Raw genomic sequence first — 144,179 nt, forward strand, 5'->3', positions numbered from 1 at the left:
AGTGGTCAAACCAATACCCTGATCACCCAGTGCCTGGATCAAGGCTCCCACATGCTGTCCCTTTTTAAAATCCCAGTTGCTCAGCAAAAAGTTTCAGAAAACAATTCATGAACGCCTTAATTATTCCTGCCATTTTTTGCACTGTAAATATTTCTCTTACATCAGCTGAGGAGCAAATTTACATTTTCAGAAGGATCTGCCACACAAAATCTGTTGAAATCTCTTTCTACTTCTCCTTTATCTCCCTTCTTCTTAGCAAACTTTTAATCTTGGGAAGGCTTCAACAATCTAACTCAGAATCCAGGGAGACAATAATAAAGGGTTACCACAAGCCACTCTTCAAATACAAGAGACTTTATTTAAAAATAGAGCCTCCCTACAATATTCTGCCTTTGTCCCTGCAAAGTGCCTGCCTGGAAGCTCATGCAGCTCCCTGGGGCTTGCCTTTCTGAGCAGGCATCCCCACAGGACCAATCCCAGGGCATCTTTGCTGACAGCCCAGGCCAAGAAGTACGAGCAGCCTGTGAATCCTGGCCATGCACTGCTCTCACTCAGCAGGAGTGGCCTGAAAAGAACCATGGCTTTGCTACAACTGCTTTGTAGCCCCAACAAGCAAGTGCTTGGCTTGCTGTGAACCTCTTCCCGTGCACCCTTTTGCTGCCTCCTCCCTCAGCCGCAGAAATGCTCCCCCAGCCCAGACACTTTCAGAGTTTCTTTCTTACACAGCCTCTCTAAGCCAAGAAAACTGCTCAGCTCTATTCAGGAGATTTCTGACAGCCTTCAAAGGATTGCTAATTCCAGTCTGCTTTAAAAACACAGAGCATTCTCTCCCTTGCAGCTTTTGTTTTTTGCCCTCCCTGCTTTAGGTCAGCACTTGTTGGGCCCATAAAGCACCCCAGTAGAAACTCAGCACACCTGGAATTACCTGGAGCTCCTGCACAGCTGAGGGCAGGGAGATCACACACTCCTTGGGAGGGCCATCACATTGCTAACACCAAAGCAGGTCTCTGGAGGAGACTGGTGCACCCCTGGCTGGCTTGGATTAAGGGCTGACAAGGGTTAACAGTGTTTGCTCCTCTCTGCATCACCCCCCCTGCTCACAGAGCTGCTCCCCGGGCAGGCAGGGCTGGATTAGGCTGCAGGAGCAGCCTGGCTGACACTCGGTGCAGGAGCAGCTCCTGGGCTCTGCAGGCAGCACAGCCCAGGGGCTGAGTGGACAGCAACCAGCACCTGGGAGATTGCACAGCTGGGCAAGTTTAAAACAACCTCTGAAAACACCCCACTGAAGGAAGCACCAAAATCCCTTTGTGGCTTTGGTCTTTTTTTTTTTTTTTTTTTTTACTTTTTGTGAAGGACTGCAAGCATTTCAGTTGCTATGTCTGTTCAGGAGCCATATGGAAAAATCAGTTCTGTCCTGTTAAACTGGTTGCACAGTTTTGGTTTTCATCTGCCTACAGAGATCTGAAAAGTCTGTGTTCTTTTCTGCTTTTTTGGCAAAGAAAGCAAGTGGTCTGAGGAACATCTAGCCAGGAACAAAATAGGTATGTACAGTATTTTTTGTGTAACATATTTCCAATAGTCTGAGAATATATTGTTAGTGTAATTGAGTGAAAATAGCCTTTGGGATGATGCTCTCTTTGGGATAAGCTGATTATAGGTTTGCTGATCACTTGGTTTGTTTGTTTTCCTGGACAAGAAAAGCTGAGCTGCTGTGGTATCAGTGTGGTTTGCAAGATCCTGTCATTTAAGCAGCAGAAAGACTTTTTTAAAATCCTCTCCAAAGCACAGAGCAACTCAGATTCACTGTCAAAGGTGAAGCAAAATATTTGGGGTTTTATTTTAAATCTGTAAGCTATAATTAGACTAGAGGAATAACCAAGTGGCAAAGTGACTCAGAGTCATAAGGAAAAGCTCTATTATACGAGCATTAAAATGGAATTGATATGGAAATCTTATCTATTCTTTCAACTTGTTCAGATGGTTGTTTAAGCCTGCATTCAACCAAGTGCTAAAATAGTACAAGCAGGCAGAGAATAAACCAACTGTTTCTGGCTGTTGAGAGGGACATTCAGATGACTTGGTAACCATAATTTCCATAATCATCTCACTGATTCTAAAGATGTGCTTGACAATGGGAATCACAGATTTTGTACATAAAGACCTACAGATGGCTTCAATGCTGTATTTAAATGTATGTTTGAAATGGATTTAAAAAGGAAGGGGTCCTTTTATAAAGTCTGTTTAACTGCAATGGACAGCGGGTGTGCTGAACTGGAGATCTGACTGCCTAAAATCTTCCACACTTTTACAGGCACTATGGGGAAAGAGCTGATCTCAGAAAGAACTGAAAATTACAAAGAACTGAGCCTTTGTCTTGCATGTTTTCTCCCCTCACCAGCCACTAATCAGATTTAACCAGGATCTTTACTCCTTGCTGCTTGTAAGATGCAGCTACTTTTCCTCAAAAAAGGGATCTTGCACACAGAGCTCCCTCTGCTTTCCAAATCCCTGAGCTACAGCTGGTACCTGCACTGAAGGTCTCTGCCCCTTCCACTTTCATACTTTCTGAAACTGACCGTGGCAGACAAAGGAGCTGTAAGTTATAATCAATAAATGCACTGCCAAAGTTTCCTGTGCTAACTGGAGCCTCCTCCTCTGTGCAGCTCTGGGCAATGCACACAGCAGTTTAAATAATGTCAGTATTTGCTGGGGACTGGTTTTGTACTTTTCTTTCATAGATTCCAAGCTGATAATAAAGCCTGTTGAAAAATGGGACATAAGTGATTTTTTAAAATATCTCTTGCCAGGGTGAATACAAGACAGTTGTTACAGATCCAGTGAGCAGCAAATGCTGAGACAGGCTGGAAGTGATGCAGGTATGAGAATGATAAGCAACACAAAAATCTAAAAACAAGATTATTGCCCTACAGTGATAAAGCCTTCTTCCAAATGAGATCCACAGAGCTTAAAGTCTAATTACCAGTTCAGGGATTCTTATCCAAGATTCTCCACCTTTGACCAAACAGTATCTTACACAGCTCTGGATAAGTTAGTGATCCTCTTATCTACACATGCCTACTGTCCTAGTGGGCAAAACAAAAATTCAGTGATCTCTGATAGAACAGCCAAAGCAGGGTTTGGGACATAGGGACCTCCTGAGAGTTTTAAAGGGAGTTCCATTACAAATAGCTCAGCCTTGAAATTTACTAAGTGAACATCAAAAACTAGAAAAAGTCTTTTAAATGTAATTTTCCACTCATTCTGATAGCAGTAAAACTAATTTTTAAAATAATTGTCATGTTGCACTTGTGCTGCATTGGCTACATTTTTTTTTCCTCTAATTAAAGACTTCATAGCAGTTTCTGCAATTAAATCTTTGCAGAGAGATCCTCAGAGGAACATTTCCATGAACTTTAAACAACTCAGCAAAATGGAGACTTGCACTATTTGAATTCCTGGCTTGCTGGGATTATAACAAATACCAGGAAAGGCACATAAAGAGAGGGTCACATTACTTTCTCTCCTATGACAGCCATTTCTGTTCACTTTTGTCACCCCACTTTGCAGTACTGAAGATGTCCTGGCTCTGGCTTTATCTTCCCCTCCATCTTCTCATGGCGACTTGTTTGTGCCATTCTATAAAAGCACCCACCACCAGCTCCCAACAGAGCTTCAAGAGCAACCTCTTCAATTTCTACCACTCCCTGTTACTTGCAGATGGTAAGGAAACCACAATCCACCTGCTGAAGGATATACCCAAAAGGTAAGAGCAAATCAGCCACTCCTATTCTCAGAGACATCCCCATGTCACTGGGAATTGCACACTACCAGGATAAGCCAAGAATCCCTGTGTACCTGCAGGGCTCTAGCAGTGCACACTGAAATGCCAGAAAAAATGCCCCACTCCTCAAGGGTCATTACACTTCCCACAATCTGGGATGAACCTCTGAGATGAAATTTAGATTCCTGAGCACATTTCAGCAGCTTTCTCTGCTGTCAGAGCAGCAGCAGAACGGATACAGGATGGGTGCTCCAGCAGCAAACAGCTGTGTCACAAACAGCCCAGCTTCAGCTCTGCAGACAGCAGCCATCTTCCATTCATGGTGAGATACAAACATTTTACCTAGCAAATCCACTACCCCAAAAATCAATAGAATAGCTGCACAGACATTTTATCAGGAAATCTGCCCCTGCCCTGCACACTAAAAGTGGTTTTGCTGAATGGCACTACAACTTGCTAAGATCAAAAGTGCTTCGCATGTGGAAATTCCACATTCTTCACCTTCCCAAAATATCTGAAAAAGTCTTCTGCCATACCCAGATGTGTAGGTGATCTAGATATTACAACTGGCACTGCATCTGGGTAGCAAAGATCAATCTGCTTGTTTGGGAAGATATGCACTTTGGACAGAGCCCAGCAAATACAGATTTTGACACACACGCGAGCGGCCATGGAGCAGAGGGTGAGCCAGATTGCTCAGCCTCGATGTGCACTGCACAGAAAAACTGGCACATGTTACATAATGTGACCATGCTCACAGGAACAGAACTAGGGGCTCTCCTACTTAAAGAACAGGGGCATTGAAACAATGAAAAGGAGTTTTTCTATGCTCTTGTGGCATAACACTAAGACTGCAATTAGGAAGTAGTTTAGCATGATCAGGAAGGTTCTTCTGAACCCCAGTCATCCAAACAGGAAGACAAGCAAGGACAAGTTTTGGCTGAGAGTAAAAGACTCAAGAATGTGGAACCGATTCCAGGGAAGCTTCACTCTGGCCTAGGAGCCATGCCCTGAAAGCAAGCCACACCTCCAGGCTGACAGGGTCTGTCCACAGGGGCTGTGGTTGTCTCACTGGTGAACAACAAAAAAACCCTTGGATTGCCAATTGCTTTCGTTAAAGTGCAGAGTGAGGCACCCAAATCCAAGCATTTATATGGCCAAGTCCATACATTATAGACCCTGTATAAAAACCAACATAAATAAAACAGAGCAAGACAGGAGGTTGGGCTTTTTCAAGGCAGGAATCAAAACCTGACCAAAGAGACTGATGGCACTTTGTGTTGCTCATGCATAGCAGCCTCTGACACAAAGGCAATCAAGGCAGAACTGGCAACAGATGATTAGGGAGAAGGCAGCCAGCTAAATCACATCCATCATCCAAAATAACCAGCTAAGGACAAGATAGAATGCTCACCCAAATCTTGAAAAAAAAAAAACTCAGAGGGAAAAATATTGCCTTCAGTGGATCAATCTTTCAGCAAACACATGTGGATTAAAAATAAATACCCCACAGCCTGTTTTCTTCCCACAGCTGAAGACTGCAGACACTCATCATCCCTTTGTGTGGATGCACCTCAGAGAACAGTCATTCCTACCCAAAACAAAGTGACCCATGTCAGAATGGCTGATTACAAGGAGTTTTGGGCAAACCTGAATTCCCTGATGCATTGCCTCTATTTCTGTTCACATTTACAGGTACTACTTTGTTTTGGAAGAGGGCAGGGCCCTTGCCCCTTTCTCGATAACAGTGACTCCCTGTGATGTTCCCATTGAGTGGAGCATACTTGTGTACAAGCCTCCACCAGGAAAAGCAGCACCAGGTGAGGCCTTCAGGCTGCCCAAGCAGAGGCAAAGAAAGCTCAAGTTACTCATGGATAACTGTGTTACAGGGAATTTCCCACAATCCTAAACATTTTGTGGTTCCCTCCTTTAAATTGCATGGACTGACCCAGTTTCTATGGGTAAAACATGGAAACCCATCAGATCTTGCCCTCAACACAAATAAATTAAGGATTAGATATTAAAATGTCTACATCTAAGGTTAATATTTGTGAACAACTGCAGGTCTTCCAGGCTGCACAAACAGACCAACTTCATAAGCTCTTGGTACTGGGCTGAACTTCCCTCTGCTGCCTCAGTTATTTTTCTGTGGCTTAGGTCACTTGAGACAACTATTTGCTCCCCACATGAGGCAGAGAAGATTTAGCCATTTATTCTTGCCACATCTGCCATGGCAGTGGGTTCTATACTGCCTTTACCCTTAAAGGCAATTCCTTTCCCTTGCATGATTTTTTAAATTAATTTTTCAAACTAAAAATCTAAAAGCTGCCATTAACAAGTTCTGACCTGTCAAGCAGGTATATGGCCAAGTATACACCTGACATAGGAGTTCAAATTACACGCCTTTGAATTGATAAGTTTTCCCTCTTCACAAGATAATGGCCTAAAACTAATCCAAAGAAAAAAACCTAGCACAGAAATAATGAGTCTCCTTAAAGTACCCTAAGAGATAGCAAATAGAAGAAGAAAATTGTAGGGGCATCAGGCATGATACAAGCCCAAGCTTTTCCAAGTTGTGGTTTCATAATTACAGTATTTTTGAAAACATAATTCTACAGCTGCACTGCTAAAATGAAAGCTTCTCAAATTTTAATTTAATAAACTGCCAGTCGCAACATATTTTTACTAAAACATATTTTTAGTTATAATTGCTGCTTTCAAGAAGAAAATACAATGTTCCCTAACAGTAAAACTTGCATTATGTGCTTTATTTCACATCTTTTAAAGCAGAAGTTACAAGTCTGCCTTTTGCCTGCAGGTGACCATGATACACAAGAGGTCTCCAAATCTCACAAGGCTTCAAGCATGGTGTCCACTCTCTTCAACTACAAGGGAAATTCTGTAGAGACCTACATGGGAATGTCTTCCCATTCTGCCCTGTACCTGCTGGAGTTCCTGTCCACAGAGAGGGACACACACATCACCGTGTACCTGACAACTGACACCACGTCTGGGCACCTGTACCCAGAGCTCCCAGGGGATCCACGCATCGATGTCATTGGCATCGGCCACACAACGGTGACCCTGGCCTGGAAACACAGCCCTTCTGTCCTGCAGCACAGCGAGGGCATCCAGTACTGCCTCCTGGTTAATGAAAAGCACAACTACAAGAGCTTGTGTGCTGCTGAGACAGCCATCAGATCCTCTGGAATGAAGCTGCCACCCACAGTAGCTCTGTCCCTCTCTCCATACCTTCTGGAGCCACAGCAGGTGATGATACTGTCCAACAGTGAACTGAGCATCATCAACAAAGTGAGCAGTGGGGAAGTCAGGCAGGTGTGCATGGGCACCAAGAACACCTACACAGTGCCCAACCTCAGCCCCAGCACTCAGTATTACTTTGATGTTTTTATTGTCAACCTCCTCACAAACGCCAGCGCCGCGTACACCGGGACATTCGCCCGGACCCTGGAAGAACCTGAGCCCAAGGTGACAGAGCTGAAAGATGGCAAAGTGATTCATGTGGTCCTGGATGGGAAAAAGCAGAAATTCTACAGTCTGCAGTACCAGGCAAGGCACAAGAAAATCCACTTCACCTTTCAGTTGTGTCGGGGCCAAATACGGGTTCACATAACAAGGAACGGCAAAACAGTGGCATCAGAAAACCTCTCTGGGCTGAGGTATTTCTCCCTGAAGGGAAAGCTGCTGGACACCTATTCAGTGCAGCTGAGGTCCACAGAGGAATCTAACTCTTCTGTGAAGGTACTGGCATCCCCCCATTTCCACAAGCCCTTATTCCCACTTCTTCCAGAGAGCTTAAAGATCAAATCCTTCAGTAAACTGAGAACATGCAGGTCTGTGACCATTGCCTGGCTGGGAACACAAGAGGAGAGCAAGTACTGTGTGTACAGGAAAAGGATTGAGGAGGATCAGATCTGGAGGGAGCTGCAGAGTGCAGACAGGTGCTCTGGGCCTGAATCTCGGCACAAATCAGAGAAAGTACTGTGCAAGTACTTCTATGACCTAAACCTCCAGCGAGCCGTCACCACAGAGACCATCAAAGGGCTGGAGGCAGGGACACTCTACTTGTTTGATGTTTATCTCTTTGGGCCATCTGGCATCCCTGTCAGATATCACAGCAAAGTTGTGAAGACCAGGAAAAAATGTTGAAGGTTTTGAATGAAAGCTCGAAGTGAGTGAATGCAGGTAGTATGGAAATCTACTCCAACCCAAGTCAGAGCCCCTGCAGTTTGAACTATGCTGATAAATAAAAAAAATTAAAGCTATAAGATTCTACAGCAAAACACATCTTAGGTGATTATACATCTTCTCTCCTGTGCAAGGTGGGGTGCATTTTTTCTTTCCCTGTCTCATTCAAACATTAAAAACAGAGTTGTGAAACACTCATACACATGGAAATAAAATAGCCCAAGAGTACTCATGAGAAATAGACTGGTTACCTAAAATGTTTCTGAAATCCAGCACAGAAGTGATGGGGAAACGCCTCACATGAAGCACACGCCATTGCTCAAGTCCCAGAAATTTTTCCACTATCTGTAACTCATGCAGCTAATGAGGAACCGAGAGATCCCACAAATCAGACTGCTCTTGAGAAAGAGATTCCTCACTGCTTGAGCAAGAAAGGAAACAGAAATTGAAAAAGCAGTGGAACTGATGTATAGCTCAATGCATTGAGTAAAGCAGGCTGAACTACATCTTCCCCTATTAACCTGCATGCTTGCTTTCATTCCTACAGAGAAACTGTGCTTGGTTAGAAACAGACAAAATTGCAGCCAGGAACTGGCTCTGGATCTGGCTTTTCTCAGGAGTGTACAAATACACTGCTGTGTTACTGCCCACAGAGGAAAGCAGCAATTGAGGAATCTTGCCATGGAAAGATTTGTCATCTATAGCCTCTGAAATCAAGCCCATGTCAATGACTCTGCGATTCCTGACTGTAATATATTCATTCTTTGCATCCTTAAGCCAGCCTATATCAATGAATGCATTGCTTTGAGAAAAATTAAATGTGGTTTTCCTACTAAATTTCATGGAAGGAAAATATTTGTAATAAAAATTCTGACACACTTTGGTTGTCTTGTGTCCTTGATTACCTTCCATATATGACATGAGACAGGGTTAAAAAAGACAATTAAGTCTTCATGAACTCCCTTAGGTTCATTTTCAATTATCAGTAGAAAGTATTTTGTGTGTAGGTTCTTGGCAGGCCTGGAATTTACATATAAAGAGATACAATAGCTTCACTAACCAAGAGGTTGCCAGAGAAATTTTGCCTGTAGTAATTCTTTTTCTTCTACAATTACACTAAACACATTACATAAATGATTAAATCCATTGTTGTGTATTTGTCTTGCAGTTCAGGGTCATCAAAGTCCCAGTTTACTCTGAACAATTATTCCATCCAAATGTGTTTGGAGGCCCTTGGTAAGGACAGAACCAGTCCTGTGTGCAGGACCAGGGTTGTGTTTCCTGCTCCAAGGACTCTGAGCCCTGTGCACCCTGTCCAGGGCACTCTGTGCCTGCTCAGCCCCAGATGAGGGGCCAGGCCTCCCCAGGGATCAGCTGCAGGGTCTGGGCTTGGCTGGGCTTTGCATTCCTGCAGGCACTGCCCCGGACTGAGCAGGGCCACAGCAGGAGCCACGTGCTCTGCAGCCTCCTGTCCACACTCCGCAGCCTTTTGGCTAATTACAGGGGCTGGCAGCTGCTCTGCCTTCATTCCAAGGCAGGCCCTCGCTTCATTTGCCTCCTGCCAAAAATAGTCTGAGCTCAGAGAGCAACAGAGGTCATCTCTACTTGGAAATCTCAATGTTTTCTGCCTTCCTTCTCAATTTCAGGCACTTATATTGTGGATGAATTTCACTTAGATGCCCTACAACTGACCGTAATAACAACCATAACTATAACAGAGGAACAGGAAGATCTGTCTAACTGCAGATACAATATATTCTTAATCCCCTGCCCTCAGTCTGGCAGAGCATTAACCCTTGCTATACAGAAATGCCACAAAAAAAGTCTTTTGGAAGAAGATACATTGGCACCCTGACCAGTACCAGTGTTTCTACTAAAACAGGTTGTTTACAATGGGACTAGCCTTGGGCTTCTCAGTAACATCCTGGATGAGGGCTGTAGTCAAGAGATGTGAGGAAGGGATAGAAGGAGAGCCTGAAATAGGGCAGAGAGCTGAGGAGTCAGAGGTGGCACAGAAGCAAAGGCTCAGTGTTACACCAAGTTAAGCACAACAGTTAAGAACCTGCAAGGAAGGAGTTCAGGTTTGGAGGACAGCAGCTATTTCAGAGGGACTTGGAAAAGAGCCAGGAGAGTCTCTTCTGCCCAGATTGACCATTTGCTCTTCACTCCTCCTCCCCTGGCCACTGCCCCATGCAGAGGACTGGCTGAGGCAGAGCACAACTTACTGGTCCTGTGGCCCCGGCAGGGAGCCGAGCAGGGCAGGGAGCACTGGTGCTGCTGGGAGGGCTGATGCCTGTCCCTCACTCACAGGAGGAGCTTTCTCCCACACACACCAGCCCCTCCATCAGCCAAGGCCCCTGCACTCAGCAGAGAGCTTGGCTGTAGAGAGGAACACACTGTTCTGCCACAGCCCATCACCCCTGACACAGCAGAGCAGGTACCTGCCCTCCAGGCAGCAGCCCACCTTGCTCATGTGGGCAGCCAGCCATGCTCTGTAACAGAGCCCAGGAGCAGCAGGGATGGAGAGCAATGTTCCTCTCCACTAATCTTTCCACTGTGATTGCAGCAGGCTGCAAACCTGTGCTCAACTCACTCCTGCCCACACCCTGCTCCTGAGGTGGCCTCTGGGTGCACTGGTTTGAGCTGGGGCTCAGTGCTGTCCTCAAAGTTTCAAAGGCTTATCCACAGCAAAACCAGAGGTGCTGCATTAACCCTTGGTGCTCTTCCCTCCCCTACACAGGCAGCTGTTTGTGTGCACAGCTACCCATCTTCAGCACCCACAAGTCCTTTTCTTTCAAAGCTCTTTGGCATCTTTCCTTTCCCCCTCCTTCCATTTTGACTAGTCTTGGCCTACTAGGCCACATCTAACCAAAACATTTCCCAAGCCTTTTCTCCTTGCTTGTCTTCATGCTTTCTGCAGTCCTTCCTGCTCCATTTTTAGAGGCTCAATGTCTTCAGCTCAGCCTGTCCTAAGCTGCCATCAGCTCTTCCCACCCCTGCTCAATCTGAGTCACACCAGAAGCACAGACAGATCTCTTCATGGAGAACATTGCAGAGCAACGTCTTGTTCTTGTGGATCATTTAAAGTAAGCCATCAGCATTATTATCAGGCGAAAGTATTTTCCCTGGCTAATGTATGTCAAGTCCTGTCACAGCTGAGATCAAAGGCCATGCTTCTCCTCCCAGCCTTTTTACAGAATTGCTCCCACTGCCATGACACCCCCTGCACATGGGAAGTGAGGGTCAGGGTACCAAAAGCACAGCAGGCAAGTAAGAGAGAACAGGTCTAACTCCACACCCATTTTCCCTGTGGGCTCAGCCTCACAAATGAAAACTAGAATTGGCAAAATCAAGTGCTGGTATGGGAAACAGTGCAATAACAGAGCATGGGCCTAAGTTTACCATTGTGTGTTGCTGCTGGGCACAAACCAGAACAATGAGGGCCTCTTCAGCATCACCTTTCAGTGCTTCATAGAACTGCTCCTGACAGGGACTTTGAAATGTGACCCAAGTCAGTAACAATTGCTTGTTTAATTTATACACTTTGAAAGATATTGCTGTCCAAAACCAGTGAGAGGTTTCTGACACTGGGTTCATGTACTAATGGCATTTATGAGTTAATATTTAGCTGACAGCAAAAATAATCTATATTGTTCATTCCTTTCTTATTTCCTGTATGTAACAACCCATTTATCCATTCCCTGTTACTTTGAGTTTGCCAATAAATTTAAATACCCTTCCAAGTGGACCTGGTAGTTTAATAAATTGTTCCCTATCTGCCCACATTCAGGGATGCATTCACAGCTTTAAAAGAAAAAAAAAAAGCTTAATTTCAACTTAGTATCTTGCAATTTCTTTTTCTGGCTGATGCTTTCCCATTTGGAATACTCCCTTCTAGCTTAAACAACATGTTAAAATATTCTTCCTGCTTTGGCCTGTGGTGCAGAGGCAAAATCCTGCTCATTATTTGCTTTGTAAGACACAGAGCTCAAGTGTTGGTTTATATGCACACACACCACCCTCATTTTGGGCTTCCTTACTATTCCCTGTTGGGTTTTGTGGGTTAAGAATTTATGAGCCATGGACACTGCAGTTAAACATCCTGGCCACATGCAGCTTTGCACAAGGCATAAAATCTAATATTGAAAATCAAACAGCATTAGCACTGACAGCAAGTACAGACCAGTGACCCCAAAATGCCAAAGGCTTTCAGGTGCTGTTAGAGCAGCTGAAGCTCTCTGGCATTTAGACAAAAATGGATGACTGAGTAATCATTCAGCACAACAAAATAGAGGGTGGCTGTGGGGGCAGAAGGGGAACAAATGATGTGTGGCTGCTCATCAGTATTCCCTCTTCTGCACATGCAGGACTGAGACACCAACAGTGTAACAAAGCCAGTGCAGTGTGCTTCTCTTGCACAGCAACAGGGATTCCATGGACAAGCCTGCCAGGGAGTATTAAACAACAGCAGTGTAAAAAGGGAGATCACTCTACTAGAAGAGGCAAACGACGAGTGCGTCCCGCAGCTGCAATGCATTCCTCCTCCCAGAAACGCGATCTAAGTCAAGGATGGGCCGCGGCATCCTGGGCTGCCGGGAGAGCATCCTGGGCAGCACCCGCTGCCACCAGAACTGCAAACACCAGAGGGCACTCCCCGGCTGCAGAAGGAGCACAGAGTGTGCTCGATAAGGCTTATCAGCAAGAAATATCTCAGCAAATTTAACAAGTCCAGCATCCTTCTGGTAAGATTATTAAGAGTAGCAGGTAGAAGAAAAAAATCCAAAGAGCTCACATATTATTTTCTTTTAGTCTTTTACATCTTCCAAGCTTGAGGGATTTTTGTTAAAATTAAGTGTGTAAAACCTAACAGCCAAGGAATAGTGAGAGACAAGCACTTGCTAAAAGGATCCAAACAGTAGTGGTCCCACTGCCTCTGAGATGTCAAATCAACCACTAATGGGCTAAAGCTCAAATAAAACAAACACTGTGGTACTGAGGGCAGTCACAGATTTCATCATGCTCAGGTGGGGAGTCAGGCACAATCTGCTCAGCAAGCTCCTATCCCAGGCACCTCATCTCTCCTCCTGCAGTGCCCTTGTACTGAGGGACATTCTCTGGGGTATTACTTCCCTGACTCACCAACATTTAGACACTGACCTCCCACTGGAGCTGGATGTCCCACCTATACTCTGGGACACAGCAAACAGATTGCAGTTTGTCAGGGCCCTTTTCGGGGGAGAATTTGGTCACTGGCCTTTTAGCCTCTATAAGAGATTAAGGATTTGCTTACAGGGGCCAGGAGCCATCCCCAAAAAACTGCAGACCCTGACCTATACTGCTTTTGCATTGAGGAAAGCTCTCTGAAATTCTACTTCTCCCCATCAAGTTTACAAAAGCATGTGAACAAGGACAGGGCTGACAGCAGAAGGGACCAAGTCAAAGAGCCAGAGATGCTGTTTCTTTTTACAGACATTGGTATCAGGGACACAAGGGGGGCTTTGAGAAGGTGGCCCAGAAGCTCAGGTTCAAAAAGACTCAGACTCCCATGGTAATTGGCTCTGAAAGCAGAACTCAATAGGAAGGGAGACCTCCAGGAGCCAGGGTGAAAGCAGAAGGAAACCATGAAGAATCTGAAAGTAATGAGGTAAAATTCAAATTTGTTAGAAGCTTCTAAGGAAGCAAAGGGCCAAACCTGGATCCACATTGTGGATCCAGCTCACATTTTTATAAGTTGCCTACTATGGACAGGAAGCCTATTTATCTAGACAGACATTCATTTTCAGAAGGGCTCTGCAGGAGCCTTGATAAGGGCTGCCAGTGAGATACATCAGTCCTGGCCCTTCCCACAGCATTTTCCAGGCACCAGCACCATGGTGGTAACTGATACCAGCAATTTTTTCATTCTCCTTCCAGCAGCAAGAAGATTACATTCGATTGAGCTTCACTACTGATTAATTTCTGTCTCCAGGGTTCTCTGCCAGCATACAAACCCACTAAGCCCCTAGTATTCCTTTAGCCTGTGACTCATAGGAGAACCCAGCATGCAGTGTGTTTTCTGGTCCAAGACCATGATCCTAAGGAAATGCTCAATCTGATTCTCCTTTAGAGGCCTCTGAAAATAACCACACACAGTCCACTGTCAAGGTAATGTGCTGTTAGACCTGGATCTCACATCTGACATATCTGCTACATGAAAAACACCACAAAGACCAAACAGGGCCTCAAAGCAAATAGTCAAAATCTAGCTGCCCTACTTTTCATTTTCCTCTGGGACATAGAGTTCAAAAATCAGCCCAGCAACACCCAAAGTGGTACTAGCCAGCACAGCTGAGGTGGTACTAGTGTTCAGAAAAACTTCAGTTTTAAAGATGGGAAATGCCAGTGCTGGGTCCCACACGTTTTGTCAGGGCAGGTGATGGTTTTAAAGAGATTAAATGCAGCTCCACTCTGAGCTTAGGGCATGATGGGTCTCACCCAAGGCTGCAAACACAACCAGAGAGTCAGAGCAGAACTGTTGCTATTGACTGCAGTGCTGACAAGTGCTCATCTCCTGAGGCTTTACCCACTGAACTCCCACAATCAGGGAGTTAATTCCTTCTTTCCTTTCTCCATTCCTGACACACAGAAAGTGATCCTAAGCATGAGCTACTCAGCTTAACAGTACCTCAGTGTCATGACTTGGGGCCAGGTTCATGACTTTTAAGCATTTGGAGTTGACACCCATGACTGGGGCTTATGAGCTGCAGATCATGAAAGCAAGAGCAGTTTGCTTACAATGGCAAACAGGAAAGATTAAGATGTTTTCTGTACATGGTGGAAAGCTTGAACTTGAATTCTTTGGCCTTTTTTCCTCTAGAAGAATCCCAGCCAAAGAGGGAGCCAATATTAAGCACTACAGTCAGTGACAAGTGCCTTTGAGGACAAGAGCCATCATCCACCCACAGAAAAGGATTCTTTTCTTTATCTACAACTCAAGGAAGGAAACACAATTTTATTGTTGGGTTGGCCTAAAAAACAAAAAGAAAGTACTTCTATTCAGGCAGTTAGTTTCATATGTGGGCCAAACCCTCTGCTTTCATAACATGGTAGAGTCCTCAAAGCCAGATGTTCAAAAACAGAGTGCCAGTTTCTCAGCTCAGACTGAGAACCCACAAATTGGCCAGACCATCAGCAGTGTTTTGCACATATTATCTCCTATTGGGACAAAATCTTTTCAAATCTGCCTGTAACTCAATGAAACCACAACAGTTACATCTGCAAACAATTTGGCCCACAATATTTTCCTCTCTAGTCATGCCTATGCAAAGGGAAAAAAATGCCACTTTCATAGTGACTACTTTATCCACATTATTCACATGTACTAATGCCCAATAACAATGTTTTCTAGAATACCCAGGAGAAAGCAGAAAGGTGTTTTATTTTAATTCTCCCAAGAGGAAATTTCCACAAAGAAGCAGTCAATTCTAACTCCAAAATACAACTGTTCTATAGCTAAGCAGCAGAACAACTCAGAAATGAAACTTCTCCAAAAGCAATATCACAACTCCCACTCATGCAAATGGTTTTTATTTGCAAGGGTGGTTGTTCTTCAAGAAAGGACTCCACAATGGAATGGAAAGGTGATTCAGAACTGTAAGTCTGGTGCTAGAAAGGACATTAGAGTAGAAATCTGCAGCTCACATTGTGTTGGGCACAGACAGTTCTGACTAGAATAACTGACAATTATGTTATTCAATAGCCTTTTGAGTCTCAGAAATTGGCAGCAAACCTAACATTTCAGCTATTTGGATAAAACTGTTCCTTGTCTCTAGGGTATTGCTGTTTATTTGCCTCAGCTCTATTAATTCCATCTTAACCAGGTATTCAGAAAATGTGTGATAGCAGAATTGATCAGTCAAAACATACCGAACATTCTTTTCCAGAGGATTGTGAAATAGCTCATTTAAGTACTTCTTTTGCAACGTCTTTTGGCTACACTGTCCCTCCCACTAGCTTCTTATAAGAATCATTGAATTACATCTATTAGTGCCTCACTACAGTTTCTTTCCCTATTAACTTGAGATAAATTATCACAGAGTATTCTCAAAACACCCACAAGGATCATTGAGTCCAACCCTTAAGTGAATGGCCCATACAGAGATGGAACACACAGCCTTGGCATCATTAGCACCAGGCTCAAACCAACTGAGCTAAGTATTCAAGTGCATTTCTACTTCATTTAGAGCAGGAACTGTTCCCTAACAGAGCAGTTCCCCACCCACTCCAAGAAAAGAAAGCTAACTGTCATAGCAAGGCCCCAGGTAAAACTGTAAACATGCTCACTTCCCACTGCTAGAGCATGTTTCAAGGTAGGCAAACGGAAATAAAAGATAATGGAAAGACCAAATTTTAAAAGGGAAACTAGAAAACTCCCTACAGCCTGCAGACATGAAGGAGGCAGATCCACATGCCTTAAAGGTTACTTTGGGCAGGTAAAGAGACTGGCCTTCTGCACCCTGTCTGTCCTGTGCTCCCTCCAGCCATCCACAACACCCAGGGGCTATGGAAAAGGTCAAAATGAGGGGTTCTGTTCACTTCTATCCTCACTGCCTATCCCACAGCCAGAGAGGCATCTCTCCATTTCCTGGAAACTGCAGCATTGTGGCAAGAATACAGAAAAGAAATAAACACAAAGCTATATCACAAATCTGAATGTTGGATTCCCAGTAGAATAAGGGTGAACAGCATTTCGCTTTTAGGAAATTATGGGTTACTGTCAGAACACAGCTTTGATTTAAGCTCTAGTTTGGTTTGGTTCAGGCTTGTGTCCAAACCTTTTAAAAAACAGTTCAGTTAGAACAGTTAAAGGAAGTACTATAGGGTTTACTGCACTTTTTCCTTCAGCAGTGAAATGTTTTGACTGGAAGCAATTAGGGTCAGGAGCCTTTTTTTTTTATTACATGCATATTCAGGCCACAGCACTGATCCAATGGGCCTAAGTGCAGCAATAAATGTGGTGGGCACCCGTTGTTTATTCTCACACCAGAGTAACTGGACGATTTTACCATTAGGTGGCACCAGAGAATATTTGAACATACCAGGAAGGACTATTGGGACTGGGATCGTCTTAATTATAGTCCTCTTTGCTATGCATATGAGCTCTTTAATTACTTACTAGAAATGTTACACAGTTCATCAGAACACAAGTTGCAGCTACAGCCATGATTTATTAACAAGTGGTTTTTAATCATACATGAGAAGTATTTAACATGAAATTGCCATACAGTTGGATTTAACTGAGATGAACAGCTTTGTGGGGTTTTATTTGTCTTACTGAAAAGAAAAATATATTTCTGCCCAGACAATTCCAAATGTGGGCTGTTAAAAGAGACCCTTTGAAGAATCCCTGTGCGTATCTGGTACAATTCCAACAAGGTCTATGAATAATTTACTAGCTAATGAGCTCTTTTTCTGTTTATGAAATAATACTCTTAAGAATAATAAGGCAGGACATAAGCAGTAGCCATATGTTTCTTCTCAAGTTCTAGCCAGACAAATGACCTGAAAATTGCTGTTGCAAGAACTTCTAAAGCATATGGCTAAGTACAGGGAATTTGTTAACTTCTTGTGTCAGATCCAAGAGTTTCTAATTATCAACAAAAGATGGAATACCAACCCAATTACTCCTGATATATTCCAGCCAAAGACAGATTCCAAGTAACCATAGCTGTGTGGGTGTATGTGGTTTGAAATAACAGGAATCACTGCAAATTTAGTGTAAATAAAAAAGTAGACCCAGAGAACACATCCAGACAAATGTGTCCCAGTGTGCTGAATGTACTTTCAACAGGAAGCAGGAATTTTTAGGCATTCTACCAACACTGATTTCGAGCCACCATAAACTATTAGAGGTACATTTACTTTCCAGCTCTACAGAAAACTCCAGTAACAGCTTATTTCATTTGTCAGAGAGGAAAAGAAAGGTGTATTTCTTACATAACAAAACAAAAATATACCAAATAGTTGACAATTTTTTTTAACTATTAAATGCAGATTTCTTTTTAAGACAAGATCCTCATCCAGCTGGATAAACACCAGGACATTGGTACATTATGCATATTGCTGATACATCTGACTAAGCAACTGAGTCCAGTGCCATTTTCTCACTGACAGGAATCCTTACTCCAAAGCCCTGGACACAATGTGTTTTCATACCATGCCTGAATCATAGAATCTCCAGCCATTCTGCTTAACAGCAAGATGGAAAAGCAATGATATATTCACAACAATGGACCAGAACTCATAAAACCTCTAGGGAAAAAACACGAGGAACCCATTTGTACATTAAACAATATTTCATATTCACATTAACATTTATTACATCATCTTAAGAGCCATATAAACTGTCAGGGATTATTCCCACTGTACTGGGTCAGTGTGTCAATCCAGGTCAACAACAGCATATTCTTCACTAAATTAAGAATGTTTCTGGGTTAATTTTTGTTTTAATCACACATCTTGCAAGGAAGGTGAAGGTCCACAGGTCATTTCATGCTGTGTTTATGTTTGAATTCAACATGTTGAAAGTCACTGCTTAGGTCCTTTTTTACTTAACTTCCAGTGATTGGCTCTCCAAGGTTTATGGCAATAAACACACAAAATGCCAATTATCCATAGACAGGCCAATGGCTGGGATGCTTTCCTCTCCACAGCCCTGCAGGCACTTCTCAGACCTGGGTTCTCTTGGGTTGAGTTGCTCAGTCCAGAGCAGATTCCACTTACTACACTGCAGAGCTCTGGAGAGTAAAGCTCTAGGGGGAGTAAAGCCTGAGTAGAGGCTGCTGGAGAATCCCTAACAGGCCACGGGCTGAGCAAAAAACCTGAAAGAAACCATGACACTGGTGAAGAGAGGAAAAATCCTACAAATCCCCAGAACCACCTCCTCTTCCTCAGGATTTCCAGCCAGACAATGATCATGAGAGAGACTGGTCCATTCCAACAAAAGTAGGCAAAATCTATGGAAAATGATCCCCAAATACTTAGTACAGACTAAACATTAAAGTAACCGCATGGGCAAAAGATGTGTAAGAGTCTACAAATGCAATCTTTTCCTATTGGCTCAAGTTTCACTTCCATCAAAGTGAAAAAATCACCAATTTAACTAATCCTTCCTTTATTATACTGCTTTTAAGAGTAGTACCTGAGCTCTAAGTGTAAAAAATAGGCATTTTTTAAAAACACAACCTTGATCTAGTTAATGCACCATAAGAAAATAAGAAGTGAAAACTCACATTTTGGACCTGCCTAAATTTCCAGAACTACAGTAGAAATATCCCAAAAAATCCAAAAAGTACTTCTGAAATTTGCTCTGTCCATGCTGAGTGCACATGACTGATGTATTTCTCCCAAACACAAGATTAAAACTAAACTGTTGTTCCTTATCATAGCAAATAATACCTGGCACTGTTCCTAGGCATTTCCAATATTAACCCACCTGTAAACCAAAGAAAACATTTTCTCATAGCTCAGGAATCACAGTGCCACAGCAGCTCATTTCAAAGACCCAGGAATGCTGCCTGTGAAACTTAACATGGCATGAGCACATGGAAGCTTTTCAATGATTAGCTATTGTTTTATCAGGTCCACAAGAGAAAAAGATGAGTTTTTACCAGAATGGTAATGGTATCTGACTGACAAAGCTACCTCAAAACCAGAACAAATAGAAAGATACTAACAACTAGAGAGAAAGACATAGTAGCCAACAGGTTTTCATAAATGTCCTTATACAACTTTTTCCTACTAAAGTGTGGGGAAAGTGTTCAAATGCCTGTGACCCCAATTAAAACACCTACTTTTAAGCAGGCAACAATCCACCTTGCAAAATCTTATTCCTCACTGCCTGTTATGTTCCACTTGTCACGCTTTGTCTCTCTCAGGCTTGTGTATAACAGTCAAACACAAACTAGCGCTCCCTTCCAGCAGGAATTAAGCAGACAAATGAATTCAGTCAATTAAGCCCATTGATTTTGGTGATTTTGTTTGTACACACAAAGCCAGGCTTAAACACCACAGTGAACAATGCCTTTCTTTATTATCCCACACACTGTCCACAATCATCCAGCTATCCTAATATCAAGGTATGCATACACAATCAGTCAGCCTGAGCTACTTCACAACAGTTGTGTCCATAGAAAATCAATAAATATATTTATCTAATAATATATAAATATAAAATATATAAATATATTTGTATAATAATACATAAAAATACTAAGAAATATATGTGTTCATGGTTTTGTGGTATTAGCCAAACATTGATGCTGTGGTATCCCCAGGTATCTGAATCCTGCCCTCCCCTCACCTCCTGAGGCACAGGACATTGCAGGTGTGTCTCTGGAGCACTACACTCTGCAGGGAGTTCAGGAAGTCTCTTCTCAACATCAGTGCTCAGCATCACTGCAATAGCTGTTCATAGGGGGAGGATTGTCTGCTGTACAGTATTTTTTGATTTTTTTCAATACACAATGATTAAGTACCTTTCCTCTTCCCTCACCTCAAGCCCTGTACGCCCTTTGCCAGGGCAGCACTGTGCAGTTTGTTACAGAAAATGGGCTCAGCAAAGGTACAGATTAGTTAAGGGAGCACCTGTACAGAATCCCTTGGGCTGCAATATTCTCAGTTACACCTTTTAACTGAGAGCCCTCACCTCTCTGCTCTCACCCTGCAAAAATCACAATGTTCTTCCCAAACTCCAGCAGCTCCTTCTCAGGCATGGTGGCTGTGTGGAAGAGCATTGCTCTTGTCAGTTGAAATCCCTGCTGCACTTGTTTGGATTGATTTAGCTCAATACTCTCAGCCAGTGCTTCTGTACTAGATTCAAAAGATTTATTTTAAATATCCCAACAGAGTCAGATAAGACACACTCGGCCCATTTCAGCATAAAACGCAAAACATTCTTAGAGCAAAATGTGCAAAACTCCCATAACTATTTAAGTTAATAATTAAAAGGCCTTCCCCTAGGGTTAACCAAGTCAAGTTAGTTATTCCTCTCATTTAAAGTGCATGTACTAGGACCAAAAAGGAAGACTGTTGGATGATTTTGCATTTCATCCATGCAGAGCTGTGCATTATAACCACATACAGAAGTGCAATATGCTTCCAGAAAAGCACAATATTGCTCCATACCTTGGCATTTGTGACAGAGTGCAGCAAGGCACATACCCTGAAGCCATCCAAGCCTCTCAGACTGCTATAGGAGACATACCTGCATACCTGAAACCAGCTTAAACAGCATGGCATCCACACAGAACATAGTCAAGGTGCACATTTAACAATGCATTTAAAACCTTACTTGCACTTCACACCTGCTGCACAGACACCTTTATACCTCACACCTAAGGGAACTTGTGACTGGCAGTCCCAGCCAGCCACTTCTCCAAACAATGCTTTAAAAAAGCAAATTTACTTTAATCCCAGTGCTGGTGCCAGCTTTGCAGAAAGACTAAACCATAGGAAAAGGCAACACTCTCCCTGTATAAGTGCTACAGTAAATGACCACCCTTAAGTGATCATGTTCTGAATAAAACTCATTCAGGACTGTGTGCTATCCTGTGCCCATTACCATCATCCTGTCATCATTTGACTGCTTTTTTGGGAAAAAAAAAAGGCTCTCGGGTAGCCCTGCTATCTTGACACACTGGAGAATCTAAAGGCAACAACAATTATCCCAGAAAAACATGATTAAAATAAAGTGCTTAACTTTAGCAATAAACACTACATTACAGCATAAGTATTTCAGATGATTCTAAAATGTAACAGAATCTTCTGAAATCTCAGGTTTTTCTTTACTCTTTGTAGCCTATTCATGCATAGGATAGAGAGCATTCCTACATGATTAATCTTACTAATAAATGCATTTAGAGGCACCCTTTTTTTAAGGGCAGTATAAACATTTGCCTAAAATATAAAAAAAAGCACAGGATTTTTTTTTTTTACATCAACTTTTCAAAAATTAGCATAATAGCACTCTGAGACTCAGGTATTAATTAGGCAAACTGAAGCACATGCTTGATAGCATTATCAGAGAGCATTGACTACACTGAAATCTCTGGATCAAATCTTTATCTGTTTCACATCCAAAGTCATTTACTCCAACATATCTGTGTGAAAACATCCAAGAGCAAAATGTATTCCTACATGTCCACTGGAGTTCTTGGACATTTACAGTCACTGACCTGACAAAACATTATTACAGACTTGTTTTAGGAATGTTATTCAGTCCTTTCAGTGCTTCCTGTCTCTGCCTCTGTGGGCTAGTAAACTTGACTTGAACAGTTTGGTTACATTAACCTAGCTTTCCTTGCCATTACTATGATATTTTTCTTTCTTGTGAGTACTGTGAGTCATTTCCTTAAATCTTTGCTGGTTTGGCTGCAGCCTTCAGGATAGTAGGAACTGCCAATGCTCCTCTTCTACTTCTGGTTTTAATTGTGCTGTGTGCAGGAACCATTGCTCTATTAGAGTAGATTTATCTGTTTAGTTGAAACAATTACATTTTTGCCTAGTGCAAACCATTGAAGTTCAGTTTCCATCATAGCTTCCTCAAAGCCATAGAAGGTTCCAGGTGTTGAGAGTCTGAGCCCAATGTTCTGTGAATATTTAGATAAAACTCCTGCAGATGAGCAGCAAGACTTTAGAAACATGGCCATACCACTGTGTCTGATCATGCCTTTATTTAAATAGAACAAAGTCTTTACACCTAACTAGATAAAGTCTACTAATGCATTCTAATGCTTAAATACTCCTCTGTGTATACCTAGGCCTTGAGCAAAGGAAAACACACACACACAAAAAGGAACAAGAAAACTCAATATGTGAAAGACCCATCCAGGGAGATTCTGTGGTAACAACAAGAAGCAGGGCAGGGAACCACCTACCTGTAACCCAGAACCAACATCCAACTCTCCAAGGCAGGGCCAGAGCAAGAACCTAAGAGCCAGGGAAGCCCAAAGCAGGGCTGAGCTCTGGGCCACGCTTAAATGCAGCTCTTAAGCCCATGGGTAGAGGGTGTGGGTGGGGCCCAGCCCAGGTGGGGCTGATCAGGCAATTAAAGCCTGTTACACCCAGAGCCCTGGCACTGGGGGACAGGGGCTTCCCAGCCTTCGAGGATGAGTAGCTGTGAGACATAAAAACAACCATGTTCTAAGGGCTGAATAAATCCAGGTGCTTTTTACAGACTTGTGACTCACCAAGTGCAAGCAATTTTATAATAATGAAGACACATATTAAACCTGTATGAAAGAAACAAGGTAAAAGAAGAAATCCTCCAATCCCATCTTTTGTTCAGTTTCTGATAGATACCCAAAGCTAATCTCAGCAGCTATCAGCCTTTACTACTGAAAGGGAGGTACATTAATTGTTTCAGCCATTATATACAATATGAAAGCCTTGAGAGACTGAAGGAACCTCTGTGGTGTAAAGGAGATTTTTTTTTTTTTAGTTCAGTGACTACAATAATAATTGAGTAAATCTTATCTGTTGAGACAAAAAGAATAGATTTTTTTTTTTTAAATGGATCACTGTTAAATGCAGCATTTTAACTATGCAGGACGCTAAGAAGGATGTACACTACATCACACCCCAGTAATAGAAAAGAAAAATAACCAGAATATTCCTAATAAAGAAGGTTGACCTATTTGGAATCTGAATCCAGAAAACACTTTTACCTATCCGTAATTTTATTTCCATTAATTTTAGAAGAAACAGAGAAAAACTGATTCAGTATATATTTATTTTAAATCAAAGTATTAACTCTAATTGTAAACTTATATCAGAATTTAGTTCAGATACTCTCTCCTTCAATAAAACCACTTTTTCCTGTTTGACACTTTATGTGAGTGGAATAGAAAGAATGTAAAACACCTAAAAATCACCTGTGAAGATTACAGTGTAAAGAGGCAGTTTCAAAATAGGAATATTTTTTCTTAATCCAGAAGAACCTTTCTTATTCTTAATGAATTAAAGAACATGGTTATCAAGTTCAGGATTTAGATTAGAAACCAACTTTTCCTTATTTACAGATTAGTAATGCAGTTCCTTTGACAGCAATGACATGACAGGGAGATTGCCAGTGCAGGGTTATTGCTCTCATCCTTTTTTGTTCTTTAGAGTGCCATATTCAATTCTCATTCTTGCTATCATTCATTAGTTACTCTCCTTACAAATTAGGCAATATCAGTTTTCTTTTTCCAGTTGGAAATATTTAAATCTCTTGTTTTAGTGTTTTCTAATTGGATTTAGAATGTGAACTATGACTTTGCTTCTGAGAGCCAGAAAGAGCCCGTGCCATTTCCAAGAGCGAAAACTCCTGGACTTCTGAGCCTTGTACATTTGTTTCAAATTCTCCTAACATTTCTGAAAAGACAAGGTTCACATAATCCATCTGTTGAAAAATCTTCCAGAGATTAAGATGTTTAAAACTGCATGGCTCTAATAAATAACAGTGTATATATAAGGTTATACAGCACATTGAATGTTACCAAATGTTAACACCTCATGTGTGATCAGTCAGACTTTTAAGCTGAGATCCAATGGTTTTCTGCAAGGTTGTATTTATTTCCCTGCTCATTCTCACAACCATTAATGACTGTCTATAAAATCCTTTGGTGATGGGTGAGGTACCAGAAAACAGGAAAAGGTCAAATATAGTGACTGTCTGTAAAAAAGGCAGGAAAGGAACAAATAAATTCTAGACTAGTCAGTTTAACTTCTTCTCCCAGAAATATTCTGGAGTAAAAACAAGTAATTGGAATAGGTAACCTAATAACAAGAGTCACACAGAGCAAGTATAGCTGTGACAAGAATAAATTCTACTAGATCAATGTGCTACTGTAGCAAACCAGGAATGTTTGTAGCAGTGGCCATAACTCAGGACTTCAGCAGAGTTTAAATCCTATTTCCTGTAACATTCCCATAAAATACAGCAAAAGTTGTCAATGACACAAAATGTGAAATAATCATCCCCACACAGGACTGTTGTGACCATTAGGATGGAAGGATGTAACAAAACAGACAGATATCCTATCCTGGGCCCACTGTGTTCTGTGTTTCACTGATGGTTCTGTGAGAAAACTGAAAGGATGCTCTGAGGGGTGTAAAAACTGAAGCTGCAGAAGTACAGCAGTAGTGCAAATAGATGTCAAAAAAACAGGGAACACAATCTTTTAGAAAAACCAGGATCAAATTCATTTGGGACAAGACCAGAAGACCATGCTGAGCAACAATACTCAAATGCCACACCAAAACGCACCAAAGAACAATTAGTTGGACAATGGTATTTTCAGAGAAGGACCTGGGGGTTACACTTCATCAACACAAGCCAGCAATGCCATGCAGACAGGATAAGCACTGGATAAAAATGAATATTCAGGAGTACAGGTTGTGAGGCAGCTGGTAAGGTCATGCAGTTCTGTCCAGCACTGGTCAGGCCTCAGCTGGGGTACTCCCTGCAGGTTTGTGCTTGCATTTCAAGGATGTAGCTCACTATGGAAAGAGTTTGTTGTAGACCAAGACAAAACATGACTCTGAGAATGAGCTGAAAGACTTAGGAGTATCTAGCTTAATGAAGGTAACTCTTAAAGATTAATCAAAGCTTGATAAAAGTATTTATAAGCACCAAAGTCTGATAGAAAGAATAAATAATTCATTCAATGTGTCCATGGTGGACAGGACAAAAACTAATAGCTTTAGGTGGTAGGAAGAATAATCCAAGTTACTTATTAAAGGAAGAAAATACTTCTTGATGGTAAGTGAAACACAGGAATTTCCTGGATAGGTCATGAAGACCTCATCATGAGAAATTGTAAAGGAGTGAATAAATAAATATCTATTAGAAATGAACTCAGCATAGTTAGGAGATGAATGAGATAACATTTTTTGTTATCTCTTTCAATCTTTTTGTTTTATGGTTCCATAATTCTGTATCACTAAAAAGATGACTCAGAATCTCTCTGCCCTTTCAGTTAGAATTTATCTGGGGAATTTCTAGGGGTGGAGAAGTTTTTGTAATGGCTGTGGCAGACGTTTTATTTATTTGCTGGTGGGTGCACACTACTTTAGAACAGAGTAAGACACGTTATATTATTCTGAGAAATTTAAGTTAATGGGACTTGTTTGGGGAATATGGTATAGCATCATGAAAAGACAAAATATTATAGGCTTTTACTTCTGTAAAACAGTGAATGCAATAAAGCCTTTCAAAACACCACCAGCATTAATTTTCACTAGCAATAACCTCTCCCAAATAACAAACCCAAACTTTAGCACTCCTTCTAGAAAAGCATTTCTAGATACTACAGATGAAAGAATCTGCATGCCACCTTCTTTCCCCACCCTCACTTTGCAGCTTTCCAAACTGCCCTTTCTGCACCCACCTCAGGGAACTACAGAAAAGAGTACTTTGCTTCATCCTGATGCGGTGAAGTAGAGAAATTTGAGATGAAGAACAATAAATAAATGCAAGCTCTGCAATACAGACTGTGCTGTATTAAGGGTAAGTTACACAGCCTGACTCTTTGTTTATATCTCACTTCTCCCTCCTGGGCAGACACACCCAGCCATCAGCCCCGTGCACTGGGAGCAGCCCCAAAGCAGAGCAGAGCACATCCAGTGCTGCTCCCTGCATGGTGACCCTCATTTCTCATCCCCTAGCCCAGGGCAGAGCCACACCCTTCCCAGGAGAGATCCTGCACATCTCTCAGTCTGGGGACTTCGTGCAGCCCCAAACATGTGGGACTTATTACAGTGGATCACCCAGTTCGCGAAGTTCCTTTAAATTCCAGGATTTCACCCCAATGAAGGTGGGCTCTGCACAGAGGCTGAGTGTGATAATGAAACATTCTCCTATTCAGTGATGCTTTTTCTGAGATTTGCAGATATTATATGTGTGTGTGTGAGGTGAGGGAAAGAGACCAGGATGAAAAAAGAAGGCAGAGAATGTAGCAAAATAGACATGGTACACCAGAATGAGAAAGATCCTGTTATTCTTTTCTTTGATCAAGCTATTGGCCCCAGAAAAAATGTCCAACATAAATTATATATGCCAAAGTCAACTTCAGCTGATGTTCTTTCTAGCCATTTGATTTTGTATCTGCCAACTTCCACCCATTTCCCCAGTTTTATCCACATGTAATAGTATGTAGCCATTGAAAATGTGTTTTTCTACTTAGTTCAAGTTTTCTGTGTAACAGGCATTTTATTCTTCCCCTGCAATACACTAGGAAAATAAAATGTCATTTATTCAATTGAAGTGGTAGAGTACTGAATTTAACTACCAATAATAATGCCTAATGGCTGTATCCTTTTAAAAGCATTTATATGGATTTCAGTAGGAAATCAAAGAGTTTACTTCTTATTTTTTAATCTAAAAGCACATTAAGAAAGGGTTCTTTTCAGCGAATAAAAACTAAACTGCAGACAAAATTATTTTTAAGAGGTCTTTGATTGATTATATTATTTTTATGGCTGCTGAAAAAAAGATTACTTTTGGTTCAACTAACTGATGAGAAAGAAGGTTTCTGTGGCTGTATTGCAGGAATGGATAAAACACAAGGAAAGGGACTTCCTGGGCTTCTTACACTGAGAATCTCTGACTGTATATCTCACTCATTTATGAGTGGAAAATACCCAAATAATTGTTTTGCTCAGAGGACCTAAGCACCTGTAGCTGTTGTGGATTGTAACTGGTGCTGTTAACACTCACCACTTGTGAATATTTGGATTGTACAACTGACAGGTCCTGGCATCTAGAAGACACACAACTCCAGCTGGTGTTGCTCTGGGGTGAGGCAGCACACTTCGCTGAATTTCAAGTTGTTTTGATAAGGACAATGTTCACTTTCTCATCTACCAGAAAAAAAAAAAAAAAAAAAAGAAAGAAAGAAAAAAGTGCTTGATGACTGTAAACTTCTCAACTGGGAAGGAAAAGACTTTCAGTCTTTCCTGAGATTGCCCCACACACCTATATTGAGATCACACTACAAGAAAATATTAAGAGAAAGGGAGATTGCACTGTTTTCAAGACCTACATTCATATTTTGTTCTAGTGTTTTTGAGTTCAGACACTTTATTTCCTGGGGCCATGGGAAGTAGCAGAGGATCTTGTGAGCAGTGTGTTGTTACCTGCAAGCTGCTGGCTAGCATCCACAGAGGCTGAGAATGCCTCACTCCATGCACGTAATGCACAACTGGAATCCTGGGTGTTGTAGAATTCATACTGTCATGGAACTAAGTGGGAAATATATGAGGACTCAGTAAGCCCAAACTGGAACTTTGTAAAAATGAGTGCATGTTGAGACTGGGCACAGTGCAGGTCCCTGGATCTACCTGGAGTACCAGTAAATCTCCTCACCAATGTTAGCATGGTCCTTCAGGCTGATGTTATCAACGAGGTGAGTTCACTGTCACATCAGCTGTAATTTTTGTGTTGGCATCCAGAGTGCATCCAGTAACCAGGTTTGGCCACCAGAAAAGCATGGATGCTGCAGATCTGGAGGAGACAGGCATCTACAGCAGTGTAGGATACCTTGTGGGATTCCAGACCCAGTGCTGCTTCTATCTTCTATCTAGCAGACTGGAAAACAGCAGAAAACAGCAATCAACTGAAGCAGAAAGCTCCTGTTGGAGTGTGTGGTATGCAACTTTTTGTGTCAGAAAGGATTTCTCCGATTCAGTAGAAACAAAGCAGACCCAAAGAGAGTGGGATGTCCATGCTTCACTCTTTGTCGGGGTGATTTGGACAGTCACACTTGGGCAGTGATGGGCCTCCTGGGCAGTGTCTGGCTGAGGGAACAGCAAAATGCCACCACTGCCAGCAGGCCAGTGTGGCAGCTCATGTTCACATTTCCTGTACACCACTGCGTGCTTCTGGGCTCAAACTGCAAAGCGGCATGAACTGTGCCGGAGTACATCCAGCTGGGATTCTGGGTCTGGGTAAGCGCAGTTCTGCTGGAAGGTGAGGGATGTGTAACCCAGTCTCTTGAGGTGCAGCAGCACAAGGCACCCTCAGGAGGCTTCGTGCAGCGAAATGTCCGAGCGGGGATTCGGGGCCCTGCCCGGCGGGAGGGGATGTGCCAGACGCGGCCCCAGGCAGTGACTGCAGGGCATGCGGCCGGGCCGCCCTCACGGGCGCGATTCGGGATCGGCTCTGGGCACGGTGCGGCTCAGGACCGCCACCCGCCTGTCCTGTGTGTCGCCCGCCACCGCACGGTCACGGCCGACGCTCTCAGGGCCGGGGGTCGGCGGGTGCGGCGGGACCCCGGCTGGCAGGGCGACCCCGGCTGGCAGGGCGACCCCGGCTGGCACAGACCCCGGCCCGGCGCCCGCAGGCGGGGGCGGTGCCGCTGGGGGCGGTGGCATCTCCCCTCTCCTCCCCTCTCCTCCCCTCTCCTCCCCTGCCCTCCCTCCGCCCTCCCCGCCCTCCTGCGGGGCCGCGGCGCTGCCCCCTCCCGCCGGGGATATCCCCGGCCCCTCCCCGGCGGGCGGCGGCCCAATGGAGGTGGGGATGCTGTGCGGGCTGCGGGCGGGCTGGGGGCGCCGCCGAGCCGCGGACGCCGCCGGGCCGGGGCCGCGCTCACTCGGCGGGGAGCCGCGGGCAGGGGCGGGCGGCGCCGGGGCTCGGTGCGGCGGCGGCTGGGATGCGCCGGCCGGGCGGCTCTGGGGGCAGATAGCGTCCCGCGGCGAGGCGGCCGAGTGGGGCCCGGGGCGGCGGCCGCCGGGCAGCGCCATGGCGGCGCAGTGCGACCCGCTGAGCGGGTACCTGCCCCAGCCGCTCTCCGACCCGGGCTCCAACAGCGAGCGCAGCGCCGACTCGCCCGCGCCCGGCTCCGAGGAGGACTCGGCCGGGCCGCCGCGGCCCCTGCACAGCCCCGAGTGGGGCGAGGAGCGATTCCGGGTGGACAGGAAGAAACTGGAGGCCATGCTCCAAGGTGAGGGCGGGAGCGGCGGCGGTGCCCGGGGGGCGCGGGGCGGTGGCGGCGGCCGGGAGCGGCGAGAGGGGCCCCGGTCCCCGCCGTGCCGTGTCCGGCTGTCCCTTCCCCGCCGGAACGGGAGCCCCGTCCTGTCAGCCGCTTCCCTGGGCGCTGGACGCGGGCCCGGGTCGGCGGGGGCCCCGTGGGCCGGTCCCCGCTCCGGGCGCTGCCGTGGCCTCTCGGGCTGAGGGAAGCGGCTCCCTGTGGCCCCGGAGCGGAGCCGAGCGCCCCGGCCCCAGCCCGGATCGCCAGATGCCGCTTGGGGCGGGCCGGCCCTGGTGTCGCGGATGGTGCCGCTGCCCGGCCCCGCTGGGGCTCGGAGGGTCCCTGTCCCCCGGCGTTCCTTCCGTCGGTGAGAAGGGACATCCCGCCCGGGCAGGCGCTGCGGGCTCTCGGCTTTCGAGGAACAGCCCGGCGCGCAGGGAGCCGCCGGAGCCGGGTGTCCCGGCCGGAGCAGCGGGGATGGATCCGCAGGGCTGACAGCGGCCGTGGGACCGGCTCGGCCCTTAGCTCCGCTGTCTGGGGTTTTTTGAAGTTTTTTTTTTTCTTTCCTTGAGGCTACATATTTTGTCCCAGTATGTTTTGAATTATCTGCTCTCAGTGGAAGTTACGTAGGCAGCTTTTGACAAAACAGGAGTAGTAATTGCTGGTTTTGTTGCTAAAGAGCACATGAGTGGGTTTGAACCAGTTGAGGATGCTGCTTAGCGGGGTGATTCCCTCGGGCCGTTCCCAGCAGTCTGGTCTGAGTAGCCTGTGAGAACCGAGGTGAGTTTCAGGCCTTAGAGTGTCAAATCTCAGAGTGTGTCTGGATCAACAAGCAGAGACGGTGCTGCTTTCAAGAGGGCGCTTTTCCCTTTGGATCTACTGTTTTGTAAACATTTAATGTTACATTAACACGGTAACTCACATATTTGTGTACATTTTCAGAAGAAACCCTTGGCAAATGTTCTACCTGGCATATCACAAAGAAGGCGTTTTGGTCACTTACTGGGAGCTTTGGGTGCTCCCTACGTGAGCATCCCCTGTCAGGGACCTGCCTTCCTCCTTGCAGCAGTGGAAGGGAGGCTGTGGGAGCGAGCAGCAGCTGGTGACTTGGGTTGGTCACTGAAGAGCTGCAGTTTGACTTGGTGACTACAATGATTGGAATTTTTTTAATTGAGATGGTCTCTCCTGGGGGTGAGTTAATCTTTAATCAGTTAATACTTTAGAGCTAGTAGAAAAATCTCATTATGTAATGCAGTAAAGAGAAAGGAATTTGGAGAAACAGAGCAGCAACAACTATTTATAAAGATGTGCTCATCAAAAGTGTCAGAAAACCAAAACCACATGGGTATTTCTGTGTAAGAAGTGGTAGAGAAGGGTCAAAAGTTAGAGTTCTGTAGGAAGATGAAGGTTGCCTTAACTTTTTTCTCTAATAGCCAAATAAATTTCCATTATCTCATCCCTCACCCAGTCCTTTCCTCTACTGCTTGAGGTAGTAAGCATGAAGGGGTAAACAAAGCTCCCAAGCAGAAGACAAATACTCTGTAAGTTGTGTGACCCAGTTGTAGCCACTGTCAAAATGTAAGATTTTTCTTTGCTCCTATTTCAAATTTTATTTCTTTATTTCTTCTTACTTTTGTAGGAAGAATAAAGTAGTAAAAAGTATATGAATGATAGAGCATAGTGAGTAAATTAATACAAGCAGAGTACTGCCTGGTTTTTGATGTGAGGTTACTGTATGCCCTGTCTAGAATACACATTCTTCAGGTGGTGGTTTGGGGAGGGTTTGTATCAGGTAGTTGTCCTTGTTGTGGTGGAAAGTTTATGCTGGACTTGGAAATAAGTGGCTTTATGTGAAAATCTGAACTGTCTGGCTTACTGTTAATGAAAAACTGTTTATTAGGAAGCAAGAAGCAAACATAGCAGTTCTTTCTGTGAGAAAACCAAACTGTTTGGTAAACATTTTGTCAGTTCTGTCAGTTTCCTCTCTGTGCTTTACAAGCATTTGCCTCATCTTTTGACTTACAAGAACCTCAAGCACCAAGCAGCTCTGCCAGGGAAAGCATCGTGAAACCAGATCTGTACCTGGTACCCAGAAATTCAGTCAGCTATGCTGCTGCTTACAAGCCAAACTTGATTTTATTTTTTAACTTCTCCCACCCTCCCCACCATTTGTTTGTGTCTGTCTTTTGGGAGTGAAGCTTTGACTTGCTCTATTAGGAAAGTGACAATGGAAAGGAAGCAGTGTGGATCATCTCCAGGAGCAAACTTCTGTTAGATAATTTATAGGGTTGTGTTCCCTATGGTTTCTAATACCAGATCCTTTACTGGAAGTTCTTAAAATATGCAGAAATTGCATCATGGAAAAGAAATATCTTTTCAATCCAAGTGATGATGAGCAGATTTCTTATTTCCAAAAGTTAGCCAATTTTTGCACTTTTTTTTTTAATTTCAGGCTGGTGTAAATACAGCTTTTTGTTCATATTAGATGCTTAAAGGTTCCTCTTTTGCTTTTACTAGATAGCTTGTTTACACTTGGGAAAGTTACTTTCTAAATTATTAAACAACTTAGAATATCTTCTAGTAATCACCACACCTTTCTTATATTATAGAAGAGTGAAAATGTATTATCTTTAGTTCAGTTGTCTTTACAGCCAAGTTTGAAGGAGCATCTGCTGAAGGAACTTATCAGGAAATGTTCTCATTCTTGCTTGGGGGTGCCTTGGTGGTTTTTTTTTTCCTCATCAACATCTGTTGTTTACTGAACTAATCGTGAAATGTAAGAAAAACTATCTGGGAGAAAGAATAAGCAGCAGCTCCATGTTCAGCCCAGTGCTTCTGTTACTTCTTGCATTGCTGAGTTTTTATATGTGCTGCTGCTGTGGTTATTTCCATCTTTCCCACAGTCTGTGGGCAGTTTCCTGGGAGCCAGGGCTGATCCCAGCAAGGCTCACCTGGGAATATCAGCCTCTGCAGGTCATCAGGGACTGGGGCACCTCCCTGTGAGATACACAGTAGCTGCAGTAAGTGCTGTAGCAAGAGCTCTCAGTAGTTCTCTTTCAAAAGAAGAGGAGGTGCAGGTAGTTTGCTACCAATTGTATCTGAACCAGAAATCAAATCTGACTTGTGGTGCCAAAAAATTATAGATTTGAGGATGCCTCTGCTACCTTTTTTTTTCTCCCCCCATTTTAAAATAATTGTAGTGGCATTTCCTGAATAGTTCTGTTTGGAATATCAGAAACTGCAAAAGCTGTGGTAAACCCCTTGCAAATAAGAACTGGTTTTTCCTTGTGTCCATCTTCTCTGTATGACTGTTTCATTACTTGCACATGGATGACTGGAATTGTGTCCCATAAACAAATCTCAGTCTTTACAGAGGGGTGTAAGCTCTCTTATCCCTCATGTCTTCATCAGTTTCTTGGTGAACAGATACTTCTAGAATAATTCTGTTTTTCCTAGGAGGCTAGTATGAGTAAAACAGATCAACTTTTCTTTTCAGCACTGACAGAAGATGGTATTTCCTAATAGCCCAATTAATTACAGCTGCTCTGCACAAATTCTGGTTAATGCTCAGGTGACTTCATATTGTGGGATGATTTACTTAGTGGTGAGTGCCTGTTACCATAGGAGCTGAATATTATTGTAAAGAGGCAGAACAGTAAACTTAGGAAAGCTGTCCAAAAAGTATAATCTATCAGCTGATGTTGCAGCAATCAGTAGGCTTAGTCCAGTTGGCCATGAACATTAAAAAAAACCCAAACCAAAGAAAGCAACACCTTTTTTGCTTGCGTGGTGTGTCTCATTCTTGGTTACAAAATGTTATGCCCATCTTGCATTTCAAATAATCCTCTTTCTTTGTCATGTTCTTTAGCAGATGTAGGGGTTTTTTATGTGGTATGTGTGGTTTAAGCACTCACAGTTTAATACTTTTTGACTTTATAATGTACTATCACACGATAGCAGTTTGCTAAAAAAACAAATCCATGCTGTTTTTAATAAGAGTCTAAGTCAGTCTAAGTCTAGCAATGATGTGTGGGCCCTTATTATGTATGGCTTTTTCATTAAAGTACAAAACTGTGCTAGTTAAAATTCTGTATTTCTTTACTTTGTTTTGTATTTTTTTGTGCATCATCTTTCATTTTGAGGGCTCCTCAGGGTAATTTTACTCAGGGATCTAAAACTTTATGGGTGGTAGTTTTTTTGCTCTATGTTTTTTTGGTTTTGTTGGGATTTTTTCCTTTATGAGGTAATTCAGCATTTGCCTGACTATTAATTGATAAACACATGAAGAAAAGCACAGACCTGCATGCCCAGGAAACTTTGAGGAGCACCCAGTTGGCTCTCGAGCTCACCTTCAGAGCAGGTTGTGTGGAGACCAGGTGGGCACCTTGGAAAATAGCACTGGGTGTGGTGCTGGCTATGTTGGTTATGTCACAGGTCAGCTGGACTAGGCCAGAACTAGAGGAATCATGTAAATTATAAAGATAATAGTGGATCAATGGTTACTTTCCAAGCAGGAAGGACAAAAGTGCTGTAAGAATTCAGCATGAGCAGTCAGTGCAAGCTGCTCATTGAGGTGCCCTTGTGGAGCTCTGTCCTGCCATTGCAGCACTGAGAGAGCTCTCCCCCATCCTACTCCCTCTACTTTGGTGCTCTTTGCCTGTCATGGGGAGCTAGAAAAATGCTCAGCTAGTAATCTGCCCAAAACAACCCCTGATTTTCTTAGGGGGAGGTGACACCAATACTTAGCTAACTTTTTTTTTGCATGGTTTAATCCACATGAAACTTACTGTAAATTGTTCATTCCTTTGCCTAAAGGTCACCCAGAGACCATTGTTAGATCTTGATTGTACTTACGCAATGCCTCTTTCTGATGTCTGGATGATAACCAGCTTTTGTTTGCTGATCCATGAGATGAAACTTGTGTTTAAACAAGTATATTTTCCCTGCTTAATGCATAACTGTTGGAAAGTTTACTTCAGTGCTTTTCATAGTCTTCTGCACTGGTTGGTTTCATCTGCAGAGAATGAGAAATCGATACGTGGGGGAGGCAAAGCTTGGGGGAAGTGGAGTGGGGGGAAGACAAGCACTTTTATTGGAATGTGCTAAAGAACACAGAGATATTCTAAGAAACCCAGGCTTCTGCTGAGAGCTACAAACAATGGTTTTATTAGAGGCTGGACCCTGAAGATAGAAATTTTGAGCAAGTTGACTGCTTAACAGGCAATTGTAATGTTCCTGTGATGGTGCCTGTGCAGGGAGGGCAAGTTCCACGTTAAATTTATTTTGGGGTTTTATGTTTAAATGGCTAAGCAGTAATTACTGATATTTCCCTGGATTTATTTGTGTGTTTGTGATGGTGGTAGAAATTTGTACAATAGAACTTAGTGTACTGTGGTCCTTCAAATAATTAGTGTACCTTGCTTGCAGCTGAAGTTAAAAATACTGAGTGCTGGTGATTTATACTCCTGTTTACAGTTCCCATGTCCCTCTTGGAGCTCCAAGGGTTGTGAACTATGTCTTATCTATTTCAGATTTGTACTGAAATATCTTACTCTTTATTTTAGCAGGTCCTAACCACAGTTGCTTTTCCTAGAGGAAGAAAATTTTGGGTTTTCCTACTAAATTGTGAGATTTCTGTTGGTGGTTTTTATTATATTTTGTTCCTTGTAATGTGTCAGCATAACCTATACAAGGACATAGTTGTGGGGAAATTGGAACCTTCCTAATAGCATTTACATTTGGTTTTCAACTTATATGTAGCAGGAAAAAAGAATCCAAGTTCTTTGTCAGGTTTTCAAATCCCCAAAGTGCTGAATAGTCTATTTCTACAAAAAATAAATACATGAAATGAATTTGTGTGACTTGTAGTTCTTGCATTCCACTATTAACAATTGTAATAATACCACTTTCTCAAGTTTCAGTGTTCAAGTAGTACAAGGGACTATCATGGTTTGGCATGAGCTGCTGAGTTAAGTATTGCTGGCTTGCACATTCCTGTTGGTTATATTGTAATCTTTACCTCCACTGGAAAATATGTCCTATTTTGAGTACTCATTTCAGGCTCTTGGCTTTATGCCTCTCAAACAATGAAACATGCTAGTTTTCTTTAATTTCAAACTTCTGTGTCAAAGAACTAATAGCTTTTTTAAAAATATTTTACAGTAGTGACTTTTGCTGTGAAGACTCTTTAGTGACTTTCATGAACTTTGAGCTTGAAAACTGGTATGACTCCATGAGCTGGAGTTCAGCTACAGAAAATACCCACACCTAATAAGCTATCTGAAGGAACAAGAACTTGATTTAAGGTTTTATTCTTTAAGATGCTACCTATTAATCGGTGGTAATTTCTAAAATAATTTTGACTTAAGCAATTCAAACCATTCTTTGAACACAGCCTCAGCTCTTGTTCAGTCTTTGTTTTTGTTTCTTGCCTCTGGCTCAGAGCAGTATGAGTGTATTGCATGAGGCAAAAGAACTCTTCATGTTTCGGTGACTTTTATAGCTGATTTATGTAAAGATATTGGCAGTGATAGCCTCTTTACTGGAATAAATAGTTTTGTGTTAGAGTTCTATTGATGTTTTGAAGGAACACTCCAGAGTGAGAGTCTTATCTCACTAGATAATACAGTCTAAGGAATCTGAGTAATCACAAGTTCTCTCATGTGTGAAAGCAGGGTTTGGATATTAGGTGGAAAAACTCTTGATGTCTCTGCAGAAAAAGATGGGTGTGATGGATAGGGGATTGAAAACAAATCTAAAAACAAATCCATAACTGTGAACACTTAGTGTCTGGATAAGTCACTTGCCTGGTAGCATAACTCCATGTAATTTTTCTGCTGTGAGCCTGGTTTCATGGAGGGGTTGATGGGCAGGTAGCAGCACTGTTCTGTCCTGTTCTGCTGCTGTGCAGCTCTGCTGAAGTTACAGACACCAGGGCACAGAAACTGGGAAGGCACACCATAGGTGTGTGCCTGCAGGACTGTTCCAGGAAAACCTTTACTGGGAACCCATGAGTGTGGTACATCCCTGGAGCTGCTGATGGTGATGCATGGGTGCAGACAGGTGGAACTGCAGGGCTGCAATCTCCCTGAGGCTGGAGAGGTGTGGTGGGATAGCTCTGGGGACTGGAGTCCTTCAGTGCCAGGGTCTGTGGGGTGCTCAGAGTGGGATGCTGAGGAGGAGGTGTTGCCCTTTGATGTGGGGGAGTGGCAGGGTGGCAGGGAGCTCTGCCTTGGAGCATGCCAGCAGCTATTGGAGAGTGCAGGCTCAGGAGTGCTGGGTGGTTTTACAGGTGGCTGCTACAGGCCATCTCATCTGAGTGGGAAGAAGCAGCACATGAGGCCTTCAAACAGCTGGAGGGAGGCTCCTGTTTGCAGCTGATCCCCATGGAGGAGTTTAACCCCTCTGTCCTCTGCTGGGACAAGAGCCTGGCAGCACACAAGCCATGTAGCAAGTTTCTGGGATGTTTCTGTAGCAGCTTCCAGACAGGTGATCAAGGAACTGACAGGAGGTTTGCTGGGCTTTTGCCTTGCTTGCAAGGAAAAATTATTCATGAATGTGAAGATGGAGGGCAGCCATTGAGAGGGACCCTGGCAAGCTGAAGAAATGGCCCAGAGGAATTCCATGAAGTGCTGCACCAGGGAGAAAACTGTCAGAGGTTTGTGCAGCCCTGACACTCTGTGCTGCCCTGGTGAGACAAATCAGGAGTGCAGGGTCCAGCCCTGGTTCCCCAGTGGCAGAGAGACATGAGCATTCTGGAACAAACCCAGCAAAGGGCCACAGTGCTACTGAGGGACTGGAGGGGAGGCTGAGACATCTGGGATTGTTTAGCATTAATCTTGAGAAGGCACAGGGAACACCGTATCAATTGTGTGTGTCAGAGGATATAAGCAGATGGAGCCAGAGTCTTCTCAGTGGTGCCTAATGACAGGACAAGCAGAAAAAAATGTCATCTTATGACTTTTCCTCTTTTTGTGAAAAAGAAATTATCCATAAAATCTGGAGGCTTTCCAGTTTTTGCAGTGTTCACTGCTGAAGTGAGGTCACTGCTGTCTTTTTTGGACAGCAAAGGAGTTAAAGAATTCTTAACTACAGTTTCAGTTGTTGAGTTAAAATACTAAATCTGAGATTGGGCTATTATATTAAAGCACAGTGTTTATTAATGTTAGGTATTGGAGATTTTTAGGTAAATCCTTGCTCAGAAAGCAGTATTAAAAATAGCAGTTTGCAGCCTGAAGCATTCTCCATAGTTGATAAAATTGTGATTAAGTTAGGGGTCAATTTATCTTCCTCAGAGCATTGAGAAACATTGGGAAAGCTGGTCTGTAGACCCCACCTTTGGCATCCTGGTAGGATTGGGTTGTGCTGGCCCCCAGGGCGATCCCTGCAGGAAGGCAGGATGCTGGCTGGGTCAGCTGCTGGTTCTCATGCCCACGAGGGGTGCTGGGGGCTGTGTCTGGCTGCACATTGTGGTGTTGGGGTGCTCTGGCCCGCAGGAGCACAGCTGGAGGGTGCCTGCAGCCTGGCTGGGTGAGCTGGGACACAGATCTGCCCTGGCAGCGTGTGAGTGCTGCTGCTTGGCTGCCTTCAGGCAGCTTTTGGGGTGCTAGTCCTACAAGGATGAAGCTGTGGTTATCTCTGTGAGCCTCCCACCTGCTGGGCTTTGCTGAGGCTCTCTCAGGGCTGGCTCCAGGGATGGATAAACTAACTGGGTGCTCAGGGCTGAGCAGTGGGAGCTGCCCGTGGGCTGCATGGCCTGGCTGGCCCCAGGGGTGCAGTTCAGGGATGCTGCGCTCTGGGCTCCAGCACATCCTCCTGAGCTTTGTGTTCCTGCTGCTGGTATGTGAGCAAGCTGTGAAAACAGGACCTGGGAGTGCAGCTGGGCTTGGAGCACAGTCCTGTTATCTCTGCTGCTTGGATTCTGTTGTGTAAACCACAGAAGGACATGTTGCTCAATTTATCCTTCCTGGAAGTGTCTTCCTTGCACATGTGAGTGACAACAAACAGGAAATAACTTGTTCTTTAGCTTTTTTTTCCTTCAAGGGTGAAAGGTTTTTAAAAAATATATTTATAAATGTATCACTTGTGGTGAGAAAGACAATAATAGATGATGCATTTAAAAGGCATGAAATTTCCAGTCATTCTGACTACCTCCCAAATGGCCAGCTGCCAGCAGCTGTGTCTTGAATTTGGCATCTTGAGATCAACAGTTTAGAAATGCTGTGGAGTAAAGCTCCTTTTGTATTGCTCAGATTTTTTTTTTTTTTTTAATAACTGCCCAGGTTGACATATCCTAAACCTTTAAAGATCAGATTTTGTCCCATTCCTTTAGGGGCTGTGAACTTCTGGGGCACACTGGTGGCTTGAGGAGGTGCTTTCCAGGACAGCCACACAATCTGCCATCTGAAGATGCAGTTAGCTCGTGATAAGTGATAGTTTTGTATGCAGCTAAGTGTTTTAGCTATTTCTAGAGGGGCTCCAATGCAGCCTGGTAGAAATTTTACTGGACTGGAAGGAATATTCTCTGGTTTGCTGCTTTGAGACTTAAAAAAATTGCTTTTCTTTACCCCATCTGATTTGACTGCTGAGCCTTTTCCCAGAGGTAGGAAGCTGGACAGCATAGCTGGTACCAGCCACAAGGCAGCTGCGTTCCCTATTCTGTTGCAATTCCAGGGCTTGCCTGGTGTGTAAAGGTTGCAATAAAACTTGTGAAAAATACTCCTTGTGTATAAAACTTGATAAACTTGTATGGAGAAGCCTTTTCTGAGATACTAATGTATGAAAACAGTGATTCCCCATTCCTCTTTTGGCTTTTTACTTGTTGGGAACATGTGTAGCTGCAAGTGAGACATGAGCAATCCATTTTCCATTTACTAAACTTCTCTGCAGGCCAGGTCTGGGAGGCTTTGCAAAATCTTGGTTCCATTTTCCCCTAGAACTATGTGATATGAATCAGGTCTGTAAGAATGGTTTTCAAGGAAAAATAGGCAGCAATCATGTTGCTTATGTGGTTATTGCCAGGCTTGCAGTATGTAGATGCTGAGGAACGTTTATTATACTGGGGTTTTATAGGTACTTCTTCTCCCTCATCTCATAGAAAAGTTTTTCTGTTTGATTGGTTTGTTTCCCTTTGTGCCTGCCCAACATGTTAAGAAGCTATGGGTTGATAATTCTTTTAGGACTTTCAGCCCTTCTCTACAGCTCTTTAACTTGCAGAAATAACTTCTATTTGTAGGAGTTAGAATGGCACAGGATTTTGATTTGACTGCTAAGATATTAAAGAGGTTTTGAAAGCAAAAAACTATAAATAAGAGTGCCAAGGAAAGAAAACAAAGCCTCATTCCAGATTATTCAAGTGAAATATATCTGCAAGTTCAAATTATGTACTTGAAAAGATTGAGCTATGTGTTTTCTCACTTACTTGGCACAAAGTCTGTGTAAAAGCTTGAATGATTGTCCATACTAGTGAAGAGATGACAAGCAGAACAAACCCAAAATACCATTCTGCTGCTTGTGGAACAGCTCAGATCATGGGCTTCATCTGTTTAAACTCGGTTCTTGGAAAGGAATTATGCTAGATTTCCTTGTGAGGAGAACTTGCAACATTTTTATAATCAAGCTGAGCTAAATGGTCTCCAGTACAACATATCTGAAAATCAGTATTAAGCCAAGTAAATCTGGTCTGAAAGAAGCAATGTTAAAAGATAACTGGAGGGAGAAGTTGGTAACACTAATGATTTATCCTGTTGTTTTGAAGCGCTGCTTTTGTTTTCTGGAACATGTACACATATCTGTGCTGTTCTTAGCTCACACATCCCAGAGTGGGTCAGGAAAGGCGCACAGGGGGTCACTGGTGCTGCCTCCCTGCTCATCCTGGAGCACATGGCACAGAGCTGTGTCCAGCTGGGTCTGGAGCACCTCCAGGGAGGGACGGAGGGAGGCTCCACACCCTCTCTGGGCTGTCCCGGTGCTCGGTCACTGTAAGGAACTGCCTCGCGTGCGGATGGAACTTCCTGGCCTTAACCTCACGACATTGTCTCTTGTTCTACCTTGCCATACAAACCTTTAAATTTTTTTATTGTTTTGATAGTCTAAAGTTCCATGGTGAGGTTGTCACATATTCCAAAATTTTAAATAGATTGTCACCTCTTTCTTTTTTGTTTATAAACCATTTTTTAATTCTACATACAGGTGATGATTCTTTTTTTACATTTTAAGCAAACTTTGGTTTGGGGAATCTGTGTTACCACTCTGAATTAGTGGTTTAACCTTTAACTGTGCCTTTTACCTTATTGCAAATCACTTTGTATGAATGGAGGGCTTTGATTATGTCTATTTTGATTGGCTCTGTTCTTTTCAGTGCCTGCAATAAATTTATGGCAGTTGAATATGCAAGATTGGTAACTTAAAACCAAACATCTTGAGAGATGGAAAAATGAAATTCATAATTCCAAAATAAATATTAAGTCCATTATAAGTGATGCAGTGAAACAGTTTTATGTTTAGTTACATTGATATCTTCTGAAGATATTCTCTATGTTCTTTATGATGAGATTGTGTTCCTTGAGGGTGTATAAACTGGAATGTAGAGTAATTGAACCAGGAGTTTTGTTGTAAAGGAGTTCTTGTGCAGAGCATTACACTGTGGTACAGAGCCATGATGAGTGAAAGATGAGCTATGTGCTGAGCAGAAATGGGTTAAAATCACCTGTATTTAAAACCATGTCTCTGTGTGTGTAATACTTACATTTAAATGGAAAAACACACATGTAATTTATGAAATGAAGGATACATTTGCATGTCACCCTTGCTGGCATATGGGAATCCTTTTCATTGAAGGAAAATGAGACTTGGTGTCCCTTTTTCAGGATGTGTAAGCACATCCATGGGTGAGAAGTGCTATAGAGTGGTGAAATATTAAATTACATTAGATGGCCTTTGTTTATATGCAGCTGGAGCAGTTAAAATAGCAATGATTTAAAGAGTCTGGATGTGGAATACATTTTTTAAATACTGTTTTATATGGTGGAAAAGAACCCTGGTATGTCTTTAGTTTTTTAGTTAAACAAACACAAGTGCTGTTTTTGCTTAGTAAATTTGCTTCCGGAGTGTGTATAAAATAGTGGATAAGAGAGAATCTGTTTCTAATCTGTTCCATGTGCAGAAACAGTGAATAAATTTGATCAAATCTTTAGTTCTTTATAAGCAATTCCTTTTTGAAATAAGAACGTATTCTGCAGAATTTTCTTTTCTTCCTCTGTGTGGAAGACATTACCATCATTAGAGTGCAGAATACATGGACTCTCAATATGTGTGAAATTTTTCAATGCACTAAACAATTGAACATGTAATGATGTTTTCTGGGTTGCTTAGCAGCACTCAGGTTTTTTACTTTAAGTGGTCTTCAGTGACATCTTTAGATTGTTCAGAGACTTGGCAGAAATAAAAAAAGTCATTCCAGTGTTTGAGACATGAGGAATCGTTTAAGCTGTGGAAAAAAAAAAGAGTAGGGTACTGCAAAGTTTTGTATGTATTTAAACATTTACAAAACTTTATATTCCGTGTTCTTGCAAATGTTTGGGGGAAGTGAGTGCTAGAAGATTATTCTGCTGAATTTTAAGTATAGTTTTAGGCATTTATCACCTGAAAGATGAAAACTTAGACAACAGATGAATTTTACCTTTACAAAGGCCATCTAATTTAATTTAATATTTCACCACTCTATGGATGTGCTTCTCACCCATGGATGTGCTTACTCATCCTGAAAAAGGGACACCAAGTCTGATATTCCTTCAACTGAAGTTTTTTTAAATTGGTTTATATGTCATTGGAAGTATGCTTTCTGTATTTCTGTAGAGAGCTGAGGGTTAGTGGTGTTTTGACTTGAGAATATAATGCAAACCAATTAAAATGTAAAATGCTAATACACTTTTTTTTCCTTAGAGGATATCAGCTGCATATTTACAGGAATCCTTTCATTGGGTGTCTCTCCTGTACCACTGCAGAGCTTCTGTTGGCAGTGCCTTCCCTCCAGGCTTGAACAGCCAGCAGAGAATTTGAGACTGGTTTTAATAATGTGTTAAAGAATTAAGTGCTGTCAGCTTCGTGCTACAGCTCTGTGCTGCCTGAGGCTGCTTTTGGTGTCTCTTTCCCTGCTCCTGCTTTCTGCATTGTGGGAGTTAAAGGAATGTTCATCCTCCAAATGAGCAGTGGCAGGGTCTGGCCAGGGCAGGACTGAGCGAGGCGTGGGAGCAGCGAGTGGCGGAGCTCAAGGAAAGAGTGACACAACTGCCCCTGCAGGCTGGCCAGAGCAGAGAGAGCAGGGCAGCACAGCCAAGTCTGCCAGACAGATAGGAAATTTCAGAATGGGAAATCTCAGGGCTCAAGAGGAGAAGGGAGACGTGACTAAGAGGATTATTCAAGTCCAGTAGCTTTGGATGAGCACAGGAAGGATCTCCCCATACATTGCACAGCAGCCAGGCACGCTGCCGGGACAGGAGCTGCTCAGTGCTTCTCTGCTGCTCATTCAGCTTCTCTCCTACTCTCCTTCTGTTTGTACTGTTTTCTGGGAGGAGAGGAGGAGGAACCACTCACCAGCTCTGTTCTGCCTCCTCCCAGCAGCGTGATGGATCGAGATCACTTGGAGCACGTTCAGCATTTCTGCACCTGGTACCCAGACTCTGGGCTGCTCCTCTTCATGTGAGTGAGAGCAGGCCAGGGGCAGGCAGGGAGAGCTGGGAGCCTGCGGGGATGGATGGACACAGCCTTCTTCCATCCTCTCCTAACTGCCCTTTCAGATAGAATACAGATCATTGGTGAACATTGCATTTGAGTATAGGCTTTGGTGCAGGTGCTTTGCCATGTCCCTACCCAGGATGGGTTCTTTCTGTGTGATGTGTGTCCCAAACAGCTCCTCTGGCTCATCAGGACTGCCTCACTGGAATGGAGGCAGTGTCAGGATGGTTGGTATTTGGGTGCATTTTGTTTGCTGCAGTAAGGCCAAGTCAGATGATGCAGTGTATGTTGACTTCCACGTGAAAGATGTGACCTGGAGGACCATGGTGTGGAGCTGCTGGTCAGCATGGATTTGTATTTTTCTGAGGAGAAGAGCCACAGCCATAATTGGGGGAATATACGTATTTGTCTAGTAGATCAATTTTACCTGGTAGTGTGAAGGTAATGGGAAACTTATAGATGCAGCTTCTCATTCTGAAACGCTTGAAAGTCCTTAGTGTTTAGCATTTTATTGTAATTTAACCTTTCTTCCACCATTCTAATAATCAAAGGAGTAAGAATGTTCTCTTGCAATATCTTAGTAATTTTATATCCCATAGAAGGGTTTAACAAGGTTAACATGGTTCTCTGCTCTAATTATAAAATACACTTATCTTTGTGGTCTCTTGTGATTCCCAAGTGATGTTGTCTTCTCAAACATTTTGCTCTTGGGCTGTATTTTTTTTATTTCAGAAATACAAAGCCAATTTCTCTTTTGAGGTAGTCCATGATTTAAACCTTATTGACTTTAAAGGGAGAGTATTTCAACATTTTTAAGGACAGAAGTAGAGGTGAAGAGGGTATTTAGGAGGAAAACACATTTTCTGGTAAGTTAAATAACTTTTAATTCAATTTTTTTAATGTGCTCTAATGATCCTTGTTTGTTCTGCTGTAAGTGGTGGTTACTGCTGCAGGTGGATCCCAGGTCAGCTCCTGTTGCTCAAATACAGACTGGTTTGGGATGTTTCTGGCAGGAACTGGTTAATTACTGCAATATAGAGATTGAAGTGGATTGAACACCTTGGGCACTGGTGCTTGGGCTGTCTCAACTCCATGGTGCTGTTTGTTCAGCAATGGAAGAATAGTTTCCTTTTCTAGAGAAACCTCTCTGATCTGTGGGCAAGTGGGCTCCATGTAGGCACAGTGAGGGCTGGTTAACATTTCACTATGACAGCTTAGGCAACAGAAATTTATTTGCTTTTCTTTTCTAAAAGAATTTTTTCTTCTGACACTTTAAATTTGGTGGTTATTTTTCATTAGGTTGCAGAGAAGATTTGTATCAATTTCTGCAAATGAGTTTTGCCAAGGCTGTGGGTTTGTGGTAGCCAAAGAGTCTCATGATTTCAGGGTAGCAACTTAAAGAGCTGAAAAGTATTTTATGGTGAAATCCAGTTGAGCTGTAACAGAATACCCAAATTCAACCAAAATCAAAACAGAAGAAAAAAATGCAAACAGGAAATGTTGCTTTTTTTGGCAGTCTTAATAATAATGGCTTATGAACTCCAGAAATGGAGTACACCCTCCAGACTTTCACCTCTGTTAATTCTAGATGGTTTGAGTTTGGTGGTTTTTTTATAATTATGGTTGAGATAAGCAGAGACTTTCAGAGTCTAGTGAGCTTTTTGACTGTAACTTCTGGCTGTTACAATGTCTTTTCCTCCCCAAGAGAAATGTATATGCTTACATGCTTGTCCTTACAGAACAATCTGCTGGTCTCCATACCACTTAATTAGTGCTAACTGTATGCAATGCCTCATTTTTTTTAGTAATGTGGCAAAAAAAAGCAAACAATAGCCAAATTCTGTTTTAAAGGAACAGCTCAAATAGTTGAAATAGCACTGGTAAAAAACCAGCATGAAGGAAGTGGCATAAATTAAGGGATAAAGTCATTGTTGGCACAGCAGGAAGCACAATACTGTCATGTTTATCTCAAGAACAGCTTGAATTGTCAAGATTGGAGCCACATCTGATGTGTCATACTTGTACTATTTCATCTATGCAATAAACTATATGCAGTTGTGACTTCTGTATTATTTTTGAGCTCATGATTAAGTGCTATTGATGATATGTACTGTCTTTAGAGTAAAAAAGGTCTATGTATTTACAGTTTTATGTTTTTTAGGATATCTGGATTTCAGTATCAGGAGGTGGTGTTTGAATCTCGGGCTTGCATTTCCCTGAGTATATGGACTTTTTTCAACTGCAAAAACAGGCTTGGTATAAAAATGACCCACAGTCTCTGCAGAGTTAGGAACTTGGAAAATTCCTAGGGATTAATTGCAACTCTAGGAAGACCCAGTTAAATAAAGTCAATAGTAGGAGGCTTTGCTTAATACTTATCATGTGTGGGTAGGGCTGTGTTTGCCATTTTTCTGCAGGAGGCATAATGCACTTTATTTGGAGTGGACACTGTCACTGTGGGGAGGATTTTCCTGAGCTGGAAAAGCCCATTTTCCCTGGTGGTGTTTGTGTGTGCTGTGTGACAGCAGGGCTGAGCAGGGCTGCAGGTCTCTCTGTGGGGACTCATTCTTACCCTTTCTCAATGCATTTGTGATTTAAGATCCCTGACTCTACCAGTATATCTTAGTGTTTAACCTCCTTCCTCTTCCAGTGCAGTTTACTCTGCTCAAAGACTCCTGAAACATGAACTTTCCAATCATTCAGCAGAGGAACTAGAGCAGCAAGTCCTCCCTTTTTTTTTTCCTTTTCTGCTTGGTTTTAAAGCTAATCCATTTTAACTGTAGGAAAAATGTAATTTTACTGTTGGCTGCTTTGCGCTGCACAAAGCTTTGGTTCACGTTGTGGAACATCTTGAAATCTATATAATTGTAATGGAAGAAGAATGTTTGGAATCTTTTGTGGACAACTTTTTTTTTTTTTTTAGCAGAGCTTTCTGGATGGCGAAGAGCAAAGGCTGTCATGGCTTTTTAAACTTTTCTATTCCTCAGTAGCAGACATTTTCATGTTGAAGGGCTCCATCATCTATCCCCCCCCCTCTTTTCTCAGGAAAATAATTGTTGGGATGGCAATTTTGAGTAAAATACTTAGCCTTAAATTTTCAGTTTTCAGCTGGTGGTACAGCTTTGTTTTTTATTTTTCTCCTGGATGGCTTTTTGGCTTATTCAGCATTATTCCAAGCTTTGCATAGTTCTTGAAAACCTGTGGGACTGCTGACCTGGCTTTTTGGATCCTGAGTTGCTCTGTGTGATAAAAAAAGCTGAAATAAATGTCAGAGGCTCAATACACTGAGAACAACAAAGTTAAAGAGGTTGTTCTGTGGGGAGGTGTTTTGTTAAATTACAAGAGGAAGAAGCATTAGATGTTATTTTGTGTTTGTTATACATATGTTTACTTCTTTTAAAACTTACAAGTTAACTTACTTACAGAATTTCCAAGAAGCCTAAATCTCACCCAGTATGTGCAAGTCTTCTTTCCTAAGGGCTTGATAAAGCTTTGAGGAAGTAATGGAGGACTTGGAAAATGACAGGTTTTTCTGTGATTGTGATACTTGCATGCATGCATTGCAATTTGGTGTTGTAAAATTACATGGCTTGAAATAGTCATCAGAGAGAAAGTGAGGCTGAGTTACAACGTGTTCAGTTCTTACATAAACTGTGTGATTTTTATTGGGGCTGTTTTGTTCCTGCTATTCATTGTTCATCATCTTCTCCTATTGCATATTTTGATAAGATGAGAATGAAAATTTGATGAGAACGAAAATTTGATGAGAATGAAAACCTAAAGCAATCTTTTTAATATTTCTTAACTGGGACTTCTTAGGACTTTGTTGCATTTCTTTTTAATGAACCACTAGCTGGTGTTTACTGGAAACAGTAGCCAAATGTGGGCACATAAGGGGCATTGACTGATCTGTGCTCCAGGGTGGTGATTGTTTTTCACTGAAATACAAAGCTAAGATCCCCTTGGCTGTCAAGTGGCAGCAGTGCCATTATATTTTTACTCTGCAGCAAAGCTGAGTGCTTGAGGCTTGGTTTATTGTTAATTCTGTTGAACATAAAGCACTCACATGGTTTGTTTTTTGTTGCAGAAACTACTGATGGGTGTTGCAAGCACACAAATATTCTTTTTTTTTATTGATGGGTAACACATTTCTTTTGCAGAAAGTTGACCCCAGTACGTGCTTATTTATGCCTGGGAATGCTGACTTTGAGCCACTTCCCCCTGCTCTCAAGTGGACTGTATTTCCTTAGGAAGGTTTGCAGTTCAAAGCCCCCTTGCCTTTTGGAAACAAAGCTGTTGTTTGAGTTAGAAATCACGCGTTTGCACGGCGTCCTTGTTTTCCCACATGCCAGCACACAGATGTGGTTATTGTAAATTAAAAATACCCTGTTTGTAGAGCTGAACTGGAAGTACCTTAATGTATGTGCCTGCTTGTGCTTTACATCATATGAGTCACACACAGGGATTTCTCAGGAGCAAACGTGGCTCCATAAATAAATAAAAGAGCCCTTTTTCCTATACTGGCTGTCGTTATCATTCCTAGCCAGAATTATCCTCAAGAGCAATCCCTTCTAGTGTTCCCTGTGTATGGCTCTTGCCTGTGCTTATGTTAAAGACCTTTGGATAGCATTTTTCCTTTTGCCAGCCTTCTTTGATACATAAGTTGGTGTTTTTTGATACTTATTTCTTGTTCTTTTTGAAAAGAATGTCATCAATACTTCTGTACCTCTTTAGTAAAAGCTTGCTTTCCTGTGGTTTCCAGTCTAACTTATCTGCTACCATAGCAATCTAATCATCATCTAATTATCAGATGACACTCTGCTAAGATTTTTTTTGTCCAAAAACTGGCTGTGGTTTTGGTTTTATTCACTATCGAGTCCTGAGAGTGACATACCTTGATTATAAAAGATATAATAAAATTGCTGAGTGTACCATGTCAGCTCAGCCTCAACAGATCTGCATGTGTGCATTAATTATGTTGGTTAATTATGGTTACTCCAAAGAACACCAATTGCCAGGTAACAGGGCAAAATAGCATGGTTTGAAAGTAGACTTGATTTTTCTCTTTGATTCACTGACATTCCTTCCACATTACTAAGCTTTCCATGTCACTTAAAAAGTGAGTGTTTTGGCAAAAGCTTTATGAAAGCACGAAACACATGGGCAATATTTCTAAAACTGGGATATTTTGCAAGTGCAACATGTTGAGGGATGTTACACAATGCTCAGCCCATAGTGGTTTTTATGAATAGGTGGTAATGTCATTCTCTGTTTGGTGATGAAGAATTGGTTTTGTTTTTGTTACTGGAAAAGGAGCCGATTGTTGACGTAATGCAGGGAAAAAAATTGACAAATGTTTATGGAAAAGATTCAAATTGGGTAATGTTGAGAAAAATGGTAAAAGAGTCCTGAAAGCAGCATTGCATTAAATCAGCTGCACTATGATCTTGCTACTTAAGCCTCTTTTTTTTTGCAAAAATATGATATTTCTTTGGCTAAAGCCCCCACGCAGGAACTGGAGGCAGAAGTGGGCCAAATATTAGTTCCTTGCTTGTTATTGTTTGTTTTTCTAGATTTTGGCAGAAATTGCACATTCTTTGTTTTAATTTTTCACTTCCCCACACTTGACATTTTATATCCTTTAAGTTTACAAGTTTCTTGCCAGTTTATTTTGCATGAACTTAAAGGGTTTTGTATTGTATCAGCTCTTCTAAGCAGACTTTCCTGAGTCTCGAACATAAAAAGGGGGAATTTAATATCAGAAATAGTCAAGGTTTCAAGATAAATGAGTTGTGTAACTCAGAATTGCAGTTGTCTAACCACAAAACAATGCTTTCTTGTTTACTTGTGGTCATTAATTTAGTTTAAGTATTTCCTGCACTGTATCACAAGGTTGTGTAAATGCAGCTTTGTAGAGTTTTCCTGACTTATATATTTCTTGTAAACAGCAGTTGTAGAAATAGTTTTGAGTCCATAAAAATACAAATTAGATAGCGGGGGGCCAGATGCAGGTCTTTGAGATTGTACACTGCAGTCAGTGATTTGCTTGTGCTTGAGAAGAAAGGAACTTTAGGATTTGAGGAACATATTTTTGGGCCTCATATGGACATATGTTTGTGTAGGCAACATAACTTCAGCTCTGCACTTCCTGCCTGGTCCTTAAACGCCTTTCTTGGTTTCATAAGGTTTGAATAAAGGGTTCAGCAGCCCACAAAGGCTTGCTTTCAAGTCTTGGGGCACACACTCCCCAGTGGTGTTTATTTAGGGTTGGGATAGGTTTGAGCAGTCCAGGCCTCTGCTGAGGGTTTCACCCCTTTGTGGGGTTGCTTCCTGAGTACTGCAAAGTGCAAATGAGGATTCCTCTTGCCTCACAAGTGTAGCAGCTCAAAGGTGTTGCCAGGAATTTGCAGTCCCTTGGGAAAGTTTCAGCTGCCCTATGGCAGGACCTTGCCTCTAGGAGGTGGCAATCACAAGGAATCCAGTGGGTGATGCACCTGGATTTCTAAAGACTCATCCCTTTAGAGCCTTTGGGTGGAGAGGGCTTTGCATTTCTATACATCTGCCCTGTAGCCAGAAGACACAGCTTGGAAACCAAGCATTAATTAACTTGAGCATGTTAATTTATATGAAAGCATGGCCCAAAAATACATACAGAATGTGATAGCTGAACTATAAAATTGTTGGTAATCTTTATCTCTATAAGATGTAAATTTATTTTTATTGAAGTACTGCAAAATTTGCATCCTTGACTAACTTTGTTTTCTTGAGATAAGCCCAAATCTGGGAGGAGTCACTCTGTGAAGAGGGCTGACAGCCTAGATCAGGGCTTTAAGGTGAAGGGGCAGTTACAACTTCTCTCTGTGTGTAGCCTCTGGTGATGAGTGCTTCCAGCATGTCTGTGTTCAATTTCAGAAAGAACTTTGGGATCTTTGAGGGACAAATCTCAGTAGCGTTGAGGTATTTGAATAAATATCACTGTGTGTTCTGCCAGATGAGATCTTGGTTTGGGTTTATTTTAACCTTTAGGTGACTGACTTGTGGTCTCTTTGCTTTGACTCTGCCATACACAGCCTGAGCTCAGTTTTGTAATGCTTGAGCCATGGTGCATTCTTTGGAGTGTAGAGCACTTCTCCATGAAATTCTAATGAATCTGTGACTTTGCTGCTTACTTTTCTAGCTTGAAGTTCCACTTGTCTATGCCACCTTACCCGTGGTTTGGCAAGAATGCTCAGGTTTTCTGAAGGAGTATATAGCAAACTAAATACAGTATCAGCATGATTTATCCACAGTTGTTCAGCTCCTCTTCCACTGTAGTGAAAACTGTTGAAGGTTTCCTGTAGTTATTGATGAAAATTCATGAGGAATAGATGGTGAAAGAATGTCATTATTGTCTATCTGAATTTCACAAGGATTTGCTACCATTCAGCAAACTTCTCCCAGAAGATTATTTCATTGGTAATAAAAAGAAATGAGACCAGTAGAAGTGCAGAATTTCCTGTGGAGTTGGACTCTTTTTACCCAGAAGTGGCTTTCTCCTGGTGCCAGCTTAGAGCAGTGTTTTTCTGGATACAATCATCTGCTAAGTCTCAGTCCTGAGCTGTTTATATCTCTAGTGCTGTCTGAGTGAAAAAGCAGGTAGGATTTCCCAGTGGAGTCATTTCACTTAGGAGATGAAAACTAACATAATTGGTTTAATTTATTTTTGTTTAACACCCTAAAATCAGAATGCTCTTGCTTTTCTTAAGGTAGCTGTCCTCTTTTTTGCTAAACAGTTCACAATTCTAAATTTAAAACTAACTAATTATTCTTAACACCTTATGCAGTCCACATCTAATGTGGCATGATTGGAGCTGGTATGGATGCCAAGCTTCTGGCCAAATGTTACCAGTGTAATGTAAACCAGTGAGGCTTTTATCTTACTGTAAACTGTGTCTAGAAATCCTAATTGTACAGCTTGACATTCTTGATTCACTGTGAATGTGTATGTTTTTGTTTACATGCATGTACACAAATGGAATAATTTAATGCTTTGCCAGCTGTATATACCAGTTGTGGTTTTTAATATGAGAACTGTTCTTAAGAAAAATTCATGTAGATGATGAAAATGTGGATATAAAACCAGCTGTGAAAATAAGACTTGTTCACCTTTACCAGAAGGGTCTAGACTTCTGTTGTGCTTTGATCTTCTTACCTAAACAATTACTTCATTTCCTTAGTTTCTTGAAAGCAGAAAGATCTTGGTGTTGTGAGTAAACTTGAGTTTGGCAAAGTAACTTTTATCACTGTATTTTTGTGCTGATACATAATTTGGATTTCATGCCTAACAAGTGCATGGAACAATGGGTGACAAGTTGGTGCACGTTTTGTTGTGGTGATACACAGCTCTAGGCTGGATGGATGGGTGAATTTACTTCCTCTGCTTCCACCCTTTGGGGGGATCCATCCCACCCTCTCTTTACAAATCTGCTTTGCAATTTCCTGTGATATTACTTGAACAAATTGTTTTGGTTCTTGGGTCAAACTGATGAACTTGCTTTCTTCAAATGTTTTGTGGATTATGATGGTATCCAAGAACAAACTGGCACCCTTTTTTCCTGTCTTTAAAGCTGTGAATTGAGATATAGGGTGTATTCCTGAAAATGGGATTTTGTGTGATTTTTACCTTTATCTTTTCTTTTTTTAATTAACTGAATGCATCAGTGCCTTGCCCCAGTGCTTATGCCTGCACTTATTTACATTTATTTATCTTATGCTTTTCTTCTTGGCTTTTTAAACTTTTTGTCTTTTGCTACTTTATGCTAGTTTGTAGCTCAGTTATCCTTCTCATGAAGTGTTTAAGTGGGTTTACATTTTTCTGTACGTATATTTAAACTGGTGTTTTTCCTTTAGAGGGAGTAAAAGATGCAAAAAAAAAAATTTACAGTTTGCAAATACTCAAGGTAACAGCTGATGTCAAGTGGGCACTGCTTCAGTAGTACTGTCAGTAGTCTAACATATTACAAATTTAGTGTACAGGAGTGACTCTCAATTTTACCCTGAATTGAACAGCCCTCTGCTAAAATTCCTCTATTGCCACATGCCTTAGAATCTGGAATTAAAATATAGCAAGAAAGCTGAATTGGATTTTTATCTGAGGAAGAATTTACATCTAAGGCGATCAGTATATTTTCAAACTGATGAATGCAAGAAGGGAAGACAGCAGGCATTCAAAATTCTCAGGCTAAGGGAAAAGGAGATACCAAGCAGCCTGGGTGTGTGGATTTGCAAGTGTTACCAGCTGTATGGATGTTCAGGAACAGGAGAGCAGATGCCTAGAAAAGGGTTCACAACATGTGTCATTTAAAAATTGAGGTGTTGGGTTTTTTTTCTTCTGATAGAGACAGAAATGAAGAGTGTGTGGGTTTAGACAGAAAAATGAAACTCTCATTTTGTTCTCCAAATCTTCCAATTTCATCCAGGAAGCTGGAGAGTGTGGAGTTGGTTGAATTTTAGAAAAGCAGGAGACTTTGTAATTCCAAATAATGGGAGTTTTTTGTCCCTGTCAAATGTATTCCAGAATCTTGTTCAGCATAATGGGCCCAGACACAGGCAGTATCTCCTTACTGTTGGAAAAGGCCTTGGAACTCAGGGTTTAACCTGCCTTGCAGCAGACTTAAACTGGTTTCCTGTATAAAGCTTTGTCTTTGACTTAATCTTGGCTTCTCTCCTTTAACTCCACATCTGTGAATGACTCATAACAAGCAGGACCATCAGAAAAATATTGTGTACCTTTTTATCCAATTCTGTGGAGGTTTTGTTTCTAATTTTTTTACAGCCTTGCTGCATTCTCCCCTCCCATGCAATGAATCATGCAGTGTCTGTACTCATACCTGACAGGAAAAGTGCTTGTGCATTGAGGGAAAGTTGAATGCTAAACAAATAGAGAGAATATCCCCAGCCATCAATCTGCTGAGAGCAGAGCTTTTGTGTTTGGCAGGTATCCTCAGTCAGCCCCCGGGGCAGTGCTGATACTATGATTTTCTTTCCTCCTGTAAACAGCAAGCCCTGTTAAATGGATACTCTGGCTTGGGGCAGAGTTGGATCTGTCAGGCACTGGCAGCAAGGGAGGTTCTGCCTCAAAGGCTTTTTTTTTTCAGCTGTCTCATCCAGAGACTCAAGGCAGTCCCACTGCAGAGCTTTTTAGAAAAATGTCAAGCTTTACATGTCTTATTTCTCCTGCCCTCCCATGAATGTTTTGGCCCATTGCCAGATGTGTGCCAGCACAGGGGCAGCTCACTCAGCTGTGTTTACAGTGGCCACACTGGATGGAAAGGGCAAAATGCTACACCCTGGGTCCTTGTCTTCCATATTTTTATTTTAAATACTTTCCTAGGGAACCACAGCCCCCATATTTAGTGCAGGTTATGTGCTAATGATGATGAGGATGTCAACCGAGGCAGGCAAGGTGGGAGAAGGGCTGGAATGGCTTCATCCTGTCACAGTGTTGTGGTCTCTTCCCTTGTGTCAGACAGGAAGCCTGGAGTAGTGGACAAGTGAGTTGCTGGCATAAATATTGATAATTTTTATTGCTGTGCAGAGCAGGATTTTCTAGCAGCAGTATGGTGTGATGTGGTGAGTTGGTGAGATGCTCCTGCAGCTGCTAGAGCTGCCCAGCTCCAGCTGTCTCCTCCAGAACTGCCTCTCTTTGGGTGACAGGTCAAGGGAATTGATAACATCTGAGCTGTGTTTGAAGTGGGACAGTGCTCTCACGGCTGGCTGCACACTGCTGCTGTCAGTTTTTCACTACAAAGGATTTGGAACAAATTAATAAAATGTGATTTTTTTTTCTGGCCAGCCTATCATTTTGGATACAGAGTTCAAAATGGAAAATTGAAATGCTGAAAGGCCTGTTTGAAGGTAGAGAGGTAATTAACTTCTTGATGAAAATAATAGAAGCTAAACCACATCACCTTTCCTTTACACATCTCAGTATAGGTGATGCTTTTTGGATGTGACTGATGACACTTTGCATCTCTCAGGCAGCTGCTTGGCAAAGAGCAAAGGAAGACTGAGGTCACAGATGCTTTATTTTTGTGTATATAGGCAGCAAAAATGCTTTATAAACATGAAAGTCATAGAATTGTTCTCTTTCCTTTTTATTACTGCCTCAAGTAGTATTTCAAAGATGTTTTTCTCAGAAGTGGGGGAGCTATAGTGCTTCAATATACTTAATGTAAGGTTTCAATCAGATTTCACTTGTGCTCATAGCAATGGATCTTAACAGAGCTGTCTCATAATTCACTTTTTGATAGGCTCACTTGTAAAAAAAGTGATTATCAGTAGCACAGATGGAAGTTTTCTGTCTTAAGAGGACCTGTTAATAGGGTGTTCAACTTGGCTGTTATTTAGGTGTCAAAAAAGCCATCTTCATCCATTGATTAAAATGGAAGAAAAATGTAGCTTGTAATTTTAAATCTGAGGATAATGGAATTATTTGATGAAAAATCAATGTCTTTCTTCTCTCTTTCTTGGAATTCTCATCTTCTTTCCTACAACCTGGCAGCTGGGTACACTGTTTGCATGGATATTCTCCTTTCACAGTACCATTAAAGTGGTTACAAACTTGAAATGGAAAACTTGTGTTCATTTCAGACTCCTTACACTTTCAGGAAATCATAAGTGACGTTGTTGTGAAGTTGTTTTCTTGTTGACTTCATTTGAATTTTATAAGTTAAGCAATTTCCAAGAAGCCCTCTGCTGATCCCAGAAGCAGGGTCATTGATTTACTCGCTGTCAGTCATGGGAATGAAGACTTCAGTAGGGCTTTGAAAATCTCTTTGGAAGCCTCAGCTGGCATATCTTCTGTAGGAAACAGCAAAAGTCCTTGAGTGCATCTGCAGGGTGATGTAGGAGACTTCCAGGAATATTTTACCCAGTCAGAGAGATGATGGAGCATTTGTGGCTCTAGCAGTGAGCAAGTGGCAGCCAGCAGAGCAATTTTAATCAGGTAATACAGTGCTGACAGCTCCTCAGTTTCCCTGGCTTTGTTCTGGAGTGGCTGGCAGGAGGCAGAGCAGTCACTTCATTATCCTCATTAATTCCTCAGTGCCTCACTGTGCTCCACATCCCACCAGGCACTGGGCATGGGCTGCACTCCTGTGTGCCTCTGCAAGGAGAGATTTCCACCAAGGAACCCCAGCTCCACTGCCTGCCTTCAAGCTGTGACTTGTCTCTAAAAATAAATAAACAAGCTGACTTATTTCTATGCAGAATCTTGGCAAGACAGCCTTTCCCCTAGGGATAAATTTGTTTTGCCAAATTAGAAAAATCTGTTAGATATCTAAAATTTACAGTTGTTATGTACTAAATTATTGGTTTTAGAGATAGAGTTTTGGACTTAGGCAACTCGAAAAATATTGATGGTGGAATGGACAAGGCAAGTTGCTTTCTGTATAACCCAATTATTTTTTTCCTTTTTTTCCCTTTCTATTTGTTTTTCCCCTTAGCTTTTAGTCACTAAATCTGTCAGGTCCCTACAAATACCATGTGGAAATCTCTAGGAATATTTGTTGAAAATCCATGTCCTTTTGGTCCTCAGAGTATGTGTGTTGTTTTTTTTGCTTGCATTCTTTCTCGGCAATGCATGCAGAGCTTGTGGAAGCAAGTGTAGTTTATTTTAAGTTTTCTCTTTTTCTCTGTGTTGCTGTTCCCTTTATTCATCACAAATGGTGGGTGAGGCTTCCTGACTTCTGGTTTTAGTTATTTGCCAACAATCTTAATTCTAGTAAAAACTATTTAATTTTAATATAGAATTATGGGGAGTTGAAAAGTTAATATTCTTCTAAGTGAATATGACTAATATTAAGGGGAGAATGAAGATCATGGATGTGTCACCTGTCTGTGTTTACAGTCACATTCTGATGATGCCAGCCTTGATCCAGTGAGCCTCCTCCAGCTGGCAGAGGGTCCAGAAAGAGCCTGTGGACCCTGAATGGCCAAGGGGGCTCATTGACCCTGTATGTCAGCAGCAGGGAAAAGCAGCCCAGACTCAGCCTGCTTGGTTCCCAGCACTGGTTTGGTGTGTCAGATGCTGGAGCACAGCTGGCTCTCTGTGGATAGCTCAGCAGTTGTGTATTGAGTTCCTGCTAACAGGAGGAGATGCACTGGAACCCACTCAAAACTGTCCAGATATTTGACAGGCTACTTATTGTCATTTACTGAGCGTGCTGAAATTCTTCCAGTTCTTCCTTGGCTGCTCTGACAGAGCAAGAATGCTCCCTTATAAACATTTTAAGTTTGTAGCATGGATGGTTTTGTTTGGACTTCTAAAATTTTTTTTCTGACTTCTTAATAAAAGGAGACACTTTCACCCTCAGTCCAAGAGTCCTTTTGTCACAAAATATGTAGATCTATGATAGTTTCTGTAATATTCCAGATACCATGTAGGCCCTGGCTTTGTCATTACTTTTTTGTCAGCCTGCTGTATGGACAGGTATAGTTTGCTTTTTTCTCTTTTGTTGAATGTTCCAGTAATTTCTCAAGAATTTTGGAGCTTTTCTCCTTTTGCTTAGTCTCCTTTGCTGGTACCATCAGTTGACTCTGACCTGTCTATAGTGAGCATCCTCAACACCTGAAGATTTCTCTGTATATAAGTTTAAGAACATTTGAATGTCTGATTTTCATTCATCAACTCTGGAAAACTCCATGAAGCCAAATAAGACTCTGAAAAAGTGAGATTGCTATGTGTAACAGGTTATTTTATGAAGTTTATTATAATTTAAAAAATAAAAAGAATACATAACCTTATTGAAAAGCCAGTTAACAGTCTCAAATATTTAGATTTTTCAGAAGCAAGCAGATTTCTTGCTTGTTTCAGCCTTGTTATTTCTCTTGCCAAACTGTATATTTTAGTTGAGCTGTCTCTGGGACTTCTTAGCTCCTAAGCTGAAAACTGGAAATGAGACTGGCTTTGCAATTACGAGAAAAATGGAAAATTGTTTTGTTTGGATTTCAGCAAATTCAATTTAAGGTCAGATTTTTTTCTTTAACAATGTACACTCTATCTTTTTATTCCTAAAGGAATATTTTCAGCAATTTGGCTTAACTCTGTGGTCATGGGGGTGGAATTCTTTATCTTGGCTTGATATAAGCAAGCTTTCAGAGCATGTGTGGGTTAGTGTCTGACTTGGTGCATGGGAAAACACAATCTCTTTATCAGGTGGTTTCTGGTTCAATGAAAGAAGTTTTTGGTTGGGTTTCTTTGTGTATGACAGCAGCTTGGTAACTTTGGAGAAATAGCTCAGGCTTTCAATAAATAACTGTCCATTCCATTTAAAAAGTTAGGAGTCAATAAAAATCAACATTCTTGTGTAGCTAGCATGTTTCCATGGCAGTTTGAGAAAAAAACTCAAATTTAAATAACATGAGGACACTCTTGACATAAATGTTATGAAATCTTTCTCATGCAGTGGATAGGAAAGGTAAAGGAGAATTGAGCACTTACCTTCTTACCTATATTATTCTGCAGCTTCTTGAAATCCTGTCAAGTTGATTTGTATTGATACAATGAAAATAATATCTAGTTATCTGTCATATTAAAGAGTACTTTGATGCAAGGAATTTTTTTTTCATCATAGTTGAGACCTGAAGAGCAGAATGTGCTTTTTTGTTCTCTTAAAAATTTAGTCTTTGAATGCAGACAGAGGAGGAAGTTTGGACACTAATCAATGTGAAGGCCAAGTCCCCAACTCAGTCATACTCAGTTACCCTGGGTTTTTGATAACTTCAAGAGCTGGGAAAATAAGACACAAAACTGATGTGTGAGATCAGCAAAGTTACAGTAATTCATTTAAACACTTGACTTAATCAGTGTTTCTTGGGTTCCCTTCCTGTAAAATATGACCTGTATTGTAATAACTTTTTTAATAACTGAAATAACATTTGAAGTGAAAGCTCAAATTCATTTTTTCCATGTGAACCTAGAAATTACAATTGGGCCTTTTTATGATTTGGTGATTGAGTAGACAAATGGTGCACTTCTTGGGTACCATAACAGTTAACACCTGTTTCAACTGTTTCATATTTGTATTGGATGGAACCTCAGCAATCCAATATGTCTTGAAAAGCAAAAATCTGATATAAAATATTTCATGGTATGGAAGAAATTACAATAAACAGAGTATAGCTTAAAATATAAAATGCTTGTTATGCACATTTACGTAGGTTTCATCTGTATTTCTGAAACCAATGTAGCCACCTTGTGTAAAAGTAGTCCTAGTTTTTCTGAGGGTTGGTTAAGTGATTATTCAATACCATAAAGTAAATACTGTTTTCTAAGAAAACAGTATTTCCTGAGTTGGCAGAAATGAAGCAGTTTGTCAGTGAGAAGTCAGGTACAGCTGGATTAATTAGCATTTGTTTTTGATTTCTCTCAAACTTGCTTTGGGGACAGGGACCACTGGCAGAAGCGTGGAGTGGTCTCCTATGGCACATACCAGGCAATAATGTCACTTCTTTATGTTCTTTGTTACTGGTGTGGTATTTTGCATTCAGTAATTTCAGAAAATGTGAAACTTTGTTCATTAAAATCTGAAAGCTTATTTCAAGTTTAGTGGAGATGGGCTCTATTGCACCTTCCATGCAGCTCAGGTACAGCACTGCTGGCCCCCTCAGCCTCCCACAAAAGGCTTTGTTGTCTCTGGTGTTTGGTAACTTGAAAACTTCCTGCTTTTCTGGATAAAGCTTGGTTTGCAAATCTAATTATTATTATGAAGATTACAAAAATTATTTGCCAGAGTGCCTTGTCAGATGTAAATATCGTGAGCTTCTTAATATGATATTTCAAAGCTGAAGTTTATTTTGAGAGTCAGGGTTAATGCTCTCAAGATTTGTTTAGAAAATATGATCTTGGCATGTGATGACCTAGGAGATTGTTTTTCCTAAACACGAATTCAAGTTTGCTTTTATCTCAGTTTATCTGATTTGAGGTAAACCTCAATGCCTTACTAAATTGCATCTGCTTGTAGAGAACACTGTAAATGATTTGCATTTTAATGGCTTCTGCATAAATTTCATAACTCTGGAATGCTTCTCTTGCTCATTTCCCTGCAAAAGATGCTGGGTTTGTCTTGCAGTAACAAAATCTGTTTAGCTTTTCAATTATAAGAGAAATGGATAAATTTGCCCTTGCTTTTGGCTATTCCTATTCTTTTCAGAATTTTCAAGACTGCCTTTATCTACTTTAGAGAGCAGAAAGGCTTCAAGATAATTTCACATGAATCATAAACATTTCAGACATGTGTTGGAAGCTTTCTTAAACATAGGTGCTTGGTTTGGGAGTAAACATACATGCAAATGTAGGTTATGGTAGGTAGCATCACAAAATTCATAAACTACTAGTAGAATTTAAATTTCTTTAACTGCAATTGCTCCTCATAAAAACCAGGGGAAATTTAGGAAGTAAAATGAAAGAGTGAGTAGATAATTGGTACAAAGAGTTATATGATATGAGGAAGGAGGGAAAAGGGAGACAATAGCTGGAAAATAGCTAACCTCAAAAGAAGCATAATACATTGGTTTATGTAGTTTTTCTTCAAGTTTTTAGGCATTTTTTTTCTCTTTTATAGTGAAATATATTCTAAGTGTAACAAAATACTTTAAGACACAATTCTGAGCATCTTTCCTTTATTGCATAATGGAGATGGTAATGACTAGATCACCTTAATATAGAAAAATGAGATCTGATCAGATGCCTTTTCACAGCTATCACTAGACCTGACAAAAGGGTTATCATAAAGCATCTTATGTGCTGAAAAGCTCTGATGAAAGACCCTATCTTTATAATATATTGTGACAACTAAACCTACTCACTACTAACTAAAGTTTTTTATAAAGTGCCATCTGCTCCAACTTTCCTATTGTCTCTGCTGTTGTGGGTTTTTTTTCCTGTGAACCAATTTTGGGATGTTTTCATTCCCTCTTGTTTCCCACTTTGTCCGTGCTTGCTGGATTCTGTCTGTTGTGCCATCAGTTGTTGGTGGGGCCAAGCTGTAAATCAGGTCACCAGAATGATTCATATTAAAAATAAACCTACAATAAAAAGCTTGGAATCCTCTTTGTCAGCATTCTACTTAATGCCCTGCAGAGCATCACTGCTATTATCTTAAGCCATCTCTTGTTTGTATTCAGTTTGGAAATTATGCATTTGCAGCTGGAACAAAATCTGTGTATTCTCAAAACTGCAGCTTCAGCCACACATCTGTCACGTTCTCATCTCCAATTTATCTCGTGTACCCTCTGATTAAAAGCATGTTGGCCCTGTGTTCCACTTGAAATAGAGTGGTGGTGCTCCTCCCTTCCCAAAAGCATTTCCTATCTATTCCTGAGTTAATGGAAAACATGTCAAGAAATGTGCACCTATCAAGGGGCTGCTTCAAGCAAGTTGTGTTTTTCTGCTTGAAACAGTAGCTTGTAAATCTGGAAAACAAACCTTCCCCAGCTGTTATCTCTGCTTGCAGAAAACCTTGTTTGCTCTTCTCATAAAGACACCTATGGGTTTTGAAGGTGGGGAGGGTTTTTTTTTCCTCAGACTTGTGGAACTGGGGAGTCTGGAATAGCTCTGCAGCAGGATGAATGCTTGACAGCTTCATTTGCTGCCTCTGTTCTGGCTGCACTGGGGTTGAATCATGAACTTCTGAACAGTATTAGATAAAACTTGCTAGTGAGCTCTTCTCTGTGGTATATAAGTGTTGTTATTGAGATTTTGAGAAGCTTATTTCAAATGTAGTGGCACTTCTTCCTCTGGGGTAGAAGTCATGCCTCCAGCCTGTATCTGCTCACTTGCATTTTGCTATCACATTGCATTAGCTGTGTTGACAGTCCCTTAAGAGTTTGGAATTGATTGTGTAATTGGAGGAGGGGGGCAGAACTGAGTAGTTGAAACATGGCTTTGAAGCCAGGGTGATGGGGTGAGCTCGAGGGGTCTGTTTTGTACATGAGAAATACAAAGTTGCTTCAGTAATCCTGTACCATTCAGGAAACTCTTCTCCACCCTTGGAGTTGTTTTTGAAGGCATCCCTTTCTCCAGGGAAAAGGAAGTTATCCTCTTTGTAATCAGTTTGAGCTAATGTGTTTTGAACTGCTTGCTAGTTCAACACAGACAAACTACAGCATAAGCTATGTGCAAACAGTTGTATCATTTTAAGTGCCAAAAAATTTTAAATGAACTTGCAGTTATGGGTTTAAATACAAGTGGGAGATAATCCAGATTATTATTATCCCACTTCTATCCAGGTCTTGAGATCACTGAATAATGTGATACTTGATACAGAAAATCCTGTGCTCTCCTAGCTTTCTTTTGATCCTGCTGTTTGTAGAATTGCAGGGCAAAGTATGCAGTGTGACTAAATTGTTACACTTAGACCGTGTGTATTTTGTAACTAAAATATCTACCAGTGGGTTAGAGCTCGAGTACCCAAATACAAAGGGCTCAGACTCTGTCCTTGGCAAGTGACTTGTGAAAGGTTAATCTGGGTATTGCTCAGCTGTTGACAAATGTTTATTGCATGAGAAAAAATACCCAGAGTTGTTATTTTACAGTAGCATGTACTCACTGAGACTTTCTATATGTAAGCCTGCAAATTGTCTCCTGTGTATTTAGTAACCAGATCCCACTTTTGTTTTACAGCTGCTGCAGAGGGCAAAGGGAAAAGTGGGGAAGACTTTTTTCAGAAGGTAAGAAAGATATTTCAATTCTATAACAGCACCTGACTAGAGAAAGAAAAAAAAACCAAAACCAATTATTCATGCATGTGATCAACTAATAAAACTTCATGCACAGTTTCCACCATATTGATCAAATTTTTAAAAATTTTGTCATTTAGTGTTTTCTTGCTACCAGCCATGCATGGAATGAGATGAGAAACAAGTTCTTTGGTGTATGCCCTGTCATCTGTGCACAAAAACAATTTAACAGTTTTACGAATTACTTAGCTGAAAATGTTAAAATATGCATGATGAACATTTGTTATGCTTAATTGTTAAGCCAAAAGATGTTGTGAGGTGGTCTTAAGCATGTTGTCTGTGGATAAATGCTGCATCCTGCAATTAAAATACTGCCTTGCAACTTAGTGTGAGATTGTTGAAAGCATACATATTTGGTTGAGAAATGCAAAGGGCTTTTAAGAAAGAAATGCACAATCCACAAAATGATTCAACAAAGTTTGTGGTTGGACAGAGGCACAGAAGGACTGGAAAAGGGAGTCCTGCAGCAACTAAACTACAAAGTGAAACGTGGTCAAGAGTAAGGACTTGCAAATTGTTTTTACAAAGCAGCATAGTATTGGGGTTTTTTTGTCTTTTTGTTTTTGTTTTTTTTCAAGAATAGTTTGAAGAACATTATTTATGAGTTATTTTAATGAAAATCTGCATGTTGCAGGCTAATAAAAATGATGAGCTGTTTTTTTAGTACAGAGAAGAAAGACAGTGCAAACTTCGCTGTATACTGAAATGCCTTGACACTCTTTTTTGACTCATTGTCCATTGTAGTAATTTGCTGTATTTTGCTATAATTTTAAGTGGTTGTTCCAGAAAGGAGGATGTGAAAGGTTACTTTACCCTGCATGTGACTGTGGGATGCCTTGATAAAGGCTGGTGAGGAGGAATATATATGCTGCCAAAATGTTTGGATTTTCAGATTTATGTTGCTCTGAACTGACAGTGAGAGTTGTTTTTCTAAATGTGGGGCTTAACTGTCTGATATTGCTGTGCACAGAGAAGAATGTGTCAATAGTGCCTCCTTAGGATTTTATCAAAATACTTTGAGGTTTTTTTACTTGCTGAAACAAAGCTAAGCCATAGTGGCCTGTGCTGTATTCTACACATTATTCATTTTACCACAGTGTTTTCTCTCTTGTAGATAAATCTGCTCATAATTCTTAAAGGTGTGGATAAAATATTTCTTCTTGAGTTGCTTATCTGTTTGATATGTGTATTTGATTGCTTGATTATTTACTGTAGATATGATGTGACTTACAATTATGTAGTCACTAGTGTAATAGCAGAAAATGCTGTGTTGAATTTAAGAGGAAAGCAAAATATGCTGTACTTCAAGTATGTCAATGAGTGCACTCCTTACTTACCCACACTGATGCTACAGTGGCTATCCTGGCATTTAGATCTTGTCATACTTGTGCATAATTATTATCTAGGCACAGTGTGGGTGCTGCAATAGGTTCAAGCTGCTTCATTTTAACTGGCATTCTTCTTAAAATATCACCAACTCCACAGTGTAGATTTCTGAAGTTTCTGAGCACATACACACAATGCTACAACTAATAAAACCAGATGGAAACTATCTCCTTTGAGTTCTCTTTTGTTGGAAGAAATCTCTGGACAGTTGCTCATAGCTTACTCACCATCTCTGTCTGTGCAATTTCCTTTAATCAGAGTTAAATTTTTCCCCTCTCATGTGAAATGAACAAGGCAGAGTATGTGGAGGTAAAATGAAGACTCATTTCATGTGTTTCAGGTTGGTGCAGTGAGGGAGAAAGTGATTTGTGGTATTAGAAACACATTGCCAATGAAGGCAGCAGGACACTTCCAGAAACTCAACATGAACTCAAAGCTGCAGCAAAGACATTTTTGTAAAGCAGTTCAGATAATGAGACTTCAGGACATTATTGGCAGGATTTTGAGTGGAACAGGGAGGGAGAAGTGCATCCTTGATAGGCCACATCTAGAACATGAGGGCTTTATTTGCATGAATAATGCCACGTTTGGTGTGTTCTGATGGACTGCCCTCAATGTGCTGAGGTTGGAAATGGCTTTCGAGGTGGAAGAAGTTTTCATAGGAATGATGAAATGGCAAATGACGAGGCAGAAATTCAGGAAGGTGATTCTGTATGTCAAGGCATGCAGACCAAGAGGGAGGAGAGAGGAGGCTGTGCCTGAGGGGTTGGCAGAGACTCAGCCTGCATTGTTAAGCTGCAGAGAGGCTTTTACAGAAAGTTAATACAAGGCTTTGGTGCTAAGCACTCTTTTGCTGGTCTTCAAACATGTGAGAAAGCAATATTACTTGGGTTTGCATAATCAAGCAGGATCTCAGTGGATGTGAACTGCGCCTACCAACTTTCAACTTCCAGAGTTTAATAACAATTTAAATATCAATATGCATAATTTCACTGAGCATTTTAGCAGAAACAAGCATGTGTAATGCAGTTGCTTGTGGAGCTACTGAATGAGCCCCAATTCTTGGTGAAATTCAGGCAATTTTTCTGCCCTGTGGTGGCAGGAAAGATCAGGTGAAGACATTCCCCTTCCTCTGGTCCTGAATTGAAGTGAGAAGTAAATAAAATGTCTTTTGGTAGTGTCATTTTTAAGAGTCTGAAAACTTGATCATACTTTCTTCTAATGTTTCTAAGTTGTAGTACTGCGTCAGATGAGGGAAAAACCTACCACCATCTAATGAGGATTTTTCAAAACCACTGGAAGCTACGAATAATTTGGCAAGAAATAAGTAAAAAATGGCATGGTTTTCTGTGTAGAGCTCTTGGATCTGCAGTTCAGTAACAGGTAATCCTAAATAAACATGGATTGCTCTGCTGTTGTGTTACATACTATTTATGTAAAAGATCCTTGTGGGCCTTGCTCTCTAAATTGTTTTTCTTATTTATTCTGTGAGAGGAATACATAATACGAAGTTATTACATGTCCTTGATCCAGACCCCATTTTCAGTTGATGGTGGATTTTTTCCACCAAGTTCCACAACATCTGGTTCACGCCTCATAGGAAGCAAGGCCTTTTCCCCAGCAAAGCCAGGACATTGTTCCAGGGAACAGATAATTTATGTAGCCCTAAATTATCTGTTAGGTGTGTGGCACTCTTATATAAAATGTAAGAAGGTGGTGATTCTCTGTCCTGAGGAGTTCATAATCCAAAACAGGTGAGGGTTGGCCCTGTGGACCCAGAGGAATGTCATGCATCATTTTGGTTTGCTTTTAGCTATCTCATCATCAAGTTGGTTTCTTTTCTTCTTTTTAAACATTTGGGAATCTCAGTGCTGATGGTAATCTTTCATTCTGAAACTTCTTTGGACAGAAGTGTATCTGTAGCCTTCTCCAGGGCCTGTGAGCAGAGTAGGGTGGGTGATAGGTGAAGGCTGTGGCTTGAGTGGAATTTGGGTGGAGTTCTTGGGACAATGTGGGACTGCACGTGCAGAAGGTGGTGACTGGAAACGATGCACTCATGGTGCTCTGCACAGGTCACATCCAAGCTCTTTATTTCAGTGTTATTCAGTGTGCACGTGTTAGTGTGAGCTTTGGGAGTGTGCCTTGAGGGGCTCCTCAGCTCTGGCTTTCCTGCCTTTTAGAGTTCATTTGCAGAGCTTGGTTTTGTAGGAAGCATTAAATACTACCAGCCAGCTGTAACTTGTGTGTTTTACTGGTCCTGAGTCTTTGACATCCTTTTATGTTTTGTGTTTAGGGTTTCTTCTGTACCTTTTTTAAGCAAACAGAAGTGGTGTTTGCATGCATTTGCCCAGTTGTGGATACTTAGGGGTTTTTAAGATATCTCTGGATTTAGGCAAAAAGTGCTAAAACACAAGCATTTAAATGCTTGTGTTTCTCTCACTGCAGAGTCTGTTTTTCCCTGAGGGAGACATAAGTGTGCTTGGAGCTGTGAAGTTGCAACTGGGCAAAAGTTTCATGTGTGTACCAAAATCTCTTCTGTTAATTATGAGGAGCAAAGGAAGACGAGTGGTTTCTTTTCATTTTCCTTCCTGTGCTTACATGGAGCATGTTTAAACTGTAGCTTCAAATTTTATTGAATAATTAGCACCATGGAAGCTACTGTGGCCATTTTGGAAGCACAATATGGTGAAACCATCCTTTAAAAACAGGTGGTCTTTCAGTCCAGGTATCTGGAAACAGTAGTAGCAAGAGACTAAGAAAGAAAACAAAGAAATGCCCAACCAAAGCCAAAAAATAAACCCCCTGTGATTATTTGAAGATGTGAAAAATAGCTATATCTAACTGCATCTTTAATCATATTTCTGTTAAAGTCCTTTATGCAGTAGTTATTAATGATTGTGTATTTTTATTTATTTAGGAGGCTCTGGCAGCAAAGGCAGCAAGGAATCTTCCTCAAGCCCTTTTTGCTTATCTAAGACAGTAAAAAAGCTTGGTTTGCAACATCCTGTGTTTTCTCTTGTATCTTTGAAAAATATCTTTTACGTTGTTCTGGGACAAACCTAATTGTTGCAATATTCTCACATGTGAATATATTAATACAGTGTTGATGTATGCATTTTCTAAGCATAGGTAGTATATTCTGATACAAATAAATTTAATTTTCTCTTTGCAGTAGGTCAGGCTGGAAGTGGATCAGTCTCACTTTTTAATCTCTGAACGTGAAGCATATCTAGAGCTTCAAATGCAAGTGGCTTAAGGCATTTTCAGGCATTAAAAATATTAATCATTGACCTGAGACTAAGATGTCTCAAGCTAATCATTATCCACATTCAGGACTAACTTCTGGAGGGCTTTTCATGTGTCTTCAGCCATGACTATTCCCCAGCTGCCTATTTATAGCTTTAGTTCCCCCAGGGCTGTGTTTCCATTTCTGATGGCAGCCACTGGGCTCTGAGTTTCTTGCAGTGTTATTTATCTGGTGGTGAGACCTCGTGAGCTGCTGGTGATCAGACATTACCATGGGTCTTGTCTCTGTTTCAACCACAGCAGCAGCTTGGAGCTACAGGAACTGGTTCCACACATTCCACTTTTTCTGGGTAGGAATCAGGATCTGCACTAGCGCTAAAATAACCTCTTGATGTAGAGCTTGGCTCAGAGCATGTGACAAGGATTTATTAAGGCCATACGTTTCCAGAGCTGGCTTCAAGTGCCTGGCTGGGATGGGAATGCTGGCGTCCAATTTACACTGAGCTTCCTCTCATTTAGCTTCCTGGGAAGAGGAAGGACTGCTTGGAGAGGGCAGCATGGATTAGGGGGCTGAAAGAATGTCAACGCAAGTTAACATTTGCAGGAAATCTTGGGATTGAGACATTTGTCTCCCTTTTGGCAAAACCCCACCCAGTGGAAAGGAGGCTATTTAGGTTGGATCAGCTTCTCTAAAAAGGTAAATCAAGAATGCTTACTTAACTTTTTGCTTAGTTCAGGCAGAGCTGATGGTGGGAAGGCTTCATTTTTGTGGAAAATGGCACTCATCCCATCTGTAGTATAGTGACCATTCTGCTAAGGCAATGGAGTCATTCCAAGGATTTTTGGGTTTTTTTTTTTCATTTCATCTCCAGTTTCTCCTGTGCTGCTTCTGATACAATGGGTACTATCTTGAGATTTTACCTGTAATATTAAGTCTTAGTTGATAAAGTTCAGCTTTATGCCACTTTATTGCTATACCTAACACTTTGTGCAAGATCTCTCCTGCATTGTAGAGCAGTAGAGGAGGAGTGGTTTGTTACCACCATCTCAATTGAGGTGCTCAGTGCTTTTCATTCTGAGAGTTAAACCCTCCCTCAGAACAGAGGAGGCATTTCCTTCACAGAAATGTTTGTGCTTTTACCTTGGGGGGGAAAAAATAATATAAGGGAGACAAGTATGAGGATGATTCAAATGAAGAATATACACTGGAATATATATACATATATATATATACACTGGAAGAATATCATCTGCCTTGTAAGGAGGAGAATTGCTGATTTTGGTTTCAGAGAGGAGACTTGGATGCATATTGGTGTTTTGAACAGTGTTCTGTGTAGCTTCACTTTTAGTGATACTTTTCTTAGGATTTTTTTATATTACTTGTGTAATTCATTAATACTGTAGAGACAGATACTTCTATAGATCATTTTTTGCATGCTTAAATATTTTTTTTGTTTTCAACTATGCTTTGTCCTGTATTTAAAACAAAAGTGTTACCTGTGACCCTTGACAAGTATTTCCATTGAGGGTAAAATAAACTTTCAAGTCAAGTGAAGGACTTCAGTTTCTCCATAGGTAAGGGCATTTGATTGATTTTTACTCTCAACTTTTTTTGCTGTACTTGTAAATTAAGTACCAAATTCTGTAAACATTTTTGTTGCAGAAGGTTCACTTAATGTAGTTTTTGGATGCAGCAACAATACTGCAATATTTGCTTAAACAAAACCTTTGTTTTAAGAGTCATCTTAGTTCCTTTCAGGTGAAGTGAAGGTTAAAAAAAGATGGAGTGAGTATGTGCATACATGCTTTTGTTCTCAGCTTTTCTAGGGTAAAAATCCCTTACTGGAAATGGAAACAATAAAAATTCCAAAGCCATATCCATATAGGCAGCTTTCCCAACTCCATCTTTAGTGATTTAGAGCTTTTATGTGCAGTCTGAAAGTTTCATTTGTAAAACTGATGTCTTTTACTCTGCTGCCTTTATTGCCTTTATCCATAATCTGTTCATTAGTTTTAGTATTTAGTATAAAAATTTTGATACACCTTGATCAAAACTATGAATAAATACATTGCTTAGCTTCAGGACCTCTTCATCCTGGACATGCTTGCTTTAATTCTTGGTTAGTTCTTTAGGAATAGCTGTGAAAACCTTGTGAAGATGGTAAATTTGTTAGAGTCAGCATTAGGATAAGTCCTTGACAGCAAAGAGCCTGTGTGCTGCTCTGGGGAAGCCTCAAAGTCTGCACTCAGGTACTGGCCCTGAAGTTGTAGGGAAGTGTTGGTGTTCTGCTTAGCTTGACATGACACTGTATAGCAGTATGCAGGTGAGCTTTCCTTCTGTTCCCTTTTTATATATCAATCAGAAACACATCAATGTTTTTTAATAGTTATTTTAGCATTTAATAAAAACTTGAAATAAAAATCAGTTTAACAGAGATGGACAAGTGAGTAGGTGAATATCAATTCCCTGCAGTATTGAAGCAAATGACTTGCAGTGGAAGCATGAACAAAAACATATGGGAGTATTGATCCTTATCCATGCTGCTTATTCCAGACAGCAATGTCTAAAATAATTTACATATTACCTTTTTCCAAGACAAGTAAAACTAGGGAAGAAGGACTAGCCAAGCAGTCACCTTTTCTGAAAATGTGTCTGGGTTTCTGACAGTTGGACTATAAAATGGGAAAATGAGGAGCCCTGCCCTTGAGGACACACAGGCACTCATGTCCTTGTGTGTGGGAAGGCTCTGTTGTCCCACTGCTCCTTTCTGTACAGACACATAAGTGGAGCTTGATCCTTGTCCTCCCTGTGCCTCCTTTGGTTATGTATTTTAAACAGATGGCACCTACCATGTGTGCTGTCAGTACTGATAGACTGCAGTCACAGCAAACTTACTAAGCACTTTCTGTATTTTATGGCTTTAATTCTGGTTCTCTGCATAGGAGATGGGTTTTTTGCCGCACAGGAGCACAAACTGGAAGCTCTGGACAGTATAATCTGGGATGTGGGGTGCCTGGGGCCGTGTGCCATTGCTGCTTCTCAGGAACAGCCCCTCCTCCTTACCTGCAGAATTGGTGCTTACACAGGGGTCAGGCTGTACTGTCCAACTTTGAGTAGTGGCTGTGACAAACTGTGAATTCTTGATGGGAATTTCTTATGTAGATCACCTCAGGGGGAAAGAAACCACCCCAGGGCTTGGGATGCAAATCCATTGCTGTACCCAAAATGTTGGCCAGACTTCCACAAGAGCTGTGTACTTGCACCAGGCTTTGGGCCAAGTTTTGTAATCTCGTTTTCAACTCCTTATATTCCTCAATTTTCCTCACCAAATCAGTAATCCTTGATGCTGTCCTGCTGATGTGCTCTGGCAATGCAAGTGCTTTCTCTGGCCTCACCAGTTTTGGAGTTTGAATTCCCAATGGGTAACTTCACACAAACCTCTTTGGAGTCTCGTTCTTTCTTCCCATCCTTGTTCTTCCCTTGCTTTCTCCTCCCCCCAAACCAAAAAAACAACAAACCAATAAATGTAATAATTCTGGTTCCAGCTACAGCCATTGCTGTGTTCTTGCTGCCAAAAGCCATGTTCAGGGATTAGTCATCCTCTCAGATTGTGCTGCATTACCTCTTGTGCACTGCAAGAGATAGAACTAAGCATCACCCCGTGCAGAATTTCACATGTCTGCTGTGACTCTTCAGGTCTTGTCATATGGAAATATATTTTCCTTTAATTTTCATCTAAGTTATATTCCATGATTGAAATAAACCATAAGAATAAACTTGTTTATACAGCTGTAAATGCATGCAAACTGAGGGGACTGAGACAACTTTTCTGAAAGCTGAAGATGCAAGATGAAGTCTGTGAAACCAAGTATTCCAAGACTAGGCATAACATCTTCATGGTGTAAAGTGATATTCTCTCAGAGTTACTTTCCCACATGGTATTGAAGTCCAAACTGATTTAATTTTGTTCTTTTCCTCACTTACCTGGAAAAAGAATTTTATTTAACTGGGGAAGGAATTCAGACTGGGTAACTGCAGAGACCCACAAGTAGATGCAGATTCCTGTCTGACCCATTTTCCTTTCACTGTGATTAATTCCTGAGGCAGAAAAGGCCAAGATGCCCGAATCCCAAAGGTGGGAGGGTCAGAAATAGGTATCTTACCAACACTAACTATAAAGAATAATACTTTGATTTAATGTGCCTGCTTTAAATGAAGAAAGGTCTGTTATATATGTTGTTCTTGTTCATCCACTGTGTGTAAAATACTTCCTTTGAATTCTGAAATACTTGTGGGCTCTGGAGGAGTTTTGTTTGGTTGGTTTTGTTGCATTCAGGACATTCCAGTTTCTATCCAAAATCAGCTAAACAAAAAATACAGCATAAGAAAAAATAATTTCTTACTGTCTTAATGTAAAAACTCCCCAAAGTGCTCAAACTATAAACTTTTCAAGCTGGAATACAAGGAAGCCAAAAGCTTCTCTTCCAGCTGCCTTACAGTTAGATTTTTTTTTTCCTTGAAGGCCCAATGATATGCAGCTAGAGCCAATTTTTTCAGGGTCAGAGTACAGTCTGATTTGTTTTGTTGGTGTCTTCCAGTGTCTTTGTCCTCTTCTGTTTTTTCTCCACTGAGAATAGCTTACATATTTTGGCTTGTAAATACTACAATTACACTTGGGCAAAGGGGAGGAAGGAAAGTTGTAGAAAGACCATTTCTTAAGTTTTCCTTCATTTTGAGAAGAAGCATGAGGTTATTTTTTGGGGATTAAACCTTGCTGACTGATATGCCTGATCCCTTTGGTCAGTTGATCCCTCAAGGCAAGGAGAGCACTGATTAGTACTCACTCTATCACTTATTTTGTGTGGACATGAGGGAAACTATGGCAGAGGTGCTGTTCTGCAGAGATCATGAACTCTGAGTCATCCCTAGGCTGAATTTCCTCTGAATGTTATGTAACTCCAGTATTTATACAATTGGAATGCATGTATTATAGCTGGAGCACTTGAGAGTTCTCTTTTTCATGTGAGAGCAGAGCCCCTGTTCTCAGGGTATGTGGCATAATACTGATTTCACTAATGAAGCAGTTCCATTGCAACATGCACTTGAGGTTGTCATGGAATTATTCCAGATTTTTCAGGGAAAAAATTAAATCTTGTCACTTAAAATTGCCTGTGTTTGAATGGTAAAGCTGAAACAAAAAGTTGGTGCAGTGCAACAGTGATCTATGCAGTCTTCAATCTCATCCATGATCTTCAATATCATCTTTACTTTCAAGTTTAACTGCTCTCATAAAAAGTCAGTTCCAAGTTTTCCAGAGCTTTGTGACACTCTGCTGTTATAATAAATACAATCCGTAAGTAGTAACTTAAATACAACAATAGTTTAAGAAGTAAGCAATGTAGTTTAATTTTTTTAAGTGTTCTTAGGAAAGTCCTGATTTATTCTAACATTACGGCCTGGAGTTGAAAAGCCAGCACAGACTGAGCATTTTGATACTTCAGTAAATGTACTTCATTTAGGTGCATCCTGACTTTTTTTTGCCTTTCTAGGATAGGAGATAAACTTGTCTTTGTAGGGACCAAACTGAGTTATCTTTTTTGGTCTTATGTGGCAATTTTTAACATTACGAAAAGCTTAAGGAGAGTAGATGGCCAAATCTCAGTGGCTGGCAGTCAGACTGCTTTTCCTTTGAAGATCTTACATGCATCTTTCTCATATGTCCCCAGAATGTGCAGCTGTGAAGTTGTGGGCTTTCATTTTATTTTAGTTTAGCATAAGTAACGGGGAGGATTTAATTTCTCCAAGACAGAAGTCTCCAACCTTTATTGAAAGGGTAAAGGACTGATGGGATGTAACACTTGCCTTGAATGACATGCATTCTTCTTCTGTCTCCTGTCTTGTGGTTCCTTTCATGTTGGATCTTCTATAACTCAGTCCTGCCCCATTCTTTGTTTTAGCATCTCCCTTTTCCTTTTAGACAGTGCCTTGCAATTTTCTGTGTATTTCTCTGCCTGTTGCCCAATTAAAAAAAAATCCTTGCCCAAAGCCTTTTATCAGAGACAAGTGACTTCTTTGAAACAGCTTCTTTCACATCTGGATTGAAAAATGGTGAAAAGTATATGTATGTTGCTGGTAGAATTTCACCCTCCTGGAAATGTTTTATTTCAGCTGTAACTTATTATCCAATAGTGCTGAAACCAAAAATATAGTATAATGAGGTCTGGCTGACGCTTTGTTTTTCCACATGGCATGCTAATCTGGAAGTTGTTGTGGTGTCCTTGGGATTTGGATGTAGAAGATAAGAATTAGGAACTGTTAGAGAAATCTGCCCTAATTCTGAATTAGACTGTTATGGAAAACTTACTGGTATTGTAGCTGTTTTCTTAATACATTACTTTTTTTTCTTGGAAGTGGCTTTGCTAATTATTTTGACATTTAAATTGTTCTCATTCCATCATGAGTATGATGAGAGGTATGAGCTCACCATGCTTGTTGATGAGACCTTGGTATAAAAGAGAAGTCCTTGAGTCTCAGTAGACATTCCCAGCATTTCTAGGAGCTGCATTTCCATTCATCGATCTGAAGTCCTTGGTGTCAAGCAGTTCCTTCTCCTGTGTTACAACTAAATGCGTTGGTGAAGCTCTGTAGCTCTGTGCCAAGATGAAATTTCAGTATAATCTGCCTGTAATAGGGCTGGTGGAATTTTCACTGAGCCAAAGGCAGCAGCAGATGAGAGCTGACACTGAGCTAAATGACTGCATGCTTTTCACAGGGTGAGAGTGTGTGCATAGGCTTTCCCTGTTGGTTGGTTGGAGATGTACAGATAGATTACACACTGTGTCATAATAAATAAATGCTGTCAAATATCTGCTCTGACCTGCTAAACTGAGAAGTAAAAATTCTGGAGTCTGGATAAGATTATAATGAAAAGCTGCTTTTGGGTAAAAGTGAGGCAGACCAATATATTTTGACTTATGGAGATTCAAAAAGACTCAATTTAAATTTGATAGGCTTTACTTAAGAACCATTTTAAGGTAACTGAAGAAATATTTGTGTTGAATTGTAAAGGTTTGAAATTCCCTCAGAGATGGATGTGGAGTCTGCTGTAGCTATTAGTGGTCATTTGAACTTCATGGAAGCTGCTGAGCATTTTGGGTTTGCTCTGTGCAATTCTTTTGAATGATCAGTACTCAGCCATGCTTATTAACAGACAAAAGTTCTCAAGAAAACCAGAGAAGCAGTTAATGGCTTGTGCTATTTAAAAGTAATAATATTTAACAGTTTTAAAAATGGTAATCATCATATTTTCAGAAAATGAACGTATGCTTTTGCAGGAGAAAAATAATAACTTAATTCTTTGAAAATGCTTTCTTTTTTAATAGATTATGGAAGAAACAAATACACAGATTGCTTGGCCATCAAAGTTGAAGATTGGAGCAAAATCAAAAAAAGGTATTTTATTTTGTTCTTGTTATGGGGTGGGATTTGTTGTTATCATAGTAAAAACCACAGAATAAAGAGTTGGATTTTCAGAGTCACACATCAGTACTGGTCACCTGAAGTATTTCCATTTCAGTCTGCCATTTCTTATAGAAATTTTGGTTTGACATTATCTTGGCTTTATATAGGTATTTGATACAGCAACCCATTTTAAGGAGCTTGCAATTCTGTGAGTATTTTTTTTAATCAAAACTGCTGTATTAAGCATGTGTGACTTCTGCTGTATGATTCTGTATCTAATCAGAACAGTTTCTTTATTTTACAGCAGCCAAAGCCAGTGTTTCTGGTAACATTTTAGATGAGTGGGTGTTTTGTGGGGTTTTGTGTTTGTTTCTGTAGAGTACAAAGATGAGTGTTGGCCAAGCCCAGCAGAACAGTAAATACTCATTGTGTCCCTGACAGGGACAGCCTGCACACATTTTTGGGTTCTCTAAGAAACCTAAGTGGAGCTGTTTCTTAGGAATGACCAGTATTGTGTTTTAAATTGTTTCTTTTGGAAGTCCAGCCTATTAGTGTGAGCTAAGTATACAGTCTGGACATCTCTCTTGGAAATAAACCTTCTTGTTCTGTTCATAAGGAGTCATAGCTGTGACTGATTGAAAGCAACACTTAATTTCTCTTCTGCATAAAAAATGGAATTGGGAACACTGCATGCATTTCTGTCCAGGCTGATACATATTTAAAAACCAAGAAAATGAACTTCAGATAATTTCTCTCCATGTTATATATAGAATGTAAAGGTGGAGGTGTGGGCTAACCTTAGTAAATTAATAACATCTCTTGGGAAGAAAAATGACCTTCTTAGAAAGGTGCAGGATTAATAAAAATTTTATGGTGTAAAGTGAGATTGTTTCTGAGATACTTTCCCACATGGTGTTAAAGTCAAAATTGATTTCATTTTTTCTTTACCCCACTTGCATGGAAAAAGAAGCTTGCTTAAATGGGGAAGGAATTAAGACTGGGGAAAGTGCAGGTGTTCTGTATGTAGGCATTAATGTGTGGAACTAACATTGATAGTAATGCAGGAGTGACAAGGTCTCTGTGCAAACCTGGGGAGTTCTGTGTACCCTCTCCTTGGGTGCTGGGAATTGATGCACACCTGACACTCCTCAGCAAGCTGAGGCACAGGAGTTGGTTTTTCTTCTGAGGACAGAAAAGATGAGATGGTACCTCTAACTTTTTTCCCCCTAATTTAAGTGGGCTTAGTTCTGAAGATGGAAAGCATGAATGAAAGGCAAAAAAAGAGGGGTAAGAGAGGTGGTTGGTTGGGTTTCTGCATTGGTACTTGGAGATGCAGCTTTAAATTAAATTAATTTAACCTCTTTATTAGTGACCTCAAGTAGAAGATCATGTGGTGAAGCTCTATCAATGCATAGAATGAATTTGAGTACCATGGGAAATAAAACAGCTAAAAGAGTTATGGGCTGATAACAGTAAAAATTGAGGAAAGGGAGCACATATTCCAGCTGGGCATACTGAGTGAATCTGCAGTGGGAATGATTATTCTGCAAAGTCCTTGTGCCAAAAGAAACCTCAGATAGTGAGATAGTGATGGGCTGTAAACAAGACATTTTAGCAATATGCTAAACTATTAAAAAAAGTATTTCAAATGCCTGTGGATTTCAGGGTGGCTCTAGAGTTAAGACTTGTGCTCTCTGGCCACCTCTGGTGTGCTGGGTTGTGTGTATATACACCTAAGATGGTAAATTACAGCATGTGTACAAAGAACCCCTTAACCCTGAGGTTCCTATTTCTTGTGAAATAAGGTGCAGTTTATATGTTCTGTTTACACTTAATACCAATTGTTTGCAATGCTGTGACTTTGCATTTGCAGCTACAGCAGCTGTTTATATAGGGGTAGATATTCCAAGTGTTTAACATACTCTTAGCTTCACTTAATGACATTTTGTGATTGAGAGGAGAGTCTGCAACAAACAACTGGCTGGCTCCCCAGGGACTGGAACTCAGAACATGGTCTGCCTGCCTCCCTCCTTGGCTGGAGCTGAGCCTGAGTCATTGATGAGGGAGCAGCAGCTATGGACCGTGCTTTACCCCAGCCCCACGCTGCACCCAGGCATCACCCACACATCCTAGGGTTTTTTTATAGTTCTGCAACATAATCTGCTTGTGGTTTCAGCAGCTTCACATCCTGTGTGTTGTGGCCTTAGGTCATTCACAGCTTTCTTCCCAATATAGGGGAAAAACAGTCGTTAGGAAAACGTTGCTTTTCTTCCTGTGATATTGGTCAGTCTGTCATGAAGCACTCAGGGCTCAGTGATATCATTCTTCTCACTGCTGGTGACAATTTTAATTAGACACTACTGATACTAAATCAATAAGAACAAACCATGTTTTGTTTTGAAGTGAAACACAAAGACGTTGAAATTTACAGCCAAGGTGTACATAGTAAGATTCAGTAAGGATGAGAAATAAGTTCTCTACAAGATCCAGAATCCTTTCGTGATCTTGTAGAAAAAAACGTGCTACAGTGAAGCTGAAGCACCAAGAGTAGATGACTGGTGAACCTCTGTATTATTTCTTTTCTCTTATATTAATTACAACTTTTAAATTGATGAGTCCAAAATTCTATATTTTATGTATCATAATGGTAATTCATTAACTTACACTTGATAAATATTTTCTGATGGGGTTTTTGAATTGCAAAAGACTAATGTCTGAATTAAGCATAAGCAGATTTTAAGAATTTCCTAATTCAAATTCATTATTTAATGTATTTTCTAAAACACATCATCACAAAGCTAAATTTAAAAAACTATTATCAACTCTCAACAGTTTCATAAGGGCAAAACAGGAATTTCCTGGTTTTAATGAACACCAGATGCTGTAGCCTTACTCTAGTGATGAGGAGGGTTAAAGCATTTAGAAATAAACGTTTAGAAAACACACAAACACATAAATCTTCCACAGCATCTTAAAGCAAGCCATTTGTTCAAGTTGCCAAAGAGATCCCATAACATGAAGGATTTAGGGAGGGAAGTGAACAATTTAAAGCACTTCGTGACTGATTCCATCAGTAATGAAAGAATTGACACTGGCAGGGTTTCCTCTGCTTTGCACTGGTGCTGTAGAGCTCAGGCTGTATCAAAGCCTCATGTTCTGGAGGTCTGGGATCTTCTCTAGTCTGGTGAATTAAAGGCCAAATTGAGAGACAGTCACTCTGGCTCTCAACATGCTTTTTCACTCTGTTGTAGTTACTGTTCCTTTGGAATGCTGTTAATTGTCTTTTAAAGATTTATTCAGTGGTATGAAAGCATGAGTAGGTTGCCAAATCCTAAATGATCAGATGCTGTAGTTCCACAAACATTTTCCAGGCAGGGGTAAGATAATGGGATTTTCCCTCTCCCTTTCTGAAATACTGACCTGTCTTGTTCTTGTTGTCCAGCCCTTTCTGCTGTGCTGCCATTGGAGCTCACGTGGGGGACCAGGGTGGCTGTTCCTAAAATCTAGCCATGGATAATTTTTACTTTTGCAGAGGGAGCATTCTTGTTCATTTGCTAGGTGTCTGAACCCTCACTATACGTGCTCATATGTCTCCCTATCTGTTTGTATGGAACTGGAATGCTTAATGCCTTGGAAGCAGGTGAATGTCATGTTAACCAGCAGCAGTGCTTGTGGATGGGTACTGAAACTGTTCTTTAGGAAATGGATATATGGGAGTTCAGATTTCACCTATATTCCTTACTAATTTTTATTTCTAAGTTCTCCCTCCCCCATACCCCTGTGTCCCTTTGCATTTCAACAGCCAGAAAGAGGCTGTGGGATGTGTGTACTCAGAATGCAGCTTGGAATAGCTTTTGGGGAGCAGCCACCATAAGAATCCCTTCAGCTCTTGGAAACTTAGTGGCTCTAAGCAGCAGGATGATCAGAGACCTGGAGCAGGGAATATTTTGAATAGTTAAAAAAGATGGTAAGGGGAAATGTAAGATAAATTGAACTTGCAGAGCAGGTAAGAACACTGGGGTCCCTTCCACTCACTTTTAGAAAGGACTTCTCTTGCTCTTTTTTCTTCCTCTCACTCCCATGTTTTCATTCCTCTTGTGTTTTCTTTAGTCTCCAGCTCTTTATCTGTATCATAGCCTGAAATTTCCAATTTCTTTTCTTTCTCTGTTGAACTGCTGTTACTTTATTTTACCTCTTCTCTTATTTGCTGTTTCTGGCATTGTGACTTTTTGTTTTGCTTTTTTTCTGTTTTTCCTCTCTTATCACTGATGCATTTTAAGTTGGTCAATAAAAATCTATTTGTACTTTTTCCATTTGATTTTACTTTTTATCAAATCTTTCCTCTTTTTTAATAACTTCAGAAAATTTAAACTAGTTTTTGTTATCAAAGCATTTCATACATGCTGTTTTTCATTAGCATATCTCCAACACAAGTACAGAGCATGTTAAATTCATATCCAAGGAGAATAGCAAGAAACATAGTGGTGCTGAAGGTACTGAAAGGAAGGCAGCAATAACTGGCTTTGGGCACTGCTTACACTTTTGGTTACACTGGCAATTTGGTTTCATTTTTTTCATTAAACTTTGCCTTTTGCAAATTATCTTGCAAGCCAAGTGCAACTGTTTCCCTCTTTGCATCCTGAGCTGTGAGGGTAACATGCACAGTGAAGTTAATAACCAATACCAAGCTTGAGATGAATAACCAGAGAGACTTCAGCCAAATCAGTAAAAGCTCACTCTGGTTTATTGGAATGTTGTTTAGGTGCAAGGGAAGCTTTCTGCCTGTTTCAGGAGGCTTGTGATAAAAGGTAGCGCCTCCTCTTTTGTTAAGATAAATGTCCCTGCTTAATGAGCTCAAGGCCAAACTTGTGAGTTACTGCCTTAGATATCTAGAGTAAGCTAAAATGTTTGTCCTTTCAGACCTTTAAATCAACTTTCAGTTGTTTCCCAGTACTGTGGTAGAAGCTGAAGTTTATGCTTTCAGATGAAACAGGGAGGGAGAGAACCAAGAACTGTGATGTCAGGCTCTGCAGCCTTAGGAAAGTGGGCAGATAAAATGCCAGGTTATTTCTTCTTTTGCCATAGGCTTTCTGATAAATATGATTTTAGGCATTTTAGATAATTTTTTTTTTTTCAAAAATACCTAATTTTCTCAATTCACTTTGTCAATGCAATCTTTTTTGAAAAGAGTGTGAACTGCTTTTAAGGCTAAACCTCTAGCAGTACAATATCACAACTCTGAATTACACATAGATTAACCAGGAGTGGTTAATCTATGAGTAGTTCAGAGCTGTGCCTGCCAGTTCAGCATCCATTGCAAGCACTTCATCATTTACACACGTGTTCCGTGGAGGGATTACATCACCACTTAAAACACAAGTGCATCATAAGTTGTGCAATATTGCTCTTTGTACTGCAGCTGAGCTGAATCCCACATTTGTACAGAGGAGAGACTGCCATGCAGGAATTCCACACTGCAAAGCCCACCTCATATTAATGGATGTGAGTAGGACTTGGTCAATGCTTGTGTCCAAACCCAGTATTTTATTATTAAATATCAGTGATAATGGAAGAGTTAGTAACCCTCTGCAGCATCATTAGCTAGGAGTCTTATGAGCTTTACACATCACTGTAACCTCTTATAGCATGTCTGGGAGTCTCTAGAGTTTTCTTTCCCCCAGGAAACACCCAGCCAACCAAACCAAACCACCCCTAAGCAAACCAGAGAGCTCAATGAGGCAGATGTTGAGAAACTTTGAGTAGAGGGAAAAGTACTTGTGTGGTATCAAGGGGGTTTGGACCCTTGCTTCAGGAGATTCTCATTGCATTGATGGTGTTTTGTAGTAAATGCAAAGTTTGGTGGAATTAATAGATTTCTCTGCTTTGTTATCACTGGGATTGCTGAAACACTGGAAGGATTTTGGTCTAGGCCACTACATTTACATTACATACCTCATCTTTTCTAAATACCAGCTGTCTTGGTGTTCTTGAGATGCTGGCATGTGTGCAAAGGGCAGTTATATAACCTGAAATTTCCCCAAGAAATTAGCCAAGTCCTAGTTTAGACAAATAAACATAAAAGCAACTAGAAAATTCCTAATAGATTAGGCTATTTGCTTCTTTGTCTTATGCAACTCCTAAGCAGATAATGCTGTGCTCTGTGTGGTTGTGTGCATATCTTCCCTGAAGGAGTGGTGCAGAATTGGGAAATTGGAACAGGGAAGTGGTGGAGTTGCCATCCTTGGAGGTGTTAAAAAAAAAAAAAACAAACAAGTCATGGCTTAATTGACAAGGTGGTGTTCAGTCAAACGTTGGACTTCATGATCTTGGAGGTCTTTTCCAACCATAAAGATCCTCTGATTCCATGTAAAATAATGACTGTTAGGATTGACTTATTTTTTAGGTCTTTGGTGTTTTCCTTTTCTTTAAGGCTTTACATACATGTTACTCCTTCTTAATATAGTTGCAGCCATAACAGAGGGTTTTACTTGTTTCCTTAAATGACTTCCTTCTTCTGGGCCAAAGAGGCATTAGTTATTTTTTTTTCCTTTTTCACCTTGTATGTATATATATTATGCCTGATTTTAATTTTGTTAAAAAGTGATTTGGAACTAGCTATATTGTGGACAAACCACAGAAATTAAAGATTATGGATTTCAGAGATGGTGTAAGTTGCATGAAAACATTTTCTTACAGAAGCTACTTTTCTTAGTTACAGTAGATTTATTCTTAATTCTTTCAATATATAAGTGAATCATGCTGCTTTTTTAAAGACTATGCCCAAGTAAAATGTGAGGTAAAAGTACTCATGTTAATAGGATTAAGAGCACTCCTATAATTTCATTCACTTCTAAAATTGCAATCTTTTCCTTTGTAACCATATGTAACATTTAAAATTGCATTAAAATGTTGTGAATATTAGGAAACAGAACTTCATGTGCTGGAATTGCTTGTGTGCCTGCCACTACTTATCTGTGTTGCTGATTTATAAATCTTAAAGGAAAACACTCTACTGTAAATTACTGTAGAAGAAATTGATGTTTTGTGTTTCTTTAAATGCAGCAAGGCACTGAGTTTGACTTTGCACCTAATGTCTTAAATGGTGAACCAGCCCCACCTGGGAAGGTCACACAGCATCCCAGGACTACCAAGGGCTGTTAATAAACCAAGAACTCTAACAGTGGTTTTTTCACAGTTTGGGTCAACTCCTGCTCTTGACCTACTTTCATATCTCTGTTGCTGTTTCTAGTTACAATAAAACCTCAAAACCAAACCTGATCAAGTGAATGTGGGATACAATCAACTAATTTTCCTACCTTAAATTCTGTGCTATGAATAGCCACTCAATTGGTTTAGAGCCTTAAGCTCCAATTAAAAGAAAAAAGGGGTAGGGGAATTAATCAGGTCCTTGGAGACCTGCACTGATATGTGGAGTTTTTCTGACAAACTTCAGCTTCTCACCCACTAAAATACTTTTGAAAACTGTGCCAACTGAAAGGCTGTAACCCTAACTCTTGCTAGGAGCCAAACATGTATGGAGTGATGACTCTTCCTGTTCCTTTAGCTAGGGATGAAGGGATGTAGAGTGATGGAGAGAAGAGAGCATCTAAACCTCTGAAGTGCCTGGATGCTTAAGCAAACAGAGGTAACTTTTGTGTTGGCCTCTTGTTAAGGTTTAATTTATTTAGTCTCAGCACTGATTTCAGTGTGCACATCAATAGAAGTGTTGGCTCAGCTTGCCCCAAGTCATCCTGCAGCTTACAGAGACAGTAATGTACTGTATCTGGAGCTCTGCCAGCCACTCAAACCTGCTGCTGCTCTAGTGCCTTATTCTGCTCGTGTGGCTCCCCACCCTTAAAGTCAAGGAAACAGCCCCTGTCCATACCTGGTGCAGTGGGGTGAGGGAGGTGGTGGTTTGATGGCTGCTGTGGGCCCCTGCTCCCTCAGGAGAGGAGCTTTCTACTGTAACTAAGAATTCCACAATACAGCTAGTTACCTGGTTACACAGCAGGCAACAGAAAGGTGCTGCAGGATGGGCTTTGGAGTTCACTTCATGAGTCTTTCCCAGCTGCAAATGGAAAGGGGATCCCAGTGTGCCAGTTTGAGACACCTTCCTGTAATAGCAGTAGGCACAATGGGTTTTGATCACCAGACCCCAGGACAGCCTTATTCCACATGTGAATAACGACAAAGGTGCACTCACTTGTGCCTTTTCCAAGCACTTGCAAAGGCAAGACTGGTAACCACTTCTGCTAGAAGCAAAATCAGGGAGACATGATTGTTTTCACAGCTGGCAAACAGCACAATTGTGGTCTTCCCTCTCTCTCCTGCCTTGCTGCATGCTTCCAGGCTGTCCCCTGCCTCCATGGCTCCCTGCTAGGCAGCTCAGCCCTGCAGCCTGGCATGCCCTGGTGCCAGTCCCACTGACGCAGGGGACATTCAGGGCCGCTGGGTTGTGGGGGCCAGTGCTCTTTTGTCAGCAGAATTTTTCCTGAAGCTGCTTAGTTTTGGTTCCCAAGGTGTAAAGTTTGTGGGTCTGACTTTATACCAGTTCAGTCAAGGTTTTCTCAAAAATCCTGGCATTTCAAAACCTTTTCCTTGTTGGTGCCCATGACAACAGAACCGTTGGTTTGGGTATTCTGTGTCAGCTCTCTCTGTGTGCAGCAAAATTCCTTTGCAGCTCTTATTCAACCTCACTAAAAACAGGAAAAAAGATTCACCCTGTTATGCAATTGTCCAGCTAAGGACTGTGTATATAAGTAGATTTCTTTATAAAAAATTCTGCTCATATCTTCAAAATGGATGAATTGCACATATGATTCTGCAATGCAATTGGAAGTTGCTCATGCCAGGAGATAAAGGGTGCTCTGCAATGTTTCTTGAGAATGCTGGCAGTGTTTGGGGAGGGGGGAGTAACATGGTCTCTTATCTATGCAGTTGCTTCATAAAATTAAATTTCAGTCAGATCTGGTCAAGGGTCTGGGAAATTACAAGTTTTTTCTGTTCCTTAGAGTGGCATTAAACTTGTTTTTGTTTGACCTTATTGCAGCAAAACTAATGCTATTTGTATTACTCTAGTACTTTTTCCTTTAGAGAAGGGATTATTCACCCTCTTGAGTATTTTTCATGAGAGAAGATGAACTCTTGATGTTAAGTGTCCATAGTACATTTTTGTTCTTTTGTCACCATGTACCTTTTCTTGGGTTTGGTTGGAGAAGTGTTAAAAAAGGCCAAGTGTCATGTTTCATTTTTTTTTTAAGTATGACATGCTCCTGCTATCATGTGTTTCAATCCTAATGGCTGAGAAGGCATAAAGGGATTCTGAGAAGTTCTTGCTACCAAAATAATGCATTACTGAATGAAATTATCTGACACTAATATGAGTAACTGAGGGTGCTAATTTCAACACACCAATTATGCATTAAGCACAATTAAGCATTATGCAGTGAGTGGCAATGGTATGTCAGGTTAGCAAATAGGACTTGAATTCTTGTTTCCATTTGGAACAAAAAATGCTTTGAGTGGAGGAGGCCAGAACCCTCCAGCTCTCAAAAGCTTAGAGAAACAAAGATGTGTGACAGAAATCTACTTAGGAGTCTTGTCACAGTTAGAAGGAAAAGAAGATCATATGCCCTTGAATATTACTGGGGAGAACATTACATTTTTATACTTGAAGCAATTCTTCCTAATGTGTGATATTCTGTAGCTAACCAAAAAATGCCTAGTCTTTCCAGGTTTGGATACAGTGTTTCTGTAACTTCCCCAAAGAGGCTTTCCTGGGGACAGGAGCACTTGCAGGTAGGGCTGGCTGCTGCATTCCCTGCTCCAACCCTGATCAAGTCCTATAAACCTTCTGGAATTACAGTGTACATGAGTATCATCCTCTCCCTGCAAATTTGATGCATTACTAGTAAAATTCTGATATTTTTGTGTGCTTTGATTTCAAGTATTCTTTATACTGTGCATTCTAAATATAGACAGAGTCTGTGCCAAAGGCAGAGTGCAAGCTTACAAAACCATCATTGATAGAAATTCTGGTCTCTTTAATGACTTCCTCTGGAAACTGTAATTTGAATCATACAATTTTTCTGAAGTAGCAGTAGGAGGGAATATCTGAAAAATAGCTGTAATAGAGTTTTCAGAATTTTAGACTTTTCATCTGTACACACTTAACCTTCCATAAAGCTGAGTTGGTCATTTAATTCCATTATTACTTGGCAAGATTATCTTGTCTGTAAAAGTCAAAATCTTTTAAGTCAAATCTAAAGAGGACAAAATCCTAGGCATAGCTAGTGTTCTGGTGATTTTTTTTTGGGTCCACATTTTTAAGGTTTAAAAAGTTTGTGTTTTTATGGTAAATGCTTGTTAAGCACCCTGGTAGTTTTAGCTTTGGAATTGGGTTTGTTTAGCTGGGGAAACCAAAACCATCTGGCAATGCTCACCAGCCATGGCCAGTCTCAGAGGGCTGTTGGCAACATCTTCTCCCTGTATTAACTCCTGTGAAAGGGAAAGGCAAATGGGCTCTTGTTAATGGGAACAAAGCTGTGGGAAAGGACAAAGTTGGGAATGAAGTGGAATGGAGAGAGACACAGAGAGGAAATGAGAGGCTGATGAGGAGACTGAAGCCAGTTGGAAAGAGGTAGGTGGGATGGCAGGAAATGTGAGGTTGGAGTGGGAGTCTTAAAGAAATGAGGGTTTTGAAAGAATAGAATGATAAAGAGTTAGTGCCAAAGATGGTGTAAATGGGAAAACAGATGGGAGCTGCAAAGGAGGAAGGTGGTGAAAATGCATATTACAAAAGGTGGAGGGGAGGATTACAGCTTTCTGTTCATAGGTGCCTGGCATGGATTTCCAATGCATATCCTTGTCTTGGAAATCAGATCAGACACAATTCTGAGGTTCTTACTTAATGAATATCCTAGGGGAAAACTGCTAAGTGCTGCTGTATTGATGTGTACTTTAATTACTGTCCTAAACCAGTGATTCAATGCCTAACATGTCACTATTCCCATTTGATGTTTTTGTCCAGCTTCCATAAAGTTGCAGTTTTGATGGCTGCAATTTAAATTTGTTAAACATTTACCAGATGTCTTATTTCGCATCAAAACATATGGATGACTTTAAAAGACCAGGAATGCAAAATATGAATTTCTAGTCCACGGGAGCTGAGGATATTGGCAATTTCTACTAAAAAAAGAATCACGAACAGAGTTAGAATGTGTGCAAGTAAACCAAGATGTCAATAAAAAAGATTAATTTTGAGTGCAGCTTTCATCCAGCTGATTGGTTTTCTATCCAGTGCAATGTCAAATAATGTAAACTTGGTTTTGCAGTGCTGGAGGAGAGTAATAGCCAAGAAAGTAAGCTGTGAAAATACTGGGCTTCAGGAAAGTGCAAGCTTTTTTTGTGGAATTGGCTTAAAATCCTCTCATGCCAAACACTCCCACTGAGATTTCCAGCAGTAAATTTGTAGCTATATGTGTGCAAATTCCTGCCCGTGCTCAGCTCTCCTGCCTCTGTCATGTGGCGTGTTACAAAGGGGAATTGACTTTGCTCATAGATGTACATTTGGTCACATAAAAAAAATCTGAATTGTCAGATTGAACGTGTGCTTTCTGTAAGGGGAAGAAATACTGGAAGTGGTTATTTGGGTACATAATTTTTTTTATATTCTTCTTGTGGATTTGCTTACTGAAGGATGTTGCAAGAGGGAATCCCTGTAGGAATGCCATGATAGTGTACATGGGTATACATTTGGGAGGGGAGCAGACTTTGGATTCCATAAGTAAAGATGGAAGATGGAGTTAGTTCCAGAGTGATGAGGTTGGAAAAAAATAAACCAAAAGAAACTACTACAGAGAAGTTCATTTATAGCATGAATTACTGGTGGAATGCCAGACAAAGATAAGAAAGCTACTACAAAATGGGTTATGCTTTTAATCAGCTGACTCATTATATAGAAATTTGCTTCCTAGTAGTGTGAGCAGCATATCAGCCCAAAAGAAGAAATTATCAAGAAATAAGAGACTCTTGGCCATTAACTCTTTTTTTCTTTTCTTCCTAACATGCATTAACAGACACAGATATTTTTTGCATATTTTCTGCTCCATCTTCTGTTATTTTTACAACTAAAACTTCAACCTCACTCATTGCCACCATCAGCAGCAGCTGAAAATGAACATCTGGTAACTCAGACCTGAGTGCCTCAAGTGCAATTTCTAAACCTGTGTCTGCAAGTGGTGCCCTTTGCTGTTCTGCTCTCATCTGCTGGCAGGGCAAAGATGTGAGCAAGAGCTGTGGGGGAGAGGTGGTGCTCTCTGCTTTTTTTTTAAATTTTTTTTTTTTTACTTTTTCATGGGCAGGCTAAAGGTTATCCAGAGAGTGAGGTATGTGAAGCCATAGCTGCTAACCAAAATACTGACATAAACCTGTGCCCAGCATTGCTATTCAAGAGTTAGACTGGCATGGTGGAGTATGGGGAGTTCTGGGTCATATTTTGTGGTTTCTCTCAGCAATTCTCTGTCTTTTAAGTCCAGTGTTTGCTGGTAATTTTTGAAGTAACTCTCATGCCTGGTATAATACCCAAGTATTTACAGAACTCCCTTGATTTAATGCTGGTTGAAATTTACCCAAGTAAAATCAGTTGCAGGCAACTTGATGAATATAACATAAATATATTATTGATGGAATTACCAATTTTTAGGGGTTTTTTTCTATACTTGTGAGCTAGAATTTGATTTTGCTACAGTTAATGTAAAATTTGTGTTCTCCTACAAGTATTTAGGCAGATAAACTGTGGGGACAATTTTCAGCTGACTTATGTTGTTCATCCACAGCTGGGACTACATTTTCCTGAAGCAAATTAGTGAGACATGAAATATTTGTAGGAGATGGCTGGAAAGGGACTGTAATTATTTTTTTTCTTTAGAGAAACAGTTACTGGAAAAGTAACACAGGGATTTTTAATTTTTTTTTTCTTCCAACTGTGGATGTAGAACTTGAAACAAGGCTGATTTTCTTTGATTTTTCTCAGCATTTCAAATGGAACTGCACTGCCACCGTTTTTCCGAGCAGACATACTCTTTGTCTGGAGGCTCAATCTTCCTATGCCTCACTTTCTTCTAGTCTAGTTTTTTAATAGCTTGCCAAGAGTGCAATGTTTGCATATTTTGCCATTTGAAATGAGTGCATGCACATGAATTATCCAGTTTTTCTTTGGCCAGTGGCTGCTCTCCTCAGGGTGAGATGTAAAGGTTGAAAAATTCCACTGTTTTCTGTGTTTATGATGTTTGGCTTGTGAATATTTTGAGAGGAAAAGTCTTTTTAGGTTAAGTACTTCTCCCAAGTATTCACTTTAAGTACTCAGAGCTAAGCTTCCTAATTAACCTACAGGGTACCTATTGCAGCTGAAGGATTTGTTACCTCAGTGCAACTTGGTAAATGGTCAGTAACTTCTGTAATGTGTTGCTGTTAATCAGTCTGTAATTGACTTAGAGACTTAAAGTGAGTGTCTTGCTGACATTGTGTTGATTGTTTGGAGTGCCAGATTAATTACAGCACATATTGTAGTTGCTGTATTATGACCACCATCTGCTTTTTATTAACTTTCTCTGTAAATGAGAAACTGTCAGTGCAGACTGTTTCTTACATTCTGAAGAAAAAATCCCCCAAACCCCACAACTGTGTACTTTAAAAATTAAAGAACCGTTGTGTTTAGATCACAAGTTTATTTCTTTTGTCTCTGGAGCAGCTGACTCAAGCACAGATGACTCCTCCCTGTTTTGCAATAAATAAATGGACAGAAAGACCATCCCAGGCCATTTGAAAGTCAGCCACAGGAGTTGGTGTTGGTTCTCTCTGATCCGAGCAGTTGGACACGCACAAACCCTCAGCATCCCTTGTGCCAGCAGCTGGCAGCAAATCCCTCATTTGCTGGAGTCACTTATCCCAGACTGCTGCCACTTCAGAAAGCAGCCCCAGCCATTAATTCTGCAGGGTAGGTGACAGGCAAGGAGGCTTTTAAAGAAATTCACATTTGCTTGAGCCTTTTATCTCATTTCTGTGTGCCTGCAGCCACCAGAGCTTAAAGTCACGGATTTGTACTGGCTCCGAGGAAGATGAAATAAATGTATTTATGGTCACATTGGTGAATGTTTCACATTGGTCAATGTTTTAAGGAAACTCTAGGTAGCAAAGGAGCCAGCAGGTGGGCATTGTACTGTAACTACACTAACATGAGTGATTTGAACTTTGGCCATTCCTGTAAGAGCAGGAAGATTTTGGGCTTTTCTGGTTTTGATCAGGGCTTGCTGTGTTTTTGTGAAGAGCAGTGATTTGCCTACATTTGGCCAGACAAGGGAGGAGTAGAATACAAACACAGTTGTAATATGAAGGGAATTATCAAGGGACTTAACATCCAGTGAGTGTGCTTGGCAGTAACTATAGTAAAACTGAAATTTCAAGCCCTGGAATGTAGTTATATAAACTTATTGCTGTAATTAAATTACTTGAGAGTACAAATTTGTCACGATCTTTCAGTAAAAATTGGAATTAGTTGGTTTTGGATTTTTAGGAGCTTCTAGCAAGAAGATACCTTGCAATGTACTCTGCATTGGATTTGCAGGTAAACTGGAGCCTGAGAGTGTTCCACTCTGATGCCCATCTTTCTATTTAAACTCAATTTTTGGGACACCAAATGCAATTTATCAGAGTGACTGCTGAAATTCACATTTCAGAGATGCTCAATAGGTGATTAATTTCCCAGAGGTGAGTTTTGCTATTAATGGAATACTGGGAGAGACAGATGGACAGAAGTGATGCAGAGAAAACTCATCTGAGAACAGCTCAGGAATGACTTCTTGATTTGAAAGGCAACACTGGGCATCTTTCAGGTGTTTGGTGTTCTTATTTCTCAGTATATCACAAAGAAATTACCATTGCAGAGGAGCAGTGTGGGCAATGTTTGCTTGCTCTGAACACCTCCACGAAAAGAAGTTTTTAAGTCACTGTTCTTCAGGAGATGAAGGTTCTTTTCCCAGATCAGCTGCAAACTGCCTGTTCCACCAGTAGGTGGTCCAGCCCCAGAATTCCTCCTTGCAGGGGCTGTGTCCAGACCGGCTCACACAGTGGGTGCAGTCTGTCAGAGCAGCCATTCAAAGGTGCAGCAGTAGCCAGGACTGGATGGGGGAGCACTGCAAGGAAGGCTGACCCTCAGGCGTGAACTTCAGCTCACGAGTCAGATGATGTTTTTTATTTAGAAAAACACAGTCACAAGGACTTGTTTGAGAATGTGTGTGTGAGAAACTAAAATTATCTCATGGTTTATGCATCAGAATTGCAACCCTGAGTATGAGTCCATGTGCAGTGAAGATACAGTGGTGTTATTTCTGATAGGAATGTCGTGGCTGTTTTCTAAGTCCTCTATTAAGCTGATCTTGCAGTACTATAGCTTTTTGCTTCTCTGTATTTCTTATTTTCTTTCCCAGGCGTTGTGGTTCTGTGTTTGTGCTTTGAGATGCAATGGCAACAGACATTTAAGTCATGAACTGTGAATTTGTTGTGTCCGTGCTGAAAAAAAATAAGCCATGACAGGCTTTGTGTCCTGCTGAGGAATTGCCTTGCTTTGGGTGGCTGCTTGGCCTAAAGGCTGAAGAGCAGCAGCAGAAGGGCTTCATGATATGTGCCTTTTTGTAGCTGACTCTATTTGCAAAATGTCCCTGAAGGCTCTTTTTGGAAGTAAAAGAAGGAATTTAAGCAGATCATGGTGGTAACTAAAGTTGTGTAACTGAAATGGAGTGTCTTGGTGATTACAATTAATTCATTCTCATTTCTTCTTTTCAGGTTTTCTTCTCCACCTTGGCCTTCCCCTTCTCCCTTGAAATCTGGTCACTTTTCTGTTTAAATTGCCATATGATCTGTTACCTCTTCCTTGTCTTCCCTCTTTGCTTATGCTTTAAGAGAAGTCTTTTCAACTTCATTTCCTCTGTCAGTGGTCCGAAATCCAGTCATCAATAGTTTATTTCTCCAAACGTAATGTTGTACAGGTAATCTATTTTTTAAAGCTTATCTGATGTTTCTGGCTAATTTTCATTTAATTCTGGGCATTCTGAACATGATTTTTCAGTGTTCTGCTGGGATGTTTCAAAGCTGCTAGGAGATCCAAATGTGGGATTCAGCTATGATTCATGTACGAGTGCATCTCATTTCTTTCAATTTGTGAGGCTTACCTCAAACAGATACTTCACTCTAAGAGCCATTTTAAGTAGCCTGTTGCAGATATGGATGTTTTCTTTTGAGCCACACTGAAATCTTTGAGAAACAAGGTTCTTTTCTTCTGCTCTACTAGATGCTGTGCTGCATTTCTTCAGGTTTCTGTGTGTGTAAGGTCGGTGTGTTACTCAGTCTCTGCTTTGTGAATATCTGTGTATGTCTGCCTGTGTGTGTGTGTAAGTGTGTCACTATAAATGGTGGACAGAAGTGAGCAGGGGATTGCCAGCTGCACATCACATACTTGTTACAGAGCAGGGGGGAAAAGCAGTGCTCTGGTGGTTAATGCTCCTCAGGTGAGAGCATGGCAGCAGCCAAACTGTGACAAGAGTGAAGGGCTGAGTGTAAACTGCCTTCCCTGGAGGCAACAGTGTGCAGAACAGTGCAACAAGTGTTTGCTCTTTCTCAGCTTCCTTCTCATGTCCTGAGTTGAACAGAAATTCTTCTAAAGATGGTTTGGAGGTAGGTGCCAGTAATGGGGAAAGTTAAGAGTGAAAAAATGCTGAGAAAACAGTCTTTCAAATGTGTGCTCACATATAGGCAGTGGCTCTAGCTCCTTCCAGGGACATTTCATAATCAGTTGTTTGTCCACAACAAACAGATCCCCCAGAATGCCCAGAGCCTCAGGATATGTCTCCTCTGAAGACACTATTAATTGCTTGCAGCCCTTGTTGAGTCTGAGTAGGCTTTTAATCATGCCCAAGTTAGCTGGGTGAAATCTCCTTCAGACAAAATGATGCTGCAGTCTAACTTCAGCTAAAAAGCAAGAAAAAAGACAAGCCCCCAACAAAAAAAGCTACATGTTGTTGTTGAGTGATACCTCTGAGAATACTCAGGAGTCTGCAGTAGGAAATGGCTCATTGCTTTCTGCCTTAGTACACAAGCAGATTTTTCCTTCTGTGGTTTAGGCACTGGGAGGAGAAGTGAGTGCTCTGAGTTGTATTGCAGAGAGGATTAGAATTCTTTTCAACTGGTAAGCCAACAGCACCAAGTGCTGAATTTACTTTATTATTCAGTCAAGATCCTTTGCCTGTGCCCTTACTCCTGAGCATTTGCTCCATGCTTTTAGCCTTCATGTTGCTTTTCCATGACAATAGTTTGAGCCTATTTCAAGTCTCTCTTGGCTATTACCAATCACCTACTTTGGTGAGGGAATGTCCACTCCTAAAACTGTACACACAGTATTTCCTAATTTATGGGCGTTAAGTAAATTGTTTCAATTTAATTATCCTTTGTTCCATATTAATAGGAAGCCTTATTTGACCTTTTTGCTTAATTCACTTGTTTTATAGGTCTGTTTTTTCATCTTATTGTAGGGTGATCAGTGTATTTGCCCTTTCAGATGAGAACATACTAACTTCTATGTGTTAATTTGTTGTTTGGGTTTTTTTTTTTTCTTTTTAACTTCTCACATTGCTTAGTGTGTTTTTGTTGGTGCTTTTGGGACAGACACTTTCATAACTTGTCCCTTAAAAATGCTGGGTCTCTTTTGTCTTTTTGTTTGAATGGCTCAAGTTCTGTAATACTCTTGGGCTATTCAGATCTTAATCAGCCCCTCGTTAAGAATGACTGTCATCTGCCCTGGTGTTGCCCAGTTGTCTGGCTATTTTTAGAGTAGTGGTATTTTGGTATTTGTGTTACTTAACTTAAGGCTGTTCATCCTGTAAACATGCTGGATGCATAGCTCTAGTCTGAAGAGCTGCCCCAGACATGAAATGTAACACTTGAATTTCAGGAGAGGCTTACACAGTTAAATGGCTTCATTATTAGAAATATTTCTTGCCTGGGAGAAGTTGGTGTAGATGCATTTGCACTGGCACAAATATACTTTTGCTTGGAGGAATTTTGTTTTGTTTGCTGAAGTGTCACACACAATAGTAGCAATAAAGCTGGAGGCTTGCTGGTGTAGCTGTGGACAAAGACTGGGGAGAGAAAACTCTGCCAAAGTGTGGAGTGAGGAATTTGAGGATAGGAGCAATAAAAGACCGCTTGAAGGCAGGAGTCTGGCAAAATGAAGACTGTTGAGAAAAATTTCCAGCAGTGTCTGTTGTGTAACTTCAGCTTTCTATTCTATGTAAATATTCCTCCATTCTTAGTGAGGGGGGAAGGCCTGTTAAATGAATTTTATCTTTTCCATTCCTAAAGAAAAATATACTGCCCTTCAAAATTGACGGAAAAGATGGATTACTATAGAATGACATTTTTAATAGTTTGCATGACACTAATCATGTTGTTTCTTATGACTTAAAACCTTTTCCAGGGTCTGATACTACACTTTAAATGAAGTATTAAAGCCTTATATGCTTCTAGTGCACAGACCTTTGTTCTGTGTTTGCAAATAGCTTGCAAAGCTTTGGTGTCTCATGTCTTTATTTGTGGTAGGCACCTGCTCTTTGCTCTCTCTAGTTTTATATGGAGCATACTCCCAGTTATATTGAGGAGCTTAAAGAACAAGGTGATTTTTTTTTCCCCCAGTAAAAACAGGCATCAAGCCCTGTGCTCCTTAGGGATGAGGGATGACCTGGACAGAGGTTGATGGTTGTGGCCCCAGCCAGGGCAGTTGTTTGCCTGGTTCAGTGGGTACTTTCCCTCCAGCCAGGCTGGGTGCTCTGGCCGCATGGATCAGTGGCGGTAATGACTGCAGGGGCTGCTCTGTGCTGATCTGCACTGTCAGTACCAGACATCATCACACTTGGCACAGTTTTGTGCCTGACAATCCTCTCCACACTTCTGAGAGTGCCATGGACGTTTTTGGGGGTTTTGACAATGCATTGCTGCCATCACACCTGTAGGTAACTCAAATATTAAATACAGAGTTTTATGCAACCAAGATTTTTGTCTTAGTGCCTAAGACATGGTAGGATTTTTTCCCTAAATTAAATGTAACTGTTAATCCATGGAATCAGCTGCAAAGCAAACAATCTGATTCCATAGCTATATTAAGAAATTTTGTTTCTGTAATACACAGAAAATCAGGTTATTATGATGTAATTTTCTCTCTAAATTCTTAATTGTTTGCTGAGATGATCTGTTTGTTGATTGCTATTTGGATACCTGTGAGTTTTCCTGCAGATCATACATAGTTTCAATGTGCTTTCAACTCATACAAGGCCAATTCAAACACTTTAAAATCTTTTAGTTACAAGTAACTCTTTTCAGGCAAAATTTGATGAGAATGTTGTATTTAAATAGTGTTTCACTGAAGGAAAGAGTGAACAACTCTCAAAGAAAGAATTTCTTTGACTTAAACTGACCTGCTTCATATCCATTTCCAACCACTGTGTCCTTGAGAAGAAGGAGGAGGGGGTACTTAAGACAAATTTTGAAAGATTTGGTAGCACATTTTAGAATTGTCACTGGCAGCACTGGATTCTTTTTTGCCTTGTGGGCTCTTCTATGGTTTTGTTTTTAAACTGAGCAATTGAGCTTTTTTTCATCTTAAAAGAACAAACAAGTGTAGAAATACAGGATGTTTGGCTGAAGCTGTCAGTATCAACAGAAAAGAGGTGTCCAACTGAGATGAGAAATGGAAAAAATAGGTATTCTAAACTGTATTTTCACTCATGAGTGAGCAAATAATATTATGAAATGATAGCAATCTCCTTTGGTACTAATAGGATGCCAGGCTTGATTTCAGGTAATTTTCCTACATATAATCAAATGTGTATTTAAATACAATGTTTACCAATATGTGAAAATCAGCTCCACAGTGGTGGTGATGGTCTGGGCTTGTGTTTTTCCTGATTGCATTTGAAGAGCACTTGGAGCACACACAGTGTGCTAGAATCTGCTTCTGGGGTTTTCTGACTGCAACATCCACTTCAAATATCATTCACAGCTTAAATGCATTACAACCACATGGCTTCCTGACAACTTTAAAAAGAAAAGAAAATTTGCCCTTAAGACTATTTAGTTGGGGTTTTGTTTGACTTTGCTCCATTGTGAAAGGCTGAAGCAGCAGATTTTTGAAGCCTGTGTAGGTTCTGTGTGAGTACCATGTTTTTGTGACTATGGTTTTTCCATTTTAAAAAATAAAATATATCTGTTTCTCAGAACTCAAAATGCTGCATTTTTCTTGACTTTCATGAAACTTGGCAGTGAATCCTGTGTTACTTCAGTGTTTTTGTTTCCCCAGCTTAATGTGCTCAGAACTTCTCAGTGGTAAAGACTAGAGGCTTATTTTTACTGTTGGAATGAAAAGAGTATCCAGGCATGACTTAAAGGGTTTCAATTTTCAATTGAATAGAACAGGTTTACAGCCTAAAGTTGTATTATTTCACATTTCTTTAGCAGGGAAATGATCATTCAGGTCACACAAAAGGCAGATCTGTTGTGTTACAACTGTTTTCTCCTGCCATTGAGAATATATTTATTTTTATATTCCCTAAAGTGTATGTATTTGCCTAGCATAATGAATTACATTAATTCAAGAGTCAGAAGAGGGTGGAGAATTTTTGTTTTAAGAGCAGTTCATTGTATTATAGGGGAAAAAGGCACTGCAGAAGGGCAGGGGACTCAAGAACAGGGGCAAGAGGCATCACCTGCAATGCCATACCCTTGTTTCTAGCACACAGAAATGTGGCTGGGAGTTGGGCATTTCTTTCTTTGCTGTAACTGAACTTACATTTCATGTTCTGGTGGTGATTTTGCACTGTGGCACTTGGTGCTCCTGGACGCCAGATGGTGCTGCTAAACTGGCTGATGTGTCATTTTCACACTTGCAGTAATTGGTACTTGATTTAGCTCCAAAGTTGGATCTGTACTCTCTGACCAGGTGTATATTATGGGATACAGAGCTGCACCTGGTGGCTCAGCCCAACACCTTGTGTTGTTTAAGGACAGTGGTCTGATAATTATCATGTAAATCAAGTGGGCTGTAGAATTAATATTTTAGATCTCACTGGGCAAAACCCACCATCAGCTGGTGTTCCTGCTAATTTATGTATTTGAATTTCAGCAATTTGCTTTAATAAAGTGTCATTTAAATTTCATTTGATAACTGCAATCAGAAAACTTTGGGTGGAGACACCTTTAGTGCCAGGTTAAAACTGCAAAGAATATTTGTAGAGACTAATTCAATATCTCAAAGTGATGATGAGGGACGGTTTGAGTTTGGTGGGCTACCAAAAGCTTAGAGTTGTCTGTTGTTACTTTTGGTTTGAGGAGATAGGATGGCTTAGCTATGTAATTGCATTGCAGACAATGTTTATGATACTGTGATATACATTTGGAATTTGATTTCTATTTATTTTAAGTTGGTTCTTATGTTTAATAAATTCATCTGGTGATCCTAATTGTGGGGCAGAAGGGATGGAGTAAGACATTTTGGCCTTCAGCTGAATCCCAAAGGCTGCTGGTATCGTTTATCAGTGGATTATAAATAATGGGCTCAAATTTATTTGAGCAGTGAGGAAATTATTTTATAGATATTGTACTGTATTTTTCTTACAAGCTTATTTCTTTTATAGATCCCCATATTAAAGTTTCTGGAAAAAAAGAAAACGTTAAGGAAGCAAAAGAGAAAATCATGTCTGTCTTGGACACAAAAGTAAGAAAACTTTCTTAGAATGACACCTTAGCCCCTAATTTTGTGGTGACATTGATCTCTTTAATAGGCACATTTCAAGAGAAGGTATTTATGGAAGCTCTGAAGCAGAGTCTCCAATAAATGCCTTGCAGATGTTGATATTGGTGTATTCCCACATATTTAAACATTTTGAGAGAAAAATACTTGCTTGAAGCAGCTTTTCCAGATCTGAATTATATAGAAATAATATTTCCTGCCATATGGCTAAAAGCATAAGTGATTTGTTCATTGAATTGGCGTTTCACTTCAAAATCTGAAATACAGCTTCACTGTAAGCAATAGATTATTCAACCACTTCAGAGAACCTAAAATTTTGTTTCTGTTTGAAATTTGATTTTAGGAGCGTTTATACTGTTTTATGTTTAACAGTTACTCTATTCTTACACTCTGAAACATCAGGACCAGAATTTCTAAAACATCTAGATTTTGGCTGGGGTCTCTTCTGTTCATCGGAAATTATTTTCATTCAGCAGCAGCTCTTTTGGGGCAGTGTGTATGGCTCCTGTGTACTTGTATGGCACCTCCCTGGCTCTCTGAGCAGATTGCCAAGAGGAGAATTCGAGTGATAAGCACCACTTTTTGAACAACTATTAACAACATTATTGTGAGCTGTTAACAATAGAGATTTTAAGAATAGCTGTAGGCAGTGTTTGTGTGTTTTAAAAATTCATGTACCAAAAAAAAAAACGTGTTTAAGGAAGAAAAAACAGTTACTTGGTTCAATGGCTTTGATTTGCAAAGTCTTCATAATGTATCACTTTCAGATCAAATAGGCGTGCATGACTTCAATTTGAAAGAACGTGGAATTAAAAGAAATCAGAATAAATTGCAGAAGGACACTTAAGTCACAGTTGATGAAAGTTCAAGGGTGTTTTAAAAGCATTAGTTGTTTTTGAAGATGCATCTTTGGGGTATTTATCTCCACTATTTATTTCCTCACTAGAAAGAAAACAAGACCAAATTAACATCCAACTGATTCCTATTAAAAACATCATCCTTGAGTAGGAGTTAAGTAATAGCAAAAATACTTTGGAAATACAATTTTGATGTCATTCTTGAAGTTATATACTCTTAAAAACTCAAATACTGGGGTTCTGCTATGACCAAGTCAAACTGTGGCTGCTTGATTTCCAGAGCAATCGGGTAACCTTGAAGATGGATGTTTCACATACAGAACATTCTCATGTGATAGGTAAAGGTGGCAATAATATTAAAAAAGTGATGGAGGAAACGGGATGCCATATCCATTTTCCAGACTCAAATAGGAACAATCAAGCAGAGAAAAGCAACCAAGTAAGTGTTGTTTAATACTGAGCTCGTTTGTGTTGTAATTCCTGAGAGTATAAAATATTTCTAAACTTCTCTCATCAATATGGGTTTTTTGGGGATGGTGTGTTTGTATTCAGGGAAAAAGATTTTTGGTTTTTACACTGTGTGGAAAGTACAGAGCTTCCTAAGTGAACAAATCTTTAAAAACAGATGGAAACAATTTGTGATGGCTCATGAATCATTTTAATTTTTTTAAGCTAAAATTACTTTGCACATATAGAAGTCAGCAACTTAGTGTGAATGGTGGAGAAATGGTATGAAAAAATCTGCTTTTGTAATTTTTTTTTTCCTGTTCAACACAATGACTTATTCAGCATATTGATTGATTTTTTTGGTGCTTTTTGCTTATGGTGTAACTTTGTTGAATACTAAACTTAGCAAATAGCCAGCAGAAATGAATGTCCTATTGTAAGAGTTCAAATTCATTAGAATAAATCATTGAGCCTAAGTTGTTCATCTTTTCTAGTGCTAATATTGGTGGAATGTTTACTTTCAAGTCTCTCATCCTTGTACTTAGAATTTCCACTTGTGCGTCCTAATGGCTGCTGAGCAAGATGCAGTAATTTCGAAACATTCAAAAAAATCTACTGTTGTCTGACTATTAGCATTGAGCACATCTATACAGTAGTAATGCCATTATTTAACCTAAACCACTATATTTTTTGATGTATCCTTTTTTTTCTAGTTGCTTAAATATATATAACGTAAGATGCTGAAACATTTTTTTAATATTGGCTACAGTTCTCAGCTAGTGTTTGGAGAACAATTAGGATGTCAGCGAGTGTGAAATGGGTTGATTTTTTTCTTAGATTTGTTTTGTTTTGTTTTGTTTTAAGGAAACCCCAGCTATCTGAATAACTTCTCCATGCCTCACTTGAAAATATGATCCAATGTTTTTCACATTCTTGCTCTTTCAGGTGTCTATTGCAGGACAGCCAGCTGGAGTGGAGTCTGCAAGAGTCAGAATTCGGGTAATGCTCTAGCTCAGTATAGTGTACCCCTAAAAACACCTGCCAGGGGAAAAATGTATAGTTTTGACAACTCTAGTTTTGAGAACCCCTGTCTGCCTCTGTCTGGTGACAGCAGAAGTGTAAAAACAAATGTGAGAATCCATATGAGAAATATGCCAAGGATATTATAACAGTGATTCACATTCTGGCTGAATTTTTAATTGGCCCAAAGTGGGTCTTGAACACGAAGTCTACACTCTAAGCAAGATGTAAATTAATTCCATACTGTGTAGAAAATTATGTCTTAACTTACCTACCACAGATGGCCTGTGGAAGCTCAGGCATCCTGTGTGAATCTAAAACTTGGGAAAGGCAGTTTCTCCTTCTCACATTTTAACCATTTTCATGTATAATTTGTGTAAATAATTCAGTGTCATTCTCCACTTGTAGCTATTTTCTATCTTTTCCTTATAGCTTCAAGTCTTATGTGTATTTTGGCATGGGTAATGAAAAATCAAATAAATTACCAGAAGCTTACAGCAATCTTTGAGCCAGATGTGTCACACAACCTTTTTCCACATGCTCCCGCTATTTTGGAGAGAAAAAAAAAAATCAACCAAACAAAATTCAAAAAAGCCTCTGCATAAAAAAGAAAACTGTTCTAGTATTCCTGGAAAAAAGAGGTGTCTTTTTCCAAGTGACAGTATATTTTTATCCATGAACTCTGGACAGAGGATGTGTTTTATCACTTAAATCATCACTGACCAGTGCATCATGACTGAGGAATAAAATTGTTGTAGTTTGAGTATGGATCTGGTTTTCAATATCTGTTCTTCATCACTGTTGTAGGAGCTGCTTCCATTGGTACTCATGTTTGAATTGCCTATTGCTGGAATTCTCCAACCCATCCCAGATCCTAATTCTCCAACCATTCAGCACGTGTGCCAGACGTACAACATTGCAGTTTCCTTCAAGCAACGCTCTCGAATGTATGGTGCTACAGTCATTGTCAGAGGGTCACAAAACAACACTAGTGCTGTGAAGGTAATCTCTGCTCCTAAGAAGGTTTCTGAATGTCACATATTTATAATTTATATGTCGAAGATGCTATATCTTGCATCATGAGCACATGCTATGGTACAATTACTGCAAACCCTAAGGGTCTGAATTTTTTCCTGTACTTAACTTATACAGGTGAAGTGTAAAAATGCATAGAAAATAGTTTTAAGTTCAGGATTTAGCATCGTTGGTGGTAAGGTTTTCATCCAGTGTTCACCTCCTGCACACTTGCTCAGGTTTTCAGCAATTCTGGTATTACTTGCAGGTCTTACCCATCTTTTCATTGAAAAACAATGCAAACAAAAACCACAAAATACACCTCCCATCTCAAATTGTTCATGCTGAGCTCTTCTCAACACGCACACAAATATATAATGTTGAAAGCTGCCCTGTCAGTCAATAAAACTGAATCCAGTGCCTGGGGGTGTGAATTTGACAGCCAAGGCAAGGAGCTGCCAGGAGCCTGTTGATCTTAATAAAGTAAAAAAGTGTTCTTGGTAGGAACTGGCAGTAGGAGAGATTGATACAGTCCCAGATGGGTGGATCTCAAGCCAGTAAGAACATCTGAGCCCAACATCAAGAGGAAAGTTTTGCAAGTGTACCTATCCAGATAAATCTCTGTTGACTTTCTGACTGCCTTTGTGGCCACAAAAAGTCTGTTGGGACCAATCCATGTGGCATTGTCTTACTGCCTGTTACAGAGTGGCAATTAAATGCTGCATTTGGCCATAAAATGGGAGTAGTGGGCAGAATTTCGTTACCTTTAACAAATCAATCATGGTTTCAAACCCAACAGCGTTTTCTTATCTTGCCCGTGGAATGCACCACAAGAAAGAAAGCAGTCTGAGTTGTCCTTTTGTGTGCCTGTGAGCCCTGTTCCACTGGTTTCTCCCATTTCCCCCCAGGAAGGAACAGCCATGCTCTTGGAACACCTGGCTGGGAGCCTGGCCTCTGCAATCCCTGTGAGCACGCAGCTGGACATCGCAGCGCAGCATCATCTCTTTATGATGGGCCGCAACGGCAGCAACATCAAACATATCATGCAGAGGACTGGTGCTCAGATCCACTTCCCTGACCCCAGTAACCCACAGAAGAAATCCACTGTCTACCTCCAGGGCACAATTGAGTCTGTCTGTCTTGCCAGGCAATATCTCATGGTAAATACTTTTAGTGAAGCTTGTGTGAAAAAATTGCCAGGTCATAGAAAATATGCTTGCTCTGCATATGTTTACAGGTCACATGCAAATTAGCCTTAGAGAGGAATGAATGCTATTACACTGCAAACAGCTGACTCATGTTTTGTCAGGGTTTTGTCAGTGTTTGTAGTTATTGAAAATATTTGTAATCTCTGGTAACATGACTTGAAAAATAACCTTTTTAATATAAATCCGACATAAGTAATTTAAATTTACAACAATATGCCTCTGAGTAGAGGCAGTTTTCTGAAATATTCTGTGGGTGTTGGGTGATGGGTTGTATTTTATTTTGCCAACCTGTCTTTTCTATGTTTGTCAGGTAATTAGGTTTCTTTTGAGGGAAATGTCAGAAATTTCTTAGTTTCCATGTTGGCAAGTGTTCAATGAAATTGGGAAACCATAGGAAATAATTACTTGTTTTGATATCTTACATTCTTTATAGTGCCACAGTTACAATTCTATAAGGCCTTTTATAAACATAGCTCTGGTGATGTGTATCATTATTTGTGGCGATTTTTGTTATATTGGTCTTTAAACTTCACAACAGCCTTTAGCCATATGTACACATTTTTCATATATGTGAATATTGAGGGACAAAATTTGTGAGGACTGGACCATTCAGTTTTTGGGGGTTTTACTCTAAAGCTTTAGTATTTCAAGTGTGTTACAGATGTTATTCATATCAGTAGGAAATATCTACATAGCTGATCTAGAATGGGGAAGAGAAAGGTACAAGTTAAGACTTAGGCAATGGTGAATTAGAGATTTTTTTACAAGTATTTTTCCTTATTTCAAACAGTTTAATGGGAGACTTTTAGTATGGGCATCCTGCCATCCTTTCCTGACAAGACTGTACTGATTGGAATGTCAAATATTCAGTGAATCATTTCACCCTTGTGCTACCAAACTCTGTTCAGAGTCCTGGGACAGGAAGATACTCCTGTATTCTTGCATACAAGGAAATGGCTTTCCCTAAAATGTCATCCTTGCTATTTTTTCTGAACTTACAGAAATTTCCTTACATCATGGTGTATAAACATTACAATATTTGTAGTTCAGTTTATTGCTACCATTTTTATGGGAAAATGTCCAGTTACAAGTGCTAGGAATTTTTTGTGCCTTCCTTTTCAGGGTTGCCTTCCCCTTGTGCTCATGTTTGATATGAAGGAAGAAATTGAAGTAGAACCACAGTTTATAACACAGCTAATGGAGCAGTTAGATGTCTTCATAAGCATTAAGCCTAAGCCAAAACAACCAAGCAAGGTTTGTGCAAAGCTAATATTTTCCTTTTAGACTTTCATGACAAAGTTTTTGTTTGGTTTTTTTTTTTTTTATGATGAGTTGATGTGTGCTCTTTCCCCCCAGTTTAACAGATCATAAACTTTTGAAAGCCATATGTATTTTCTACTTGAAATACCAATTTAAACAATCCAGCAGTTCTGCTTTAGGGTGATTTGACTTTCATTAAATGCTTAATAATAAAGAAATTAGCTTCTGTATAGAATACATTGATAAAGTAGGAGGGATTTATTGTAAAATATTAGGCCAGTGTAAATAGGGGACTCTGTGTTGTGTAAAATGCCAAAGCAGGCCAAAGTTTTAAAATTTTAAATGATTATTCCATTGTGTCAAAATTTTAAATGATCATTCCATTCTGTGAGCTTCCGTGTGTAGGGATATATTTAATCAATACAAAGAAACATCCTGTAGAAAATGTACAAGAAGCAATTGGGTTTTGTAATTGAATTTTCCAGAAACTTATTACCTTATTCTCAGACAGCTATGAATTTAATGGGTAAATTTAAATGAACAATTGGGGTTTTGTCCACTTCAAGATGGACAAAAAGTAAAAGGTAAAAGAGAAGATATTAATTATTGATTCAGTTATCTAGCTCTTGAGGTGCTTAACATTTGGTCTATCAAGTAGCACCAAGGTACTATAGTAATTAATTTTCTTAGAGAGGTGTTCCATCATTCTCATTGCAAATCCTTATGAAATCCCTAGTCTTGCTTTCCTGAACTTCACACCCCTGAATTTAAATAGTTGCTAATGGATGTTAGCTCCTGCTGTGTCACACTGCTGTGGTTGTGGTAACCTTGCAATGGTATGAGGAAGAATTATCTGTGTTGCAGATCTGTGTTATGGAGCAGTGTTACTCACTGGTTTTCCATTTTTTGTTGTTGTTTTCTTTCCCTGCAGTCTGTGATTGTAAAAAGTGTTGAACGAAATGCCTTAAATATGTACGAGGCACGGAAATGTCTCTTGGGACTTGAAAGTAGCGGAGTCACCGTAGTATCAAATCCCTCTACCGTCTCCTGCCCTGTTGGTCTGTCTTGTCCTGGTTTGGATATTTTGTCCTCAGCAGGACTAGGACTCACTGGGCTTGGTATGCATTCATTATATTTATATTTTCTTTAATATAGTTTTGTTTTAAACTTAATTCAATTGTACTAGAAAAAATTATCAGAGGTGTGTTTTGTGTAAGAATTGTGTTAAAGCATCGGAGAATTAAAGCAGCCTCTAGCCTCTCAAGGGCTTGTTGTAAATTTTCTCCAAGGCTTTTGTAATCAGGTGTAGAAAAAATCTCTGGAAGTGTGCAAACCACTCAGCTGAAAGGGAGGGAAATACAGGTGAGGCGGGGCGTGGCTTTTACAGCTGCTTTGGCCGTGTGATGTCCCACGCTGTCCTGGTAACATAGCAAACACCATGTTTCAGGTCAGTATCTCACTGTAATTGAGGGGTCCACATGCTTCTAGTTTAGACCTTACCAATAGGAAATATAGGACAAAAATTAGTAAACATCTTAATTTTATAGCTCATATTTCAGACTGAAATTAGGGTTTTTATTTTGACACTGCCAATACCTTTGTATCAGAAATGTATGGATAGAAAAACCAAGTAGTCCCAGAAGAATCGAGTGACAAATCTTGACACAGGTCCTAGAAACGGAGTTCTCATATAGCCAGCACTGTCCCTTGTGACCTGCCATGCAGGAGTGCTGTGTAGTTCCATCCTACATGCTTCCCTCTGGTCACACAGGAGAAAGTGTTTCTGCCATTTGACTGTGATTTTTAATGCTGCTTCTGTGACTATTCTTGTCATGCTGCACTTTGCAGGTTTGGGGCTTTACCTTTACAATGTGTAATGCTGAACTGCTTTGTGAATGCTTTTGCACGAAGAGCTGGTTTGGGGGAAGGTTTTGGAAGTAATCAATGGATTTGGGGGATTATTTGCAGCCTGTATTGAAGGTACAAAAAGAAATTGGATAGTTGTTAGTGTCCAAGTAGTGGTTGATTCACACAGGAGTTTCTGAGCAGAAGGTCATTGTGTGAAATGAAAGTGAGGTGGTGCAGTACAGTTGCTTTATTTTCTGTGATGCTGCTTTGAAACAAACTATCAGAAGCAGCAGAGGGGATACAGAGGGATGCTGGGGCTGGGAAGCAGCCAGTTCAGACTCTGTTATGACAGGAGTTAGGGTCCAGTAGAAGGACATAAAAGATGTTCCAATTCTTCTTGGATATATGATGCCCAGTTTAAGAACAAGAATTCTTAACGTGCTCTTAATGTGCACCAAATGAGCAGCAGGTTTAATGTTAAAATTGGTTTGTGAAATACAGGCTGGTGCAAATTACTGGGGGGTTGTTTGTTTCTCTTCAATTGGTACTTGTGTGAAAAATGCTTTCCTGTACATCTAAACTAAATATTCATCTTGCATAATTTTTTGCAGGCCTTTTAGGTCCAACAGCCCTGTCAGTCAACACCTCAACTACTCCAAACTCTCTGTTGAATGCCCTTAATAGCTCTGTGAGCCCTCTGCAGAGTCCAAGTTCAGGCACGCCCAGTCCCACACTGTGGGCAACATCTCTCACTAACACAAACACCACAGGTCAGTGGAAGTTTAATGGGAATTAAATGAACTGTGCAACACCAAGTCATTAGAATTGCAGCTGACAAGTCAAGATTAATTAATTATTTGGAACCTTAATTCCAACACTTACCTTAACATGGATGAATAAATATGCAAATTTAAGGTTATAACCTAATATGCTGTCACAGCCAGTGTTTTCATCTGTTTTATGTAGAAAGCAAAGTTAACCTACCCAAATAAAGCATTATGGTTTTGGCATGCAATTCTAATGGAAACTTTTTAGTAAAGTATCATAGCTACATAAAAATTGAGGTAAAACAGTGTAATGCCTGAAGAAGTTAAATGAGACACTTAATCAGAACATAACCAAACTTTATTACAGGTTTTTCTGCTATTCCACACCTAATGATACCATCTACTGCCCAAGCAACCTTAACTAGTATTCTGCTGTCTGGAGTGCCTAATTATGGTCAAAACACTCCATCTCCACCACCAGGCTTGACTCCTGTTGAAGTCCACGTTAATGGCATGCAATCAGAAAGTAAAAAAGGTTCACCTTCTTTAAATGGTCACGTGAAGGTAAGTGATACTACACTGGAGAATATGATTTCTTTGTCCTAGACCTCTACTAAGAAAAGCTGAAAGAGAAAACTAGCTGTATTAGTAGATTTATAAAACTAAGTTTAAAAATGCACAACAGTGTTTTGAATATGACTTAAAGATTGAGAAATAGAACATTCAAGCATACTGTTCTGCTGTACCAGGAATGAATTTCTCATTCTCCTGCACATATAGAAAGGGGAAATTGTTTCAATATTTCCTTAAACATAAAAATCACTTCAGTGATTTGTGACAATCTTTTCAGGCCTCAAATATTAAGTATGCTGCACTGTCTGCCACATCGCTGGGAGAAAACGTGTTGAGCACAAACCACAGTGATGGGGTAAGGCAAACAAGTGCTCACGGTGCCTCAGAACAAGTGGCTGCCAAGGCAAATAGTGAAGAAGGTGAGTTTTTGACACTGCATTCCTTTGTCTGGTAGTGTTTGTACAGTCTGTGTACAGTTCATGATACAAAAATGTAACAATATTCTCTCTGAATTTGTTTTGCAACCATGTTTAAGGAAAATATTGCTGGATGTCCCAGAGTCATTGTCAAGGAAAGTAAATAGAGCCTGTAGTAACTGAGCTGTTGATAGAAACACCTTAAATCAACATAAATGTACTTGCAACATTTTACTACTTCTCTTCCCTAGGAGTAGAGGGAGATAACCTATGAGGATTTTAGTATTTTTTACAGCACCTCAACTAAACTCTGCTGGTTTAAATTATGTCTTAATTTTTGCTTTTTAACAAAAGGACATAATGTTACTGAGAATGTTTTTTGCAGAAAATTGTGTAGCTCTAACCTAGATGACACTGGGAAACAATTTTGTGTGTTTTGCAGCAGCATTTCAGTTATGCTGCCCTTTAGAAGCTAAGGTACTTAACTGTCCCCATCATTCTTGGAGGGGGGAAAGCCAGCTCCGCTTCAACTTGAGCAAATATCTGTAAAGGCCTTGTTTCCCTTGTCAATACTGATCAAGGAGATCATCTCTTAGTTGGGGTTGTGGTCATTTGAAATGCTGATTTGAATAAAATGTACATTGTCAATTTAGGGTGATAAATATTTCTAAAAACATGTTCTGAAGATATTTGAACATGAAGTGGAGGGAGCTCTTATTCCAGCAGAAGTTACCTGAGCTCCTGGCAAAGTCTATTAAAACTGGGTATAAAATCAAATTTCTTCAGAATGCTTAGTCACTTTGAATTGTCAGCCTTCACATTTGTTATTAATGAATATTACTTAAAATAAATATTTTAAGAAAGAAAATACTTAGTGTGACTACTGTCTATGTGAATACTGACAACTTTTTTGGGCATTTGAACTTGCGAATCTTGACTGCTTAACCTTGACCTGAATACAGTCCTGTAAGGAGGAAGAGGAGGTTTTCCCCCATAGTTCATTCCCCCAGAGAGCTCCCTGGAACACAGCAGGGTGGTTGTTGAAGTCTCCTTTCTTGGCCTGGTAGGTTGCAATGATGCTTTTGTGGAGGTGGGCATGCCTCGGAGTCCGTCGCACTCAGCCAACACCAGTGACCTGAAGCAGATGATGAGCTCTGCCAAGCAGGCCTGTGCCAAGAGACAAACAGTGGAATTACTGCAAGGCACCAAAAACTCCCACTTACAGTAAGCTGAGTTTATAAACACAGATTGGGGGAACTTCCACAACATTAAATAATTTCACACGTTTTTGTACACAGAAGAGGTGATTCAGTCATAAGATACTCAAAGAACTGATTTAATTTGGCCTTGATTTTCCATCACTTTAGGGGTTTGTATAGCTTCCTGTTTATCTGGTAACTGCAGACTTTGAATGCTTTTTGTTATCCTGTTTGACTTGGGGTTCAAAAATGTCTTTCCTCTTCCACTAAAGAATGGAGGATCCTCGTCAGAGCAACTTTCATTACCTGTTTCTAAAGTATGGGCTTTTGCTTCTTTATTGATTGCTTAGAGAATTATTTCTGACAGCTTTTTCCTTTTGTACCTGAGGCTGTTTTCTTCTTAGGAAAGCTGTGTTCAGGGCATAGCAGCATGTTCTCAGACACTTGTCTCAGTGCTGATTTTGGTTGGGTTGGCTCTTTAATGACCCAGCAGTGGGAAAGGCTTGTTTGAGTCATAATACATCTTGGCAACACAGGTTTTTTTTCCTTAATGCAGTGTTTTTGTCCAGTGTACTCATGTTCTCACTGTTTGTTTGGGAACTGTTTATTACCACTCTTTTGAGACACATATTTTCTTTTGCTTCATTTATTTACACTGTCAAGGCTATGATATGTATTTAATTCTTCTTTCACAGTTTAAAAATCCAAGGAATCCTGCTAACCAGATTTGGTTGTTTGTGTGTCTTGTTCTTTTTGTTGAGGACATAGTGCTCACAGTTTCCTTGGGGATAGTAGTTTACAGCTTCTAAAACATGATCACTTTTTTATTGTATTTGTGGGGTGCCCCCGTGGCAGGGAGGAATGATGAATTTGACTCCATGTTCTCAGAAGGTAAATTTATTATTTTAAGATACTATATTATATTAAAGAATGCTATACTAAACTATACTAAAGAATACAAAAAGGATATTTACAGAAAGCTAAAAAGATAATAATGAAAACTCGTGACTCTATCCAGAGTCCTGACACAGCTTGGCCCCAGTTGGCCAATGAGTGAAAACAACTCACAGCAGAAACCAATGAAACAATCACCTGTTGGTAAACAATCTCCAAACACATTGCAAAGAAGCAAAATACAGGAGAGGCAAATCAGATAATTATTGTTTTCCTTTTTCTCTGACGGTTCTCAGGTTCCCAGGAGAAAAAATCCTGGGCAAAGGGATTTTTCCAGAAAATGTCAATGCCACACTTTTAAAATAAGAGTTTATACTGTTCTAGAGTAGCCCTTAAATGTGGCAGAGTTTAGGAAAAAGAAAAAATTGCACCAAGAGGTAATGTAGGCATGAAGGACTGCAGTTCTTGAAGCTGTGAAAGCAAGCAGAGCCTATGTCAGCTTTCTTAGTTCCTATTATGCAATCTCTTTTTATCTTACAACAATGAACCTGTTAGAACTGCTGGCCTGAGCAAGGCTAAACAGGAAATCACACTGAGTAGGATTGCATGCAATAATCCCAGATACCAGACAGCTCAAAACTGAATTTATAAGCTATACCTTGTATTTGGTAATACAGGAAGGAGAAACACTTGTTTTCCTTCACTGACAGAAAAAGACACAGGAGATCTGACACGTTTGGAAATATTGCTAAAAATGCTGAGATCTCTGTGAACAGACACATCTCAAACGTGGCTGGCAGGCTTCTCAGGGTGAGCTGAGTGAGCAGGGCTGCACTGAGGTGGCCCCAGCCCGAGGTGAGCCGAGCTAACAGCGTGTTTGCCCCGCAGCACCACGGACAGGCTGCTGGCCGAGGCCGAGCTGGGCGCCCCCGAGGGCCCCGTGGCTGACAAGAAGGCCCCGGGCAGCGAGCGGGCGGCCGAGCGGGCGGCGGCGGCCCAGCAGAACTCCGAGAGAGCGCGCCTGGCCCCGCAGCCCTCCTTTGTCAACATGCAGGTACGTCCCCTGGCTGAAGCCAAGGAGGTGCAAATCCTGATAATTGCAGAGTGAAATTGCCATAGAATGCAGAGGTGACTGGGGACTGGAGACTGAGTTGTCATTACCAGTTCAGTAAAAGCATTCAAACTGTTTCACTGAGGAGTGGGTTGGCAATGAAAAGTCTTGAAAACAGAAATGCTCTTATGCTTCTGATGAGTAAGAAAAGTTTAAGTACAGAAAATTGTGTGGCTGTATTTGTCTCCACAAGCATCATTTGCCTGTTAGAAATCTTACATTGTCGCTTGGAGAGAATTATAGCTGCAAAATACATATTACAACTTTTCATATGCAGTGACAGCTCGGTGAATTACAGCCTACAAATATAAACTATTGCCATGTTACTGCAAATCTCCCCAAAGAGGGAGGAGACCCCCTTGACTGTCAGGAAGCAGTAACAGGGTTATTTTCAGACTAGATCTGTTTAAGTGTGGGCATAAGTGTATGGAGTAGTGGAACAAGAGTCAGACTAGTGTTTTGCAGCCCTCTTCTTCAGTTATCCCTCTACTTACTTTCAGTAGAGAATGCAATACTTCAGGCTAATACAGCATTTTTGTAGTTTTGTGTTTAGCTTTCCCAATTTTTAATTCAACAAAGTGTAGCTTGTTTAATCCAGGGTATTTAAACTTCACATCTTGCATCGACATAGGTAGAATTTAAGCAAAAGTTCTTTAAATTCTCTCAAAACCTACATACTTTTCCTTTCACAGATGAGTGCATGGAGGAGAACCAAACCTGAAAGATTATTGAAAATAACTATGATGCCCAGATTTGCAAAGATATATTATCTTTTTTGTACTGCTAAGGAATGTTTTAAAAGCTAAGAACAGATAGTTAAGGAAGAGAAACTATGCTTGAAAGATAACTTATTTTAAAAATTGAAGAAAAAATTCTTCCTAAGCAGTTTGTAAATACTGCTGCAGCCTCACTCATATGGAAATCAGATAGTTATTAAAAATCTTTATCTATATTTGAGTGAATACTTTAAGTAACTTAGGCTCTAACTGGGCTGCCATGAATATATTGTGCAGTATTTCAGGTTTCTCCTAGGTGTATTCCCTGGCCACTTTGAAAGCCTTGGTTTTCACAGAGATGAGTACGGGAGTGATATTTAGTTAGAATTGCAATTAAATTATCTTCTGCATGTTTAATTTTTAGGCATTTGACTATGAGCAGAAGAAACTACTAGCAACCAAAGGTATGTGGATGAACAGTGACTTCTGAAAAGTTTGTTAGCACGTGGATGAAATTATTTCCTGAAATTTCAGTTTTATAATCTGATTTTTAATAAAATCTGAAAGTGGTAGAGAAACATTTGTATATTAGCTGTATGTTCCAAAAAATTTCTTCATACCAACCTAGTATAAAATACAATATAAGCAGCTTGCAGATAGGTTGTGTAAGTACATCCATGTGCAAATGATCAATATGGTTTTCAGAGAGCTTATTGCTCTAACACTTCTGTTTATTTGGATGCAAGTTAAAATTTAAGATGTTTGTCATATCAGCTAAATGGCCTCTTATTTCAGAGATAAATTAAGTTGTAGAATTGGTAAGGGACTTAACCATATTTTTGACCCTGTTATAAAATAAACCAAATTACCTGTTCACCACAAGAAAAACAGAAGGTCCTCTCTTTGAAACAGATGTGATTTTTTTGGCTTCCATGCAGCCCCTTCTGGCAGAGTAGATTGCTTTAAGGAAGGGTAGGATTCAAGCTGTGCAGCAAGTGGAGATGTTTAGGGTTTGCTGTTTGCTGGGCTCAGGCTGTTAGCAAACATCACTTAAGTATTATCATGTCAGTATCTTTACTAAGGCTGAGATTCACTGATTTGTCTCTATTTTCAGCTATGTTAAAGAAGCCAGTTGTAACAGAAGTGAGAACTCCAACAAATACATGGAGTGGTTTGGGGTTCTCTAAATCAATGCCTGCAGAAACTATCAAGGAACTAAGAAGAGCAAATCATGTATCATACAAGCCTTCCATGACAACCACATATGAGGTATATAAAAGTGTACTATAATGAAAGTTTACTTCTAGTGAATAATACAGTTGTTTCTCTTGAGAAATGTTTAACTTCTGTAAAAACAAAGCCTTGCAGATAACTGCTGTAAATATTTTTTTATGGTGAAAAATATTTCTTACATAAATATTAAGGCATATGGAATACATTCAGCCCAACACACAAGGTTACATCTGTTTCACAGATAAGTCACAGAGCATAGATGTCTGCTTCTTAAAATATATTTGTTTAAAGGAGCTTTGAACAACTTACAGGACCAAACATCTCAGTGTTGCAAACCAGCAATAGGGAATTTGTAACCTAATGAGAACAGAGCATATATGACAGATAAACTATATCATGTGTATCACTGCATGGTGGAGGAGAACAGCAGAACAAGCAGCTCATCTTTCCTTCTGTGGACAGAACTGGAACAGCTGTCTCTACTTGCCCTATTCACTGGGCTCAGAATTTTCCCAGGCACAAGGCAGACAGAGTCCAGCAATTCTCTTCAGAGTCCCAACATGGGAATCTTGCAGGGAATTTGTTCCTTTCTTCTCAAAGGCATGCTGAAGTTGTTTTTTACTGTGCTTCCCTGCTGTAATCCTTCCCAACTTCAATGAAGACATCCTTTTCTCTCCTCCTTGTATGCTTCTTGAAGAAGGGGACTTCATAGTTCTCTAGGATATACCTGTCAGTTAATGCAAAAGAAAATTTCAGCTGGGATAAAAATGTGCCTTGGTGTTCTCCACTTGGCATATCAACTTCCTGAGCCATTCAGCTACACGTAGTAGGCTTGGCTACACGAGATGCAGTAGTAACTAGGAGAAAGAAAAAACTGCAACCAAAATCTGCAATTTTCTTTTTCATACTTTCCTGTCTTGGTTGAGCTGGGGTGGGATTTTCCCCCAGGCCTTAATGTCTAAAATCTCTAGATATGTTTGTGATTCTAACCAAGAGCAGTGTTTCTTCAGGGCTGCCAGTTTTACTAGTGTAAAAGATTGCCTCCTAAGTGATGCTTTTCAACTGCAATTTGGTACAAGTTTACAGAATTAAATTGTTAATTTCCATAGTTTTTAGCTCATGTAAGTATGTGATATTTATAAGGTCAATTTCTTTTGGGTGTGTTCCCTTGGAATACTGCTGCCTTGTATTGCTACATTCTGACTCACAGTGATGGGAGTTGATAATAAGTATTTCACAGGTATATGAAAATCTATTTAAAAAGACCCCAGACAAAACAACTACAAATTCACATGGCATTGCAGAATTGTTATTGTAGTATAGTGTGCAAGACTGTTGTCAAGTAGTGTGTACTTGATCCACTTATCTTCAGATAAATGTTCTGTTATGTTCTCTTCCCTGTGAAGGGATGTAGTCAATAGACTGCTTTGTCTAGAATTTGTGTGGGAATTTGATACCATGGAATGTTTTGGAAACAAACTTGGAAATACCGAGCAATTTATTTTGAATCATGTTCTTTAAATAACTTCTGCTTAAAAACTGTAAACTGCACATGTTTGAAGCACACCTGCTGTTTTCGTGTCCGGTTTGCAATTATTTGCCTATTGATCAACTGCCAGAAGAATGTTTGTGAGCGTTAAAAGCTGCTTTTCAAGCAAGCTGCTTCAAAGAAAACATCTGAGTCACAATGAAAGCTCTGTTTTCAGCCCAAATTTCCTCTCTGTGGTTTGCAGGGCTCATCCATGTCTCTGTCCCGGTCCAGCAGTCGGGAGCACCTGGGGAGTGGCAGTGAATCTGATAACTGGAGAGACCGGAACGGCCTCGGACCCACTGCTCACGATTTTGTCTCCTCAATTGGCAGCCCCAAGCGGAAACAAAACAAATCAGGTTAATAAGCTCTTATCTGCTTAAAAGAAAAGAATCATTTTGGTACCAGTATGTATTTTGATATGAATGTGTCCTGACTTCACAAGGGATTTAAATTACTGACACCATATAATTACTTTTTTTACAAATTGAGAAGTGTAAGCTTGTGTTGCAGTAGCACACGAAATGAACGACACTCACAAGCTGAGATGTTTAAGGTAAAAAGAGGGTAATTTTTTTCAAATTCTAGTATTTGTAGACTTTTAAAAGTGACTATAGATTGGAGGATGAAATTGCTACTTCTCCAGCTACACTGGTCAAACTAATAGTCTATCAATTTTTTCTTCTTCTAGAGAGAAATGTAAAGCAATTATTATTTACATAAAAATGTGTGAAAAACTCCATTATAAAAATGTAAACATCAGAAAGCTTAGAAGAACTTAGAAAAACAAAGCAACAAGCTTGTGTAACATGATTATCCAAATAATGGTCTGAAAGGAAAGCTTTTAAGGATATTTGTTAAATGCCAGACATCCTTGCTGAAAACTCTTTGCTGTCATGGAGTGAGTTTTTCAAGGTGTACTGGAAGCAGACCTGTAAAAAGGTTTATTTCTAGACCACTCTCGTTCTCCTCTGTCGACGATGCAACAGCAACCAGGGCTTTATTGGGCTGTTTGCTCACTAGGGAAGTCATAATCCATGCCAAAACTGGATTTTAAAGCATGAGTCTCCTCATGGGGATAAAATTTACAAGAACACTGTGTCGTGACAGGACAAGGGGGAGTGGCTGCAAAGACAGTAGGTTTAGGTCAGATATTATGAAGAAATTTTCCCTGTGAGGGTGCTGAGGCCCTGGCACAGGGTGCCCAGAGAAGCTGTGGCTCCCCCTGGATCCCTGGAAGTGCCCAAGGCCAGGCTGGATGGGGCTTGGATCAACCTGGGATAGTGGACGGTGTCCCTGCCCGTGGCAGAGGTTTGGAATGAGATGATCTTTCAGGTCCCTTCCAACCCAGGCAATTCTATGCAAAGAAGGCTGTCCATATGTTTGGCATGGGCTAACATGATTTTAAATACTGGTTTCTGTAGATACAGGCTGTATGTTTTGCAGTGACTTTTCAAACATTGTTGGAAGTTTAAAAATTGAAATTTTACTTTAGTTTTACTCTTAGAAACTATATTTTTTTAATAAGTTAATGGATGCTCTTTTGAAAAAGTGAGAACTGGAGGTAGAGAATACTAAGTCCATACTACCTCTCTGCTTTATGTTTGTACTTTTTGTTGTTGCTTTTTCTTATAAAAGTGAATAAGCCTAAATCCCAAACTCAAAGTACACACATAATAAAATTTGGGTATGGTAAGAAAGGATAGCTCCAATTAGAGAAAATATTAATGGTTTTAGAAAGTACATTAGTTGAGCTGTGAATGGCTGCATATCGTATTCTAAGTACCTGAAGAACTAAAGAGATGACAACTTTATTTGAAATCAATCTATTGATGTTTTCAACCTAATTGGACAAAAATGGAAGTTCTAGTTTAATTAAAATAATTATGGATTAAAAATGTGTTTACATGTATGTTAGAAGAAAATTAGAAACACAAATACATTGGCAGTGAAGGACAGAGTTCTATGATAGCTGTAGCTTTCCCAGGAAATAAAATGTGTGGATAAAGGATAAAAGAAACAGTGATGAGTTGGATGGACAAAAGTAGGGCTATAGAAAACAAACACCAGAACTTAATTAACAATAAAGTTGCTTTATGTTGTTCGTTCTCTCAGACCACTGCGAGGCCTTTTTTTTTTTTGTCCTGAAAAATAAAGATTTAAATACTTTGTAAATGTAATGATCTAGCTGAATACAATGTTGGTGGAAAACCATGCCCTTCTGTGATGTGTCTGAAAAGTGCACTTGTTCCCTTCCAGCTGAACACTATCTCAGTAGCAGTAACTACATGGACTGCATTTCCTCGCTGACAGGAAGCAATGGCTGTAGCCTCAACAGTTTGTTCAAGGGATCTGATCTACCTGAGCTCTTCAGCAAGCTTGGTTTGGGCAAATACACAGATGTATTCCAGCAGCAAGAGGTTGGTGTTCCTTTGAGAGGCACCTTTGTTTTGGTAGGATGTTTTCCAGGACTAGTTGTGCTGTCTCTTCACCAAAAGCCACTTAGAGCTCACTTTATGACAGGATTTCCATGAGCTGTTCTTTCAAAGCTGGGTCATACATCTTACAATCATGGTAAATACTCAAAACCTCAAGACTCATAGATAAGACTAACTGATTTTCTCTGCTTTTCCTGAACTGGTTACTTTTAAATTTCTCCTTTTCTGTCACAAGTGTAGCAAATTGAGCAACTATGTGAAGCAGCCATTGAAAAGCCATGATTGCTGCCTACATGAGTAACTGTAAAATGGAGCAGGGGAAAAAAATGAAACTGTGCTGAGCCACATTTATTACTTAATACTTTTGTGGAAAGACTTGTGTTTTGCATATTTTTCCTATTTCTTTTTAATCTAGATTGATCTGCAGACATTCCTCACTCTTACTGATCAAGATTTGAAAGAGTTGGGAATTACCACTTTTGGTGCCAGAAGAAAAATGCTGCTTGCAATCTCAGGTAAAAAACACAGAATACCATGTATTGATTTTAAGCACTGTTTATGTTCTTCTCACTCAAATTGTGTATTTATAGCCAACAAAGGAAAAAAAAACCTTGGAAAGAGTGAAAAGTAAGACTAGAGTCTACACAGGTAATATTAGCTTGCCCCTCACCAGAGGTGCTTAAACCCAGGCTTTATAGAGCTTTCCCCTTACCTAATACCAGCTCACTTGCAATAGTCCTGTAAAGCTGCAGCTTGGTAGAAAGTTCATCTCACATTGTGAAGTTTAATGCCCCAAAATTGTGGGTCCAGAAGTTTCTGGGATTACAGGCACTGCAGGGTCTGAACAGCACTCCTTACCAGTCACAACTGGCATTTTCAACCTTTTGGTTCCCTATCCTCCATTTTATTGATTAGCAGAGCAGTCATCCTACTGGGTAAAAGTGCCTGCTTTCAGGGGGCTTTGGGATTGTTTTTTTGTTTGTTTGGTTTGCAAATGTACTTAGTTCAGTAGCAGTCTTGAAAAGTTATGTAATCTCTCAGCAGTTTGTATCTAGCACAGACTTTGTTTACAAGAACAGGAAAGTGGAGAAAAGAAAAATATGTTAGATGAGCTATTACTAATACGAGATTAGGGTTCATGTTTAAATGAGAGGTGAGCATCTGTTTTTTTCTGAAAGTCCTTGTTAAAATACTGCTTCAGTTTTATGTTTAAAGTAAAGAATTCTGCATTGAGAAATGATCAAGTTGGTAACAAGCTTTTCTGTCAATCTCAGTCTACACTGCATGGTAGGGCTTCCAGGAAGATTGCAGTGTTTGAGTATTATAAGAGAAACTTTTAAAAGTTTCAGCTATGTCAATTTGATCTAAATCAATATTGCAAAAAATTATCAGTGCCAAATAAGAATTGTCCCAGGTAGAGCCTCTGAGTCTTAACCTGATGCTCTTAATTATCCTGTTGGACTGTTTGTTAATTGAAGGAGAACCTCACAGATATTTTGAGTGCCTACCCTACCTGCCTAAAATACTTTGTTCATTTTCACAGAAGTTGTGCATTTTGTTGACATAAAGCATTAAAATGGATTTCTGTGGGTGTGCTTGCCCCCTCCAGAACTGAACAAAAACCGAAGAAAGCTCTTTGACCCATCCAACATCCGCGCCTCGTTCCTGGAAGGTGGAGCCAGTGGGAGACTGCCGCGCCAGTATCACTCGGACATTGCCAGCGTCAGCGGGCGCTGGTAGCAGGAGGCTGGGCTCAGAAAGCAGCTGGAAAGATGGACATGGCAATCCTGTGGACAGCCTTCACTGCACACCACCCTCTGCACTTTGGGAGTTTGGGTGTCAAGGACCAAAGCAAAGTTTTGTCTGCACAATACTGTGCCAAAAAATCAGAGAGAACACGTTTTGTTAGTTGTCTTTCGAAACACCAAATGTGGGTTACGTTTTACTCATGTAGATTGGACAGAATTTGCAATAATAATAATATAGGGTTCTTTTTTTAGTATTTTATTACCTATAACTATAATGTATGCACTGAATTTTGTACTTTGTTGAATGAAGGAGGAATGAGGCGCTGGGATGCCAGAGAGCATAGATTTGGCTTTATCAAGATGGATTTTTCTGGTACTGCTTAAAATAATTATTGAGGTCTTTCTGCACTTTACATGTTCTGATTTCTTGTCCTGTGGAAATTTATTTCTCTTTCATTTCCATATCAATTTTTATATTGGCACTAATCAAATTTTTTCAGGTGTTCCTACATTAAGTCACATCTTACTATAATGGTACTAGAAACTGGTTCTTATGCAAATTTTTGTTTTTCCTCTCTCTGTCTCCCAGGTAGTTATCTGAAGAGATTGTTCCAAAATCAAGTCACTTGGTAGTGGACCAGTCCTATTATGCTCTTATAAAGCAGTCTAATGCTGCCTGCAATAATACTCACTGTAATAAATGCAATGAAAGACCAAAATGGACCTTGCAATATTAACCCTTTTCAGTCAACATATTTAACTGCTGCCTTTATGCTAAAACTGTTTTTAATGGTTGTCTCAAAGCAAAGGGCTATTTTTAGTACCCTGCCACTAAAGGACACTTATTTATATCAGACTTTTATTTTTAGATTCTATGCACCTACAATACGTAACAGATTAAACTGATCTACTGCAGATTTATGGTAGAGACCAAAAGGCATTCATCAAACTAGAGCTCTGGGCTGTCAGTTTGATTAAACAGACAACTAATCTAATTTGACAAGACAGCACTGTTGCCATTTAATAAATGACACATATTACTTACATGACTATGCATGCAGCAATGAAGTGACCTACATAAAATAGGTGTAATTGCATCTGTTTTGTTCGATCTAGATTTGTAATTGTCAGCTGCAGAAGTGTTTGAAACTCTGGAGATGAACTATTTCTGAAACAAGTTATGTTCAACAGAAAGAGTCCATGTTATAAGTGGCTAGAGCTAAATTTTGTATTCTTATACTGTGAAAGTCCGAAAGATTTGGCGATGTTATTCCTCTGTCTTTACAGATGTTGTGTTATGGGTTTATGAAGGGTTTCAATGTAATGAAGGAATCCATTAAGTGCCTCTTTTTGCAATGCTATGTGTAGATTCCAAGCATTAATTGATAAGCATTCCCATGAGAAATATTGTGAATTACCTTACCTCTACTGTAATGTATTATTTATGTTCAGTGTACAAGCCTTTTGAGATGGACATAAACCACTGTGCTCTTAACAGAAGGCATTAGAATAACATTTACAGTAGTTGGGGTTTATGCAAAAATGGGTGAGAGAGTTTTGTCACTTTCCATGGGTAATTCTTTCTTTTAAGGTGAGAATGCAAAATGATGTATGGCAAAAATTGCACACACAAAGGGAATTTCAAGAGACTATTACTTGAGGGCATAGATGATCAAGCAATAATGTAAAGTCTTGTGGTTAGCTAAAAATTGCTGCTCAGTGCTCATTTCAGCCATATCTACTTAATAGTGTATACCTGGGTGACTTCCCCTGTAGATCAAGTAGCAGCTTTGGTTTTAAAATGGCACTGCAGATGTGACTGGCTAAAGCTGTAAAAGGTACTCACACAGTTGTTCACAGCAGCTTCCTCTGCTCAATGCCAAGAGTCAATATCCACATGTCTAGGAGAGATTTGTGTGTGTGTGTTGCACAGGCAAGAGCAACTTCATGGAAACCCTCTTGGAAGCCACCACTTCTCATTCTAAAGCTATTTACACTTGTGCTTACTTCTAAGCATGCAGATAGCTCCATTCACACGGACTATTTATGTGCTTACAGATGAGCTGTTCTTTAAATGTTTGCATTTGCAAGCCCAGTGCTTGCAAATCAAATTGTATTCAGACTCCTTATTTCATAAAATGTTTTTAATGAACTAAATATTCAGCAACACTTTGTACAGAATTTTCTGCAACCCCTTCTTGCTTATTTTTGCCTAAACTTAAAAGCATCCAAAAGCTTTGCACTCAAATTTTTAGCCTTTTGTAGGTACGTGCTATCCATCCAGATGGTACTATACTCAGAAACTGATTTTCTTACAGTATTAAGTTGATGTGGTCTTTTGCTGAGCAGCTTATTTCATCTACACCAAAGTGAAGAATTTCCCATGAACAACATTATTTTTCAGTAGGGCTTCACATTAAAAAAAAAAACCACACTGGAAGTAAATTCTCACTTTGATTCCACAAAGGGAATATAACAGTACAGTGTATCGTATTGTTAGTGTTACATTATGCACAAATATTTGACTTGCTACATAAAATGTTAGTTTTAAATCTGTGCCTTAACAGTGACCAGTTATCTGTAAATATAGAGCAGATACAGATTGTATTTTTGTGGGTTGTGTCCTTTTAGTGATTTTTTTAAGAAAATGAAAGTTGAAATTAAAACATTAAAAATGGAGATTTTCAAAACTAATCAGTGTTGCATAAAATAAATTTATATAACTCCCTTGTATTCTGATTGTTTCATGAAGTATTTTTATATAGACCCAGTTCCAGGGATGCTTGCTTGTTAATAAAATATAAAAAGCACTATTTGACATAATGGCAACATGTTTCTTTCACATGTTAATGCTTTATGTGTTTTACTGTTTATTTTGTATCACATACAATGTCTTTGTCTGGATTTTAAATGAGAATGCTTTTTTGGGGTGCTTCTCCTTAATCGAAGAGGAGTTAAATTATGACAGGTTCAGTTCTGAGCAGTTTTTAGTGGTTTGGAATTCTGTTCTTCCTTTGGTCCTCCCATTTTAATGACTGTTTTGGTCAGGTTAGCAGAGAGTTGTGTGTTTTCACGATGGTCATTGTACTGTCACCTCCAGTAAGTGGTGGGGAGGGGGAAGGGAATTCTTTCTTCAGGCTGCTGGGACATGACCAGTCAGCCTGGCCAGAGGCACAGCTGTCACACTGAGGTGACGTGCACACGGCAGGGACAGTCAGTCCTGTTGTTTGCTCCACAGCTGCTGGTGCAGGTTCAGTATTGCTCTGGTACAGGTTCAGTATTGCTCTACCTCTCCACGTGCTCTCAGGCATCTCATTATCCCTGCCTGACGTGTTCTGTTTTACAGACACAGCTCTCCAATGGCTGTTCCTGGCTCACTGACTTTGCAAAACTCAGAGTTGTTTTTCTGAGTACCTCCTGAGAAGTGCAGGTGTGGGAACAAGTTTGGGAAGGAAATAGATCAACAAACTGTTCTGCTGAGAGCAACTGAAAGGTGTGGTGCTGAGCACCAATTTACCAGGCATTGACATCAATTAAGTGGAAATTTACAGGCAGGTGGGCTTGCAGATTCCACAGTGTTTCTGATGTCTGACCTATAGCGAGCTACGAGGGTCTGAAGCAAGGTAGTTTCCTTTGTGGACCATTTATTTGGGCATATTGCTTCCAACAGCTTTAGTCAGTAGAGTGTAAAGCTGGTGTGGGACAGAGAAGGAGGTGATGGAGCATTAGAGCTTGTTGGCTGCTCCCTTACGGAGCAAGCAGTGTTCCCAGCAGCTGGCATGGCACAGCATGGACAGGATTGCTCCCTGAACAAACTGTCTCTCTCCACTACTTTGGTTTTAAAATGGCACTGCAGATGTGACAGGCTAAAGCTGAAGCCAGTGGAACAAAACTGGTGATTTTCAGTCTGAACAAAAAGTTGCATTCTAAGAATTGTTGCCAATACACAAGAGAAAATAGATGGAGTCTCCAAGCTCTGTAAAAATTAAGTGAGGCATCTTTCTTTGCTGTTGAATCCCACTCCAATCTAACAGTTGCTGGAGTGTTGGAAAGACTCCAGACTCCAGAAAAACAAGATTTTTCCAAATCCCTGAAAACACAGTTACACCAGTTTTGTGAGTACTGTTGTAAGCTGGTCAGTACAGGTGTGATGGGCAGGGGTATTCAGAAGTTTGTGCTCACACTGTAAAGTAAGCCAAGGAGTATTTGATTCCAGGCAAGTCTGGACACGGTTGGAGCTATATTTTGTCCTTGAAGAACCAGCTTCCTTTCCATCACAGATCCTTGAGCAGAAGGAAGGTTTGGTTTTATCTGGAGTTGCTACAAAATTGTTGAGGGTGTCAGAAGATGTATAAACTGCGGAACTTGTAGAAAAAATTGTGATATGAATGGTTGGTGTCTGTTATGTTGTTGACAGCTGCTTTGAAAGTGGTGAGCTCTAAGGACAATTAAGCTGGTGAAGGGAGTATTTTAGCATGGTTAAAGATAAGAGAGCTCTTATTTTGAATTAGGTGTAGTTGTGAGTGAGGACTATCTTGTAATCTGAAAAGCACACAATAAACTTGTGCTTTGGTAAAAAATTCCTTTCTTTTTATTTGGGTTAAGATAGCATCTGGAGCAGAAGTAACAAGCATCCAGAAATTATAGAAAGCTTTTTGTAGATGATATATCTTGTATTAAGGAAAATTTGAGTTTTATCTTTGTTTCCTGTGCTGCAGATGTACTTTTTTATAGTGTTTATAATTTTAATATTTTACATGCTTTCATGAGTTAGTAAAGCAGACTTAAAAAATTAAAGTAGTAGAACAGTCATACTTGCCAATTTTGAATATTGACACAGCTATTAGGAGCAGTTAAATGTTAATAAAGATTTTTTTTTCCTCTCACTTTGAAGAAAGGGTACTGTTAAAGAAACAGACTCAAACAATGTAGAAAGTTTTTGCATTAGAGCATCATCTAGTGTCAAATTTCCCTGCTCTCTTAAGGAGTAAGATTTGGGGAATATTTTCTCTGAGAAATGCAGAATGATTCCAGATGTTGATGAAAATATGAAGAAAGATGAATACATTGTGATGGAAATTCCCAAGTTTGTGCCAAAACTGTGTTGCAACTTCATGGAAACTAACAGATGGAAAAAGCAAAACATAATATGAGAAAAAAAAAACCACTAAAATAATTATATAATGAAGCAAAAATTTGTCACTTCTAACAATAGGTGATTAATGTTTTAAGAAATAATGTTGCTACTAATTTAGTAACCCTACGACCATAAACTGATATGGGTTTTGGTACGCTTCTTTGCTGTGATAAAAATCATGGTCTGTCACCCACGAAGGACAGAAGAGTTGAAGAGGCCTGAAATGGACATGGCAATAACTTATGGTTCCAAAACTAAAGCCATCCATGGGAACTGCAATCTCATGCTGTGTATATACAATACCAAAGTGAAGAGGATGTGAGTATTTTTGAGATTGAGAACATAAGAAATTTTCTGTAGACAGTAAAGCTTGCTGTATGTTACATATGAATATACTAAGGGAAAACAAAATGGACCTCAAGGATAATTTCCTTTTGCTTTCAGGTGATCCAAAGTTCAGATAAAACAAAATATTCACAACCCTTTCCTTTGGCAGGAGTTTTTCCACCATGCAGCTGAACAATCTTTTGGTTCCTCAAAAGTATGCTTCTGTTTTCACGCTGAAGCTCACCTCAGAGAGAAGTTGATAATGCCTGGTCCCAAAAAAACTCTTTCTTTGAAGTAGCTTGCATAAGCACTGGGTGCTTAGCACTGACAGTTGAGTACTGAGTGCTGATTCTTCCAACACTACAAGATCTCTCTATGTAGCCCAGCATCTAGAAATCACTACAAACAAAGCTGACATGGTGAAGTTAAATTGCCGAAAGATTTGAATCTTGCTTGGAAACTGGATAGGAAACAACTAGGTAACTAATCCCTGTGGGGCAAGAGATGTTTAGGTGTGGCTAAATTAAAACTAGCTTTATGCCAGCAGTGTTTCTCTTTGAACCAAATGGTGACAATAGCCAGCAAACTGGAATGCTGAAGCCATCTGTCATGTAGGAAGGCTCATCCTGAGCATGCCTCCAGCACTGGTTATCTTCCATCTTCACTGAAATTGGTTGCAGATGCTCCACTGTTGACTCTTTCTTTCTTTCCATTGTACTTTTGGACTCTAAATGCTAGAAAGGGCAAACTTTTAAATTTTGCATGCAGCTTGATGAGCGTTTTGCTTGCACAAGCATAATGTTTTCTTCTTTTCCTAGGAGTGATTAGTGTGGACAGTATCCAGAACCACTAGAGTGGATGAGAGCTTTGAAAGAATTTTTTAAAGGGATTTAAGAGCCATGAGTGGGAGACTGGAAATAACACTTCTGGCACTGCTGCCTCTCCTGGCCGCTGGTGGTGTCTGCTCACCTCTCCTAGATCTTGGCTCTCTCGTGCTTGGCTCAAGTTTCTGCTCTCTTCTGATCAGCACTCAAGTTTCAAACAAGTACTTCTGGGAAGTTTAAGGCATTTTAACTTTTCAGGAAGACTAGTGTTTGCTTTTTGAGTTGGATTTTAAAACTGTGGCAGTGAGGATACAGGTGCTAATGGTCATCTTTGGCCACTGTGAGGTAATAAATTTGTAAGCACAGCATAAACAGTACATTGTGGTTACAAGGCTGGAGTAGATGAGGGCATAATGTCTTCTTGTGAGCAGTAGTTTGTGAAGATTAAGTAAAGGAAATGTTAGTTTCCTTGGTTGATTCTTTTTTTTTCAAGCATTCATAGAAAGGAGCATCCTTTTGCATGGTGTTCTTATCACAGTTTAAAAATGATTTTGCAAAAGTGACTCCACAGGGCCCTTGCCTCAACCACCGATAAAAGCACAGTTATTCATAGAAGGATTCCTAAGGATCCATCCACTTCAACATTAATTATTGGAGTACAGCAGCACATTTCTTCCTTGCTTCCCACCTGCCTGTAATATTTCTCCTGAGGCCCATGCATCCATGTTCTTCAGTTGCATTTTTTGTGTGGTTATTCTGTCCCTGGCTCTGTTGCAGATACAAGGTAATGAAGCCCCCAAACAGAATTGCATCTGATCTAGTTCCTACTGCATCTTCTCACTGTGTAAACACATCAGGAAGTAGGAAAGCATTTCTGGAGAGAGCAGATGTGTTGGTCTGCTGGAAGCTTTGAAACCCTGTATTTTCAAGTCCTCCTTAATCTTTGTGATGAATTTGTAAGCTTCAAGATGTTTTACATCTGGTTCTGTTTGTCAAATTCCTTTCAAGTGTTCAGTTTTTTGTGATTATACCATCTGTGATAAAATGGGCATTAAATCAAATACTACATAAAGATGCATTGTCTGTTCAAAGCTATACTAGAAAGGGAATATTTTGTATTTTGTATGTTTGGTCTATTTTGGGTTTAAGTGAAATTTTATAGACATTTCAGAATTTGTGTTTATACATAAAACCCCAAATTGTTATGACAAAGAATCACAGACTCTGTTCCTTCCACCTCCCTTCCTGAAAGCAGATAAGTCAGTGTTTCATTTTAAAGCTTTTTTTTTTTATCTAATTGAGATTTTTCAAGCTCACAAAATTTGACAGAAAACAAATCAAGTTTTTTATGGTTCCTGAAGGCAAATGACTTTCTTATAAATACTCCAGTGTGTCTTCATGTGCTATTCAACGTGGGAGGTGTGCAGAAATATCAAAAAGATGTTGAAAGCTTTCTTGCTTGACCTCTTAACTCTTCACCAGGTCAGATTTTCCTTTGGCTTGAGTCTGGTGAAGTTCTTCTGTGTTTAAGTACAGAGAAGAAATTCATGGTAGAGCAATACCTCCTTCCTCAGTGCATGCTGTGACCTTGCCTGCCTTTTTTGAAAACAAGTTCTCCAGGCTTCTAGACCTGATAGAATCCTGTTTGAAATGTCTAGTTGCTACATGTTCACCTGCTCAGAAATGAGAGGCTTTGCACTCCATGGTGAATGGGTTTTTCATTTGTGTACCCAAGGGAACCAATTATTTCATGTGTTTCATGCTCAAGCATGCTTTGGTGCAAGCAGAGTTCTTTCAGTTCCTGGTAAGCAAAGAGGACTGCTCCAAATTTGTCAAAACAAATGTTATGGTTTATCTCCTGGCAGCTACCCAAGTCTCCATAAAACTGAGTTTTATTCCATGGGGACCCATAACTGAACCCAATAGTGGCATACGCTTTCTTAATGGTTTATTTTCCTTTTGCAGCATTTACAACTCTCATTATGTAATAATCCTAATGAAGAATTGAGCCAGCATGATTTCTTATTATTTGGATGTGTAATATTGCTATGTTGTAGACAAAGTGAGGAGCTGGATAGTCAAAGGTTAGCATGAACAACTATTAGAAAAACTGTGGATGACAATCTCCATATTTGACTTTGGGAAGAGCTGCTGGAACAGGTCTTTAAGAAAGAGAAAATATTACAAACCTTTGCTTTGCCATTGCTTATTAGTTGGAGTGGTAATGCTTAATGTTTAGTGGAGAAAACTGAGTGTGTGGTGCACCTTTTAAGAAACATGACCAAATCACTGCTCTGAAGAGGGAGGTAATGTTTTATTAATGTTCTTTATATCTCTTCATTAACTATTAAGCCCATATTATATAAGCGTGGGTTCATTCACCTAGTGAGAAAGTGTTTGAAAGTTTTCAATTATTGATGACAACAAAAATCTCAATTTTTAATTTTCAGTGATAGGCCACTCTTCAGTGGGGTTTGGAATGGACAGCTTCTCTTCTAGGCAAAAAGTCTAACCTTACCTTAACTGCAGATAAAAAGTCAGAATCTGTTTCAATCCACTTCTGAATATTTGTCATATAAATTACATGACATTATACCTTGGATTCCCCAAGGAGATACTTAGGTTGCAATCAAGTCAGGCTTTGATTTCTGTCCCTGTGGGTTGGCTAGATGGGGTTTCACTCCTCTTACTGGAGGTTTTTGGATCCCTGTAAATCTATTTTCCACCTTTTCCATGGTCTGTTTGGCCGGTTTACCTTCCCTCTCACTATCCCTCTTTGCAGGGCTTCCAGGTAATCCATCACTGTCCCAGCCCCAAGCTGGGTGTCTCATAGGACAGGGTTTGTTGCTGGGATTTGGGAGTCCCACAGGACACTGCTCACAGAGGGTTTATTGCTGGGGTTTGGGTGTCTCATAGGACAGGGTTTGTTGCTGGGATTTGGGTGTCTCAGGGGACAGAGCTCACAGAGGGTTTATTGCTGTGGTCAGTACGATGTGGCCAAGCTGTTGTAGGCCAGCTCTGGCCAAAGTCAGGTGCCCACCTCAGCAGGGCCGTGCCGTGTTGGGTGGCAGCTGGTGGGTGGCAATAAGAATGGGGACATCCCTCACTCTGTACCGTCACATGAGAAATGGCTTTCGCCTGGGGAAAATTGACTCCATTTCTTGACAATTAGAATACCTTTGGGTGGTGAGGAACAAAGGGAAATGAACCCTGTTGCCGCCTGTTTCTTGCCCCGCCGGCTCCCTTTGCCCCCCAGCCGTGGTGCCCCAGCGGCCAGAACCGGCCGTGACCCGCCTGAGGCGGCCCCGCGCTGCCCTCACAGCGCCCCTCAGCCCCACTGCTGCCCCCGGGACTGCTGCTGCTGCCCCACATCCCACCCTGGCCTGGCCCAGGTGTGTTCAGAGGACAGCTCGGACACAAAGGACACCACAGGGGCCAGAGGGTCGCCTTCAGCCATCGAGGGACAGCACCGGAGCTGCCGCTCCCCTCACGCCTCAGGCCCAGGAGCCAAGCGCACACAGGTGAGCATGGCCTAGCTGCTATTTGGGAGCCCAGGTGCACCTGGAGAGGAGTTACTCAGGTGGAGGCCATTTAGGGGATGAGTTGCCCCACCCCTTTCCTTCCCTGGGCAGGAGGGGGTTCCTCATCACGGTGGTTTGGGAGTGTGGGAAGCAGCTCCTCCCTTGCCACGAGCTGCTGCCCGAGTCACCCGGACAAGGAGAGTGCTGGCCCTGGTGAGCAGAGCACAGCAGGAGGGGCAGGGCACGGCACTCAGAGCACCCACAAAGGTGAGTCCTCTCTTATAATTACGTAGAAGAAACAGGCTGATTATGAGCCTGTGTGTCATCAGGCAGCCTGGTCCCTCTGAGCTGTCTGTTGTGTCCATGATGAGGTGTTTCATATCGGGGTTTGGGTCTGTTGTTTCTCAGCAATATGTCGTCTCTGTGCTGGGTCATCCTGAAAACCTTTAGTGTGTGACCACAAAGGGACTGTAGAGGATATTTAAGTCACTAGATACTTGATTTTCCTTGCTTTAAATGTTTCTTTGTAGCCAGGTGTCTTTTGAATTGCATATCTGGCCTCATCCAAGGCTTGGCTTGTCATTGTGAGTGCAAATTCATTAAACCCAAGAGCACCCTGAGGAGGGTTCCTGCATTGCTGCAATCTCAGTCTCCAGCTCTGGGTGCTGCCTGGGCAGAGGCAGGGTGTGTTTGTGTGGCATATTCTGTGGTTAGAAATTACATTCCAGTGCAATAACTTGTGTGATGAATTTAGGGCTTGGCTTTGGGAGAGAATTGTGTGTTGTTCACACAGGGCAAAAGTCATCCAAATCATAGTGTAAAAAAATGTTTTTGTAAGAAATAAGCTGTTGAATATATTTAGTTATTTGCTAGCTGTATAAATCTGACCTTGTGTCTTTACCCTTTAATCTGTGCTAGTCTGTTATGTTCACATGAACGCAAAAAATAATTTAAAAGTTCATCATGTAAATCGACGCCACTTTAAAACGTCAGATAAAGGAATTGCTTTCTATTTAGTCAGCCATGTTTTTGTGAGGCATGGGAGAAAAGGCAAGAGCAGATGGCAGAAATTTCCAGCAACATGCGGGGTGAGACGCGCACGGAGCTTCCCCGGCTCCCCCGCTGCGGCAGCGCACGGAGCGCTTGGCACGGCGGGAGGGAAAGGTGACAAATGCCAGGGGAGGGCATGCCAGAAGCACCGCAATTTCCTAGCCAAGCTCGTAACGATGCTTTGAGGTTTTCCTCTCTCTAGACCTTTTATGGCTTTTTCCAAGGCGAGAGATCAGAATTGTGGCTTTCCCCCAGCCTGTGCCTGAGTGCAAACATACACACACAGAGGTGGCATTTTCTGCGTTTTGTAAACCTCTGCAAAACATTCAGAATCTTCACAGCCTGTGCTTTCTGAGACAAAACGAACTTAAATACAGGAGAGCTCATCATCCGGTTAACTGCTGTCACCTGCACTTGCCATCAGGTGTTTAAAATAATGCCTAATTATCCTAGGAAAGGAGCACACGTTTTTCTGTTACAACTTTGATTTTTCAGAGCTGGTAGAAAGTTGTGTGGAAGCTTATAGGCTAGTTGCAATTTTACACCATGCATTGTGTTTTCTTGCAACCTATTTTAGTTCAACCTGTCCACAATGATAGGATTTTACTGCTCTTTCTAAGTGATCTCTGTAGAACTGATATTTGAAATAACCGTTCCAGCAGTCAGATTAGCATGTGCAAATCTTGCTCTTTAGGTTTGTGTTGATGAGATTTTTTTATTTTAGGAACCTTAAAATTTAGGGACTTCACATTTGCTCTGCTACGGTGCAATGAGAAGTGCACATCCACTGTGCTGTGGGACTGCTCTGTGGGAGGCTAAAAAGCTCCTGGAGTCAAAAAGGAGTACAAGGAGAGTTGTAGCTCATATTTAGGTCAGAAGCAATAAAAGAAACCTTCCTGAGTGTTACTGATTAATCATTAAAGTGAAAGATTTTTTCCTTCCTTTGCATGTAAAGCTACAGTATGTTAAAATTGCAATTGTTGGTTTAGTACAACACAGATCTAGCTGAAGCTTTGTCTGGGGACAGTGACCTGTGAATTGTATTGTTCAATCTGTCACTGAGCTTTCAGGTAGCCAGGGGCACTGTCTGGACTCGTCAGGAGTCATGAGGCAGCTGTACTTCATGGGAGTCTGGAAACCTGCCGGTAACAGCCTCACAAACAACATCCTCTGGCCGAAATGATAAACTTCATTAGGTCAATATAACTACACGTACTGAAGAATTTTAAATGTACTTTTACAGGACTACATAAAAACATCACATGCCTACAGGCTCCACAACTATTAAAGACTGAGGAAAATCATCTAGTGCTTATTAAATTTTCATCTTCTGAATTAGGTAGCTGAAGTAGGTCAGTGTTGTTGAGTGTTACTCTCTTACCTTTTAACTGAAGAGAAGTTAAAAATGTTCACAGTTTAGAAATTTCCATAGTGAGTAACTCTGCATTTTATATGGCTTGTGAAATTTCAGTAACAGCTGCTTCATTTTTTGTGTTTGAGCACATGATTTCTGAACCTTGAGAAGGCTGATAAAGGCTTGAGGTTAGGGAGTCAATGAGTAATGTTGTATTTCTGTGAATGTTGTATTGTGTTCTAAATAACTTTAGCTCTGGTCACAGGGAGAAATCAACGGGAGTTGGTGGTGTTCTGGGTATGTTTATCCCTGCTCTTCTCAGTGTTGAATATTGAATCGAATGTTATACTGGAGATGGGAGCTTTCGTGCATCTCCTGTTGTTTGTACAAAAGCTTAAGGTAGATTAAGTGTTGTGATAAAAGCTGATTGCCAGAGTTAATGAAAGTGTGTGGGGGCTTTGTTTTTGTTGTCTTAAACCTCTGAAAGGTATTGTTTGCATGCATGTGGGAATGTGGGATTTTAACGCAGGTTTCTACAATGTGCTACTTTGTGACTTGTTTTAAAATAAAAGATTAGCAGACCGTTCATCTTTAGAAGACCTGAATTTGCAAAGATGATCTTCCTGGCAATACATGAGAAATGTATTTGTGCTCCCAAGCAGTACAAAGAGGAGGGAGATAAAGCTTTTATAAATGTCGTGTACTGCACAAATGTGCACTAATTTATTTAAATTACTTTTATTTTTAGTACATACAACTGTATATACAAAAAAAAATCAACTTTGTAAAGCCCTGCTTGGTGGAAGCAGGCAGTGGCATACCTGGGACAGCTGCACTGGGGTAGGTCAAGGTCCAGCTGGTCCAGGACTGTGCTGCCAAGAGCCACAAATATCCCCTAGGATTTCCTCTTGGCTCCAGCAGATTACTCAGAGGCTTCCACAAAACAGGATCAGCTTTCATTTTGATAGTTATGTTGAGAACATGGAAAAAAGATCCACCATTTGATTTTCTAAATGTGTTCTTTTATTCTGAGTGCATGTGAGGTGAGCATAGTCTGGGTGCCTGCCTGGGGCAGTCCAGTGACCCTTTTTTGGGTATCTTCCCTCTCTACCTGTTTTACAGGCAGGGGCAAATTGCCATTGCTGCTGCAACCATAATGTACCTTCTTCAAACTCTTGGCTTAGTGGGGCTTGGGGTCTATGGTCTGGGGGCTTTTGGGGGAGCTGTTTTGTTTTTATGTTTGAAAATGTTAACCCCATTTGTTGTTCTCCCCTAGTATTGCCTGAGTAAAACACATGGGTGAATATGGTATGTGGGGAAGCAGTGTTACCAACATGTATCTGTGTTGCCCACACTTTTAAAAAGGAGGTGAAACCAATGCTTCAGTGGCTCAGGCCAAGCTTCTTCCTTGATGGTACAACATTCTATTCATGAGTGATGCTCTCATGGTACAATGCTGGGAAAATTATGTGTTTTTCTTATCTTGTTTTTTTTTTTTTTTTTTTTTTAATAAGAAAAGTGTTGGTTTTGTTATTGAACACTAGCAATTCCCTTTAAAGTTCTGGAAGAAATCTCCGGAGCTTCCTCTTCCCAACAAATGCTGCCCTTGATTTACTGTTGACCCTGTGGGATGAAGTCATCAGGAGAAAGTTCTTGTTTTCTTGTATCTTTTTTCCTACACAGCCTTGTTGCTTTATTAAATTCACCAGAGCAGACATGTGTTTTAAGTCTGATGACTTGTATTACGTTAGGAAATCCTCCCACAGCACAGACCTTTCTAAACACTGTTTGTTGACTTATGGGAAAAAGATCGTTCCTGTTGCTGGGGCTGACATTTGTGTGTGGCAGCCACATGCTCTGGGAGACAGGGACAGCTTGGTCCCTTTCCTGCTTGCAGAGTGAAACGAGCAACAACAACAAAATAACAATGCTGTTGTCTGAGAGGGGTTTTTCTGTGTTCAAATGCATGGCAAGGCAGCTCTGAAGAGGCAGCTCTTCGATTGAAAAGAAGTGTTTGCAGCTGGGAGGCTCCTGAGAGCCTCGCACGCAAGTGTTTGGGGGAGGGCAGCATGTCTGTGTCCATCAGCCTGCCTGAAAGAATCAGGGCAGCAGCATCCGACTGAAAATCAAACAGGCACCCGCTTCCTCTCATCCTAATCCGCACCCACCAAAAAAGAAGGGAAAACTTAGGCAGGGGCTCAGGGGGAGTATTTGGCAGCTCCCCAAGGAATTCAATAATCCCAACTGTGGTGTGAGAGCATTTCAGGATCGAACACTGGCATTCGCTCCCGGTGCTTGCTGCCAGTTTTCCCTCCCACGCGTGCTCGGTCTTGGAGGTAATGCGAGTCTGGATGCTGGGCAGTTAATCAACTGCAGGGAAATTAATGTTTTGGAGATGGTTCCTCTGTTGTGAGGTGCTTGGTGTTTAATAAAACACAGCATGCTGCCACGTATTGCATACTTGCAGGACCCTGCTGGCTGCCTGCTCTGTTGGCTTTTGGTTTTGGCTGGGGTTTAGCATTTCTCCGTGCTGAATTTCTCCTGTTGCCATTGCTGAGGGGAGGATGGGCTGTGCCATGCCGGTGAAGGCAGCTGAAGTCTGGCCCTGCCTGCTCTGGGTTTTCTCCCGGGCTGCAAACCCTCAACAGAGCAGCATCCCGTTGTCCCTTGGTACCTGTGAGTGACTTGGAGGAAGGCTGGCCATGTGGAGGCTTTGTGAGGCTGTTGGGAACAGAGGATGCTGGAGAGGTTACCCCATCAGTTAAGGGTGTACAGCTGTTTCTTCTTATGCTGTCTGTGCAAATGGGAGGTCCTGAAGAGTTTTCTAACAATGGCTACAAGCCTGCAGGTGTGGAGGCAACATGCCCTCCTGTGGCAGACTCCATCCTTGAGGACAAGGATCACTGCATGGGAAGGGTTCCCAAAAAGGGCAGGGTCATAAGGGCAGAGCTGTGGACAAACACAGGCCAGCTGTGGAGGAGTGAGGAAAGGAGCTCTGCATGCCAATTTAGCACCCGACAGCAGTCAGAACCCTGGCAACCTGGGAAAAAGCCAACCCATCCCTAAAGCACCTTGGAGCCATTCTTTTGCTATGATGAAATGCATTTTAAAAAATTGCTCTGAAAAATAACTCCAAAAAAATTCACATGCAATGTATTGCCCTTTGCTGCCTAGATTTTGGGAAACAGTAGTGGTGTCTCCATCCAGCAAGGGTGATTCAGGGAGTGGTGTGAAAGTGCTGTATGTAAATTCCACATCAGCAGTTATGGGCCTTTGGGATGTGTTGTTGCCCAACGTGGCCCAATACAGGGACCCCGTGCTCTGGCCCAGCTCACATGTTTTGCTCTGGAAAGGCTCAGTTTTTTCTCTGTCCCACTGGCCAATACATGTGTACAGCTGTTGTAATTTTTTCCCTTGATCTTTAGCTTTGGTTCACTTTTATAATTTAAATAACTGTATGGAAAGTGATAAAGAGTAGATCATGTGTCTTGTGATACAGTATCCAAAAGACTGCAAGTGATACACCCTGATTCTTATGGAGGATTTTTCATGTTGGCTTTGCTCAGATAGAAATCTCAATTACTTTACCTTTTTCCAAGTAACTTAAATGCTCTTGTTTTTCAGCCACATGTATTTTGAAAAATGTACCAGTAATCTTGTTTACTCATTTACAGCTTCTTACAGGGCTTGGCAGCTCTGCCTGCCTTCCTTAAATCGGGCTCTGATCTCTGTCTTAGGCTCTGTCTAAAACACCCACAAACTCGGCAATGGAAATATATAATGGGTTGAAATTGCTCTTGTGAAAGGGTTTTGTTTTGTTTTTGTTGTGGTTTGGTTGTTTTTTGTTAATGTGGAATGATTTTAGGAACATAAGGAGAAAACATTCACATAGCCTATAAAATCACTGACCTTCACCTTCAGAAGGGTTCTTTCTGTGCACTCTGGGGAGCAACTGGAGAAGTTGCTGCCAGCCCAAAGAGCTGCTTGATGTTGAGCAGCTGGGACAGTGCGGGCAGTGCCTTGTGCTCTGGGGTTATGCTCACAGACCAGAAAAGGAAGCCATAGTTTGGGAAACGGCAGACACATGTGGCTGGAAGAGGAATGCAGCACTAGGCTGGTCCAGAAACAACTGAGGTAAGGATTTAGAGGGGTAATTTTGCAAAAGGAAATCGCTCTCCTCCCACCCATCGCACACAGACAGGCAGGGGCAGGGAAGGGTGGCCAGACAGACACAGAGGGGGGGGGATGTTTTGTACTGACACAGCAACAGCATTGTCTGGAGAGCAGCAGAGACTTTGTTACTGTTTCAAAATAAACAGAGGACTTTGGACACAGGAGAAAAACCAGTAGCTCCTCAAGAACACATTGAGCCCTGCCATCAGCAGAGCTGCACTCTCTCACCACAGCTAGAGCAAAGCCTTACCCCATTTTCAATGAGAGCTGTGAAGAGTACCTCTGGTTTCTGGCATTGCTTTGCTGGCTAGGCAAGAGAGGAGCCTCTGGAGTTGAGCTACTGCCCATCTGTGTCTCTTCAGCCCCTGGGGGCCACTTGCCTTTCCAGACAAAAGCATCATGATGCTTTTGAGGAAGGACAGCACATAACCTCTTGCTCTTATGCTCTAGAAGGAAAACCACTATGAAGTCTGTATGGTTATTTCAACCTCTAAGAAACAAATGAAAAATGAGTGGGGAAAAATTTAACCTTTTCTCACCACAATATGCATCTGCTCTTGTTGGGGAGCCAGTTAAATTTAAACTCTAATGCTTTGTGTCATTAGGGATTATTTTGTCTTAATATTGGTCTTAGGTGCCTCTCTAAAGAGCTGTCAGTAAAGCAGATGATTTTGCAGCCAGCTGAGGATACAGGATCTAGAGAGTGTTCCTATAAGTTCAGCAGGGCTGCTCCTGCCTTGGTAAAATGCTTTGTCATGCTATTCCTTACCTCTGCTGGTCTGGAACAACTTTCCTGGTGTTGGGTGCTGAGATTTGTTGATGTTTGGCCTTTCTCAAAGCAGAGCTTCTTTCTGAGTCCACCTGCTACTTTGCTTAGCACAAAAAGGTAAATTTTGCACTGTGGCTCCCTTGTGCTTGAGCTCTTCTCTCTGCCCCCATTCTTCAGCAGACCAGGACTTGCCAGGATCTGTTAGACTATTGATTTTTTTGTTGTTGTTTTTAAATTATTTTTCCATCACAAGGCTGCAGGCACAGCACTACTTGGTATTGATTTCTGACAGCATAACAAAGGGTGTGGAGGTGCTGTGTTTGCACGGCCAGCCCAGCCCCAGGGGACAGCTGGGCCCCTGCCCTGCAGAGCTGCACATCTGTGTCGCCCTCAGGCTAGAGGGGAAAGCCCAGGGGGAGAGGGCTGATGTGAGAGGGGAAAGGCAGCACCCATGTAGGAGCTGATAAAAACATGCTCTTGAATTTATCAGCTGGGCTCTCTGGACCTCTAACTGGAGTTTCCAAAATCTGAGAAAACCTTTTCCATTTCTCAGTTTGCTCCAAAAAAATAAGCTTCTGCCTCAGTACTCAATAGTGGCTGCTTTTTTTTGGCACCTAAATAAAGACAAAGCAGACGTGAGTGGCACATCAAAAAGCAGGTTGTTTTCCAAGAACCTGACCCCACTATCTTGGGTTTGCAAAGGTCTGTTCTCCTTTGATCATTTTATCCCATCTAGTGAAAACTGCAGTCACACTTCCAATATTTGTCTGCCTGAATAATTTCTGATGGGGCCAGGACCCTTGCAGCTAGGACTCGTGCTCAGGCTACAGTGCTGTGTGCTTCTGCTGTCCACATTCGTGTTGGAGATTACCACAGCTTGGCAAAGCATTTGATCTACATCTGGACATGACATTTAATATTTCAGTGTTGTTTTTGCAGCCTATTGACATTCATAGAGCACGACATTGATGAGGGATTTTAACTGACTCAGAGTGGAGAAAATCTGAGAGCTCAGTCCTCTGAGCTCTCTGAAATGTTCTCAACTCCAGTTGCATCCTTGGGCTGTAAATGTAAGTCATGGTTCACTGACAGTGCAGCAGCAAGGACCAAAACCTGCAGGCTATTTAGCTTAGAGCAAGTGACAGAGGTGCAGGCAAGAGCTTGCCATGGCTTCTGTGTTCCCAGAAAATCCAAAGCTTTGGTCTTAGCATGAGATGTGGTGGACAGCCAATGTCAAAAGGAAAATACTTTCCCTGCTGGTTTTTGTTCCTCCTTTCCTCCTGCCCTCCCCACGTGCCTCCCAAGCTGATATGTGTCAGAAGTGAGGGCAGAGCTTTGGTCACAGGAGGCTGCCAGGGACCACATGGCTGGGGTTCACCTGGGAGAGGAGCAAATCCTCCAGTGCTCTTTAAATCCTGTGGTGCAACACATCTCCTACCAGCATTTACAGGTTGAAGAAAGATTAAAATGTGGGACCAATTCAAGCATTTATTCAAGTCCTCTGAGCAAAAGTTAAATATGCTCTTAAATCCCTATTGCGACAATTCAGGGTGCCCATATAATAAAAGGCAAATTATCAGGTTCCAGAGAGCATCCATGTGTATGAAAAGACCCCCATCTCATATATTTTTAATACATCTCATGTGCCACTCATACCACTCTTTCCCCCACCTTCCTGGTGGCCCTCTGGCAAGGTGAAATTACCTGAAAATAGATGAGATAAAGTGTACAACTAATGGATGTAAGGACAGTTTGGAGGTTTTTTTCCTTTGTAAAGCAGGAAATTAAAAAAAAAATCTCTTCTCAGTTCTTCTGCTTAGGTGTGAAATTTGCCAGACAGCTTTCAAGACATGTAGACACTTAATTCCCAGGAAGAAGTGGGATTTGTCTCCATAGTAATGAACTCACTTTTTTTAGAAGGTATTGGTGATAAAAGATCAGAGGGTTTTCTCATCCAAGCCTGGATTTCCATTACTTTGTTATAGTTATCATAAAGAGGCAACAGAATAAAATTTAATGTAATAAATCAGTGCATTTAATAAGCTAACAATGGTTTTATATTTAAAAAACTAGTCCCAAAAATGAAAATAAACCACCCTCAGTAAATCCAAGAATTTAGGCTTGAGTTTTCAGTTCCCTTCATCTCAGTTTGAGCTTCCTGATATTCATTCCCAAAACTGTTCAGCCAGTACGTGTTTGGAGAATGACAACTTGACTAAACCATTGATATGAAATTTCAGCAATTGAGTATGTTATTGCAATTTACAAAATAATTTTGACCTAACAGATATTGCAGAACTGAGTGGTGGTTTGTGGTTTTTTTTCTTTTTTAATGGAGACTTTTCAAACAGGCATGCATAAAAACATATATTGTTTTGAAATTTAAGTGAAACAAAAACTTGGGGATTTGGGCACAAAGAACCTTTTCTCTGCTCAAAATCTGTATCAAGTGTCACTTCAGGAGCTGAGCATGGACTCTTAGTGGGCAGATTTTTCCCTGAGGAGCAATATCAAGATATTTGTGTTTGCCTTTCAATCTGAGCCCCTTAGATAAAGAGCAGCTTGATTAATTGTGAACTTCTTGTTCCTTGCACAGCCACTTTAAAGATTTGAAGGCCTGTAAAGGCACAGAAAGTTCTGATGGGTTTTTCTCACCCATAGGATAAGGATGTGAGGAACTTAAATCCAGTTACACATACCTCAGTGGTGTTTTTTTGGAGCTGCACTTGCTGCAGATGCATTTGCTAAGCTTTCCCTCTGAGCCCTGAGCAGCTCCTGAACAGACAGGAATTTACTAGCAACTAAATGTACTTGCTTACAAAGCAAATATGCTTTGGAGCCCCTGCATCCAATGTGGCAGCACTGTAACTGTGTCACTGGACATGAGCTGTGGTCCAGGACCGAGTGCAGAGAACAAGAGTGGTTCTTTTGTCAAGATGTTTGTCAAGTCTCAGAGCAAATCTGAAGCCTGAGATCTATTTAACTTGAGATTTTTGTGAATTGTGCACTGCAGTAATGTGTTAATCTCACAGCTTCTGAAAACATTTACTGTTAACAATGAAAACATGTTGGTCTGTGAGGGATACTTGCTGCAATTCCAGAAACTATATAAAGGATGGAACAAATTCCCATGTTATCAGCCAGGACAGTTTTATTGTCATTCATAATAGAGCTGAGAGTGCAAAATACTGTGTTTCATCAGGGCTTTGGTATTAGTCTCTTTAGTGCATTTTGCTTCCCCTGAAATACTCAGAATAATTGAAATTGTATGAGCCTTGCAAAAATGAAAAAGAAAAATAACTACACGAAAAACCTCTGTGAATATTGTACAAACATTTTCATGCTCAAAACCAATTTTTCTGATTTATTTGCTTTTTATCCCATTTCTTCCATATGTTGGACCTGGTACCACATTTCCTGCATGCACTAGGAATGAATTATATCCCAAGGATAAGGAATAAGCTATTTACAGATGTCTTAATAGCAATTGTTTCTCAGTTCTTATGAAAACTCATTAGAAGTTAATGAAAGTTTGGAACACTCTAAAGGTTTCCATACAGTATTTAAACATTTAGAGGGACAAGTGAGTGAAATTAATCTGGTCACCAAAGCCGAGCTTGCCAAGGTACAATTCTCTCAGTGGAGGGAGTTGATTGCCTCGGCATTGGTGACTGCCATGGCCCTCGTGGGGAGGGAGACAGGGAGGCTGTTGCTTTGCCTTCCTCTTTCCTCAAGGGGAAAACCTTCCCAGAGGAGTGAACCTGGCTTTTGTGATTGTCTACTCAGGCAGCTGTGGGAATTGAGCAAGTTTTGCAGCCCAGTCAGCTGACATGCTGCCCTTTACAGACAGGCTCTTTGACTGAGGTGTAGAACCTGGCCCCAAGTCCTCAGTGGCTTTGGACTCTGTGGGGAGGGCACAGCACTGCTCTGTTTGGGAGGCAAGGGCTGCAGTGCTCCAGCTCGTGGTTTCCAGCAAAGATGAGGATGGAAAGTGCCATGGGCAACTCAATAGGGGCTGCAGTTCCCACCATGCTGCCAGTGTGCTGTGAGTTGGTGTCAGAGGCTTTGAAGCATAGGCTAGGAACACAAAATCCATCATCAAGGGCAGAATTGTATAACTTCTTCACCCGGGAGAAATCTTTGTGTTCGATGTGTGGTAGAGCCCTAAAGCTCAAATAGAGTTTAGGCCACCATCAGCCTTTCTCATAACCCTACAAAATGCAGTTTAAAGTTGGGAGGGGCAAACATAGTCTTCATTTCCCATTCAGCTGTTTCTGTATTTCCCCATTTTCTTCTAGCTAGAGAATGAAGTCCCAAAATTATGCAAATATTTTTCCCATCTTCACTTTCTGCTGTGACTGCAAAACAAAACGTTCTGCAACTTTGATAGGAAAACCAATTTTCCTTGACTTCCCAATTTGTACCCAGCTCAGGCACAGACTCAGCTGTAGTTCAGCAATAAACCAGCCTCCAGATGTTTGGGGCTTGTACTAATAGCCGAATTCACCCATTTGTTCTCCAGTGATTTGCCTTTTGGCTGCTGAGGGTTTGTGACAGACAGAGTGTTGGCAGCCTGAGAGCTGACTGAGAGGTCAATGACAGCTGCATGGGCTCGCACTCAGAGATCCATTTGTCAGAGAGATGGACAGGTGTGCTAGGGAAGGTGTTGGATCCTGCATACATGAAGCAGGAAATATCAACAACATTAGCCAGTGACCGTGGACACAGCAATCCTTAAAATAAGGCAACTGTACCTGCCCAGTTTCTGAGTTACTTGGCTATAGCATCCCCTGTGCACTGCAGTGTAATTTGCTCTCTGGTGTCACAGCCAGATCGTTTTTGCTGTGGCTGTTTTTGAAGACTGCCAGAGTTCCAGTCAGATTCCCTGTTTCCTAGACACCGTAGTGCAGGCAAGGTCCCACACAAATCTTGCTTCATTACTTCTGCCATCAAGGTCTGTCTGTCATTTTCAGCAGCTTCTCGGGTATTTAGCACCAAGTCTAGTTGAAAAGGAAAACTTCTCCCAACCTGGCTTTTCAGTTCCCTTGTGCAGATTCTGAAGGACCTACACTTGCTCTGTCAAAGCTCTAGTAGATGCTGGGACGACTCTAGTTTTTTATTTTTCTTCTGAAGCTCTGTAGTCTGCTTTGTATCAATTTAACTGCATTTCAGAGCAAGCCAACTTAATTAATGGTTTCCCTCAGGATCTCAAACAGCAGTGTATCAGCTTTCTTACTGAAATCCACAAACATTAAATTATCTCCAGTTCATTTCTTCAGTCTGTAACTTTTCCAGTTTCTTAAAAATAAGATTGTTTGCCAATATTTTCATTTAATATTTAATGAACATGTGTTGTTTTATTGTAAAGATGTGAGTCACCTCGACCTTGTTTTCAATTAGCATTTCATGTTCAGATCTGAAGTTGCCTCATCATCTGCTGAAAATCCAATTTTCGTGGGAGACTTTGGAAATTTTAATTCTAAATTGCCAAAGAATAGTTTTTTTCTCCTCCCTTACAGACAGCCCTCTGTCAAGGAGCCTACTAAGCAGGGAAGGGTCGCCCTTAGACTCCTTAAAAATAATGATTTGCTGCTGAAAAACATTCCACACCAATTTCCCTCTCTGCTGTTGCTATGCCAGCAGCTTCCTAGATCAGAGAGGCCTTACCTTCTCTTTTTATTTTAACTCTGCTATGAAGACACCCAAGCATTTGATTGTGTTTCCATTTCTGTCTGTGACAGCTGTGCTGCTGAGATGGAGGGGAGAGAAAGGCTGTGGTGAGAATCATGTTGAGATCTGCACCCTTATGCTGAGGGAGCTCTCATGGAGGCACTCAGGGTGTGACCATCTGCAGAGCCAAGGCTGGGCAGTACAGGGGGACACAGTTGAAAAGGTAGAATTAGGATGCAGAGCTTAGGTCTCCTAGGAAGTGGGACAGCATTAGGAGAAGTTGTTTGCAAGAAAGATGGGCTTTGCCTCAGCCAAACTTGGTTGGCTGTGGTTATTCTGGTGGCATTACACTTCTCCAAGGCTTAGATGCATTTCTTTTCCAAACTGGATAAGCCATTGTGCATGGATGACTTCAGAAGTGACACACACAAGCAGTTGAAATAATGAAAATCCTGTAAACCCAGGATTTAAAATAATAGAATATAATAAATTTGGGAGGGAATAGCAAACTATATTACAAGTAAATAGTCCCTGTCAATCACAGTATGTAAAACCAGACAAGAAACAAATACTGTATGTATAAACAAACAAAAAAAGGGCATGAAAAGAAATACCCAGTTAAAATCAGAATATAGAAATAAAAGTTACATCAAAAGTGTTTGGTAGAAATGGAATGCTGTAGTAAAAAGACACAAGTCATACAGGCATGGCAGCTCACACCATGAGAGGGTAAACTTCCTAAGTTTTTTTAAGGTGGTGTCAAGAACAAAACCACCTGCTTCATATAGTATCTTTGGACATGTAAAATTACTGTAAGGACTTCTACATGTTTGTATAGAGAGCAAGTTTTTGTAGGATAAGATTTTTGGTTTGATTTTTTTTTTTCATTTGGCTGGGTTTTTTTAATGGATTTATAAACACAAACAGAATAACGGAGGAAAAAATGGCCAGTGTTCACATGGGAATATGATCTCCACTGAGAATGCAGAGCAATCCACAGTTTAATGAACTCACAGCTATGTGGGAAAACAGGTGACCAGTGAGGGACAGCACTGCTGAAGGTGTCAAGTCATTTGGGACAGCTCAAGCAGATGTTACTCAGGATTATTCAGAGTGCTAGGACATGATTCTTACAATTCTGAGAAGCTGTATAAGAAAAGGGCAAGGAGTTTTATTGATAAAAACTGAATTTTAAGTTCAACAGCAGTAGGAAACAGCTCCAGCCAATGTAACCCAGGGATGTGCTCCAAATGGGCTATTGCCTTTTCAGGGAGGAGTTGGTCATTATGGAAACTTGTTTGAAAATGTCTGCTCAGTGCCACTAATGAAGATATCCAATGACATTTTCATCCCTGATGACCACCACATAGGGTTTTCCTTATAAAATGTCTGTTGTTTCAAGTAAATGATCTTATTAATGCTATGTGTAAAGTAAATGAAGTGCATCTTCCATCCCTCACCTTAATCCTCTGGCATTTGGAAGCGTGTGCATTCCTATTTTAAAATTGGAATTATGTTGGTTTGGCTTCAGCCTAGTTTCTATTGTAAAGGTTTTTCTCTGAATTTTCTCAAAGGCTTTCTGTTGGTATTTTCTTTTAATCTGCTTGTACATAATTTTCTTAGTGTTAGAAACCTTCACTTCTACATCAAGGATTCACACAATTTAATTCAATGGAGATCTAGCACTGGTAAAGATTTTCTACAGTTGAGGTGATCTCTAGTTTGCAAACTTGGTGGAATTTCTAGATTTTCTTGAAAGAATTTATCATTTTGTTTTATACACACACTGATTATCTATAGTAGATATTCACAGCTGCTTCTGTTTACTCAGTTTTCTCTTGACATTAGTAGGCTTGCACTCAGTTTGAATATTACACCTGAAAGAGTTATTTAATAAGAGCAATAAATGGATTTCATAAAAGTTTAATTTCTGAAGGATTAGTTCTTTAAGAACTTTCATTCTGAGATTGACTGCACAGTGCTTAATATGAAATTTTCTTGAATAGTCAGAAAAGGATCTTGTGGTATTAAAACCTCTTGACATCTCCCTTGTGACTTAAACAATTTATTTATTTAAAAAAAATAAATTAGTTTTTGCAGTGTTGTAATATGGACACAAATATTTAAATTATTTGGATTCCTGAACAGAGCAGAAGCAAGGAACTCTTCTGCAATAACATTCAACAAATTGAGAATTGTATCGGAAAATAATCAAACCATGGTAAATCTCCATCTTCCTTTTGTGGATCATTACATGCACAGACACACCTTCCCTTCCTTCCCATACAAGCTCAGTTTTGCTTACCTGAGTGCAGAGTGGGTGAAATTTATCTTCCCAAGAATCTGCTTTTGGGATTCGTGCCCAAGTGCAGCTGACCAGGTGCCCAAGAAGTGGGGCCCACTGCAGTACAGAAAGCATGAGGGAGTAGATTGTTTGCTTTATGAAATTTAATCATTAAAATGAACTGTAAAACAGCTTTTCATGATTGAACAAAGGGTCTACTGCTCATAAAAGGACTCATGTTCAAATGTATTTCATGTAGAAATATTACACAACATGCAAGTTTTCCTTCTTACTGATCGGTTACTCCTGCAGATTTGTTTTCTGCAAATTCATTCACTCTGTTGACCACACAGATACAGATTTGCTATTCTGTGCTGAACTGATCCATATTTTAAAAAACCCTCAGAGGATTTTTCACTGGAGTTGCTTTTCATTAATTTTTTTGCTGATTATATATGTAGAAGGATGGAAAGAAAGAAGCCATTTATTGTTTCATTTGAAGTAGTCACTTAGGATTAAGATGATTATTCTTCTTTTTTCTCTGAAAGTGTAATAGCTGACCTTTAAGAGAATGGGCTTATTGTTCTGACAAGATATTGAAGTCCATTTTTAATGAAAAAAATTTTTTGAAGCTTCACATTGTCAAACGAGAAAATATAAATTCCTTCATTCCTCATCATGACTTACACTGCACTGCTGAAACCATAAACAAGAATTTAAGTGGAAGAAAGATTAGTGGCTGTTTCTTTATTCCTCTTTCATTCCCTTCCACCCTCCCCTCAAAGTCTGGTACAACTATGAATCCGCTTGTACATAATACATTTGAAAAATGAGTGTTTCTTGATTGCATGGAGCTCAGGCCAAGTTTGATATCTAGAATGCAAATACAGCCTTATCATTGAACATTAATTGGTAATTCTTTAGACTTAAGCTGTGGAATGTTGCAACTGTCACAAATGTTTTATTTAATATCTTTTAAAATGGAGTTCCTTCCCTGAGTGAGAGCTGCATTGGTTCAGTTGAATTACAGACAGTTCCCAAGAAGGATAAGCTCAGTACTTTGCAGCAATTTATTTTCTTTCAATTAAGAAACTAATGCATTGTCCTATTTTATCCATCCTCTGGAAATATCTCAGGAGTATCTTCCATTAAGTGGGCTAATCTGAGCTGATATCAACCCTCTCTTTCCCCATTACATTAATCTTCCCATCTAAGTAATGTAATGCCCTGCTCTCAAATAGGTATCAAGTCTGAAGATCTGAAATGAGATCGAATGGGAGAATTTAGATTTTCCTTCAGCTGGGATATGCCCAAAAATTGCCCCATTACCACCTTCAAAAAACATAGCAAGGGAAGAAAATGCCTTTCCCCACACCTTGATTGTACAAACAACAGAGGCTCTTGTAGGAGATGGGTCTGTAACCTTATTGGAAGGATCCCTGTTGTGCCAAGCCTGGAGAGGGATGCACTTCAGCAACTGAAATACTCATTTTAGGCTCTCTGAAAAAGGCTCCTAATGAACTCCTCTCTTTCTGTCACTGAACTGTTGGTCTGCAGGATGAGCACATCCTGGAGGATGGAGTAATACATCACAGTAAACATTTTATTCCCGAATGCTCCCTCCCCCTGGTTCCAATAGAACATTGGTTCTCTGCTGTTCCTGTGGCCTCTGACTTCCCACTCCAGGGTCTGTAATGCACAGAAGTCTCTCAAAGAGGGTGTGTGGTTTCTCTTTGTGCTGGAAGTACCTAAAGCATTTCAGGCAGCAGACTATCAACTAAGCACAAGTTTATCTGCCTGGAGACCTGCACAGCCCATCTCATTTCAGGCTCTTACTCAACCTATCTTTTGTTTGTTTTATCTACTCAGAGACCGACCCCACCATTTCATGGCGCCACCCTTTAAAGTTGGCTGACCTGTGTATATTTTTTACTTATGTGTGTGTATATAAGTAGGTATTAGTTTTGAGTAAGCTAATGCAATTGTGAGAATTTTCAGTTGTTGGGGGTTTTTAATATATTTTTATTGGCAGAGTTTGGAAGCCATTGAAATGCAGCCATGTTGGCTTATGCTCTGTGAGGAACAGGGGGAGGAATTGGCTTCTGCCAAATGGAAAAGGATAAAACTGGTGTAATGATATGTTGCAATCATGCTGCAAAACCTACCACAGTAAATTACTGCTGTAGCAACCTCCTTCCTGTTGCAAAAGGCTCCAAGCAGGCTTTCTTGTGTCTTCTTGACATTTCAGTTCTTGAGAGAAAGTTGTCTCTGCACCCCTTAGCACTGAGTGACTGCTAAGCTTCTTTGAGGACAAGCTGAAAAGCAAACACGGAGGCCAGGAGGGTCAAGTGCCAGA

The 144,179-nt window shown here is 40.6% G+C and overlaps 2 protein-coding genes across 3 annotated transcripts; both read left to right on the forward strand.

The window, feature by feature from the left end:
• Window positions 1-1,355: 1,355 nt before the first annotated feature.
• LOC136559358 (protein NDNF-like) lies at window positions 1,356-8,869 on the forward strand. Of its 2 annotated transcripts, XM_066554519.1 has the most exons (5): window positions 1,356-1,541; window positions 2,808-2,876; window positions 3,568-3,763; window positions 5,477-5,601; window positions 6,600-8,869. In XM_066554519.1, the coding sequence occupies exons 2-5, from the start codon at window positions 2,849-2,851 to the stop codon at window positions 7,949-7,951; spliced, it is 1,701 nt and encodes a 566-aa protein (XP_066410616.1). In that variant the 5' UTR covers window positions 1,356-1,541; window positions 2,808-2,848; the 3' UTR covers window positions 7,952-8,869. The 2 variants fall into 2 exon arrangements, with proteins under 2 accessions (XP_066410616.1, XP_066410617.1); XM_066554520.1 differs by lacking the exon at window positions 2,808-2,876.
• A 20,881-nt stretch (window positions 8,870-29,750) lies between these two features.
• BICC1 (BicC family RNA binding protein 1) lies at window positions 29,751-119,447 on the forward strand. Its single transcript, XM_066555033.1, has 21 exons — window positions 29,751-29,952; window positions 62,378-62,424; window positions 74,509-74,578; window positions 96,322-96,401; window positions 97,575-97,733; window positions 98,687-98,740; window positions 99,569-99,763; window positions 100,684-100,935; window positions 102,106-102,237; window positions 103,175-103,361; window positions 104,703-104,861; window positions 105,226-105,422; window positions 105,709-105,850; window positions 106,915-107,071; window positions 108,829-108,994; window positions 110,192-110,231; window positions 110,882-111,036; window positions 112,734-112,887; window positions 114,788-114,948; window positions 115,382-115,481; window positions 116,576-119,447. Exons 1-21 carry the CDS (start codon window positions 29,751-29,753, stop codon window positions 116,704-116,706), a joined length of 2,940 nt encoding a protein of 979 aa, XP_066411130.1. The 3' UTR covers window positions 116,707-119,447.
• The last annotated feature ends 24,732 nt before the right edge of the window (window positions 119,448-144,179 follow it).

The sequence above is a fragment of the Molothrus aeneus genome, chromosome 8, assembly GCF_037042795.1.
Source record: "Molothrus aeneus isolate 106 chromosome 8, BPBGC_Maene_1.0, whole genome shotgun sequence".
In the NCBI taxonomy this organism is placed as follows: Eukaryota; Metazoa; Chordata; class Aves; order Passeriformes; family Icteridae; genus Molothrus; species Molothrus aeneus.

Coding starts and splice junctions, on each gene's coding strand:
- LOC136559358 (XM_066554519.1), top strand. CDS start 2,849: ATGCTGAGACAGGCTGGAAGTGATGCAG. Junction 2,877..3,567: donor ACAGGCTGGAAGTGATGCAG/GTATGAGAATGA, acceptor CCCACTTTGCAG/TACTGAAGATGTCCTGGCTC. Junction 5,602..6,599: donor ACCAGGAAAAGCAGCACCAG/GTGAGGCCTTCA, acceptor TTTTGCCTGCAG/GTGACCATGATACACAAGAG.
- BICC1 (XM_066555033.1), top strand. CDS start 29,751: ATGGCGGCGCAGTGCGACCCGCTGAGCGGGTACCTGCCCCAGCCGCTC. Junction 102,238..103,174: donor AGCCAAAACAACCAAGCAAG/GTTTGTGCAAAG, acceptor CTTTCCCTGCAG/TCTGTGATTGTAAAAAGTGT. Junction 115,482..116,575: donor AATGCTGCTTGCAATCTCAG/GTAAAAAACACA, acceptor TGCCCCCTCCAG/AACTGAACAAAAACCGAAGA.